This window comes from Microtus pennsylvanicus, chromosome 12 (assembly GCF_037038515.1).
Source record: "Microtus pennsylvanicus isolate mMicPen1 chromosome 12, mMicPen1.hap1, whole genome shotgun sequence".
Taxonomy (NCBI): domain Eukaryota; kingdom Metazoa; phylum Chordata; class Mammalia; order Rodentia; family Cricetidae; genus Microtus; species Microtus pennsylvanicus.
In genome coordinates this window covers 55,762,126-55,906,304 of record NC_134590.1, presented here as the reverse complement: position 1 = coordinate 55,906,304, position 144,179 = coordinate 55,762,126, and the positions used below count along the sequence as shown (strand labels likewise).

General features: G+C 38.8%; 1 protein-coding gene across 3 annotated transcripts; it reads right to left on the bottom strand.

The window, feature by feature from the left end:
* Window positions 1-40,404: 40,404 nt before the first annotated feature.
* Rab28 (RAB28, member RAS oncogene family) lies at window positions 40,405-118,249 on the bottom strand. 3 transcript variants are annotated; one of them, XM_075943687.1, is made up of 8 exons: window positions 117,977-118,249; window positions 113,743-113,839; window positions 108,683-108,771; window positions 97,225-97,354; window positions 50,480-50,583; window positions 47,371-47,448; window positions 42,455-42,549; window positions 40,405-41,284 (listed from the first exon to the last, which is right to left on the bottom strand). In XM_075943687.1, exons 1-7 carry the CDS (start codon window positions 118,049-118,051, stop codon window positions 42,460-42,462), a joined length of 663 nt encoding a protein of 220 aa, XP_075799802.1. In that variant the 5' UTR covers window positions 118,052-118,249; the 3' UTR covers window positions 40,405-41,284; window positions 42,455-42,459. The 3 variants fall into 3 exon arrangements, with proteins under 3 accessions (XP_075799802.1, XP_075799801.1, XP_075799803.1); XM_075943686.1 differs by lacking the exon at window positions 42,455-42,549; XM_075943688.1 differs by lacking the exons at window positions 40,405-41,284; window positions 42,455-42,549 and adding an exon at window positions 45,254-45,352.
* Window positions 118,250-144,179: the final 25,930 nt, after the last annotated feature.

The window sequence follows — 144,179 nt, the reverse complement described above, 5'->3', positions numbered from 1 at the left end:
GTTGGTTCCATGTAGCAAAGGAGATGCCTTGGTGAGATTTGGGCTGAAGTTTTTGTTACTGAAAAGAATTTGAAAACCCACTGTATTCTGGGTTTCTAATACAGTGGGCCCATATGTAGATCCAACTGAAACAAGCATCAGATAAAAACTACATCATTACCACTATCTACACGGTTCTTTTCTTGTCATTATTCTCTAAATAATATAGACTAACAGGAAGTTAGAGAGGTGGCTCCGTGATGAAGAGTGCTTGCTGCTCTCATAGAGAACAGGAGTTCTGTTGCCAGTACCCATGCTACTCACCACACAACAGCCTCGAACTCCAACTCCAGGGAATCCAATGCCCAAGATCCTCATTCTGCCAGCACATGTACCCACAGGTGCATAACCATGCACACACATTTAAAACTAAAAGAAACCATATGAATTATAGCATGATTACGCAGTGCTTGCATTGTATTGGATATAATAGTTATAACTACCAATGTAGTTGTATAGCAGGGTGTATGTATGTTATATGCAAATATAGAACTGTTTTATGTAAAGGCATTAATTAGTTACCTGGGGATGTGAGTCAACTAAAATGCTTGAACCAGTGCCTTGTGGATAGCAAGAGAAGACTTCACTTCTTTTCTCTGAAATACTTTAATTCAAGATTTAATTTCTCTTCAAGATACTCTACAAGATGTTGAATGTCTGTCTAAAGGAGGTATGGATGCATTTTCAGGCCTGGGAGGTTAGCTAAGTCCTCAGGCTCCACTCCTTTCTTCACACTCAGGGGTTAATTGCTTTCTCCTCTGTCCTGAGTCAGAGTCCTGATTGATACTACACACAGCTTAGGTTTCTTTGGACCAGTCCTGCGCCACTTCTGCCTTCAATTTGCATTCAGTCCCAACTTTTATGGTTTTTGAGACAGGGTTTCTCTGTAGCTTTGAAGCCTGTCCTGGAACTAGCTCTTGTAAACCAGGCTGGCCTCGAACTCACAGAGATCCACTCTGCCTTCTGAGTGCTGCAATAAAAGTTGTGTGTCGCCACCACCCAGCATCAATCTGCATTCCACAAGCTGCCTAAAGCTTGTGACTATGTCTTACTCCCAGCTGAAATCATAGTACCCAGCCCACTGCCTGGGATGGTGAAATGACACCATAAATTCTTGTGGAATTGAACTCTGCTCTGAATGATTAGCCTGACTTTCGAATCCAGCATTCCAATGTTAGCTTTCAAATGTAGACAATTTCCAGAAAACTACATGACCCAGAGTAGAAATAATGTGTTAAAGCAGGGACTACACATTGAGCATTAACTACATCCAATTTTTTCTCTGTAGCCTAGAGAGAGCATAGAGTGATAAAAGTTGGTCTGTTTGAAGTTCCGGGAAGTGTGTGATAGAACTGGGCATCTAGTACAAACACAGGGACCTCAAAGAGGGAGATCTCATATACAGAGATTCTATTGAGACAAGAACCTTGATAAAGGGTCACCAAAATGACTGCAGTTCAATCGAAATGAACTTCAGCCCCACAGAGAGAAGACACTAAGCAAGAAAGAAAAGCTGGACCTGCCCTCCTGATTCCTGTCCCTAAGACTATGGCAAGCAGCAGGTCAAACAAAGACCATCCTGGGCTGGAATGCGGCCACATTGTTTGCCCACTATGTGATGGCGGACGGTGTTTGCTTTTTCAAGAATGTGTTACATGAAAGGCCATGAATTCTGTGGGTGGTGTGTTGAGATGAGAGCGACCTTAGGGTGACAATGTCAGGAAGCAAGAGGCATATAAGGAACCAGGTCTAGAGCTCAGGGGACATTTTTACACTACAGATATTGTGAAGGCCATTTTCCTTGCTGCGTTTCTCAAAGCTGTTTCTTTTATGCTGACACCCAGGGACTGGATGTGGAGAGAACAGATGATGAGGAACTGCAGGAAATGCTCAAAAGAGTGACCCAGAAGCTAGCTCCTCCGACAAGAGCTGTCTCTTCTGCACTTCTGGTAGAGCCCCTTTAGGCAGCCATTATACCTCTCATCAAACTGCCTAGGAAATCCACTTTTATCCCTCAATACTGTGAGGTCTCGGAGGGCCAGCTAAGGCCAAGGCCTAAATAATTCTTGCATCACCATCAACTAAGCTTGTGTTATACAGTAAATAAAGGGATGAATGAACTGTCAAAACTACAGTCAAAAACATCTCTTTGGGAAGACTTGCCTTGGGGAACTAAGAAAAGATTTTGAAATATACAGAAAGGACTCTGTTCTACACAGGAGCTCTCAATGATGGAATGAACCACTTGGAGAAGCAGTAGTTTTAATCATGGAATGCCCGTTAGTAGAGATGCATGGCATTCTCCTGACCTTCCCAGGAGGTGGAAGGCAAACCAAGATAAGCAGCCTTGGAGTCTATGAATTCAACATGCTACTTGTGCTCACTGACTTCACAGAGGAAGCGTACATCCCATCATTAGAAACAAAAGAGAATCTGCTGAAGACTGTGGGTGCGGTTTTATGGTGTTTCCAGAAGGCCCATGTATTCGGCCTTTCCCTCAGTGTTCAGTACTCTGAGTCTGCCTCCCTGTAAACAGAAGTTTATCCAATGACACAGACTCACAGACTCACCCCAGTCTAATGGCACGTCCGTTGGGAAGAAGGGCTGGGACTATTTATTCAGCAGGCAGTGGTGGTTGTTCACATAGTGCTGGGATCCAGCTCTCTTCTCTCCTTAGCCTCTAGTCCAATTCCTAGGAAGGCTTGGAGAGTAAGCAGTTAATAGGAATACTGTCCTAGCATGTAGGAGGGTCTGAATATGAGCTAGCCATTACTATTAAACACAAGACTGACTCTCTCCTGTACTCGGGGTAGTACCAATCAATAAGGCTTTGTTGAACTTTTTTAAATAAGTACATTTATAACTAAATATGAATGTTGCCATCACTCAGCAGGCAATGCTTATTAATCTCTACTATGTGCTGTATACCATGAAGGATGCTGAAGAATACTGAAATGGGGAAAAAATACAGAGTTCTCATTTCTGAAGATTTTACAAACTAGTGGTAAAGATAATGGATGTTTTTATTAATGAGTAAACAACTTTACTGAGCAGCGCATACTAAGCACATATTTGATCAGTCCTGGGTTGCGAGGGACTCAATAATCAGTGTTATCAGGGGAACTAAGTGGGGTGCCTCTGGAATCACGGTTGTACTTTCTTGGAAAGTATTGATTTTGTCTTACTATTCTACAAGCATCCCCTACAGTCAACTCAGTGAGGCAAAAAAATGGGAGGTTTGAGGAGACACAGGCAATGGAATCAATGAAACGGCAATGAATTTAAATCCCTCGTCAATGTTACACTATTTCAAACAAACCTCCAAGGGGTCAAGCAGGTGTGGCTGTTGCTCTCTTGATTTACAGAGATGTTCCCCAGCTTCAGAGAGAGCTCTCAGGATATGAGCCCTCTGGCCCACTGAGGGACAAGGAGCACACTATCACAAAGGGAAGACACACAGCTAACCCAGCACTGGTGATTCCTAGTGAACTCACCCTCGGTGTTCTAATAGAGGACAACGCCAGCACCATTGACTGCCTTCTAATAGCCGTTTTACAGCACGCTTTATCCATGTGAGAGGGCACAGGGGAGGGTATTATTATTTCCCTAATGCAGAGCAGCTGGGCCTGACAGAGGTAGAGGACTTTCTGGGTGTGGCTCTAAAAGTTTGTGTTTTCCCGGAAGGTTTTGAGCCACAGCCAAACCAGACCCAGAAATTCCCATCTAACCCTGTCTCAACACATGACTTTCATTAACAAAATTGTATTGCCCTTTTCTGCAGAAAGTGGTACCATTACTATAATAAAAACATGTCCATTATGGGTCAATTGCCACCTACATGGTGGTGAGGAGAACTCAGGAGGGAGAGGCAGGGAATCTTGAGAACAAAGAAGGACCTGGCTTCTGGGCCTCCTTCCAGGTCTGGGCTTCGAAGAGAAGGAGATGGAACAAAATGGAACTGTATCATGAACAGCCTCATCTCCTACAGTCAGAATTTGGATTCCGGAGAGTTTCGTTCCAATCATCAACACCCCTGGCTCCGGCAGGTATCTTGTCAGGAGGACAGTACAAGAACCACCCACTCCCTCCCTACAAGCCCAGTCTCTGGTTGCCTACTGGATTCTCACCGAGTTCCTGACATTGCTTTGTTGCTCCATCCTAACTTCCAGCTTCATGCTCATTTTTTTTAAGTTTAATTTGGATTTCTGGGTTGTCCATGGTCATGAGATACACTGACCATTAGTTGGTACCTCTGGTGTGTTTAGTTGACTTCTATCTGACCAGTGTCTACTTCCATGCCCATAGCCAGTGGCCAGGGCACCCATCTTGGCCAATCACTCCCTGGATACTCCAAACATTGCTGCTTCCAGAAATTTTCTCCCAAATTGTGAAGTAAATTGTTTATTGCCTAAGAAGTGAGAGGAACTTTGGAGTACTACCTTCATAAATTCTTGTTCTATAGGTCTAAAGGGGCCAAAAATATCCATTTCTTATGGTGGGTGATTCTAATGTAGGAAGAACCGAGGTGTTAAAAATCAAAGCATTAAATTGCCCTCATGGCCTTTCTCTGGTGCTGTGTTTTGAATCTGAAATGTTTCCCATAAAGCATATTTTAATGCTTGGTCCCCACCTTGTGGTGCTGTTTAAAAAGCTCCCTGCCCCTCCTTATATCTGCTGCCCCTTCACTGCTTCCTGTCCACCAAGAAGTGAAGAGCAGCCTCTGCTTTGAACTCCTACTGCTGTGAGGCTCTACCAAGGACCTCAGCTCAAACGACCATCAACTGACCATCCTGAAACCAGAAAACAAAAGAAATCCTTCCTCTTCTCAGTTGTTTATATCAGACGTTTCATTGCAGCATCATAAAAATGGCTAATATATTGAAAACTGATGAGCAAGCCCAGTCTTGGTCTGGACCAGGCAAAAGAGTGTACTGAACAAGAGGACTTGGGAAAAGTACCTCTATGGCAGATTCAATGTTAAAATAATTTGAAAAAAAAAATGTGTCCATATTTATTTTTTAATAAAGGTAAATATCAGGAATGGAGAAAAGAATTAAGATAATGAGGCCATTAGAGCCACATCCCAGCTACTTGGGGCCAGCAATTTTATTCCGAGTCTCATAGAAACCAGAAAGGGAAAGAAACCAGAGATCATCCTGCCATTCCTTGTGCTGTCAGGGCAAAGGGAAAACACACACTCTGATTCAAAAAGCTGAAGCTCTATTCCCTGCATTGGAGTCATTCCAAAGCCTCATATCTTCATCCATATTAATTATACAGTAGACCTCCTAACAGGCCTACAAGGCTATCATTAGAAGCTCTATATATGATAAAAATATTACTGAAAATCCAGCAGCAGTGGGAGAGAGGATGACAAGCCTCAACTATATCTTTCTGGTGTTCACATGCAATCATCCATGATAAAGCAGCATGGGTGGTCTCCTTTTCCTTGGACATGGACAATGACCCCTATTATTGAGTTCCCAGTGTCTTCTTGCTGCTCTTCTAAGATAGTCTGACCACCTACCCATTCAGGGACGAGCATTGCCTAGTTCCTGCCCATCTCCTGGAGTGTCCTTTCCACCATTCCAAGAAACCACTCTAGCACACCAGCCTTCACAAAACATGCATGTTTCTCGTACATCTCCATATCCTTGCCTTGCTAACTCTGCCAAGAGGACCACGTTCCAAAATTTCCATATGACTGCTGTCTTCATATTCTTCAGGCCTCAACCTAAAGTCCCTTACTCCCTTGAGTCTTCCCTGATCAGTCTAAAATGGGCTTCTCCATGATTTTCATACTCGGATCTCCTCCAACCCAATCATGAAACCCATTACAAGTTTTACATTCTGCATCCATGCAGTGTCCCCCACTGGGAGGTAAGAGTAGTGATTCTGTCTGCTTTATCGTGACTGTATCCTAAGATCCATTATAGATAAGACTTGGTACACAGGTGCTCAATGCATACTTGTTCACAAATGGAGACTTGCTTTCTGGTGAGGCCTGAAATGCAAGTTTTCCTACATTGAAATCTGGTTTTTAAAAAAATCCAATACTCCAAGAACATATCCTTCCAAGGAAATCAAAGAACCCCAAAGAGCATTCACTCCAAGGAGAGCCAGCCAACTTCAGCACAAAGATGGCTTACAGATCCCTCTGGCGATGAGGTCAGATTTCTCCCAAGAGCATCTTCTGGGTAGAGCCAAAAGTGTTCCTCCCTGCAGTCTTTGGTCAGGGTGGGGCAGTGCACAGCACAAGGGAGTGGGATTCTCTTCTTCTATTCCTTCTAATCCAATAGGATGAAAACATCCCTCCAACCCCAAGGTACTGAAGACTACTACATGGTATAACAAAATAAAGAGATACTGTCTGGACATGAATGAAAAAAAAAAATCCCTTCCCAGCTCTTTTCTGAACTCAGCGCCCACTGGCATTTCTGCACAGCTCAGAGCAGCAGTCTCTCCTGAGCAAAGCTTCCACCCTGAGCCCACAGAGACGAGCACTAACCAGGGAAGAGGCCACCCACCTGTGCCCGCAGCCCAGCCTGAACTGAGGGCTTATTATCACGGGCAGTCCTCGCTGTTCCCTCTGGTTTCCTCTCTTTCCCACACTCTTCTACAGCTCCAAACGGGCCAACTGGTATCCAAACCCAAATTCTGACTCTCCAGTCTGTCCTTCTCTGCAGCCACCTGGGATAGGAACATAACACCCAGCGAGTTCTCCAACTGGATACCAAGGTGGTACGGTAGGAGACTGTGTTCTTGCTGGACCGCTATGTCAAGCGGTGGGACCTTGTGCAAAACCATTCCTTGCCTCACTCTGTGAAACAAGTAAGCTGTTCTCATTCATGCTTCACACATGTGATTTTACAACACTTGGAAATTACCTGATTTGATTTTAAAGGCATGATTAAATAGTCTCTCTTTCTACTGCCTCAAACTCCATCAGCCCAGCAGATGCATTTTAGTGAGATAGTGGATTAAATCAATAAGCTCTTAGATATGTTTTACAGAGCATGACGTTAAAGATAATTCTAAGACACAGAGGGAACAATCAGTTTATAAAGGTATTTTTAAAAAAATAATTCTGGGATACATTGCTGAGGATAGCAGCCCGAAGAGAGAAAGCTCTATGTTTATCATGATTTGATTAACAAATGTTTAAGGCCCTGTTATATGAGCAGCATTAGGGACCCTAGACAGAAAGATTAGAAGACACAGATCTGTCTGCAGTAGGTGTAGCAGGAACCAGGTGAGAGGTATCTGCATGCTCTAATAATCCCATTGCCATAGAGTGAGAGGAACAGTCTGCAAACTTGGTGAGAGAGGGGATGCTACCTTCCCTGAGTCCCTATCCCTGGTATTGTACCCAGCATATAACGAGGGTTTTATGGACATATCTGCTTAAGTTCCACAAAAATCCACTCCAGAGGAATGGTGGGTGCAAAACTCTTTCTACAAAGGGAGAAGCATAGTTCTGTTAAGGACATGTTCAGTCCATAGCCAAGGTACTGAGTGAAATCCAAAAAGGAAAATGTCAGGTAACTAACTTCATTGTAATAACAGTTTTCAAAACTTATCAAATGGGACTCATACAACCTGTAAAATCTGAGGTCTGTAAATATGTGTCCAAAATGTTCATAGGTCAGATTATATCACTTCTGTTCACAAGATTTCAGTGGCTTTTCAAACACCTGTCTGTGGTGTCTGTGACTTGCCCCACTCCTACTGTGCCAAGCCAGCCTTTTACTTCCCTGGTATCATCCTGAATGCTCCTCTTGCTCATTCCACCTCAGTTACCCTGGCTCCTCAAAGCTGATAAGGTTCATTCTTTCCCCTCAGAACTGTAACACTGGCTGGCCCTCTGCCCCAGTGTTCTTCCCATGACACCCAAGCCATCATGCCCTCCATCTTTTAAATCTCAGTGAGCCCTACCCTGAGGATCCTGTTTAAAATGCAAACCACTCACCCAGAGGACCTCATGTTTTTCTCCTTTTCCTCTATAACATCACTTTTAATATACTCCTTTTTTTCTGTTTTTAATTTGTATTATTTATATACATTACAAACCAACTGCAGCTTCCCCTACCTTCTCTCCCCCCAGCACCCCCTACCTTTGAACTCTCTCTGCTTCCCTTCCAAAAAAAAAAAAAGAGCAGGCTTTCAGGCATATCCACCAAACATGGCATAACAAGTTGCAAAGCTAGGCACAAACCCTCATGTCAAGGCTGAATGAGGTGACCAGTAGGAAGAAAGGGTCCCAAGAGCAGGCACAAGAGTCAGAGACACCCCCACTCCCAATGTTAGGGGTCCCACAAAAATACGAAGCTAGCAACCATAACACAGATGCAGAGGACTTAGCTTGGACACATAAGGGGTCCAGGCTTGTGGCTTCAGTCTTGACATACTCTTTTATGCTCACAAGGTTTTGGTCTGTTTTTCCTTTTTTTCCTTTTGTGTTTTCCTGAACAATCCATGTGCACATTAAAATTAAAGTAGAAAGGAGGTGAGAACAAACTTGTTCATTTGCTGATCCTCTCTGAATGTCTCAAAGAGTACCTGCTGCCACAAAGAATGCTCAGGAACTATTTGCTGAAAGAGAAAATGAGCCCCTTGGCAGGCTGGTAAAGACAACCCTTGAAACAAAGAATGTAGAGCATTTCTGTGAGGAAAATGTCAGTCCTTCACCTTTGAGCTTCTTTCCTTATTCCTATTGCTTTCTGCCATGATGCCATGTTTTCATTGTTTTACTCAGAACTTTTTCTGAAAAATCTACATTGTTTTAATTTTTTTTAAATATAGTTTTACTGGGGCTAGAGAAATGGCTCAGTGGTTAAGGGCATTAACCGCTCTTCCATAGGTCCCAGGTTCAAGTCCCAGCACTCACATGGCAGCTCACAACTGCCTGTAATTCCAAGATCTGACACCCTTACACAGACATACACCAATGTACATAAAATAAAATATTGTTTAAAAAATTGTTTTTACAACTTTATGAGTGGCAAACACAGCACTTTGATCGCCTGGTGCATTAAAGAATAAAAACATATCCAAAATGGCATGGAGGTTCTTTCACGCACACCTCCAAACAAATAGGTTTGATGTATGTTGACTCTGAGTGGTCTCAACTCTTTAAACATTTATTTGGATAACTCTGTTTGCATTTACTATAGCTATATACATAGATATATTATTATATTGTGGTGCCTTTTTGACAAACAGTCAAGTACAGGAGAGGTCAGGACCAAGAAGAAGATGGCTCAGAAGGTAAAGACTCTTGCCTACAAGCCTGAGTTCCATCTTTGGATCTCTGAAACAACATAAAACTGGAGGGAGCGAGATGAGTTCACAAAACTGTCCTCTGACCTCCACATAAATGCCATGGCTTGCATTCAGATACAGTAACAATTACTACTAATAATAGTAGCAAAGGTAGTTGTAAATGATGAATATTTTTCAAACACTATGAGAAGTGATTACATACATATTCTTTCCTACACTGCTTCCATCATGCTACAACATAGAACCTCTCATTCCAGGGGTTGCTGCACTGTATCATGAAATGCTTTATGTCTTCCCAGGTAATTTATGGAATAAAGGGTGCAGGTATATCTTAGCTGCAGGCAAAGGCTGCCTCCAGGCCTAGAACACAAGCTATAAAAGGTGGGCCAGAAGGAAGCTAATGAGCTCAGTGGGGGAAGCACAATTAGAGGTGCTGACCAGCCAGGCTGTGTTTACATTCTGACTGCCAGCTCTAATGCCTGAGCTCCTGTCTGTGTTTATTGTAGGCATTAATGTCTGTCAGGTCTTCATTTCTCAACTGGAACCCAAGCTCAGTCAACATTTTCACAGTAGAGCAGCAAAGGTGAACAGTGACAGATGCGCTTCTGTGGCTCAAGCTCTGACAATAGTCATTCCCGTGACTCTCCATCTCCGGCTGTGGTTGCTGGGTCCCCTGCCTCCATGCTCCTCATGTCTGAACCAGGAATACATGGCAGTGGATCTTTGCCTGTGGTTACGGCTGAGGAGATGCAAACTCATGATCTTGAATGCGGTCATTAATGTGCCCATGGCAACTACACCACTTGGGCCAGCAACCCATCAGAAGACAACAAACAGATCCGCAGGAAAGCCAGAACAAAGAAGAAGAAAGTATAATGAAATAAGAGGCCATGCCTTTGAAAGAGAGCAATGAGAGGAATATGGAAAAAGATTAATTTGAATGGAGGGAAGAGAAGGGGTAAATACATACTTATAATCTCAAAAATCAAAGAAATTGTATTTTAAAACAAAGGAGTGGTCATTCTCTAGTTCTTGGCTGCATGGTCATTGTCCCCCCCACCACCACCACCACAGGGCTCTGTAGCTCTTGGGTTCTAGCAGTTACCTAGCTATCTTTTCCTCCCCAATACGTCATTTAATGAATTTCCAAAATGGCAGTGTCTTTGATTCATAATGTTCTTCTTTTGGTATCATGCCTTGGTAGTCACTGAATCACAAGATAGATAAACAGACAAGAAACGGTATTATTATTCATCTCTGTTTAAGCCCACTACTGATTTAATGACTCTGGTAAATGACATTTTCCCCCTTGAGCATACAGAAATTTAAAGAAAAAGTACAATACTTCAAGTACTATGATACTAAAATTCTTTTTAAAAAAAAAATCAGAAAAAAGAAACTCAGGTTTCCCTATGGTATTTTCACACCTAATTTTGGTTGATCCTCTTCTGCCATCTTCCTGCCCTAGTTTAACTCCCCTGTCCCTCTCTACTTTCATGACCGATTCCCCTTCCTTAAACTCTGCTTCCCCTCCCAATATCATTTTTGAATGTTCTACACCCACTCCTACGTAACCATATGTAAAATTCAGAAGCTAGGATGACACCTGAGAGAATATTCAGTGTCTTCCCTTTCTACTGATAACCCAATGTTTCTTAAACTGGCTCAAACTGCGGCAACAAATGGAGCTTGTGCTAAGAATTAAGAACTACATTTACAGCTAATCAAATAAAGTTATGCTGCCTAAAAGAATTAAAAATAAAGTATGGTGTCACCTACCTGTAGTCCCAGACACTTTGGATGCTGAAGCAGAAGTATTGGTTGTACCCAAGGGTGCTGAGGCAGCCTGGGAAACAGTGAGAATACTGGCTTTGAGAGAGGAGGTTTAAAATGGGACCTAAATTAATTCATTTATACTTATTATTTTTCTGTGGATCATTTAATATTCCTGACATTCTCCATGAAGGACTCTGACTGCCAGAGCCTCACAGCTGGTCCCAGGCTCCTGCTGCCCAATTTCTAACCCACCCCATCCAGTTTCTTCCTGAAGATCATGGTTTACCAAATTACCTCCTAGATGTAAAAATCTGGCCAAGCCAGTTATCTTCAAGATGAGAGTCAGTGGCCAGGGGCACACCTCAGCTACAGAATTCCATCCTTGACAGAGTGCACCCTTGCGCATTTTTAATTAACAATACAAAGGTCAGTTTCCTCATTTGACCTCATCACCTGATGATTATTAGCCCCCCCATTCCTCCCTGTAGACCAGTCAAGTGTTAGATACCATATCACATTCAACAATACTTTTTACACCCAGCTACTTGAAATAAACTATGCACCTTCATTTCTTTCCCATTGAGCAAAGCTCTGCAAGCTAGGAGGGAGGGGAGAAAGTACTTATATAAAAAGATGCCTCTTTATAGAAGGATGTTAAATATATATATAATGAACCTCTTTCTCTGTAGATTTCACATTCGCGGATCAAAAATATTTTTTAAAATGTGTTATACTGAACAAACATTAACAATTTTCCTGTGAGCATTCCCTTGACAATGCAGTTTAACGAGCACTTACATAGTGTTTTTAATGCCCTAGGCATTACCAGTAACCTAAAGATGACTTAAATTCTACAGAAGGTTGTATTGGTTCTATGCAAACACTACACCATTTTATATAAGTAACCTGAGCATCCATGGACTTTGGTGTCTGCAGGAAGTCCTGGACCTAATCTCCATGGATACCAAGGGATAGCTATATCCACGAAAGGGAGAAAACAAACTAGTAACTGTAGACCTGCACATGCAATTGGGGTTGGATTGTTCAAAGAGTGTCTGTCAGGCACCTTCTAGGTACCAAGCAGAGCTGGATCCTGAGGACAGCAATGAGCACAGTAGGCAACCACAGGGAGGGAATACAGGGGGAAATCTCAATGGTGGGGGGTGCAGAATAAAAGCAAGGCAGTCCACAGTATGTCTGCTGTGCTGAGTGGCAAGAGAGGAGTGGTGCAGGGAGGGGCAGAGCAAGCTGCAAAGGCATTGTGTGTGAGATGCTGGAAACAGGGTGGAGGGGGCAGGAACTGGGATAACATTTGAACACTGACCTAAAGGAGCTAAGGGAGCTACAGAAGCCATGGAGATGCAGAGGTTCCTCTCTGCCTTGTATCCTTCCCACCTATCTTGAGAGCACCACTGCCCACCGAGGATTTGTTGAGCATTACTTTTGAAAAGTCGGTTTGAAAAAAACGATTACCTGAGTTCTTTTCTTTAGTGTTGAATACATCTGTATTCCAACTATAAAACGATGCTATGATACCAAATATGCTATTTCAAATAAATCAGCTACTCCCCAGAAATGTTTGCAGACTCTCTGTCTCCAAATACTTGATTGTCTAAAGCAATCCTGGTGGCAGGTTACAGTCTTTATGCATACCCTTAATGGCTGCAGGAAAACATTATCTGAAAAGGACACCCTGGGTATTTCAATCATGAGGAGGAATGAGACACATATTGATGAAAGTTCTGAGTGACAGGAGAGAGCCCCCCAATACACACACACACACACACACACACACACACATACACACACACATACACACACACTGTTAGGTTCAACAGCAGCTCTTAGAATATCAAGAAGCTGAAGGTGTCACATGAGGAAGTCTACTGGTCCCCCCAACAACAGTGAGTCAGGCCACTGAAAGGATAACACCTCCTGGCTACTTCACAGCCTCACACTTGAACACACCCAACCCCATCAACAACTACTCAGGGCTACCAGGAGAACAATGATACTAACTCTGTCTTTGTCCACCTTCTAAATTGCACCTTATTAGTTTGTTACTGGTGAAACATGATTAGAAAATTTGCCTCACATAACTAGATGACAACATGTAGAATGAAAATAGATCCATATCTATCCCTATACACAAAACTCAATTCCAAATGGATTAAAAACCTCAATATAAATCTGAACACACTGAACCTGATAGAAGAGAGAGTGGGAAATAGATGGCAACACACGGGCACAGGAGACCACTTCCTAAATATAACGCCAGTAGCACAGACACTGAGAGCAACAATTAATAAATGGAATCTCGTGAAACTGTAGAGAAGTTTCTGTAAAGAAAATGACAGTCAGTAAGACAAAAAGGCAGCCTACAGAATAGGGGAAAAAATCTTCACGAATTCCCACATCAGACAGAGGACTGATCTCCCAAAATACATAGAGAACTCAAGAATTTAGGCATCAAACAGAGAATTCTCAGCAAAAGAATTTCAAATGACCAAAAGATACTTAAGGAAATGTTTAACATTCTTAGCCATTGGGAAAATGCAAATCAAAACAACTCTGAGATACCATCTTACACCTGTCAAAAAGGCTAAGATCAAAAACACCAATGATAGCCTTTGCTGGAGAGGATGTGGAGTAAGGGGGACATCCATCCTTTACTGGTGGGAATGCAAACTTGTACAACCTCTTTGAAAATCGGTATGATGGTTTCTCTGAAAATTGGGAATCAACCTACCTCAGGACCCAGCAATACCACTCTTGGGCATATACCCAAAAGATGTTCAATCATACTACAAAGACATTTGTTCAACTATGTTCATAGCAGCATTATTTGTAATAGTCAGAAGCGGGAAACAACCTAGATGCCCTTCAATCAAAGAATGGATGAAGAAAATGTGGCACATTTACAGATTAGAGTACTACCCAGTGGGAAAAAAAAAAAACTAAAAAAACAAACAACAAAAACAATGACATCTTGACATTTGCATGCAAATGAATACAACTAGAAAAAAAGTTCTGAGTGAGGTAACTCAGACCTAGAAAGATGAACATGGTATGTACTCACTCATAAGTGGATGCTAGCTGTAAAGCAAAGGATACTGAGTGTATAGTTTATGATCCTAAGGAATCTAAGTAACACGGTGAACCTTAAGAAAACTATACATAGATCCACCCAGAAAAAAAAATAGACAAGATTGCCTGACAAAACTAGAAGCATGAAGGTGGGGGGATAAGGGAGGGCAGAAGGGGAAGACAAAGGGAGAAGGGGAGGGAAAGGAAAACTTGAGTGAATGGGATATTTGAGATGGAGGAAAGACAGAGACAAGAGCAAGGAAGTAGATATTTTGATTGAGGGAGCCATTATGGGGCTAGCAAGAAACCTGGCACTAGAGAAATTCACAGGAATCCACAAGGATAACCTTAGTTAAGACTCTAAGCAATAGAGGTGCAGGTGCCTGAACTGGCCTTGCCCTGTAGTCAGACTGATGAATATCTTAAATATCACCACAGAACTTTCATCCAGCAACTGATGCAAACAGAGACAGAGACCTGTATTGAAGCACTGGGTTGAGCTTCCAAAGTCCTGTAGAAGAGTGGGAGGAGTGAGAATATGAGCAAAGAGGTCAAGACCATGATGGGGACACCCACTGAAACAGTTTACCTGAGTTAATGGGAGCTCACCAACTCCAGTTGGACAGGGAAGGAAACAGCATAGATCCAAACTAGTCCTTCTGAATGTGGGTGACAGTTGTATGGCTGGGTGCAGACTGAGGGGCCACTGGCAGCGGCACCAGGATTTATCCATACTGCCTGTACTAGCTTTTTTTTTGAAACTATTCTCTTCAGATGGATATCTTGCTCAGCCTAGATATAGCGGGGGGGGGGGGGGTTGGACCTTCCCCAAAGCAATGTACCTTACCCTCTCTGAGGAGTGGATGGGGTGGGGTGGGGGTAAATGGAGGAAATGGGAGGAGGAGAGGGAGTTGGAACTGGGATTGGTATGCAAAATGAAAAAAGATAGTTTGTTTAGTTTAAAAAAAATATTTATCCATTTATTATGTATACAATATTCTGTCTGTGTGCATTTCCGCAGGACAGAAGAGGGCACCAGACCTCTTTACAGATGGTTGTGATGCACCATGTGGCTGCTGGGAATTGAACCCAGGACCTTTGGAAGAGCAGGCAATGCTCCCAACCATTGAGCCATCTCTCCAGCCCAGTTTGTTTACTTTAAAAAGAAGAAGAAGAAGAGGAGGAGGAGGAGAAGGAGGAGGAAGAGGAAGAAAGAAAGAAAGAAAGAAAGAAAGAAAGAAAGAAAGAAAGAAAGAAAGCAAGCAAGCAAGCAAGCAAGCAAGAAAGAAAGAAAGAAAGAAAGAAAGAAAGAAAGAAAGAAAGAAAAGAACACTTACCTGAAAGAATTCTGGAAAATGTCATTTCTAGGATTTAGAAAAGATAAGGGAATCTTCACACAGGTGGCTGCAAGGTTCTAACACACACAATCAACCCTCCTGCAATCAGGTTGCTGTGATTTTCTTGAATGTTGCTTGATAATGGAATACTTTTCCTCCATTCCAGCTAAGGGTAGTTACACCTAAAGGCCAGGGTCAATGCCCCACATCAGACAATATAGCTATTCCACCCACATAGGCCCAGGTCCTCAGAGTCATACTGCTGTGCCAAAATAAGACAAGTAGAATTTTACCATTTTGTTCTGCCTTAAGTCTGTAGGGGACCAAAGTGTAGCCTATACAGCTCAGAATATCTCGCCTAACCGTTCTGCTCACAGAACATTTGAAAACATGGTAGACCCTTGCTGCAGCCTTCATGCTCCAGTTTTGTCTGTTCTGTAAGCCTCTGTCTTTGGGTACTTCTTGCTCCCCTACTCCACATTTTTCTGCAATATTTTTACTCTTAGTGTTTAGGGATGGGGGCAGAGGTGACTCATGTTTGTCAAGCAAATTGGCTTCATGCTCTAATCCCAGTGAATGGTAAACGCTATGTGCTCCATGCAGGAGATGGAGAATTATCTTCTTACCACTAAGATGTGCTACGGTGTAAAGTCCCAGTTTGGACTCAAAAGAATCACAAACCAGAATTGAGCTAGAGGAAAGATGAGTTGAGTAGAGAGACCAACCATCGACTATAGAAGTATTTGGGGTCCTAATAAGACCTAGAGAATTAGCCAATAAATTACTATTACTCTCAAGGTTTGTCTCATCTGACCAGGAATCGAGGACTAACCAGACCCACTTTTTAAAGAAAATTAATAGACTTGTCATGCACGAAATAATTCACCTAACTTTAAGAACTGACACTTACAATATTGGAAGCCAACACCTTCCTGAGTTAACAATGCTTGTTCATCAAGTTTCTTAAATGGTATTGGGTCTGAGCTGATTTCACCATCAAAACCTTCTTTTTCCAATGTGGCAGAGTCTTGCTACATGGTGAAATGTTAGGCACTGGAAAAGTAAATACCACGAGCCATTACTAGCCAGTAACAGCCATCAATGGAAAGTGTAGGGAGAGCTGTGATTCAGAATTAGCTGTAGAGAATTATTTGGCCACAGGATGATGAAGAAGTGGCACTTGGCTCCTATGATCTGAGTTTGAACAAGGCATTTTTCCCATCTGAGAAGTCCCTTCTATTTATATAATGAAAAGTCTGGATGTATTTCTAAGGGTTCTTTCACTAATGGATCTGTTAAATTAACCATAAGTGCTTCTCCCATTTTTTATTATAATATAAGCTGAAGCCAAGTCAAAGAAGGAAATATTTCTTCCATGAGCACAGCACTTTGCCCATCCCCCACCTGTGAGTGTTAGTGCTGTAAAAATGAGCTCTGGTTTCTTCTCCACCCAACGAGATTGCTAGACTAGCATGTGGAGAGTCTAGAATAATACATGTATCTAATGACCCATGAGTAGCTGTTCTTTTACCTTTTCCATGAAGACACCAAACTCAGTTAAATTCCCTGAATCTCTCTGCAAGGGTTGGAGAATGGATGCTTTGATACATATGTGTATATTAAAAGACAGGGTGAGATATTTTGAGATAAATGTCAAAATGCTCTGGGCATAGTGGAATGCACCTAGAATCCTAGCACATGGAAGAAGAAAGCTGGAGGATCTGGAGTTCAAGGACATCCTTGGGTTTATGGGGAGTTTGAGGTCAGCCTAAGTTACATTATGATGAGACCATGTGTTAGGGAAATACCAAAATTTTTTATCATCATTTTCATAAAATATACATGTTGCAAATTAAAGCATAGAAATACACTTGCATCAGGTTCATCTCAAGAAAAAGTGAGGTGGTGGGTGACTGAATCTAAAACCTGCCGCTGCTCTCTGTGAATTAATATGACAAGCTCACACTCCTCATCTAATATGTGCTCCAACAGTATATTCACAACTGGCAATGATGGAAAGACAGTGGGGCCCTAGAGGATGCATTGAATCAGGGAGAGAAACAACACTATCTTGGTAGGGAAAACTCAGCCTAAGAAGTATGTGCTGCATTTATTGGCAGGGCCAGAGACACTGTACATTTGCAGGGGTAGGAAAAAGCTAAGGACTGCTCATTGCGGGGGGGGGGGGGTGAATCTGGGGACTGCTCATACATTCTAAGTATGTCCCTAAGGTCTATGCATAGGGTTCCTGCCTAATGTGTGATCAAGTTGTCACTATAGTTAACAAACACAAGTTAGAACAAGACAGGTGAGATGCAAGATTTCCACACGATAGCAAGAGGATATGTCCTTAGAGAACACAAGACTAACAGACCTGTTTCTAGAGATTCTCAGAACCGTCCAGAAGATTCAGCGGAGGATGAGGGAGGCCTGTGTTCCTCTGGAACAGCAGATCTGCACATTTTCCATTCCCATGATGCATGTGTAAAGAGACACTCTTGTGTTTCCTCAAAATGACACAACCTGGCAATCAGAAATGCCAGGAAGGTAAGCCTAATGGAGCTTTGCCCAACAGTGGTTGGAAGATAATTAGAACATGGAACTTTCTATCCTTTCCAGCCCTCTGCCCAAACAGAGCCCAGCTGCCAGGTTTCCAAGGCTCCTTTCTGGAGAGTCAGAATGTCTCCATATGTGCCTCTGCATGCACACTGTTGAGCTGAACACCCATTGATTGTCAAAATAATGAAATGAGATCAGACAGAAACTTATAAACCTTAGACTTGAGATGAAGGGCAGTAGGGAGGTCTCTTCACTGGTGAAAGAGTGCACTAAAATCATGCTTCACTAGAACCTGACTTGTGACCCAAGTATCTGCACTTTCTCCAATTCAAAGAAAACGACCTTGTTTTAAGAAATGGACAAAGAGAGTTGGAAAAATTGATCGGTGTTTAAGAGCACTTGTTACTCGGGTTTGAGGACCCAGGTTTGATGCTCAGCACCCACAACGGTGGGTAACAACAATCTGTGAACTCCAATCCCAGAGGATCTGACACCCTCACCTGGCCTCTGTGGGTATTTAACACACATGGTTCACATATATATGGCCAGACAAAACACCCATATACATTAAAAATTATTTTAAAAGATTTTTTGTTTTCTTTAAATGGGCAAAAATTATAATTACATTTCTCCAAAGATGTACACATGAACAATAATGACCAAAAAAAAAAAAGCTAAAAACCTCAGTGATCAGCAACTCCAGTCCTGAGCATATATCCAGAGGAGATAAATCAGTGTGCTGAACTCTGCATGGTCAACTTATTAGAGTATAGTTCAGTAGCCAAGATTAAAGTCCACCTAAGTGTCTATCAATTTACAAGTAAGTTTTTACATGTGAAATAGTATTCATCTGTAAATAATGAATTGAATTGAATCCTGTCACTTGCAATGATGTGGTTTAATCTAAAGGAATATATATATATATATATATATATATATATATATATATATAATTATGGTTCCCAGAGGTAAGGGTGGTAAAGCACAAGGAAGGAAGGGCATATGTTGGTCAAAGAAATGTATAATTAGAGTTAAGTGGGAGGAATATGTTTGAGAGATCTATTTATTGTATAGCATAATTATGGTTAATGGTAATGCTTTGTACGTTTCAACATAATGACATCAAATTGAAGGTTACAAGCCACAGAAAATAATAGCAATGTGAACAAATGTATTTGTTACCTAACTAGATTTAACTACTCCACGAAGTCTGTGAACTTTACAGCATCGAGCTATATTATATACATGAAATTTAATTTAGATTTTGATAAATAATAAAAGGAAAAATAAAAATAAAAATGGAATACCAATTCATAAGATGAATGGACAAATGACGTATAAAATGTGTATGAATAGCATAAGACCATGAAAATTAATAGGAATCAATTTAGTGATGTTCATTTATGTGTAAACGTTAGTAAAATAAAAGTTGCCTAGACTGAAGAAGAAATGGAGGAACAAAATACAGAAACTATAAAAAATTGACTTAATGCTATCCCCAAACTTCAAAAGAACACATGCATGCTACTCTATTCTGTAAGGAAAAGCCAAGAATCCAACTCTCCCTACTGAACCACTGGCTACTGAAAGGTTCTGAGGGAGGGAAAGTTAGTATCTTCTTAGGTGTGCATACAAGTGAGCCCACCAGGCTCCTGTATAGCCCCATGTCCATGGTAACACAGACTTCCGTGGTGAAACTTAATAAGCCATAAAACAAAACAAAATGACATAAACGTTGAATGGGTTCCATAGAAAGTTGGGAGCATAGCCGGGATGACAGGAGATAGAGAGGTTGGTAAGAGTAATCAGAATGTATTATGTGTATGTTTGAAATTTGTTATGGGAACTCCTTCAGCCAATAGCCTTTTAGATACCGGCCTATCTTGGGCATGGTCTCAGGTACTGTAAGTGCAGATGAAAAACATGTGCTGCCCTCTTTTCTGCTGCATTTGGTTCCCAGTTTCCAACACACACAGAGGACTGCAGATCGCTGCCCTTACTGAGTTTATCCCCAAATAAACCTTTGTTACATTCCATTCCAGGCTATTGTGGAACTCTTTGATACACTTGCAGGAATTATTTAATTAATCCTTTATAAGAAGCTTGTACATTTCTACAGAGAACAAAGTGTTATGAGTAAACAATTCTCAAGTTCCTCACTTTACAAAAGAGACAATGAAGGAAATGGTGGATATTGTCAACATCTTTTTTCTTGTTCCAATTTCTACTTTTTAATCTGTTGTCTCAGAGACACCACCAGATCATTTTTATATTAGGTTCTACTTTCTTTATGGTGACCAACTTTGAAATAATATATTCTAAACTTTCTACATGATATTTCCTGCCATGTGAAAAAAAAATTCATACAAGATCATGGCAGCTATATTGGCCCTACACTGTGAAGTCTTTCTTTCTCTATGTATCTCTGCTCTCTAAGTCCATGGCTCTGCCTGATGCCTGTGGCCAGTCTCTCTCTCCTATAATAGCATTTATCCCATTGAAGATCAGACAGAAGAGTTAGAAGGGATTTATTTTCTAGTATGATTAGTTGTGAGTTAGGACAGCTATGCATTTCCACATACAAAGGAAATGATGATCAGCCTCTCATTACCCCATACCAGACAGCAAAGTAAGAATAGACTATCTGCCAAACATAGGCTTGGAAATGAGATAAACCTGCAGAGTGAGAGGGAAGGGTAGAGGTGACATAGAGAATGACTGAGTAAAGACTTTAACAAAGTCTTCTACTTTCCTTTTCGTTGCGGTGCTAAAACATTCTGACCAAAGGCAGCTTAGAAGAGAGGGTTTATTTGACTTTTAATTCTCAGTTATAGTCCATCACCAATGAAAAGTCAAGGCAAAAAATTGAGCTCACATATCTGATCACATCTGATCCACAGTCAAGAAGAGGGGAAACAATTTCCCACAGCATTAGCTCTGGCCAGGGAACTCACTCCACAGCCAAGGAGCATAGCAGAAACTATAGGGGAAGAGTGCTTGCTGGCTCACACAGGCCTGTGCTTCCCTTAGATGCCCAGCTGCCCAGGGAATGGTACTCCCACAATGGGCTGGGTCCTATGCCAATTAACAATCAAGACAATTCCTCACAGACATGACTCTAGGCTAATCTGATCTAAGGCACTCAACTGAAGCTCCCCACTCATCTGATCTCTAGTTAGTGTCACGTTGACAGTTAAAGCTAACTAGGACACATAGTAAGCCCACCAACTTCCGATATAAAATAATAGCCTGTTTTCAAAATTCCATTAATGTATACAGCAAAATATAAGGCATAGATCCACCTGGCCGTTTATTTCCTAGTGTGAATAACTCCACTACTATTTCCTCCTTCTGGTATCATATCTATACTTCCTGTACTGTTCCAAATGCACAAACTTGATTGCCCAGCCTTCAATGCCACCAAGGATGGTCTGTGCTGGCATAGCTCTACTCCTAAATCTCACGATGGCTTACATCCATAGAAGTCACAAATATGTCTCTTCCCTTGGCAAAGGGGATTAGTAGAGGGTATAAGTAGGGGTCTAGAGATAAGGAGATTAGACTGGATTACCTAGGTGGCCTCAGTATGATCACAAGGAGCCTGAGAAGGCAAAGACGGCAGGAAGGCAGAGACGTAGTGATGGCACAAGCACTCAACCAGCCCCCGTTGCATGTGAAGCTGCAAGAATTTCCAAGCCAAAAATGTTGGCAGTCTTTAGAGGTTGGAAAGGGCAAGGAGATTCCTTCTGCCTCACTGCATCTCCACAAGGAGCACAGCCCTCCAACTCCTCAACACTGGTCCAAGGAGAGTGAATCTGGACTGCTACTCTTCAGATCTGTTTTGTAAAAAGCATGCACTGTCTGTGGTCACTGTTGTTTCTTGGAGGCACATTATCATAGCACCCAGAGAAAGACAGTATAGTGTCCTTTGCCTAATAAACAGTTAAGTTTCTTCATTATTTCTTTCCTTGGAATGTGGATGTGAAGTCAGGGAGACAACAGCCATATTGCAATCTTGAGGCAATACAGAGGACTGGGGAGGCTTTATACACAGGAAGCCAGAGCAGAAGGAGTCTGAAGCCCTGATGGCTTCACAGAGCACAGGCCCAAACTGACTATCGCAAATGTTTTGTCACCTGAGATAAATAGCATGCATTAGCTTTTCAGTTTCTTTTAAATTTTCACTGTATATACTCACTGTACATGGAACTGTGTTAAATAAAAGCATTTACACAAGTATGCATTACACACTCATCTTCACACCTCTGTTTTTATTTCACTAAACAAAGACTTTGTAGAAGAGTATACTGGACCTCCTATACTCACTGCTTTGTGAGAAACTGTGAGAGTTTACAAACTTTATGGGCAAGTTATTAAACACAGAAGTATTAAAAATTAAGTGGCACATTCAATTAAATAAGTTGTATTTAAAATAATGGTAGTTGTAGTGGTTTCAATAGGTATGGGCTCCGTTGACTCACATACTTGAATGCTTGGCCCATAGGGAATGGGACCTTCTTGTTGGAGGAAGTTTGTCATTGTGGGGGAAGGATTTGAAGTCATATATGCTCAAGATACATCTAGTGTTTCAGTTTACTTCCTATTGCCTATGAATCTTCTTGGTGTTTTTGTTTTTGTTGTTTTGTTTTTTGAGAGAAGGTTCTCTGTGTAACAGGCCTAAGTGTCCTGGAATTCACTCTGTAGACCAGAGACCAGGCTGGCCTTGAATAATCAGAGATCTACCTGCCTCTTCCTCCCAAGTGCTGGAATTTAAAGGTGTGCACCACCACCACTGTCTGCAGATCAAGATGAAGAGCTCTCAGATTCTTCTTCTGAACCATGTCTGCCTACACACTACCATGTCCTACTATGATAATGAACTAAACCTCTGAAACTGTAAGCCATCCCCAATTAGATGTTTCCTTTATAAGAGTTGCTGTAGTCATGATGTCTCTTAACAACAAAAGAACCCTCACTAAGACAGAAGTTGGTACCAGGAGTGGGTCATTGTTATAATGGGCCTGAGCATGTTTTTGTTTGGAGGAATATGAACTTTGGAATTTTAGTATGTTGCCTAGAGATCATTCTTGTGATACTTTGGTAATGAATGTGGCTGCTCCTTTCCCTTGTCTGAAGAGTCTGCCTGAGACTAAAGTGAAGTGATTTGGAATAATTCTGTAGGCAGAGAAAATATAGACTCTGTCATGTGGTTTTTAGTGGTAACTCTAATGAAGATTTATAAGGAAAAGGAGAAAGCTGAGCAAATAAAAGAATACAAGATGTACACATTGAGGAGAAAGGGGACACCAGGAAGTGGAATGGAACTAAGTCATTTGTTCAAGGAGATGAACAGATTAAAGAAGAGCAAGATGTTAAACAGAAAAATGTAAATGGTAACCTTGGGGCAAGACCCCATCCAGCTCAACTTCCAACTTGTGAAAGGGAATTAAAGAAAAGCCTACAGCCAGGTGTTCTGTTGCATACCTTTAATCTCAGCATTCAGAAGGCAGCCTGTTCTACAGAGCAAGTTCCAGAACAGTCAAGTTTAGGCAGTGAAGGAATCCGTTGGAAACAGAAAAGCTGGTGAAGATGTAATTGAATGAGGCCATGTTCCAGCCACAGCAACCAGCAGAAATTGGCAGCTTTGGCCATGTGGTTCTGGCTTTAAAGTCAAGGTTAGAAGAAAGGGGTTATGGAATCTTTCTCTGTAACAAAAGAAAGCCACTGAGGTAAGGCATGTATCAGGAGTGTCCCTAAGTGGAGGCTCAGAGAGACCACTGTGTGAAGTTGTGAGGTTAAAGCTTTGATTGCCTTGTAGTCTCCATGATATTAGAGATGCCAGAGTCATGGGATACTTGACAAGGAGATCTGTTAACAGGGAGTGGAATCAGCTCAAGAGAAAGAAGTGTGTTGCAGCCAACAAAGATAAAATGAGTTGAAGATCTGAAGAGAGTTTTGACATCAGATATGGAGATGTAGAGTTTGGAGTTTGCTCGGCTGGGCTTCAGTTTTGCTTTTGCCCAGTATTTCTTTACTATCATCCCTTTCCTCCATTTTTGGAAAAGTTATACATATTCTTTGCCATTATATGTTAGAAGTATGTGATCTGCTTTTTTAATTTTGATTTTATAGGGAATTATCGTTAAGAGATTGCATTTGTCTCAGAAGAAACTTTGAACTTTGGACTTTTAAACAAGTTTGAGGCTGTTATAGACTTCAGGGATTTTTGAAGTTGCACTAAATGAATTTTGCATTTTGTTATGGCTCTATGGAAGCCACAGAGTGGAATGTGGTGGTTTGAATAGATATAGCCCCATAGACTCATATGCTTGAATGCCTGGCCCACAGGGTGTGACATTATTAGGAGGTGATCTTGTTGGAGGATGTGTGTCTCTGAGGGTGGGCTTCGAGGTCATATATGCTCAAGCTACACCCAGTGCCACAGTTCACTTCCTGTTGCCTACAGAACAAGATGCAGAACTCTCAACTCCTCCTCCAGCACCATGTCTACACCTGCATGAAACCATGTCCCATTATGGCGGTAACGGACTAAACCTCTGGAACTATAATTCACCTCCAATTAAATGTTTCCTTTTATAAGAAGAATAAAAACCCAACAAAAACAAAAGTAAGCACTCATCACTTCCTAAGTTTACAAGAAAAATCACTCTCCACATTGTTGGGTCTATTTTATATGTATCTCTTTTTTTCTGAGCACAGAAGATACTTCATCTTGACAACCTCATCATCAGTCTCTGTAATATACACCATACTGATCTCTGTATCTCTTGCCAACTGCACACTTAAGAACATCACTTTGTTGGTGCGAAATCAGCCTTGGGAGGAAACAAAGCACACACTGTAGACATAGCAAACATTACTAATGAAGGCTCTCTTTTCCCCCAAACAGTCTATTGTGGCATCTAAATATAAAAAGGAAATTTTTAATTGATATAAAATCAATGCATATTTATAAGGTAGAAATGATATTTCAATACATTATCCTGAGACACACCTCATATCTTTTCTTTCTCTGTAATGAGGAGATTAAAATTTCTTTCTTGTAACTTTTTTAACTATATATGTCTACCTATGGCTACCCCACAGTGCTATATAGCACACCAAACCCTAATTGTAACTTAGAATCCAAGAGCAAACTTTCACTACCCTCCTCCCTCCTCTCTCTTCTACTCTTCTCAGCCTCTAGTAACAACTAGTCTATTCTCAACTTCTATGAAACCAACTTTTTAAAATTCCCCGTATGAGTGAAATCATGAATTTCCGTCTAGAAAGGCACAGAAGAAGATGAGTTATTTTGCAACATAATGGCTTCCATCACATCTATTCTATGCCAGATGGTACAATTTCATGCTTTGTGACTCCCTGGTATTCCACTGTATAGATGTATCATAATTTCTTTATCCATTCATCTGCTGATGAACCCTGAAGTTCCTGTTTCATGAACATTACGAAGAGTGCTGCAATGAACACAGATGGGAAGATGTCTTTTTAACAGTGGTTTCACTCCCTTCCTATATACTCCTAGTAGTATGATTATTGAATCAGATAGTAGTTCTATTTTTGAGACAAGTCCATTTTCAGTGGGTTTTACAGTCTCCTTAACTGAGTAGAGCACTTATAGTAAGATACAGACCATGACTTCTTACAACTCAAGTTATATTTACACAGAACCAAATGCTCTTAGTGTCCCTTTGAATAGGTGTCTAGGTACTACACAAGGCATTCACTTTCTTACTGTTTCTCTCAAAATTCTCATTACTTTTCTTAGGAGTAAGGAGCACAACCCTATTTCTCATGTGAAAATGAAATTGTAAGATATGACATGACTTGTGCCCAGTTGGGGACTAAGATACGACCTGAGTGCCCTCCGCACACACCTGAAAATCTGTGTTTACACTCTTGCAGCACAAGTGTTTGAACACGATAGGCAGTGATAAGTATTTGTCAAGTTATTTACCCAAGGGTGACTCTTCCAAAGAGGAAATGACCAACTGCTCTGCTTATGTGTGAGGCAACTCCCTCTCCAAATATACAAAACACACTGGCATCAGGCTGCTTTCTCTAAACACCAAAGCCAACCCTGAAACACTTATGGTTAGAAGATTAGATTTCATAAACTATTAAATTTATGTTTTTTTGAACAGCATCGCTGGGGAGGCACCGTGGTTACAATTCTTTCGTCTTGAAATAGACAGAGAGCAATTTCCTCCTTTGCTGGCTGTCAGCCTGGCTTCCAAATCATTCCCTCCAGACTTGGCGGAATTTCAATGACTCTAAAATTAATCTGTTGGCCAGAGAGTATGTCCAGTGCCTTGAAATTCTGCGAGCTTTGCTGTGGTCTCAAAGTTGGTGCTGAGATGAGAGGTCAGAGGTGAAATTCCAATACTTTGTTGAATTGGAGAACCCTGCAAACACATTTATCCCTTGGCTATCTAATAGGGTACCCTAGAAAGGATTCTGAATTAGAGTAGACAACAGCTATGAGAGAATAGTAAGCCATATGGATGGTGTTTTATTAATTTATTCAGCATTTATTTGAATTCCTAAGGCAGTAAACAGATAAACAATGGGTCTTGTCTAGGTAAGAATACATGTACCAGCTGTTGGTGTCCCAAAGAACTTGGGGTGATAAGGCAATGTTTTCTACAATGGGTGAGGTTTGAGGTTAGGTTTACAGGGAAATGGGCATGAGTAAGGAAGTAAGGTGAGGTGTTACAGATGGGGAAAGGATGGGAGGTTACATTTTAAGTCCAGTTAAAAAAAACTGAAGTTGTAAGTTCCGAGAAGCAGAATAATACCAAAGTAAGCAAGGGCAAGGAACAGAGGGTGATTGGGTTCCATACTTGATGACACATGCAATAGGAATCATCATAAACTGAAGTTTGTATGAGATTGTTCGTTGTTAAAGCCTTGCAAGCCCAAAGACCTGAGTTTGTTCCCCAAACCCCACTTCTTTAAAAAGCCAGGTGTGTGGCACACACTTGTAATCACAGTGCTGGGAAGCAGAAACAGGTTGCTCCCCGGGGCTCACCAGCATGATATTCAAGCAAACCTGCAAAGAGTTTTGAATGTATGTTTGTTGAATAGAAGCATGGAAATCTGACTCAATCTTAGCAGAGGAGAGATGACAGAAATACACCTGTAAAATACTGGGGGGTTAGCAGGGTTTCTGTGTGATAGAATAATGCTGTCTATCAATATGCTAAGACCTGCCCCGAATGTTGGCAAAAACCTCACTTCTGAATGTTTCTGTAAGGATATTTCCAGAAGAGATTCTAAGTTGGAACCTCTACACCCCTCATTGTGTAGAGTACCCATCAGTGTGGGTGGGCATTAGCTGTGGGTTGAAGAAGGGCAGCTGGGACATCCATCACTTTCTGACTAGATATTGGAGCTCCAGGGTTTTGGACCTTGGGACTTTATGGCTTCAGTTGTTTATGTCTTCAGCCCTGCATTGAATTTCACAATTCGTGTGCTTACCTTACTCTTCAGCTTTAAGGTAAAATAAAGTAGGACTCTTCTACCTTCATTATTACATGAGTCTAGTTCCCACAAGTCCCTGTCTCTTTATCCCTCCATCCATAACTTGATATTTAAAAAACCTTGGCTAACAGATATAGTGAGAGTGCCTACAGTGAGAATGAAAAACTGAAGAAATAGAGACTATCTCTAGGGAGAAGAGAGGCAATGTCTTTTTTTAACATTAATTTTTTTTATTTTTTTCCATTCAAAAATTTACACTTCTTCCCCTCCTCCTATCCTCCCCTCTGCCAATCATTCTCCTCCCTCCAAGGCCCTCCCCTCTACATCCAGGCCTAGGAAGCTGTGCATCCAAATAGACTAGGGTCCCAAAAAGCCAGTACATGCAGTAAAAACAAGTCCCAGTGCCTTTATCATTGACTTCCCAGTCCGCCCCCATTGTCAGCCACATTCAGAGAGTCCAGTTTGATCACATGCTCGTTCAGTCCAGGTCCAGCTGGATTTGGTGAGCTCCCTTTAGAACAGGCACACTGCCTCAGTGGGTGGACCAACCCTTCTCGGTCCTGATTTCCTTGCTTGTCTTCTCCCTCCTTCTGCTCTTCAACTGGACCTTGGGAGCTCAGTCCATTGCTCTGATGAGGGTCTCTGTCTCTATCTCCATCCATTGCCGGACAAAGATTCTATGGTGATATTCAAGATAATCATCAGTGTGATAGTGGGGCAAGGACAGTTCAAGCACCCTCTCTTCTGCTGTACAAGGACCTAGAGGGTATCCCAGGTGTCCACGGGGATGTCCCAGAGAGGCAATGTCATAATTAGGGTTTTTATTGATGTGACGAAACACCATGACCAAAATGCGAGATGAGAAGGAAATAATTTATTTGGTTTATACTTCTAGATCATAGTCTATCATTGGAGGAAGTCAGATTAGGAGCTCAAGCAGGGCTGGAATCTGGAGGCAGGAGTCATGCAGAAGTCATGGAGGAGTGCTGCTAACTGGTTTGTTCCCCATGGCTTGCTCAGCCTACTGTCTTATAGAAACAAGGACCACCAGTCCAGGGATGGCACCACCCACCATGGGCTGGGACCTCTCCCACCAATCACTATTTGAGAAAATACCTTACAACTGCTTCTCATGGAGGCATTTCCTCAACTGAGGCTCCCTCCTTCTCTGATGACTCTAGCTTGTGTCAAGTTGACACGTAAAACTAGCCAGTTCAAGCGACCTTTTGAGAACCAACGTGAAAGGAGTAGGTGAGAGAGACAGGTACAAGGAGATAAAGGCCGAAGGAACAAACACTGTAGATGAAGAGATGCAGGCACCAAGGACATGTCCACCATAATATGGAGACACCAAGTTCCAACGCACAGCCTGAGAAAGGCGTCAAGGCTCTTGTATGACTCCTGCAATAGCTGCTGTAGGGAGTTGGAGGAAATTGAAAATCAGAACTCTTTGTGATCTAACATGGAAGTGAAGCATGAGATTCGGTAGAGATAAGTTAGGAGCGCTCCACATGAAGGGCTCCGGAGAATAAAATGCATATAATCTGATTTAAAAACACAAGGGAGATGAGATTGTCTCCTCTATTTAAGATCCCATGGGATGGAAATGAGTGGAAGACAGGAGCCACAGCAGAGGGAAGGACCTGAGACATGTGATAAGCAGCAGCTATCTAAGACTGATTGTCAATGTTGAGGGTGGACACCGAACTATTTAACACACAGCTAGGAAAACCAACTTGGTAGGAAAATATCAGGATGGTGTGCAGTCATGACATATTGACCAAAGGAAACAGTGACACACAAAAAAGAAGGCATGGCAGGGTCACACTAAATGGGAAGTGTGGAAGGTGATGATTATTTTTAACGGGAGCTTCAAGTGAGTTTTAGAACAGAAGTATAAGAAAGCCCACTCTCTTGTCAAGGTGGAAGGATTATTGTATTGTTTCCAACAAACACATAAATTTGGTTTTTGGAGAAAGTGTTTTTCTATGTAGCCCTGGCCATCTTGGGACTTGTGCAGTAGACCAGGCTGGTCTCAAATATTCTTATTTGCTACTGTTTTACCAAATTTGTCTTTAAAAGATTCTAAGACTAAAGATAAAACAGAATGGATTTGACAGTCACCATGCTTTCACAGGCAATGATTCTTCTATGTTAACTTTGCCAAGAATCTTAGATTCTGCGAGCCTCCCAGAAGTTTTTTTCCCATTCATCAAATTAGCACGTGATGGGACTTTGCCTCTAACCTCAGAATTCGATCAGCTCTGACCTGAGGGCCTTCTGCCCATGGAAATAAGACATCTCTATAGTATGTATAACACCAATAACTAGGGTAAGACTGGACAATGGAGTGACATCTGGGATGCTGGTGAGGACAGGACAGAAAATCCTGGAAGAAGTGGCTTCTTACAAAGCAGCATCCTGGTGTCTTCACACTACCTAGCACCACCCACACACCCTCTCACTTCCCCACCCCTCCTGTTCTCTAAGTCTTTTAAAGCTGGAGGCTTTAAAATCTCTGACCCCACCCCCACTCCAGAGGCTGCACAGAGCTGAGGTCAGGTGGTACCACAGGAGTTGGGAAAGGTGGGAGTGGGCTGAACTCAATGGAAAGGTCATCTGGCCAAGCAGTGGGGGTTGTGGGTAGGGATTCCAGGACAGGTGGTGGCTGCCATTCGTTTTCTTAGGTTGTATATGCTATAAGAAGCTTATCAAGGAATGTTTACAAATGCAGGGACCTTGCTGTTTTAACAGATTAACCATAACATATTGGTTCAGTAACCTGACAGCCCATTTACATGAATGGTTAGTTTACACTTGACTCTTTTCCTGGACAGTAGGCAGATAAAGAGGCCATTGGGTTGATGGGGAGGAGGCTGGCCATGCCCAGAACTTCCATTAAGCAGTTAAGAATGGGATTTGGGTACACTGTCCACCCAGAAATCTACACAGAGCTCACAACTCACTCTGTCCTAAGGAGAAGTAGAAAATCTCCTACCCAGTCCTGCCTGAGTTCATTTCCAAAAAGCTCCAAACACTGAAGAATTTCACCACTGAGAGAAAATATCATGGCCACCCCATGACAGGCCAATTACATTTTTATATTTGAATTTGAAAAATCTGTGCCCCAGTAAGATTAACTATGTGTCCTGTGTCTTCATCCGGGTCAGCTACTCTCTTAACTCCATGACCTTGGCTATGTTGAAACATGAAGTGTTTCAGACAGGCTTGTGTGGTGAGTGCTAAGCTTCTACATGCTAGCAAAGGATGGGGCTCAAGTAGAGGAGCCTGTCCTGGTTCCTTCCTACATCTTCTCTTTTATGTTTACCATGAGGCAAACAACATGATCAGCAAGTAGGTATTAGGTACCCTGAGAGCGTTATACAACTTGTCAAACCAAACAGTGAACACTTACTCCATACCAGTAACTGTAGCTACAGCATGCCTTCTCATCTTATTCTCAAAATCACGGAGATCAAAAGTGATGCCCACACCTTAGCTATTAGGACACTGACACCTAGAGAAGCCGCGAATCTTACCAAGAGTGCTGTAGTTGCTAAGTGAAAGAGCCAGGCGCTCGCCCCAGTCTGTCAGGCTCTCAAGCTATTTCCAGAAGACCATGTTGTTTCATTTCCTTGTTACTTATGAAGCTCTGTGTGTTCACACATCCACCCAAGTGCTTAACGAAGCGAATAAAAGGCATTTGTCATGGTAATTCCTAATGGAGATAACAGAAATATTAGCAAAGGCCCAAGTGAAAACAGTTCAAGTGAGGCCTAATTTTTTACAAGGCCAAAGAATGATTTACTTTATCACAGTAAAGAATTTTATTTGACAAACACATACTTTATCATCTCTGGTCTGCTGAAAATGTAAGTTTACATATTTCCCAGCCATAAAATTAAAATAATTTTGACTCCAAAAACTTAAAAGAAATCTCATTCTAGTTTCCTTTCCCTGGAAATGTAGATGCTAAATATGGAATCTGAATAATCATGTCAGACAGGGCAAATGCTTGTGTCACAGGAGGCAAGTTCAAATCCCACCCTTGCCTCCTGCTGGCAGAGTGACCTTGAACAAGACATTTCTCTCGTCTAAATCACAGTGTTCTGGTCTATAAAATTTAAGAATCTCAAATTCACACGGCCTAGGACTACATCAGTGAACTGCATGGCAGAAAGGGTGAACAGTGGAGGTTAGCCAATTTAAAAACTGTGTACCTAACTGAGCACCTGGTGTGTTATAGCTACTTGATACATTTTCAGTTCCCCCATTCTGCCTTCCACATCCTCAGCTGTCTGAGGGGTGGTCTAGAAAGGTATGCCAAAATTAAAGTGGGTCCTACCAACTGGTTGTGAAAGAAGTAAGGAAACATTTGGGCAACATTTTATAGCATCATACCTGACTCCAACCCAGCACAGATAATCCATTACCATGTCACCGGCCAATTTAAAAGAGAAATTTAGGAAAATAAGGGCATAGAAAGAGAACAGGAGGTAGGGCCAGTATAAGAGAAAAATGATTGACTTCAGTACCATGGTCTCTGGGAAGTTAAAAAGACATAACCTTCCTTGCCCAAGTCAAAGTCAATTTGGAAAATATTCTAACAAATGAGGGGACTTCAGAGGAACCTGGACTGCTGGTAAAAGGGGCTAAAGACACGACCTCATGGAGGATTAAGTCGCCATAACAAAGGAGACCTTAGATTTTTAGTAGTATCTGATCTCTAAAACTACACTCCCTGTCTCACTAAGATAAGCAGACCAGTGGTTCACCTATTGGGCTGGAATTAAGTTTTTTAGATCCTAACTCCCACCACCACATCGCATCCCTAAGAAACTTTGAAGAAATGCCATCATGGCCACTGTCCCATTTTACAGATCTGCAAATGGAAGCTCACCATTGACAATACTACTGTGCACATGAGGAAAAGATAGACATAAATAAAGAACTGTACCAAATGATCCAAGACAGAATCAAGAGCCCTGTGGCTAGGCTGAGCCCAAGGATTAGTGGTATTTTCAGCTTCCAAGGTAATTGGGATCAAACAATCTTGTGACCCTCTGATAGCACCCAGCAAACTCACTGCAGGTAAAGAAAGAGAAAGGCACTGGCAGAAAAGGACAGTTTTGTTTCTAACTAGGCCAAATTTGTCCCTCCACTTAGTTCCCACAACAGAGATGTCACAGCTCACTCCCAAGCTGTATGTGTAGTTCTTAGTAGTCTACAATACAGACAAGTATTGGTTTCATCCACTCAACAAACCTTAAGTATATCTTGTCCTTCGGGGGAACAATAAGACAAGAAGCTTCCTGGAAACAGTATGCCTCCATGACACTACAAGAGGAGGAGATTTGGTATATGAGTGACAGGGAAAGGAAAGAGTTAGTAACCGCTGCTTAGGAGTCTTCAGAAAAACAAAGAAAAATAAGAACAAAGGCTTCTTACATGCAACAGTAGTTACTTCTGTTTCAACAGCTACATGTGTGTTATGCATTTATGCAATATGAATTAAACAACATCAAGTGAAATATTTCTAAGGGTATTACTTTATATATAAGAATAGCATCGCCTTGAAACATTTTGATGCAACAACCTGATTTTTTTTAAAAAAATGTAAGGGTCAAAGCAAATGTCCTCACAGGTCTGGACTTTTGTTGTAGTTCAGTCTTCCTGCCTTTTCCTAAGACCACTGCAGAATGCTAGCCTCCATCAGCACTGTGCAGAATAGACAATTCTACATACCCCAAAACTCTACAGAGCAACTTGCTGCTTCTGAGTGTGTTGGAAGTTATTAGGTCTAGTGTATTAACATACAAGGTCATGGGGAGACAGCTAGTCTCATTTGGATTGGCGAGACAAGTTAGGACATTACTTCTAGAGGGCAGTTTGTCAAAACTATGAAATTATACATTTTCTAACTAGCCTTATGACCAGCCATTCTACTTCTAGGGGCTTACCTTAAAGGTAAATATAGAAAGTTCACATTATTACATAGTTTGTAATAATGTGAAGGCAAGAAAAACTGTCCACTGATAAAATGAGTAAATGAATATTACCATATTAACACCCATTCCATTGAGAATGATACCCATGGATACAAGAAAAGTATTTATAGAATTACCCAGCCAAAAAAAAAAAGGCAAATCTCATTGCTTTATTTGGTACCATGTAACTTGTATGTGAGTACAGCTCCTGGAATGTGTATTTATGCACAGATGTCTAAAAGATGGCTCTTCAACCAAATGTCATCAATAAGAGGAGGAAGAGGAGGCCTTAATTTCTTCCCTGTGCACCATTTGGACAATCAGAACAAATGATGGAACTGATTTTATTTGGACAATCATATTCTTAATTAGTACTAAACAGTAAGAAAATCCAACCCAATGGAGACTGTAGATATTTGTTATATATCTTCAGTAGCATCCTTATTTATGCTCATATAATTAGTTGCTCTAAGAGTCTGTTCATTCAAAGACAGTTGAGATTGGGCTGCTGCACTTCAATGATCTGGGTTAGCATCACCATAACTCACAAGCTTCAATGGCCGTTGTTTTGGCTATCTACTGCTATGCAATAAATTACTGTAAGGAATCAGAATTTTAAACAATGATGATTAATTATCCCTTATAGTTCTGTGGGTCAGGAGTTTGGGGTGCTCTGCTGGGTACTTCTTAGTGCAGCGGTTTGAATATAAAGGGCCCCTATAGGCTCATATATTTGAATGCTTGGTCATTAGGGAGTGGTGCTACTTGGGGGATTAAAAGGTGTGGCCTTGTTGGTTAGGTATGACCTCATTGGTGAAAATCTGTCACTAAGGGTAGGCTTTGGGGTTTAAAAACTCAAGCTAGGCCCAGTGTCCTCTCTTCCTGCAGCCTTCTGATCATGATATAGAACTCTCAGCTACCATATCTGCTTGTGCATGTTTCCCATCATGAGGATAGTGAACTAAATCTCTGAAACTGTAAGCTTCAAATGAAATCCTTCCTTTTATAAGAGATGCCATGGTCATGGAGTCTCTTCATAGAAATAGGATACCAAGGACACTTGAGCTCTTCCCTGAGGCTGAACTCAGATAGAAAGCCAAGGCTGCAATTATCTTAAGGCCTGCCTGGCGCTGGAGAATGTATCTAAGCTGATTGCACTCAAGGACTGTCAGGTTTGACTGTTGGTGGACTGTCTTCTTTATGTGTCTGCTTGCTACGAGTCCTGACAGCATGGTGCCTGGCTTGCCCCAGAAGGATCAATTCAAGAGCATGGTGTCTGGCTTCCCCCAGAAGGAGCAATTCAAGAGCATGGTGTCTGGCTTCCCCCAGAAGGAGCAATTCAAGAGCATGGTGTCTGGCTTCCCCCAGAAGGAGCAATTCAAGAGGCTGAGGTGAATGAAAGTGGCATTATCTTCAGGGGTCAGCCTTGGAGATCAATTATCACCATTTCTTCTGTTTGTGATTATGGGTTATGCAATTTAATAAAAAAGATGACCCCAAGATGGGAAAACCAGGAGATGAGAATCCTAGAGGTCACCTGGAAGACCTCTAGCATTAAGTTAGGAATATGTTTACAAATAGTATAGGATACCTGCATTGTGCTAAATGAGCCACTGCAACTACTAACTCAGCAAATGGGTCCCTACATCTGCTTTGGTCCAGTCCCTCAGTTTCTTCCAATGAGGAAACCAAGCTGGAGGGGTTAGCTTGTTTGACCAGGAAGGCAGAACTAGGCTTTCTGACCAGTGGTTTCCCATCTGTCCTCTGCAGTGTTTCTCTCTGTCCAAAGGAAAACCCAATGAAGACAAGAGTACAGGACCCACCTGTTAGAACAAAGTGTTCACCAGTTGAAGTATGGATGCTTCACCATGAAGGCTAGGAAAGCTGTCAAAGGGTTCTGAATGTCACACTGGGGAACTCAGTTGCCTTTGATGAAAAGGGACATACGGAGCCTTAGAGGGGCTCTGAAAGAGTGACTTAAATTCATGTGCAAACTCATTCCAATAGTGGTGTGTACTGGCCAATGGTGGAAGCCTCTGAAGAGGCTTTGGAATAACTTGGGTGTCAGGGGCTGAAGGCTTCACTGGTGAAAAAGGCAAGGGTTGAGAGACATGGTACTAGCAAGTACCATCACATAAAACCTGTGGGTCCCACTAAGGATTAAAGGGGTAGTCCAGAGGTGAAACGGAGAGTGGGTAAATGTGCTGGTGTACGAACAGTGGCATGTTCCTTCCGCACAGTGTACAAATGGATCTACTTCCATGTGCAGGGTGGGAGTAGGGCAAACGTCCTGGAATCAAGGAGGCAGTCTCCCTTTTCTCATTCCTAACTCTCCAGCCCAGAAAGCTGCTACATTGTCAGGCTAGAAAGAACACAAGTGTGAGGACCTAAACTCTGTCCACAAAACTTGTCATGACACAGGCAAGTCCATTTCCCATTGGAAAGGGTGTGAGGGTTGTCATTCTCAAACGGAGATCACTTTTCTCCCCCTTCCCCCCCAATTCAGGTGAACTCTCCTGCTGGACATGGTCCATGTGCCACATTTCCTGTGGGAGGAATCTCAGATAACCCAGGATGACATAAGGTCACTCTAGCCCACAGGATTCCTCTAACCCAGGAGCTCCTTGAGGCAAATGCCTGTGTGCCCTATGTCCCCAGCCCCAGCCTGAACATTGTGATATCGCCTTCTGACAAAGTTTGGCAAGTAGCAATGTCATCAGCTTTATAGCCAAAGTCTGAGGTTTACAGGCACAGGGATGCAGCCTGATCTGCAGGGGTCTGGTCCAGGCTGCCTACTATGCCACCATTCACAGCACCAGTGCTGCAGATACTTCCCTGGCCCTCCACGGCAGAAAAATGTCTTGTTCCAAGAAAACAGTAAAATGCTTCCCCAAGAAACAAAAGTAAAGAGGCCTGAGAAAGGAATGCTTATTTTCTTCTTTGTAGGAAGGTCCCATGTGTGCCAGGAAAAGCATTATTCACACATAGCTTTTAGTTGGCCAAAAGAACTTTTTAAACTGGATTAGAAGGCCTTTATTAATTACTCATCACTACAACTCCTCCTTGTCTTACACTCTTAGTATTTCTCATTCATTCGTGTCACAACAGAGTACAACACATAAGGTAAAAAAACATCCATCTTGGGGAAGCAAACATTTGAAGGTTCTTTCCTAGGCCAAACTGAATCTTCTCCACTTCATCCTACTCTTCCTGCTTCAGGAAGTATTAACACTGTTCTCCTAGAGTCCATTCTAATCTATCTAAATACCACTTTTTTGGCTGTCTCATTCTGACCTTCTCCTTCCATATTATCTAAGCATAGTCTTCTTGCAACTATTTCATTTGTTGTCAAATCCCCTTAATTTACTTGGAATATGCTGTTATCTTCTTAAAAGAAAAGTCAGGCAGTGGTGGTGCACGCCTGGGGAGGCAGAAGCAGACAGATCTCTGTGCGTTCAAGGACAGACTGGTCTACAAGAGCTAGTTACAGACAGGTCCCAAAGCTACAGAGAAACCCTGTCTCGAAAGAAAGAAAGAAAGAAAGAAAGAAAGAAAGAAAGAAAGAAAGAAAGAAAGAAAGAAAGGAAGGAAGGAAGGAAGGAAGGAAGGAAGGAAGGAAGGAAGGAAGGAAGGAAGGAAGGAAGGAAGGAAGAAAAAGAAAGAAAGAACGAACTGTGGGCATGGTCCAATCTCTTGCAAATCACTTGAGAGTTTAATATAAATGCAGACCTGCTGACTCCAGACCACCCAAATGCTCAGACTGTGAATGCAGCCCAAGCTTACAGATTCTTGATGACAATTGCACTATGCTGTTGGTCCTGTTTGCGCCTATCTAAACCCTGTTTTTAAGCATACTTCTCATAAGCGACATTTTATCATGATAATGGATTTTATACCTTGATAAATTATGCATGCACCTAGATCTAAAAGGCAAAATAAAGATCTAGTACAGACCATTTGCTTAGACAAGAAAATTGTTTTAAAACAAATAAACATTAGAACAAATGATAAAGGAAAATTGATAAATGCTCTTCAACAGCTCAAAGCCCAGCTTGATCCCAGGATGTATTATCGCTGACCTCCCCCCATCCTGCTTCTGTACAGTGAACCCCACTCCTTTCCTTCTGTCATCTTATGAGTGCTGCAATTGTCCTCAGAGCTACATTCTTTTTCATCCTTCTCCACTGGGTAAGAAAAGAGTCTTCTGAAACCTTGGGTTTTTCTGTTTATTTGGTTGGTTTGGGGTTTTGTTGTTGTTTTTCTTCTTCTATTTCAGGAAGCTCGACAAACATCCTCTTGTTTCATTAGTCCTAATAGGAATTATCAGCTTATCTCTGAGACAACCACCAATACAAATGAAGTCTATATGCTAATGGGTTTAAAGTAATGAAGGTTCTAGAACTAAGAGTAGCTGGAAAAGGGGAATTCCACCAAGAATGGAAGAACTGTGGCTGCTGATGGACAACTACCAAAACAGACTTTCATTTCTTTTTCCTTAAATCTTGAAACTGTTTAGGACATCCAGCGTTACAGCCATATTAGCATAGATTATGGGAAAACCCTTTTCTATTTTAAACATCACAAACATTTAAACATTGTATTTTATTTTATCATGCTCTATTACTGTTCAGTGACCAACTCTAAAGGGCCCTGGCTTACCTCCTCCCAGAATAATAAAGGAGTCACAGGAGTTCTTCAGGCCACGCCAAAAACCACTCCAGAGCGGTTTGCCACACATAATAGAGCGGACATTTGAGGGGCAGCATCCAATGGCCAGTTCTGGCTAAAGACCTTTGTGTTTTTCAAAAGCTTAGCAGAAGTGACCACAATGTGTTTGAAACATTACAGCATGTTCCTTCAAGAGACAAAGTGTCTAAAACGAGATGGAAAAACTTATAATTTCATAAATTAAAAGCGGTAGACAGGAGACATTAACAGTCAAAATAAGCATGGATTCTACATTATTATTTCATAATAATCCTCAAGGTAAAGGGAAACTTGGTAATGACGCTGCTTGCCTGAGCTGTTCTGCATACGGCTAGTGTTTGCTTTACCTGTAATGAGGTTCTCAGTACGTGGTCACTGGTCACGCTTAACTGACATATAGAAGCCCAATTGAGCTGAAGATGGAAGGGGAAAGGGGGCTGATTTATCATCTCTGTGGTCAAGGAGATAGGTGTAGAGAAAGTGGATGGAGCCTCACAGGACAATCACCACTTCTCAAAAGGACCACTCACAGCCCAGCTTGCTCAGTTCCCACAATGTAAAGCAAGCAAGATCAGTATCAGAATTCTGTTCTCAATCAAAAACATTTTGTATGGCTCTTGGTTCTGCTGCTTACCAAGGATACTCACTCTCAGCTCCAGATTCTTTCATGACAGGGGATGGTTCTTCTTTCATCAATTGGTATAAAAATAAAACAGTTCGTGTGACAAGGCCTGGAAGGCTCCATGCCTGAGCCAGCCTACAAAGGCCTCTCCCCTCTCCCTGCTCATTCAGTCAGTTTAGACTTTCTAAAGAGACAGCTACAGAATTTTCCCTGCCCCACAGACCTTTCTGATTGCTGTCCTTGGATGATCACAGTGCTCATCTTGTACCATCACATACACATGGAAAATGATAAGCTTCTCAAGGTCTTCAAGTTTTCATACACATGTAAAAACCAACAAAGGGGCCAAAGAAGTATGGCCTATTCCTTAACTGAAGGTAAAGCCTTGGCAAATCTAGCTCAGCCATGGGCTTAAATAACAGCATTTAGAACAGCACCACCAACAAATATCTCTCCTAAGAGTTCCCCCAAATCCCTGAGGGTTCAGATCTCATTTATCCAACTTTATCTTCTCCTAAATACCCTTGCCTGCAAACATTAGGCACATGCTGATGGGAACAGCAAGCTAGACAAGGATAAAGGGTTTAAAAGGGTGCTGCAATATTTTAAACAGTTTAAAATAGTAATAAAATTAAAGTAAAAGATTAACCCACAACCTAATCAGTACAGTCAGAGGCAAACATAAATGTTCCACAAGATCTAGGTCTCACATTCATCATCTTGGACAAATATTCTTTCTTCAATTTAGTTTCCTTAGACATACAAAATATGAACTTTTCTAAAATCTCTAACATCTCTAAACTTAGGTGTCCAGAATTTCTGCACACACTTTTAGTGAAGCTCCAAAGATGGGAAATTTGCTTATACTGAAGGATATGAGGAAGAACTCAAAGCTGTCGTTTACTGAGTACTCCCATTGCTTATAAAAATAATAGAATACTCACAGAGATATACAAGTTGTGCCTTGTGTTGCAAGACAGGAAGGTGAAGGAACCATACTAGATGTTAAGTTTTCAGCTGTAGAGTTGAGGCTAGCTTTATGTGTCTATGAACTGGGAGGTGGCTCATTCTTACTTCAGAATCAAGTATGTGCTGAGCATTGGACATTAGCACAAAACACAGCACAATTATGACCAACACAGAGCAGGCAGCAGATACTGTAGGAGACGGGAGAGGGAACGAAAGAGGGCAGGGAAGAGAAAGAGGATAGGAGAGGAGGGGAGGATTCCTGGCAGTGGGTAGAGTATGAGCCAACAGATAGAAATGAATCCATAGTTTTATGTGCACAGAGGCAACAGTGACATAAGGTAGAAAAATGGGCTGGAGCTGATGGAGACCCAGAAATGGCAGGTCTTGGGCTCTGAATTATAATCAGGCCAGCAAAATAAACTAGGAACTCTTCAATGACTGACTGCACACTAGACCCTCAGGATTGCTACCTATGTGTTCAAATCTACTTTGTTTGACTGTAACAAAAAGGAAGATGAATGAAAATTCTCGAAAACATAATTTAAATAAATTTATTTATGAGAGAAAAACATCTGAACATCAGGTACAGTATGATCGATCCACAATGATCCAAGGATGCCACAACTCATCTGAAAGCATTCTCGTGCAGTCTGTAGGAGATCCATGTGGAGGATCAGCTGAACCATTTATCAAAATTCATAAAGCATCTAAGCCAAATATGATAAAATATGCAATGACCATGATACAGTAATAAAATACAATATCAAATACTACTTGTGAGTTATAAACTACAATATAAACAAGTTAAACTCCTTTTAAAAATGAAAAAATATTTCTATTACAGCCTCATTTGAAGCACTTTCAATTAAATGAAGCTTTGTATATTTTCTCTTAATAGCCAGCAAAGGAACACCTTCTTGAGTAACTGTCACCATCAGTACTCTGAAGTACACTTTCACATACATGAGTTCAGATATAGAATGATGATCAAAGCTTGGAACATCTTCACATCTGGTTATATTCTTTTGTATTTAGGAAAAAAGAAGTAAGGACATAAGCCACATGGTTCTTCTGGAGCGAAGAGGCAGTCTCAGTCCAGAGAATGGACTCTCTCCATTCAGATTTCAAAATGTGAGGTCCCGAAGCCGAATTCCTTCCAGTCCAGAGAGCTGCCTGCTACTATGAGGCAACTTAAGGATGAAGGAGCAGAGCAAGAGGAAAGTATGAACTGACTACCGAAATGGTCATTGATAAAACATGTTCCTTTACAGTCTGGGCCCAATCCTGGGGAAGAAAACCAAAACTATCGATACAGTGTGTATTCACTGAACTGCACACATGGAACTTCGAGGTGGGTTAACAGTTCTTGACATGGGTTCCTGGTTGTAGTTTACAATATCTGCCTTCACCACCCTCTGCCATGAAAGAAAAGAGATATTATCAGGACATCAGAAAAAGCTCCTGAACATCTTTTGTTTTCTGAGCTCTGGTGAACTTCTAATAACAAACATCATAGATGAAACAGAAGTTGGTACTGAAAACAATTGGTCAGAACTAATACATAGCCATGTTTAGGGTTTTCTTATTTATCTTCTTTTTTTTTTTAAGGAAGCAATTCAGTTATGAGTCATGCCTTTTTGTTAGCATTAACTGAGGTTATCACAAGTCTTATTAAAAATTCACAAATCAATATAAAGATTTAAATCCTGGTTTTAATTTTAATTAAAGTTAAATCATTCATTTTAGTAAACAGATAAGACATCAGCATTGCTAAGGTTCTCATTATTTTTTAGTCTTTCGTGGTCATTACACTTAAATATAACTCTGTAAATTTAAAAAAGAAGTGTGTTTTAAAGGACCCACATAGAAAGCAGAGTGACCTGAGCAACCCCACTGTTAAAAACGTTTCCAGTTTTCAAAACATTCCTTTCAAAATACTTACTTCGAAAAAAAAATTTAAAAAAAAAACAAAATACTTACTTCGAAATAGTTCACTATAGTTTATGCATAGTGACTCTAATAAAATATGACATAGTGAGGAATTTAGAAAATCACCTCATATCCATGCCTGTAAATCAATTTAAACCAAAAGATACTTTCACTCCTCCTTCCATCTCACACTCAGTCTAAATCAATGAATTTAGTAAATTGTCTAATACTCCTCTCTCAGTAAAAATAAAATTTAAAACAAACCCTCTATTGCTTTCAGCTTTTACTAAATCTATGCATACAAACAGAGAAGGGCAGTTAAAGCCTTTCTTTAAAGTAATTTAAAATAAGCTTTCAATTACCATCTATTCAGGGGAAAAGTGGTATAGGAATTACCAACGAAATAACTGCTTCAATCCTCTGTATTGTGATAAACACTCATAAAGATCAACATGTTTGAAAGTAATTGAAATGGTATTTTAATTTGTTCTCAATTTCTTGCTTAATTTGTAAGTTTCTTGGCAAAGAACCAACTTTTCAAAATTCTAAATCATGACTTCTATCATTTTATTTATCACGTTCTTTCATAAGGAAGAACAGATAATATAACTAGTCCCCACCCCACCCCCAAATGGCAGTAATTCACCCATAAGTACCTGCACTATTGTACTGAACAGACTCTACTCTGAGAAGAGCTGGGGTGTTGATTATCTTCTTCCGGGTACTTGACTATTTCTGCCCTTACAATACGCTGGCAATTCCGTACAACATAAACAAAATGAAGGAGAAAGAAAAAGAGAGAAAGACAAATGAAAAGCATGTTTAATGACTGACAATAGAAGGGAACAGCAAAGCAGAAAAAAGAAAATTAACACATGAATTTAAACATGTCACAAAAGAATCAGCAGGATGTTTACACATAAAAGGAAAGAGAAGTAGGAAAGATCCAATAAGTATTATACTTTATAATTCTGTTCAACCACAGAAACAGATGCCCCTGAACTTCTCAGTGCTACAGAGGACTATAAAGAGTTATTGCACTTGTTTAAGCTAAAGTGAAATGGAAGTATTTATTCATTTCCTTTAACAAATATTACCAGTGCTCTACTGTTAGCCACTCTGTGCTAGGGGTACATAAGCAAACCACCTAAAAGATTTATTCACATGTTGTTATAGACCTAGTGGGCAAAGAACACACAACCAGTTGTCACACCAGTTAAGTGCTTTGATAGTGAGTGTAATGCTCTAAGGACACAAAGAAGGACAGAAACTCTGTTGTTTCAAAAATCAGAGGTAGACATGTGCCCTTTAGAAATTTCATATTTATACTTAATACTCTCCCATGATTTCCTCTGATGCTTACTTCCCACTCTTCCTGATCCCATATTTCCAAATTCATATAGAAATCACTTCAAATGCAACAACAACAAATGCAAATCACAACAAAAGTTGTGGGTCACATAAAAAAACATGAAATACAATATTAAAGTGCATCAGCTGTTTCTTTCAAGAAACTAAACAAAACCATGGTACTATACAATAGTTGTTCTGTCCTTGGTTATAGGTCTTTGTGGGATAGCCATGTATAGAGAAGTTCCTATAACCACACATCTTTAGATTTGAAACCAGGAATACTCTCTGCCTGGCTGCATGAACCTGATTTCAGAAGGTTCTCCCTTCCTAACCCCATATAGTCACTTGTTAACATACACATGAAAACACATTTAACTGGACTGGCTGTTAAGTGAAGATATTTCTTAATAAAGATTTGATAAACACTGAGAGTAAGTGAGCAGGCCATTGAAGTATTCAAATGTGTGAAGTTAGTTAAGTTCTGCATAGGTTCTCTAGTGAGCAGTATTAACTTCTGGACAGTGTCTTCATTTACCAGGCACTTGGTGTGATGCTACCAACAGAAGCAGGGCCAACGGACAGATGAGGTGCAAGCAGGGCACATCAATTAAAGGTATGCCATAACCTGACTCCCTCAACCTAACTGTTTCAGGCCAAACTATGGATTACAATGAAGAAAAGGGATTTTCACCTCCAGCAAATAAGTCACTGATCAAACAAAACATTGGTTTATACCCTATTTATAAATCCAGTCAGGTTACTGACCTGTCTGTAAGACATAGGGGTCAAAGTACTAGCTACCATAAATGACTACCTTTCATCAGTCATTTTGTCAAATTAATTAATAACCCACAAGGTAACTTTTCTTTGGGATTTTGACTGTTGAACATGAAGCTGCACCAAAAAAAAAAGTGTCTGCAAATTCAAAGCTTCACTTATTGTGAGTAGAAAAGTGTCATTTCCATATCACAAAACTACATAATAGGTGGAATGACAATATATGACTTATTTAACAAATTTTATTGTTTTTAAGAGAAACATCTACAAAACACTAGCCTTTATTTCTTGAGCCATAACGTACAGTCAATGTCTCTCTGTTTTGGTCAATGGAAGGAAATAATGAAGTGGCCATAGGATGAAAGGAGCCACCTCAGTGAACACCAGCTTCATTCTCATCTCAAAGAACATTTGCAAGATATGCTAAAGATAGAAGTGTGGCCAAACAAAAGCTTGAGCAAGAAAGCTACCTGAAGTGAGAGTCAAAGGTAAAAATACATGGACTCTTTGGAGAGTGTTAAAGTTAAATCTGGTTAACTTTACACAGCTGCATCTTAACCCAGATAATACTTACCATTACGGGAGATAAGATAAAGACACTGAAAGCTAAAACACTTGTTACTATTACATATTAAAAACGAATCACTAGGAATTGTAGACATTTACACAAGCAACAAAGGATCTCTGCTTTTGTACTATTGAAGTCTAGCATAGAAACATCTGTGAACTTTAAAAACAATTATTTTATCACACTGGGGATCAAACCCAGGGCTTCACACATGCCCAGCCCCATACATTTTTGATTAATATATTTAAAGTACATGATGACCACATGACACATGGATGCAGCATGTTTAAAAACAGTAATTTTCACACTAAACACTAATGTAATAATAAGTCTCCTGTCCTTCTTTCATACAACAGACCACTGTATGTTGTAACACTCACAGCTTTGCACTAAAGTTTCATGTCCTCTGTCTTCACAATCTCCTATTCTATAAAGCATAAGACTTAAGTGTATTGTGTCTAAGATCTCAAAAAATGTTTTCAATTGAAATTGGATCTCACTATGTAGCCCTAGCAGGTCTGGAACTTGCTATATAAGAACAGGTTGTTCTTAAACACATAAAGATCAGACAGCCTTCGCCTCTGGAGTGTTGGGATTATAGGTGTACATCACCAAACTCAGAAGTTTTAACCTGTTAGAAAACATGAATTTAAGTAGTTGATAGAAAAAGAATGGAATGTGTGGATATCTACAAGGAAAAGAATGAAAGTATATACTTATCCTGCACAAAACATACTACACAAAGTCAATTCAAACTGGACCAAAGAACTTACTATGGAATTTTGAAGCTCTCAAGGGAAACATATAAGGAAGACTCTTCAAGATACAGACAGAGGCAAAGACTTTCCGCAAAGAACTAAGGAAATAACATCAAGAATATGAAACAGTTTCTGCAAGGTAAATGAATTGAGTGAAGTGACAGCCTGCAAAATGAGAGAAAATCTTTGCCAGCTATACTTCTAATAAGGGATTCTTTATCTACAATATATTAAAATCAATCAAACAAACAGAAACACTGATCAAACAAAAAAATCCGATGTGTAAATGGGCAAGTAAAATAACATGAAAAAAATGATCAACACCCTAGTCATCAGAGTAATGCAAATCAAAACTATGGTATGATGTTATCTTACCAGAGTCAAAATGGCTACCATTTAAGAAGACAAAAGAAAATAAATATGGTAAGCATGTGGAAAGGGGGAGTGAACCATGCACTGCTTGTTGGAATATAAGTTATTCCAAATAATTTAAAAAATCAGTATGGAAAGTCTTTAAAGAACTAAAAATAGACCTACCATATGATCAGCTATACTACCTTCTCTAAGGCAACATACTATAAAGATCCCTACACATCCATGTTTACTGCAGCACTATTCATGCAATAGGGAGGTAGGAATGGAATTGGAATGTAGCACTATTCATGGAATATACAATTAGGCAATCGGAGATACATATAGAAGTACAAATGACTGATAAATACATGAAAAAGCTTTCAATGTCCTTAACCATCAGGAAAAAGCAAACCAAAACTACACTGAAATTCCATCTCATCCCAGTCAGAATGGCTACTGATTAAAAAACTAATTCTGGCAAGGATGGGAGTGGATACCTTTATAAACTGCTGGTAGGAATGTAAACTAGGGAAAGCCACTACAAAAAGCAAAGAACTGAAACTAAACTTACTATACAATCCAGCTATATCACTCTTTGGAATACATGCAAAGGAATCTAAGTCAACATACTGTACAGAAACTTATACACCCATTTTCATAGAAGTATTCATAACATACATTACTTTGGATCAGTCTAGATATCAAGCAACAGGTGAACAGATAAAGAGATGGGATGCATGTACACTTTGTAGTTAAGTTCAGCCAAAAAGAAGAATGAAAGTATGTCATTTCCAGGCAAGCTGATAGAACTGGAGATGAGCATATTAAGAGGAATAAGAAATAAGAATCACAAAGAAATACTATTTCTCTCATACACCTTTCTGTAGAAAATATCTGGCATGAAATATATAATATATACATGTTATATATTTATACATATATAACAAATACGTATGATACGTAAGTAAAAGGGGGCTATTGGGCGAGATAAGGGAGCTAGTTCTAACTGCTTTAACACATTCACATAGGTGTAACCATGAGAGTACATCACAGAATTAATTTATGAAATAATCAAGTAAATATTGAAAGATGTGAAAAGATAACAATTGTTTTTAGCTGCATGGAATGGTAGATGGAGGAATTTAGGAAAAAAGTTTGTTGCTTTTAACCAGATTATTCTTACTCAAAGTCTTTGTTTTATGAAATGTATGATTTACAGAGAAGCTACAATGACATTTTTAAGTTCTTGGATGCTGATGTTAACTTATGATATTGTCTAGTAACTTTAGTAACTAATAATGTTATTAAAATAACAAAATAATATAAAGAAATAATATTATTACATATATTTTAAAGATAGAAAGATAACCCCAAAGAAAAAGTACAAGCAGGGTCTAAAATCCCTGCACATGGGAGGGGAAGGCAGGAGGAAGCCAAGAGAGGCTACATACAGAGTGGGGTCTTCTCTCAAGCAAGAAGAAATACAAGACAGGATTCTCTGAACCTTAATCCATTAAGAAAGAACTAATAAAATTTTTATTCCCTTTTCTCCACCAAATGGGACAAAAATTACATGAATATCATCATTTTATAAAAATTATTTTTTCAAGTTTTACAATAAACAGTCATTATACATATAATCTGTTTCCAAGGTTTTAGTGATTTATACATAAAATAAATGGGAAAGAATTGAGGCATAAAAATTAATGTCACAAGAAATTTGTTACTTTTTAAAATAAAATATAAATTTTAAGATAATCACCTGTGACTGTTCTATTTCTGCTTTGTTTAATTTGATTCCCAGGATTTCTGCAGCAATTTTCTGAAAACACAGGAAGACCTACGTAACAAAATAGGTTTAAATGATTTAAAGCAGGCATGCTTCAGTTACCTTCAAATACACTGAACTTTCTACAAAAGAATAAACAACAAGTACTTCAAAAATGGCCCATATGTCATATATGGTAACACATAAATGAAATAATTTTTAAAGGACTAAACCACAATTTGAAGACCCAAGTAGTCCACTGAATTATTCTAAACCTGCAACTACTAAAAACATTCTTTTTTTTTTTTTTTTTTTGGATTTCCGAGACAGGGTTTCTCCGTAGCTTTTGATTCCTGTCCTGGAACTAGCTCTTGTAGACCAGGCTGGCCTCGAACTCACAGAGATCCGCCTGCCTCTGCCTCCCGAGTGCTGGGATTAAAGGCGTGCGCCACCACTGCCCGGGCTAAAAACATTCTTAAAGAATTTTTAATGATTTATTCTTATTTTATGTGTTTGAGTATTCTGTCTGCATGTGTGTATATATACATTTCTAGGGAATCTTACAACTGCTTCTGACTTCTAGAGGTACCTAGTATATGTGTACCTGGTACCTCTAGAAGTCAGAAGCAGTTGTAAGATTCCCTAGAAATGAAGTTTATAGGTAGTTAAAAGGCACCATGTGGATGCTGGGAACCAAACCTAGGTCCTCTGCAAGAGCAGCAAGTGTTCTTAACAGCTGAGCCATCTCTCCAGCCCCATGTTTAAGGATTTAACGTATTAATTACAATGACAAATGTAAAAAACATGCCAACACATCTAAAAGCATTATAAAATTCTACAATTCCTGAAGAAAATGAAAGTAAATTCATGTATACTTTATTGTACTGGTGTTTGACTGTAAGTTCTATGCTGTTCTCTTGAGCTGGCTCTAGTCTGTTTTAACAGGTCTTTCTCTCCAAACCATTAACACTTTTGGTTCTCTTATCAATGTCAAAACTCTCCATTATTCCTTAAGTAAAACAACTTGGTACTATTTACTGTATTTTATCAGTCTGGGGTAAAGGAGTGATAAAGTCCATTACAGCTATACATTATGAACATTTCTATAAACAGTGGTTCAGAAGTGGTTGGCTTTTTCCAGGTCCTCTACAATCTCGGGGGATTGAGGCATGACCATTTCTGCTATGTAACTTACCTTTGCTCTGTAACTGTCCTACCAGGTTCCTACCCCAATTCATCTCAGGATCACTTACTGAATATAAGTCCCAACTTTACTAACTTAATTATTTCTAGGGAAGTGGAGAGATGGATCAGAAGTTAAGAGAAAATATTGCTCCATCCGAGGACCTAGGGTTATTTCCCAACACCTACATGGCAGCTTATAACTACGGGTTAATTCCAGTTCTAGTGGATCCTATATCCTCTTCTAGTTTCCATGGAGTCCTGCACACATGTGGGACACATAAAAAGACTCACACAGGCATACATATACACATTAATTAAAAATAAATAAATACTTAAACAATTTTTTTAATCAACAGCCATACACAAGGCCCTGGATTTGAGTCCCAGCACCAAAAGAAAGAAAAAGAAAAAACTAATTCAAACAAAACCTGGACAGCAGTCAAGTGTGTTGACTCAGGTCTTTATCCCAGCACTTGGGAGGAAAAGGCAAGTGATCTCTGAGTTTAAGGCCTGTCTGATCTACAGAGCAAATTTGAGGACAGACAAAGCTACATAAAGAAACCCTGTCTCAGGAAAAAAAAACTGGACAGTGATAAATATTTGCAAGACATGTAACAATCTGTTCTTATCTATAATATGAAATATGGAAATAGTATTTTTAAACCAATGAAAAATACATGCTATTAAGTAGAAAGTGGATAGCTAATAAAATTTTATAAATTTCAACCTAAACACTCATTGAAGAAATTCAAAATTAGTGAGGTTTATATTGTTGTTATTGTTGTATTCTTATTTGTACTGATCTACAACGTTAGCAAAGGTTTAAGAACAATTAAATTCTTAGTATTACAAGGGTTTACATAGCAATCTTATAATATTAGGAAACTCTGTAGAATAGAATTACTCTGTAGAATAGGTTAATTTAGTCTTTCTGGTAAGCATCTAATAACATGCTTCAATCCCCTGTCAAAGAGTCTAAAGAAAATAAAGCACCAGGCAGTGGTGGTGCATGCCTTTAATTCCCGCACTCAAGAGGCAGAGGCAGGTGGATCTCTGTTAGTTTGAGGTCAGCCTGGTCTACAGAGCGAATTCCAGGACAGCCACCAAAGCTACACAGAGAAACCCTGTCTCAAAAAAACTTGAAGGAAGGAAGGAAGGAAGGAAGGAAGGAAGGAAAGAAGGAAGGAAGGAAGGAAGGAAGGAAGGAAGGAAGGAAGGAAGGAAGGAGGAAAAAAAGCATCAAAATGTATTATCAAAATTTCCTAATAAAACTCATGCTTGAAACTTAGAAAAGAAAACCCTACATGTCCAACAATAGGGCATGATTAGATATATTTTGAACATTTAATAATGACTAAATTTACTTTATAATACTAAATGACATGGGAAGTTTTTTACAGATAAAAATAATAAATAAAAGAAACAACTATAAAACTATTTCTAGATAAAGATCTGAATGTTAAGTGAACATTTGATATGGTTAAAATAGTGGGCCTGGAATATCACTACTTGGGCTCACAAACCGTATCTCTACCACATAATATCTATGTAGACTAAGACCTGTGACATGAGCTTTAAATGATACACCTACACAATAGAGATAATCAGGATAATGCAATACCTATCATACAGGAAGCAGCAGTAATGACAGTGAGACCTTCAGAGGAAAAACACTAAAGAATCCTCTTGGACTCTGAATGCATGTCTCTGGAGGCCGGGTTATGGGTGACTTGGGTACTTTATAATTCTTACTAAATCAACTATAAAATTAATCTATCCAAAATAAGCATTCTCATCTAATTTATTTATGTCTTCCTTCAGAACACATCCAGTATTTCTTATTAGGAATCAGAAGTGTACTCCCAGGAACAACTGAAGACAAAGCATCACTTACAACACACTCTACCGTTTTACTTACAGAGTCTCCTGTCTTGGCTGAAACGAAGTGGCTACTAAAACCATTTTCCTGGCAAAATCGTAAGTGTTTATCAGGTTTTACTGTTCGCATATGCTCCAAGTCAACTAGAAAAAAAAGTTAAAGATAGAACAAAAATCAATATTAGAATTAATAAAAGTATTTTTAACATGTTTAAATTTGACTTACTTCCCAATATTTTTCCCACTGTGTAATCCTAGGCAATGTTTTAACTTCTTTATGCCTCAGTTTCCACACTGATGAACTGTGAATAATAAATATACCAATTTCATATGGTATTCTTTCAGAATCAGCCAATGAGGAGTGAACAAAGGTTGGCAATATGCTTAAAATTATGTGATGTTACTACTACTATAGCATCACCTATATAAATTCACACACTATGACAAAGTTCAAAACACACCTGCTCAATGTAGTGCATTAAAGCACAGTTATGAGGTGAAGTTAGGATGTACAAATGTAAGGGCTAACATGTGCTCAGCTATGTCCATAGCAGCTTTGTTTGTCATAGCCAGAACCTGGAAAAAACCTAAATGCCCCTAGACCAAAGAATGGATAAGAAAAATGTGGTACATTTGTACACTGGAGTACTACACAGCAGAAAAAAATAATGGCATCTTGAATATTGCATGAAAATGGGTGGAGCTAGAAAACATTATTTTGAGTGAGGTAACCCAGACACAGAAAGACAATTATCACATGTACTCACTCTTAGGTGGTTTTTAAACATAAAGCAAAGAAAACCAGCCTACAAACCACAATTCCAGAGAAATTAGACAACAATGAGGACACTAAGAGAGACTTACATAGATTTAATCTACATGGGAAGTAGAAAGTAGAAAAAGACAAGATCTCCAGAGTAAATTGGAAGCATGCGGACCTTGGGGGAGGGTTGAAGGGGGAAGGGAGAGGCACGGAGGGGAGCAGAGAAAAATGTAGAGCTCAATAAAAATCAATAAAAGAAAGAGAGAGAAAACAAATGTAAGGGCTAGAAATAGTTTAATTACTTATAGGATAATTTAATAATTAGAACAACTCAGAAATATTTTATATTCCATAGTTATATTAATATATTCACAACCAGTTTACTTTCAAGATGCACCTGATTATAAATCACTAAGTATCCACTTTGAGAATAATGAGCAAGATATACTTCCTGGGCTTTAAAGCAATGTGTAACGATAATAACTAAAGAATAAGAACACATGAATTTGAGGAAAGGGCGTGCTGGGAGGAGGTGGAGTAAGAAAATGATGTAAATACAGTACTCATGTATAAAGTAATGAATCTTGTCTTTCTTTCTCCCTTTTATTCAGTCCAAGACTCTAGCCCATCGGATGGTGTCATTGCAGTGGGCACTTCAATCAGCCTAATCTAAATAATCCTTCATAGGCATGTCTAGGAGCTTGTCTCCTATGTGTTTCTAGATTCCCCTCAAGATGACAATCAAGATTAACCATCACATGAGGTATTAAAACTAATTATGCAGTGTGGTAGGTTTTTTTTTATTTAGACTAAAGGGGAGATAGTTTGAACAGGACAACTTTTGGTATTTACAAGATTCTCTTTCAATGTTGAAAGCAAGGGAAATGGCACTCTGCAGAAAAATAAAGAAAAACTGCTGTATGTTCTCAACATAGTTAAAAATGAATTGGCTACTTTTGACTAGGATAAAAATACAATTCAGAAAAGATAGCACTAGTTCAAGAACTACCAACAGCTGTTTTCCCATTATGATCTGTTGTAAGATTTATTAATTGCGATGCTATTCTATGCCCATTCGGGGCCTGGCTGGCACTCCCTGCCTGGGTAGGCAGTGGGATCAAGTCTACTACAAAGTGGCAGTTTTGAAATACCAGTTTCTGGGCTGTGCTGCCAGTGCGATCTCTGGCTCCTGTGGGAGACAGAGCTTTTGAATGGGGTTTTGTGAGTAAAGTGCTACTTCTTGATGGCAATGTGGACTGCTGTGTGCCTAGAACTGCGCATGGCTCAGGGGCACCAAATGGCTCCACCATGCTGAACTGTGCTGAACTCAGGCAGGAACTATCGTAATTATCATAATAACAGCACAGTTAAGGTTTAGAATGGGCAGGAAACAGGCATTACCATATTACCCCTACATGGTGCAAGCTAAAGTTTTTAAGAAACGCTTAGCATTTTAAGAAGTGCTCCTGGATAGTAAAGAATTACAGATTTACAATAGGCCAGGCTGCGCAGTGCTGTGCATGGCAGATTTGGCTGTAACTCAGATAAAAGGCTCAGTCTCAAGAGTTAAAGTGCTGAATGTGGCTCCTACCTGGTGGCCCCAGAGCTAGCAGAAATGGTACATCCACCATTTTGAAATCGGAGAGAGGTGGAGCCAACATCCAGAGCAGCTGGAACCAAGTTGCTTAAAATTTTAAAAGTTCTTCAAGACAGTAGAGAATTAAAGACAATGCAATAAGACAGATTCAGACATAAAAGACCTCTACATGGGTCATAGTGTTAGATAGACATATGTAGGCTTGGGAGAGAGAAGAAAAGGAGTATTAAAAAGTCATAAAATAAAGTTAATGCTTTAAAAGGGGGGGTAAAGTCTTTTTTGCTGGAGGTTGTGGAGTAAGGGGTACACTCATCCATTGCTAGTGGGAATGCAAACTTGTGCAACCACAACATTTACAGCGGATATGACTCCCCAGCCCCTTCTTGTCTTCTTTACTGCTTCCTATCAACCATGATATGAGCATCTTGCTCATACCACAATGTACATCACAATGCACTTCCTTTTTTCTTTAATTAATTAATTTATTTATTAAGGATTTCTGCCTCCTCCCCGCCACCGCCTCGCATTTCCCTCCCCCTCCCCCAATCAAGTCCCCCTCCCTCATCAGCTCGAGAGCAATCAGGGTTCCCTGACCTGTGGGAAGCCCAAGGACTGCCCACCTCTATCCAGGTCTAGTAAGGTGAGCATCCAAACTGCCTAGATTGATCTGTAATTCTCTTTCTTAGTAATGTCCTGTCTCAGTTTACAACATGTAATTTTCAGGCTACTTGAAACATGCCAGTCATCAATAGAATAATACTGTATAATTCCAGTTACAGCAAAATTTTTTATATCTGAACAGACGATCTCTACTGTTGAACTTTACTGACCAAGAAAGATGATGAGATCACATACAAGAAGCCATCTTACTTAAGCAATAACTGTTCCCAGGCTAGAGAGATGGCTCATCAGTTAATTGAACTTGCTGCTCTTCTAGAAGATCTAGTTCAGTTCCTAGCATCCACACTGCAGATCAAAATTGCGTATGACCCCATCTACAAGGGATCGCCGCAGATACCAATACATACATGGCATACATAAAGAAACACATGCACATAAATAAAAACAGAAGTAAATCTTTTTTTAAAGAATTACTAATTTTTATATTAATTTCCTAATTGTTTATATTAAAGTAAATGTAAAGGAAATCTGGACCGAATGTAACCATAGTTCTTCCCTGGACAGGAAGTGAAATGTGACAGTAAAAAAAACATACTGTTGCCAGGCACGGTGGCATAAGCCTTTACTTCCAGGAATTAGGAGCCAGGCGCAGGAGGTTCTTTGAGTTTGAGGTCAGCCCGGTCTACAGAGTGAGTTCCAGGACAGCCAGGGCTTCATAGTAAAACCCTATCTTAAAACATCAAACTTTATCCCTGAAATACACAAACAAGTAACATTATACAGACTGACCAGGCTGTGCTTACATATTTAGGAACACAAATCCAATCCCTGTGGGTAAAATATATCAGAAAACCTTCAAATGTTCCTGTTTAATTCCAAGCACTTCCACTGGCCACCTCAGTGTTGTTTTTAAATTCATAAAGGATTCAGAAGAAAATTGTACATGTTAAAAATGTCACAATCTCATAAACATTAAATTGTTCTGCTACCATGTTGTATACATAAATGATTGTTACCAGCACCTTTAAATTTTTTCTTTCTTTCTTTTTTCTTTTCTTTCTTTCTTTTTTTTTTTGTTTTTTTTTTTTTGTTTTGTTTTTCAAGACAAGGTTTCTCTGTAGCTTTGGAGCCTGTCCTGGAAGACCAATGGAACTGAATCGAAGGCCTGGATATTAATCCACACACCTTCAAATACCTGATTTTTGACAAAGAAGCAAAAAATATCAAATGGAGAAAAGAAAACATTTAACAAATGGTGCTGGCATAACTGGATATCAACATGTAGAGAAATGAAAATAGACCCATATCTATTACTATGCACAAAACTCAGGTCCAAATGGATCAAAGACCTCAACATAAAACCAATCACACCGACCCTCATAGAAGAGAAAGTGGGAAGTATGCTTGAATATACTGGCACATGAAACCACTTCCTAAATATAACTCCAGCAGCACAGACACTGAGAGAAGCAATAAATGGAACCTCTTGAAACTGAAAAGTTTCTATAAATCAAAGGACACGGTCAACAAGACAAAATGACAGCCTACTGAATGGGAAAATATCTTCACTAACCCCACATCAGACAGAGGTCTGATCTCCAAATTATACAAAGAACTCAAGATTGGTCATCAAAAGAACAAATAACCCAATAAAAAAAGGGGGGGGAGTACAGACCTAAACAGAGAACTCTCAACAGAGAAATCTAAAATAGCTGAAAGACACTTAAGGAAATATTCAACATCCTTAGTCATCAGAGAGATGCAAATCAAGACAACTCTGAGATTCCATCTTACACCTGCAAAAATGGCCAAAATTAAAAACACTGATAACAACTTATGCTGGAGATGTTGTGGGGTAAAGGGAACACTCCTGCATTGCTGGTGGAAATGCAAGCTAGTACAGGCCCTTTGGATATCAGTGTGGCAATTTCTTAGAAAATTAGGAAAAGACCCAGGAATACCACTTTTGGGTATATATCCAAAGGATGCTCAGTTGTGCCACAAAGACATGTGCTCAACTATGTTCATAGCAGTATTGTTTGTCATAGTCAGAACCTGGAAACAACCTAAATGCCCCTTGACCAAAGAATGGATAAGGGAAATGTGGTACATTTACACAATGGAGTACTACACAGCAGAAAAAATAATGACATCTTGAATTTTGCCAACAAATGGATGGAGCTAGAAAACATATTTTTGAGTGAGGTAGCCCAGACACCAGACCCAGAAAGACAAATTTAATATGTACTCACTCAGAACTGGCTTTTAGACATAAAGCAAAGGAAAGTAGCCTACAATTCACAATCCCAGAGAACCTAGACAACAATGACGACCCTATGAGGGACTTACATAGATTTAATCTACAAGGGAAGTAGAAAAAGACAAGATCTCTTTAGTAAATTGGGAGCATGGAGATCTTGGGAGAAGGCTGAAGGGGAGGGGAGAGGAAGAGAGGGAAGCAGAGAAAAATGTAGAGCTCAATAAAAATAAAAAAAATAAATAAATAAAAAATAAAATTAGTCAAGCACATTAGGAAGGTGGAAGAAAACTTTATTTCATTCACCTTATTCATGATTTCCACAGTAACTACCTTATACTGACCATTATAGCCAAAGACCAGAGTATTCAATATAACAGATTTTTAAAACCTAGATATACAAAATATAATCAGAACTGCTTATAAGATTAAATGATGTACAATTTTAAAGTCTGAAAACAGTTTGCAATAAATTTTTATTTTTTTATCCTGGTCTTAAACTTGGCAGCATTTTTATTTGCCATGTACTTCTTTTCTAGTGTCCTATCATAATAATAATTAATATAACTTTTTCACTCAAATCAGTTATTTCATGCTTTGAAACAAGGGAAAGTGCTCTATGATGCTAAATAATTACACTATTAATATCCAGTCCCTGACAAAGACTATTCAAAATATCAACTGTTTTTGCTCCTCATTCTACATATAACTGCAGCAACAGAATATTCTCTGTGAAATGAGTCTAAAAGTTACCACAACTAAACTTAAAGAAGTAAAAGCAAAATATAAATACAGCACTTGTACAGATTTTAACAGTAATTTTTAGGTTATCAAGGAAACATCTAGAGTGTTGATCTGGTTATACTCAATTCAAACAAACTACTTGTCACATTAACTACCTCCAGGAAGTTACTCCAAACACAAAATAAACTGTTTATGCCCCTACTCAGATAGATAACATGACAGATTGTTATTAGTTGAAGACAGATGAGATACATTAATTTGATTGTGAGCATGTGTTTAATTTTACCCTGCCATGCATACTCTCTAATGCTGTCTTTCTATGATGCCATAGTAAATCATGCCATATTAGAAGAATTGTTAACTCAAGAAAATAAAAAAAAAAACTTGACTTTAAATTTGCAGCTTCTTTACTAACCTTCTTACCAAAGTAACAGTCTTGAATATTACTGAGTTCCACACAGGAATAAAACAGAACACAGAAACAGAATAAAGCATCCAAGAAGCTACTTTAGTTTCTAGTATCAGTTTAAAGATGGGAAGGCAATTTAACATTTTTTTCCTTCTCACTAGCTTTTTTACTGAAATGTCTCTTCTTGCCTGTTTCCACTGACCTGTTTACCCACTAGTTTAAGTACATCCTATAATGACAATACTTCCCATATTTGTTGTAAGCATTCTCTTCAGATTAGAATCTCCATTTCAGATTGTTCATGATTGAAAAACAAAAACTACGATTTCATAAAGTTCAATATTCTTTCAATAACAAGGTCATTAGTATTTCCACCATGCTTATTGAGTTCTTGTCATATAAAGCTGAAAACAAAATAAACAAGTAAATAAAAGAATTTTCAAATACAATAACCACTCAAATTATTGATTGGGTAAAAGAAGCTTTTAGGTTATTAAAATAAGGGAAAAAGATTCCCTAGGAACCTGTAGGCCACTCCAACCAGGGAAGCAGACAGACTAACTGCAGATCTTCACCTATCCCTCCATTCCTCCAAATCCAATCCCAAAGTCTTACCCCCACCCGCTCTGTAGCAGACAACCTGCTGCAGCCTACCTATTCCCCACCCTGCCTCCATTTCCAGTGGATCACAGATCTTCTTCCAAACTTTTGTGCCCCATAATCATTGTTTTATTCCAGCCCTCAAATTCAACAGGAATTCCCTGGGAACCTGAAGTCCAGCTCAGCCTGGGAAAGAGGTAGGCCAACTGCACATCTTCACCTCTCCCTTGATTCTTCTACATCCAATCCCCCAGTCTCATTCCCACTTCTGTAGCAGATCACCTGCCATAGCCTCCCTTTGACCCCCCCCCCCCCCCCGTTCAACCCCGTACCTCACCCCAGTATGGCAGTAGAACACCTGCTGAGGTCTCCCTTTCCTCTCTGAGCCCTATCATCAAAGATTACATAGGGATTTTACAACCTCCATTACACTCACTCATTGCATTATTGCTGCCTTTGAATTCAGCAGGTAGTCCCCAGAAACATGCCACCAGGCCTGCCAGAGAAGCAAGTAGGCAGGTGAAGCAGGTAATCAAGCTTCAGATCTTCACTTTCCCTTCTCTCCATATCCAATCCCTGAGTCACAACCCCAAGTCATTTGGCCTCTCCTTACTCTCTGCCATGATTCCCAGGGGACTAAGCAGATCCTAGAGGAATATCCTGTTTTTCTCCCTCCTGTGGGCCTCCTTGGTATCCACCAGCCCATCCCCATTACTAAGTATCAGTTCCCAATACTTAGACATATTTTACCAAGGAATCCCCAGTGGCCACACATAACAGGGTCCCAGAATTTCTACCAGGTAACACATACCTACTACACTCTACTAAGAACTACAAAGGCAACAAAGAAACAAGAAACAAAATACCCATCCAACAAATTTCTAAAATTCCAGTATTCTCAAACCTAGATAGATGCCAGCTTAAAAGTACAATCAATATAATACAAAAAAAAATATATCTCCAAAGAGACCCAGCAACCCTACCACTGTAGTTTCTTTGGGTACTGCAACATAGCTGAAACTCAAAAGACTGACTTTATGACTATGACAGAGGTCCTTAAAAAGGTAATGAATAAATCCCTTAAAGAAATCTATGAAAATACAAACAAATAGTGAAAGGAAATGAATAGAAAGTTCAAGAGATTAAGTGGAAAGAGAAAACCCAAACTGGAAAACTGGAAGTGAAAAATTTAGGAGCTCCAATATAAACCTCAGAAGCAAGCCTCACTAACAGAATATAAGAAATGGAAGAGAGAATCTCTTGCATTTATAACATACCAAAAGAAATGTAAACCACGGTCAAAGAAAATGTGGAATCTAAAAGAATCCTGCCTAAAACATTCAGGAAATCTGAAACGCTATGAAAAGACTAATAAGAATAAGAGGAAATAAGAATAGGAAAACAGGAAAGTGAAGAAACCCAGATCAAAAACACAGAAAACATTTTCAAGACAGCCGTAGAATATTTTCCTAAATTAAAGAGGGATATATATATATTTAGGTACAAGAAAGCATATAGAACACAAACAGACTGGACCAGAAAAGAACTTTCTTTCAGCACATAACAATCAAGACACTAAAAAGACAGAAGAAATAAAGAATACTAAAAGCTGCAAGGGAAAAAGACCAACTAACACATAAAGACAAACCTATTCAGATTAAACTTGACTTCCCAATGGAGACTCTAAAAGCCAGAAAAGCCTAAAAAGATATTATACATAAGAGAACACAGATGTCAACACAGACACCTATACCCAGCAAAACTTTCAATCACCCATAGAAGGAGAAAATAAAGCATTCCATGATAAACCAAATTCAAGCGGTATCTATCTACAAATTCAACACTACAAAAGGCTCTAAAAGGAAAATCCCAACCTAAAGAAGTTAACCATACCCAAGAAAACATAGGCAATAAATAATCCCAGACCAACAAATCAAAAGAGAGAAAATACATGCACACACATGAACAACAACAATAAGAACAACAAAATAATAGAAATCAACAAACACTGTTCACTGATACCTCTCAATATCAATGGTCTCAATTCCCCAATAAAAAGACAGCCTAACAGAACAGATACAAAACTAAAATCTATCCTTCTGCTACATTCAAGAAACACACCTCGATATCAAGGACAGACACCAGGCAAGGGTAAAAGGATGGAAAAAGATATTCGAAGCAAATGGACCTAAGAAGCAAGCTGGTGTAGCTATTTTAATATCTGACAAAATGGACTTCAAACCAAAGCTAATCATAAAAGATAGAAAGGGCATTATACACTCATCAATAGTCTATGAAAGGACATGACAATTCTTAACATCTATGCCCCAAACACAAGGGCTACAAGATTGTAAAAGAAACATTACTACAGCTTAAATCATATATTGACCCTCACACTAATAGTAGGAGACTTCAATACCTCATTCTCACCAACAGACAGTTCACCCAGACAAAAACTGCACAGAGAAATGCTGAGGCTAACTGACATTTATAAACCAAACAAACCTAACATGAACAGAACATTTCACTCAAACACAAAAATACCCTTCTCTGCACTTCATGGAACATTCCCCCAACTGACCAAACCCTTGGATATAAAGCAAATCTCAACAATAAAACTGAAATATCTCCTTTCATCCTATCAGACCAACAGGGATTAAATAAAGCTAGATATCAGCAACAGAAACAATGGAACGCATACAAATTCATGGGATATTGAAGAACTTCTCACTGTTACATAAAAAACAGGTCAATACAGAAATTCTAGAACTAAATGAAAATGAATACACAGCATACCTAAACTTATAGGATACAATGAAGACAGTTCTAATAGTCAAGTTCATAGCACTAAATGCCTATATAAGAAATTGGAGAAATTTCATACTAGTAACTTAACAGCATACCTGAAAGCTCTGGGACAAAAAGAATAATTCATACCTAAAAGCAGTAAATGGCAAGAATAATCAAACTTATGGTTAAAATCAATAAAAGAGAAATTAAAAAAAGAACCAATGAAACAAGGAATTGGTACTTTGAGAAAACCATTGCTAAATCCTTATCTAAATTAATTAAAAGTTAGAGAGGGACCATCCAATTTAACAAAATTAAGAGTGCGAGGCGAGACATAGTAACACACACTTGGAAAATCCAGTGAATCATAAGGACATGTTTTGAATACCTATAGTCTACCAAATTAGAAAATCTCAAAGAAAGGGATAATTGTTTTGCTGTATACCACTTACCAAAATTAAATTAAGACCAGTAAGCAATTTAAACAAATCTTAGCACCCAGTGAAACAGAAGCAAAATTAAAACGGTCCCCACCAAAACAAGCTCAAGGTCAGATGGGTTAAGCCAAGAATTTTACCTTACTTTCAAAGACTAAACATCATTTTAAAAAGTAAAAAACACTGTGTCTAAAAGTGTATTGATCTTTTCATTTTATAGAAATGCTATAGATGTCTCAAAATTCATGAAGTGTTCTTCACAATATGAATAAATCTGAAACATGTGGTAAGGCCCAACAGAATTCAATTTATAAGAAATTTTGAAATGGCAAAACTAATTAATTTGGGTAAATAATAGATGGGTGATAAAGGAAAAAATAAAAAAGAAGTTGAGTGGTAGGGGTGCACACCTTTAATCCCAGCACTTGGGAGGCAGAGGCAGGCGGATCTCTGTGAGTTTGAGGCCAGCCTGGTCTACAAGAGCTAGTTCCAGTACAGGCTCCAAAGATACAGAGAAAACCTGTCTCGAAAAACCAAACCAAACGAAAAAGAAAAAAAAAATAAAAGGAGGAGGAGGAGGAAGAGGAGGAAGATGAAGAAGAACAAGAGAAAGAACAAGATGAAGAACTAGAACACGAAGAAAGAAGAAGAAAGAAGGAAAGAGGAGAACAAGAACAACAAAAAGAACAAGAATGAGAAGAAGAACGAGAAGGAAGGATAAGGAAGGAGGAGGAGGAGGAAAAAGAGGAGGAGGAGAACAAGAAGAACAAGAACAAGAAGAACAAAAAAGAAGAAGAAAGAAGGAAGAAGGAGGAGGAGAAGGAGGAGGAGAAGTAGAAGGAGGAGGAGAAGAAGGAGGAGGAGGAAGAGGAGGAGGAGGAGGAGGAGGAAGAGGAGGAGGAGGAGGAGGAGGAAGAGGAGGAGGAGGAGGAAGACAGGGCAATGGATAGGACTTAAGGGTAGTGATGAGTAAGTAAGAAAGGTACGTGATCAATACTGGCAATGAGCTATGTTCTAATCTTGTAATAATTCTTTAAGCTTCAGGCATAGAGGCTACACAGATGGCTCAACTGTTGCAAGTGCTTATTGCTCTTGCGGAAGACCCAACTTTGGTTTCTAGCACACATAAAGGGTTGCTCATTCATAACTTTAACTTCTTCAGTGATAGTCAATGCCTCTGTCCTCCATGGACACCTGAACTAAAGTGCACACATCCATATACAGACACACACACATATAAACATATTAAAAATAAAGAGCTGGGGAGATGGCTCAGTGGTTAAGTGCACTTGCTACTACAACAGAGAATCCAGGTTCAGTTCCCAGCACCTATCCCGAGTGAGTCACAACTGATTATAATTCAAGTTCTAAGAGATTTGATCCCTCTTCTGGACTCCATGGATTCTTGCAGACATGTGGTGTATATACATATATATACATTCAGAAATACACATAAAATAAATCTTTAAAACCTAAAAGAAAGATAAACTACATGTATATTTTACATATTCTCCACACATAGCTCACTGTATTAAAATGTTGCTAAAATTATAACATTGTTCTAAGATCTAACTTTTTGGGGCTGGAGAGATAGCTCAGTGGCTAAGAGCATTGGCTACTCTTCCAGAGGTCATTAGTTCAATTCCCAGCAACCACATGGTGGCTCACAACCATCTATAATAAGATCTGCTACCCTCGTCTAGCATTACGGCACACATGCAGGGAGACCATTGCATACATAATAAATTTAAAAAATCTAAAAAACTTTTTCATATTATCCTAAGAGAAAGTCACTATTACAAAAACTTTTTTCATTTTTATTCTTATTTAGTAATTGTACATACCAATCCCAGTTCCCACTCCCTTCCCTTCTCCTAGTCCCTCCACTTTCCCCGATCCATGCCCCAGACAGAACAAGGCACATTACTCCGAAAAAGGACCAAGGCCCTACCTACTATATCTAGGTATGTATCTGAGCTAAGTATCCACCCAAAAAGAATGATTTCCAAAAAGCCAGCACAAGCAACAGGGACTAATCCTGGTGCCACTGTCAGTGGCCCTGCAGTCTGCCCCAGCCATGCAACTGTCACCCACATTCAGAGGGTCTAGTTTGGTCTCATGCTGGTTCCTTCCCTGTCTGGACAAAGTTGGTGAGCTCCCATTAGCTCAGGTAAACTGTCTCAGTGGGTTTACTCATCATAGTCTTGACCTCTTTGCTCATATTCTCACTCCTCCCACTCTTCAACAGGACTTTGGAAGCTCAGGCCAGTGCTCTGCTGTTGCTCTCTGCCTCTCCTTCCATCAGTTGCTGTTTAAAGGTTCTATGGTGACATTAAGGATAGTCATCAACCTGACTACAGGGCAAGGCCAGTACAGGCACCCTCTCCACTACTGCTTAGGGTCTTAGCTGGAGTCATCCTTGTGGATTCCTGGGAATTTCTCTCTTTTTTTTTTTTTTTGGAATTGATTTTTATTGAGCTCTCCATTTTCTCTGCTACCCTCGCTGCCTCTCCCCTCCCCCTTTCAACCTCCCACGGAAGTCCCCATACTCCCAATTTACTGAAGAGATCTTGGGAATTTCTCTAGTGCCAGGATTCTTGCTAGCCCCATAATGGTTCCCTCAATCAAATATCAAATATTTCTGTCTCTGTCCTTCCCCCATTTCGACTATCCTGTCCCCTCAAGTTCTCCTCTCTGCTCCCTTTCTCCCCTCCTCCTCCCTTTCCACCTTCTTTTTCTCCCTCCACCCCAATGCTCCCAATTTTGTCAGGAGATCTTGTCTATTTCCCCTTCCTAGGGGGATCTTTTTTTTTTCATTTTTTCCCTTAAATTTTGTTTTATTTGGGGATGGGAGTACAGGAGCAAAGGGCGGCTGTGAGAGAATGGGGAAATAAATGGGATCAAGATACTTGATGCAAAGGAAAAGGAAGAAAGAAAAAAGAGGCCATGGGTCATAGTTTACTGACCTTTGTTTTATGCTCCTGTCAAAGAATTCCTCTGCTCAAAAACCTTTCGTGGTTTTCTATAGTTCTCATAACAAAATACAAACTCTTCCTGCCTTATGCCCCACATTCTAACTGTGAGGGAAAGTTGTAAATTTCTCTTACACTCCAGCCTGCTTCCTAAATTCAGCAGGTTTCCTCATCCTATACATCTTCCCTGTGTGTACAAGTACATCACTCTAAGGTAGTTCTGTTGTACTGCCTCTCCTACCATCATGATAGATATATATATATGAGGCACTCATGAATGACTAAATTAAAAAATGAGTGAAGGAGTAATTTTTTAAAAACAAGAGTTAATAGTATGTGAAAATGTCTACAGAAGAACTAAATTCAAGCAAAAGAATATCATTTTGAAAAAGAAAAAATAATTCCTGAATGAACCTAGGACTAAGTACAAAATTAATTTTCATTAATTTATAGAAAATATAGAATATTGACCAGTAATTTTAATGTTTAAAAAAGAGAATATGCTAAAGAAACAGACAATTTGATTTCAAGCCATAAAAAATATTCTCCTTTGCAAAACCTTCAGTTTTACATAGTTCCAATATATTAGCATATCAAATTATAACTCTGTGGATATAAATGACATTGTGGAGAAGTTAGTATAAAGACAGAAGCAAATTATACAAACCACCTTTGATGTGTTCAGTTGTTTTTTTTATTTTTATTGAGCTCTACATTTTTCTCTGCTCCCCTCCCTGCCTCTCCCCTCCCCTTAAACCCTCCCCCAAGATCCCCATGCTCCCAATTTACTCAGGAGTTCAGTTTTAAATCAAAAACATTCCTTTTTTTGTCTTAAGAAAACAAAATGGGAGGAAGCTAAAGAAATGACTCTGCACTTAAGAGCATGTGTTGTTCTTACAGAAAATCCAGGTTCAATGCTCAGTACCATATGGTGGCTCACAAGTGTCCAGAACTACAGTTCCAGAGAATACAATACCCTCTTCTGACCTCCACAGGCACCAGACATGCACATGATATACAAACATACTTGTAATCAAAATATTCATGAACATAAAATAAATGTAAAATATTTTAAGAAAATAAAATGTACAATTTTACTTAATATGCGTGTGTTAGTTTGAATGTAACTGACCCCCATACGCTCATAGGGGTGGCACTATTGGGAGCTATGGCCTTGTTGAAGTTGGCTTATATGTGTGTCACTGCAGGGGCAGGCTGTAAGGTTTCTTTTACTTTAGCTTCGCTCAGTGTCACAGTCCATTCTCTGTCGCCTTCTGATCAAAATGTAGACAGCACTATGTCTACCTGCATGATGATAAGGGATTGAACCTCTGAAACTGTAAGCAAGCAACCCCAATTAAATGTTTTCCTCATAAGAGTTGCCATAGTCATAGTGTCTCTTCACAGCAAGAGAAACCCTAATTAAGACAATGTTTTAATAACACCAACTTCTTTTTTGCTCATTTTTACACACATGCCATACTATTACATTTTTCTTAAAACTAATTAGCCTCTTTATAGTTTTGGCTCATCCCAAATTATAAATAATTACAAATATGTATTTCAGAGTCAGAGTCACTATCAAGAACTGTGTAAACTCCACATTCAAGTATTCATTTTCAAAAGTTAGTGTTTTATGTAGAATATCTTTGGCTGACAATGACAATTTGAACTCTTATTGAAAAGAAAAGAGCATTTGCTAAAAGACTTTAACTGTTCTCACTGAGAAGGCAGGCATACAAGGCCAAAAATCTCAGTTCAAGAATATCTGACTTAACATTAGTAGTCTTTTTCTTACTGAGATGTCTTCAAGGAAATTACATACTCTAAGAAATAGGTTCAAATATAGCACACGATGCTCCTCTCTCAGCAAGAAACCCCAGTGGTCTAGCTCATAAATGCAATATGCTCTCTGAAGCTGAAATAATAAACATGTGGGTTTACACCAAAAAGGAAAGCTGTAGCCTGTTTGGGATAGACAGGAAGTTAAAAAAACTTCTGAAAACCACAGTTCTTCAGTCAGTAGTTTTCTCAATGTGTAACTGTGTTCTGACATTGTCATATAATAGACATCTTTTACTAGTACAAGAAAAATATTCAGAAAAGCTGACAAGCTTCTATTAAGTCAAGAATACAATTAGTATTCATGAATAGCACTTACAAATTTTATAGTGAATGCTGTAATTCATGGGGAAGCAATTACAGTGAAAGTAATCAATTTTGATTCACATTCTTTCTAATTATTTCCTATCCAAAGAATAGAGGAAGACTGCATTCTGGGAACAAATAAGTATGATAGCTTCTCAGGTACTAACAGCAATGAGAATTTTTCACTAACTTGTCAATTTTCTCACTTCCTCAACTTACTGAGATCCAATACTCACTGAAGTATGACTCTTAGTTCAACACTGTAAAACTCATTTTTCTTCCTTTTTTATTTATTTATTTATTAAAGATTTCTGTCTCTTCCCTGCCACCGCCTCCCATTTCCCTCCCCCTCCCCTAATCAAGTCCCCCTCCCTTGTCAGCCCAAAGAGCAATCATGGTTCCCTGCTCTGTGGGAAGTCCAAGGACCACCCACTTCTTTCCAGGTCTAGTAAGGTGAGCATCCAAACTGCCTAGGCTCCCACAAAGCCACTACGTGCAGTAGGATAAAATCCATTGCCATTGTTCTTGAGTTCTCAGTAGTCCTCATTGTCCGCTATGTTCAACGAGTCTGGTTTTATCCCAGGCTTTTTCAGACCCAGGCCAGCTGGCCTTGGTGAGTTCCCAATAGAACATCCCCATTGTCTCAGTGTGTGGGTGCACCCCTCGCGGTCCTGAGTTCCTTGCTCGTGCTCTCTCTCCTTCTGCTCCTGAGGGTCCGGTGCTCCAATGTGGGTCTCTGTCTCTGTCTCCTTTCATCGCCTGATGTGTAAAACTCATTTTAATTCAGAAGTTCATAAAGACCCAAATAAGTAATTTATAGAAAATTCAATCAATGAAAATTATGGACAGTTCTTCAAATATAATTTCCTAACTCTACATGATAATAAGGTGAGTGGCTGTGGCACACACCTTTAATACCTGCACTTGGAGGCAAAGGCAGGTTGATCTGAGTTCAAGGCCAATCTGGTCTATAAAGCAAGTTTCAGGACAGCCAGAGTTTCACAGAGAAGCCCTGTCTTGGAAAAAAAAATCTACTGTAGTGAGGAGCGGCAGGCTGCATTCCTGCCGTCCGGGCTCCCGGCTGCCTGGCTAGCTTATGCCCTGAAATAATTACACAGAAACTGTATTCTTTTAAACACTGCCTGTCCCATTAGTTCCAGCCTCTTTTTGGCTAATTCTCACATCTTGATTAACCCATATTTAATAATTTGTGTAGCACCACGAGGTGTGGCTTACCAGGAAAGATCTTAATCTGCGTCTGTGTTGGGTGGGAGAATCATGGCGACTGCCTGACTTGGCTTCTTTCTCCCAGCATTCTGTTCTGTCTACTCCGCCTATCTAAGCTGCTGTCCTATCAAAAGGGCCAAGGCAGTTTTTTTATAAACCAATAGACATATGACCCTCCTCCATCAATCTACAGGGTGATAATAGGATGATGGGCTAAAAACATTGCGTGAAACAATAAAACCAGGTAAAAATTTTTAAAAACAAGTTGGCTCTATGCAACAAAACTATGAGTGAATTGTTTTCTTAGTTAATGTCTATATTCCCTAGACTTTATAAGCATGTATTGCCTGTTCTCTATTTTAAAAATCCACACATATTCCTCTCAGCCAACCTTCAACCTCTTGAAACTCAGCTTCACAGTTCAGACCCAGGCTTACCTTAGTTCTTCCCAAACTGCCCTTTTCATCTACTCCATTTGATCTATATCCATTCCTTTGTGCCTCACATCCAATCCTCAGAACAGCTCTCTACCATGGACCTCACAAAGACCACACCTGCCTAGAACCCACACTGGGAAAGATCAACCAAAGGACAGTACAAACAACCAAGGCAAGACCAGGTACCTACATCATGAAACAACATAAATATCATATCACCAGATGCTTAGATAAAAGCACAAAACATGAACAAATAAGAAAATATGCCTTCTGCAGAAGTCAGCAATCTTATTATAAAAGACCTTGTGGAAAGTAATTTAGTTGAAGCATAAAGATTTGAAAAGAGCAATTATATGTCCAAGGATCTTGTCTTAGTTACATTTCTATTGCTATGATAGGACAGCATGGCCAAGGAAACTTATAAAAGAAAAAATTTAATCTAAGATTCATAAGTTCAAAATGTTAGAGACCATGACAGTACTGGTGGGGAACAACATGGCAACAAGCAAGCAGGCATGGCATTAGAGCAATCAATAGCTGAGAGCTCTTATTAGGATGTCTTATTAAGCCCTACTTACAGCATCCAACTGCTTTCTTAGTTCAAAGTCTCAATGTTTTCCACATTCATCCAAAATATAGCATGGTCAGGTCTGTCACAACAATACCACAATTCCTGGTAACAACTTCTGTTTTAGTTACTTTCCTATTGCTGTGATAAGAACATGGCAAAGGCAACTTATAGAAGAAAGAGTGTAATTTGGAGACTACAGTTTCAAAGGGTTATTTATTGTCCATGCCCATACTAGTAAGGAGCATGGCTGCAAGCAGATAGACATGGACTGGAACAGCAACTGGGAGCTCACATCCTGAGACATAACCCTGAGGCAAAAAGGGCTAATTGGGAATGGTGTGAGCTTTTGAAATCTCCATACCCAACCAATAACACACCGACTCTAGCAAGCCACACCTCCTAATCTGTCCCAAACAGTTCCATCACCTAGTGACCAAGTATTAAAATATAAGAGTATATGGGGACCATTTTTATTCAAGCCACCACAAACCTTAAAGAGGATGTGAATAAAAGCGTTAATGAAGACCATGGAAATGCAAACAAAAAGCTGAAATCGTGAAAACAATCAAGAATAAGGAACAAAGAAATAAAATCACCAATGAAAAACCAAACTGAAATAAAACATGAGATGAAAAACTCAGGAAATCAAAAGTTCAGAGGTAAGCCTCATCAACAGATTTTAAAGACCCAGTTAACTATGGACCTCCCCTCAAAGCAAGGAATCTTCTGTCTGCAACAGAGCCATTACAGAAAACAATGAACTAATCAAAGTGCAGTTGTAGAACCCTGTCCCAATGGATACATTTACAAAACACTCTCATACCTAAGGCTAAGGGAACATTACAAAAAGAGATTATGAGGGTCTTCAGAAGATCAGGGAGTGTGTTGTGAGATTGTCTCCTAGTAATGTTGGAAGCAACATCCATATACCAACATGACTGCCTAAATATTAGCTGAACAAGAACAACAATGGATAGCCAAGTGAGAAGTTGGAAAGAGTACAAAGCCTCAACCCTATGCAAAGAACTACAGGCAATGAAGGAATGCTAAGAGTAGGAAAAATAGTTTTCCCTAGGGAAGAGAACACCAATTGTTAATCAATACCAAATGATCAGTTCTGAAAACATGCATACAAGTATCATTTACATTTAAGTGTGTGTGTGTGTGTGTGTGTGTGTGTGTGTGTGTGTGTGTGAAAGAGAGAGAGAGAGAAATGGCGTCACCATATAATGGGGGAAAACAATGTCCCAACTTATGCCAACAAATAAAACCCCCAGTGTAAGGTATGTGATACACCTTGCATACTCATCATACTCATAATCTAAACAACATACTAAATTTCATACTACAAAGCATTTTTTTAAATCTTTTTTTTATTGAGAAAATGAGAAAAAAAACAAGTTTCCACCTCCTCCCAGCCTCCCATTTCCCTCGCCCTCCTCTCACCCTTCTCCCCCTCCTCCCACCCTTCTCCCCCTCCACCCACTCCTTTCCCCCTCCCTCTCCAGTCCAAAGAGCTGTCAGGGTTCCCTGCCCTGTGGTAAGTCCTAGGTCCTCCCCCCTCCATCCATATCTAGGAAGGTGAACATCCAAACTGGGTAGGCTCCCACAAAGCCATTTTTTAAAATTCTTTAAATTGCATGAGAGCAAAAATGTGGAAGGAATGGTAATCAAAGTTAATATCTCATTTTCCACTTTCTTTTTTAAAGATTTCCTTATTATTTTTACATGCATGTGTGCATACCTGCATGTGTTTAGATGTACAAAATGTGTATGGGACCTGGAAGAGGCAAGAATAGGGCAGTGTATCCTCTGGACTGGAGTCATAGGGAGGCACGCGTATACACGCATACACACATACACACACACACACACACTGTATTCCCACTATAGTAATCAGGAGAGAGGACCCTGCACCTTGCCTGGGCAAAATACTAGAGCTGCCCCTGGTGATGTGATATGGGAGATCCATATCTGAGGGTCAGAGAGCAAAAGAATGAGCCCTGCTCTTTGCTGTAGGCAGCATTGGGTGAGCTAGCAAAGACAGTGCTGGAGAACTTATTCAGGTAGTGATGATGAGGAGAAGCTAGCAAACTGATCAACCCAGCTACCACCCTGGTCCAGAACCATGGCTATGAGTTGGCCCACCCCAACTTCCACCAAATCTATGAACCTACAGATATAAAACAGCAAGATCTCCATGACACAGAACAACAGGTTTCTTGTTTTTCTTTTAAACTTGTTTTTGATTTGGGGGGTAGGTGGCAAGGGCAGAGGGTAGATTCAAGGAGATGGGGAAATAAATGGGATTGGAAAACATGATGTGAGATCCACAAAGAATCAATAAAGTAAAAATAAAATTAAAAAAGAAATGCATTGTAAGCAAAAAAGGGGGGTTAGACAATAATACACTTTAAAAGGAAAATTTCAAGTCTCCAGGAGCAAGAAATTTAAAAAAAAAAAAAAGGTTGATCTACAGAAGACAAAGGAAGACAGAAAACAAACTATGACATACGTCAGATAAAAAATAACAGGAGAAAATAAAACCAAGAATGCTAATTAAAAAAATGAACAACCCATTTAAAAGGCTAAAAGAAAACAAGGATTTTAAAATTAAGTCATACAAATTACGAGCCAATATGATACAAAAACGTTACTAGACTTTTATTCAATGAAATAAGCTTGCCTCATAAAATAAATATGACATGTTTCGGGCTGGAGAGATGGCTCAGCGGTTAAGAGCATTGCCTGCTCTTCCAAAGGTCCTGAGTTCAATTCCCAGCAACCACATGGTGGCTCACAACCATCTGTAATGGGGTCTGGTGCCCTCTCCTGGCCTGCAGACATACACACAGACAGAATATTGTATAAATAAATAAATATTTTTAAAAAATATAACATGTTTCACTCATTTGTGGATCACAGATTGTATATGTGTGATCATATATTCACATGAATGTACTTGTGATGAAGGCAGTTGAATAACTAAGTGAAGAAAGAACAGAGGAAGGAGGAGAGAAGGAGAAGGAAGGAGAGGTTATAGTAATCAATATAGTCAAAATACATGATACATTTGAAAAAACTGCCTTCATGAAACTCAGCACTATATAAATGGATATATAACAAATAAATAATAAACATATCAATGTATAAATAAATCCCACCTGCAAAATATTGTTGATGTTGCTAAAGGTCATAAAATTAGAAACAAAACTCTAGCATAAAGTCAGGAATCTCTAAGACATGCTCTATGCATTTAAAATGGGCCTAAGATCTGGGTGGTAGTAATGCACGCCTTTAGTTCCAGCATTTGGGAGGCAGAGGCAGGCTGATCTCTGCCAGTTTGAGGCCAGGCTAGTCTATAAGAGCTAGTTCCAAGACAGGCACCAAAGCAACATAGAGAAACCCTGTCTCAGGGAAGAAAAAAAACGGGTCTAAAGCAGATCTCTGAGTTTGAGGCCAGCCTGATCTACCAACAAAGTGAGTTCTAGGACAGCCAAGGCTATACAATGAAACACTGTCTCAAAAAAAAGGGACGAGAAGAGAAGAGAAGAGAAGAGAAGAGAAGAGAAGAGAAGAGAAGAGAAGAGAAGAGAAGAGAAGAGAAAAAAAGCAAGCAAGCTGGGGACTTAGATGGCTTAGTGGTTAAAGATATTGGCTACTCTTCCAGAGCTCCAAGTTCAATTTCCAGCAACGACATGATGGCTCACAACCATCTATAATGGAACATGATGCTCTCTTCTGCCATGCAAGTGTACAGAACACTCATACATATAAATATTTTTTTCAAATGGGCCAAAAATGCTAGAGTACACACAAGTAATTCCAGCACTGAGAAAGATGACACAGGAAGAAATGCCTTTAAGGTCAATCCAAGTTTCCATTGGGAGATAGTCTGTCTCAAAGTGGGTTTCTGGAAGAACACTATTCCCAACTATGAAAGCACTAGGAAGCTGCCCATAAGGAAATACTATTTGAAAATATCCACATGAGATAGCAAAGCATTCTTATTCTCAGCTGGAGATTGTTGGCTTCCAAGAACTGTTATATCAAAGTAATACAAATTGTTGTCTCAAAACAACAGAAACTTACTCTGTTATAGTTCCCATAAGTCAAGGTGTTGACAGGGTCAAGATTTCCTTCAAGGGCTTCAAAGAGTCTTTCCTTGTTTTTTTTTCCTAAGCACTAACTAGAAAAAAAGGATGAATAAAAACAAAACATAATATTTATGTATGAAATACCATAGTGAATTCCATTACTTTAATACTCAGTATACAAGAGGGTGTGCTTAATAATAGTTGAGAACATGTCCTGGTGGCATGATTGAGCATCCTTTGGATATATAACCAAAAGTGGTATTACTGGGTCTTGAGGAAGGTTGTTTCCTAATTTTCTGAGAAATCACCACACTGACATCCAAAGGGCCTGTACTAGCTTGCATTTCCACCAGGAACATTTTCTTTTATTATTTTGTTAAATATGTTTTCTTGGTTCTTGAGCTGGAATTCTTCTTTTCCTATTAGTGTTCTGTTTGTTCTTTTCATAGTGTTTCAGATTTCCTGGATACCTTATGTTAGGAATTTTTTTGCAATTAATAAGATCAGAAATGAAAAGAGGGACATAACCACAGACACAGAGGAAATTCAGAGAATCATTATATCTTACTACAAAAGCCTGTATGCTTTCGAATTGGAAAGGAAGAAGTTAAACTTTCGTTATTTGCAGATGATATTATAGTGTACATAAGCGACCCAAAAAACTCCACCAAGAACTCTTACAGCTGATAAACACCTTTAGTAATGTGGCAGGATACAAAATCAACTCCAAAAATTCAGTTGCCCTCCTATACACAAAGGATATGGAAGCAGAGAGGGAAATCAGAGAAGCATCACCTTTCACGATAGCCACAAACAGCATAAAATATCTTGGGGTAACTTTAACGAAGAAAGTGAAAGATCTATTTGACAAGAACTTTAAGGTATTGAAGAAAGAAATTGAAGAGGATATCAGAAAATGGAAGGACCTCCCTTGCTCTTGGATTGGGAGGATCAACATAGTAAAAATGGCAATTCTACCAAAGGCAATTTATAGATTCAATGCAATCCCCATCAAGGTCCCATCAAAATTCTTCACAAATCTTGAGAGGATAATAATCAACTTTATATGGAAAAACAAAAAACCCAGGATAGCCTAAACAATCTTATACAATAAAGGATCTTCTGGAGGCATTACCATCCCTGAATTGAAACTCTATTACAGAGCTACAGTAATGAAAACAGCGTGGTATTGGCATAAAAACAGAGAAGTCGACCAATGGAATCGTATAGAAGACCCGGATTTTAACCCAAAAACCTATCAACACCTCATTTTCGATAAAGGAGCTAAAAGTATACAATGGAAGAAAGCATCTTCAACAAATGGTGCTGGCACAACTGGATGTCAACCTGTAGAAGAATGAAAATAGACCCATATCTATCACCATGCACAAAACTCAAGTCCAAATGGATTAAAGACCTCAATATCAGTCTGAACACACTGAACCTGACAGAAGAGAAAGTGGGAAGTACCCTACAACAGATGGGCACAGGAGATCGCTTCCTATGTATAACCCCAGCAGCACAGACATTAAGGGCAATATTGAATAAATGGGACCTATTGAAACTGAGAAGCTTCTGTAAAGCAAAGGACACTGTCACTAAGACAAAAAGACAACCCACTGACTGCGAGAAGATCTTCACCAACCCCGCAACAGACAAAGGTCTGATCTCCAAAATATATAAAGAACTCAAGAAACTAGACTTTAAAATGCTAATTAACCCAATTAAAAAATGGGGCACTGAACTGAACAGAGCATTCTCAACAGAATAAGTTCAAATGGCCAAAAGACACTTAAGGTCATGCTCAACCTCCTTAGCGATCAGGGAAATGCAAATCAAAACAACTTTGAGATATCATCTTACACCTGTCAGAATGGCTAAAATCAAAAACACCAATGATAGCCTTTGCTGGAAAGGTTGTGGAGAAAGGGGTACCCTCATCCATTGCTGGTGGGAATGCAAAGTTGTCCAACCACTTTGGAAATCAATGTGGCGGTTTCTCAGGAAATTCGGGATCAACCTGCCCCAGGACCCAGCAATACCACTCTTGGGAATATACCCAAGAGATGCCCTATCATATTACAAAAGCATTTGTTCAACTATGTTCATAGCAGCATTATTTGTAATAGCCAGAACCTGGAAACAACCTAGATGTCCTTCAATGGAAGAATGGATGAAGTAAGTTTGGAATATACACACATTAGAGTACTACTCAGCGGTAAAAAAACAATGACTTCTCGAATTTTGCATGCAAATGGATGGAAATAGAAAACACTATCCTGAGTGAGGTGTCCCAGACCCAAAAAGATGAACATGGGATGTACTCACACATAATTGGTTTCTAGGCATAAATAAATGACATTGAGTCTATAATTTTTGATCCTAAAGAAGAAGGTGAACCCAAAGAAAAACATATAGTTATCCTCCTGGATATGGGAAGTAGACAAGATTGCGGAGCAAAAATTGGGATCTTGGGGGTGGGATGGGATAGGGGTAAGGGGAGATGGGGAGAGAAATGTGAGAAGGGGAGGATGGGGGGAACTTGGGGAATTGGGTTGGTTGGGATAAAGGAAGGATGGATATGGGAGCAGGGAAGCATATATCTTAATTAAGGGATCCAGCTTAGGATGGGAAGAGACCTGAACCTAGAGGGGCTCCCAGGTGCCCAGGGGGATGTCCCCAGTTAGTGCCTTGGGCAGCTGAGGATAAGGAACCTAAAATGGCCCTATCCTATAGCCATACTGATGAATATCTTGCATATCATCATAGAACCTTCATCTGGTGATGGATGGAGATAGAGACAGAGACCCACACTGGAGCACCGGAATAAGCTCCCAAGGTCCCAATGAGGAGGAGAAGGAGGGAGAACATGAGCAAGGAAGTCAGAACCGTGAGGGGTGCACCCACTCACTGAGATAGAGGGACTGATCTATTGGGAGCTCACCAAGACCAGCTGGACTGGAACTGAAAAAGCATGGGATAAAACCGGACTCTCTGAACAATGAGGACTGATGAGAAGCCAAAGACAATGGCACTGGGTTTTGATCCTACTTCATGTTCTGGCTTTGTGGGAGCCTAGCCAGTTTGGATGCTCACCTTCCTAGACCTAGATGGAGGGGAGAGGACCTTGGACTTTCCACCTGACTGCTCTTTGGTCTGGAGAGGGAGGGGGAAAAGAGTGGGGGGAGGGGGAGTGGAGTGGGAGGAAGGGGAGGGAAATGGGAGGAAGGGAGGAGCGGAAATTTTTTTTCCAAGAAAAAATAAATAAAAAAAAAGAATTTGAAGAAATCTCACACTAGCAACTTAACAGCACACTTGAAAGCTCTAGAACAAAAAGAAGTAAGCACATATAAGAGGAGTAGATGACAGGAAATAATCAAACTCAGGGCCAAAATCAATAAAACAGAAACAAAGAGGACAATACAAAGAATCAACGAAACACAAAGTTAGTTCTTTGAGAAAATCAGTAAGATAGAAAAGCATTTACCCAAGCTAACTAAAAGGCACAGAGAGAATATCAAAATAAACAAAATCAGAAACAAAAATAGGGACATAACAACAGACACCAAGAAATTCCAAGGAATCAATTAGGCCATATTTCAAAAACCCATACTTGACAAAATTGGAAAAAAATCTATAAGAAATAGACAATTTTCCTAGTAGATACCACTTACTATAAAGTTAAATAAAAGATCAGATTAACAATTTAAACAGACCTATAACTCCCCAGAAAAATAAGAGCAGTCATTAAGTCTCCCAAACAAAAAGGCCAAGTTCAGCTGGTTTTAGCAAAGAATTCTACCAGACTTTCAAAGAAGACCTAATACCAATATTTCTCATATTAATTTTCAAAAACAGAACTAGAAGGAACATTGCCAAATTCATTCTATGAGGCCACAATCACCCTGATACCAACAGCAAAGACTCAGAAGAGAAAGAGAATTACACCTCATAAACATCGATGCAAAAATACTCAAATATTTGCAAATTGAATCCAAAAAACATGTTGAAATCAAGTGAACTTCATCCCAGACATGCAGGGATGGTTCAACATACAAAAGTCTGATGATGTAGTTCAACATATAAACAAACTGAAAGGGAAAAAAAAAACATGAACGATCTCATTAGATGTTGAAAAAATCTTTGACAAAATCCAACACCCCTTTACTAAATAATTATACAATTTTTTCTATTTCTTTTCTATACTCCTTAATTTAAAGGTATTTTAAATTATGGTGACTGCAACACATGTTCTTAACACACATACAACATCAAAAAAACAAAAAGCATTCTAGAACATCAGCACACTTAGCATCTTAGCATACCTAGTTCTTCAATAATTAAGTAAAATGAGACCACAACCGTATTCTCACTTTTCTATTGTTAATAATATATCATTTTAGTCTACAACTGTAGACTATCGTTTTCTACTATTCTCTAAATGATGAGAATGTATTTTCATGGTATCAATTTGTGACATTCCTATAAACTAGTATGCTGCAATGATATCTAAAGAAAAGTTTATTTCACTATAATGATGCTTCCAGGCTTCCCTCTAGTCAGGTGGTTACTTGCAGTTAATGATCTGTAACATACCACACAAGAAGTTCTAAAAAGGCTTATTATCCATTGCATGTGAAACAATATTTGTTTTATGGATGGCTTAATGAATGACGACATTCAATGTAACTGCAAAAGTAAAATCAAAAGAAAACTTACAAGTAACATATTTCCTTTAAGTAAAAGTGCTGTGACCATTTTCCATTAATACTTAACCTTTCACTGGAGAGTGCACCACATAGAATATTCAGATCCACAAAGCCCAAAAGCTAGGTTAATGCTAATTGCCCCAATCAAAGGAGCAGTCACTTCACAGAAATGTGAGATCAGTGTCTATTGTTGGAATCAGAGACACATCTCAGAACATAACAGTGCTTGCAAGAGATATGATTTATACATAACTGTGGAGAACATTTTAACCAAGCTACACACACACTTAACATAAACATGCCTAAAATAGCATTATTCTGTACACAAAACTTGCTAATCTCAAATACTTGATCTGTCATAATTGACAGACTTTGTAGGCATTTACATCTTTACCATTTATAATTTTATTCCATTTACTAGACTCAGCTTTTGTCCACCATATGTCCACTGTGGATTAACTACTCCCTTAGGTACAATTAAGGACTTTCCATTTGTTGTAAGAAGAGCTAAGTATGAAGGACACAGCCAGAAATAACATTTATAACTCAACCAAACACAGAAGCACATTCAAACTCAAGTAGTGGTTTGTGCACCATCTTTTTTTTCATTAGACACATGTCTGAATAGCAAAATAAACTTGAGATAGAAATCCACAGCAATAGTACAGCAGCCTTCATCATTCAGAGTAGCTATCAAAACTGTATCACCTCTACAACAGAATTTTTAATATTAAAAAAACTATTCTATAATCTAAAATGTTTTGATTTCCAAACATTAATTATAGTTAACATTTTAATCATTACATTTTCAAAGATATTTCACAAAATTCCAACTTTTTGTTTTCAAATCTCTATAATAAAAATATGCACTGCTTGGACATACAATTCAGTGATAGAGTATTTATCTACCATGCATCAGGCTTTGAGTTCAAGCTTTAACATTGCTCAGAAGAAAAGAAAAAAGAAATACATAAATTTAGCAGAATTGTCTGTTATTGCTTATAAATAGAAAACAGGATTTTGAAGATAGAAAAGTCAATAATGAGAGCTAACACAAGTAGCTATATTACATAACAGGGGTGATTCTAGGAGCTTTGTACATTTATTTGTCACAATAATCTTCCTGTGTATTAAATGTTTTAAGTTCCACTATGCAGATATGAAAACTGGGGAACAAAATGGTAACTTAACATAGTCACATAGTTACTATTAGTCCATATTTGCATCTAAGTGTCTTGATTATATATATGTCTGGAACATATACTACATGTAACTATTAAACATATTATACTGCCTATGGCTATTAAATATATTAAAGCAGCAGAAAAATATATGAAATTAATATCCTTAGGAAAAAACATCTATCTTCTTAAAGTTAATTTTGTTATTGTTATTTTTGGTTTGTGGAAGGGGTTGAGGTTTTTGGTAGGGCCGTGGGATGAGACAGAGTCTCAGTACGTAGCACTGAGTAGCCTTGAACACATTAATGTCTTCAAATTCACAAAGAACCTGCCTCTACCTCTTAAGTGCCAGGGTTAAAGGCATATGTCATCATACCCAACTTAAAGTTGAATTTATAATGAAACTTATGGTGTACTTTAGGATTAAGAGTTTGACTAGTCTAGCAGAATTGTCATCAAGAGACCAGAGAGACTTCATCTAGCAATTTATGGGAGCAGATGCAGAGTCCTGACCCAGCCATCTTCTGTAATCATGCAAGGCCTCAAAAAGAAGGATTGGGACCCAGCCACAAAGCCTTCAGCCTACAGTTTGTTCTGCCTGCAGAGTGTTCTGGGATTGGAGCCTAGCAGATTTGTCATCAAAGAGACCAGAGAGACTTCATCCATCAACGGATAGGAGCAGATTCAAGAGTCCCACAGCCCGATATTAGGCGGGGTTCAGGGAATCCTGTAGAGGAAAGGGAGGCAGGACCAGGGAAACCACAGGGGTCAGGGATACCACAAGAACCAGTCCACAGAATCAACTGACAAGAGACTCAAGGGGGTTCACAGAGATCAGGGAGACTATAGGGGTCTGACCTAGGTCCTCTGAATATATGTTATGGATGAGTTGCTTGGTGTTCTTGTGGGATTTCTAATAGTGGGAGCAGGGCTGTCTCTGGCTCTTTTTCCTGCTTATGGGACCCTTTTCCCCAACTGGACTGCCTCATCCAGCCTTGATGTCATGGTATATGCCTGGTATTATTGTGGCTTGTTATACCATGTTTGGTTGATGTCTCTGGGAGGCCTGTTCTTTTCTGAGGGGAGACAGAAGATTTGAGTGGATTTTGGGGGAAGGGGAGGTGGGGAAGAGATTCAGGGAAGGAAAGGGAAAACGGCAATCAGGATGTAATGTATAAAAAAAAAGAAAAGAAAAAAGCTAAAATGAATTTGGCTACTAAAAAAAACCTCCACATGCAATATAAACTTTTAAATAAATTTATGTGGTATTAATAAAATGTATGAGTTACTTTTCTGTTGCTGTGACAAAACAACATGAACAAGGTAGCTTACAGAGAAGAGTTTATCTGGGTTTACAGTTCCAGAGTGATGCCGAGGCACAGCAGTAGGCAGGCATGGCTCCTGGAACAGGAAGCTGATCATTCATATCATCAACCATAAGCATGAACCAGAGATGCAAATTAAAAGTAGGACAAGCTAAATACTCTCAAAGTCCACCTCTAGTGACAAACTTCCTCCAAAAAGGCCTCATCTCCTAAATCTCCACACACAATGTCACCAACTAGCGACCAAGTATTCAAATGCCTAAGCCTATAAAGGACACTTCTCATTCAAACCACCATACTAATTCAAACCCATCTAATGTAACTCTTTTCCACCAGTCATTAAGGTACAACAGACAAAATTTATACATATTTAAAATATACAACATCATGGTTAGCATATGTGTACTTGAAAACCTGGAAATTGTGCTAATTAACATATCTTAATCCTTTTCCGCTGATTACTCTTTTAAAACACATTTATACTTGGCAACCAAAACACCTCATTTGATAACCCAAAAACAAATATGGTATGTACTCACTCATAAGTGGATACTAGTCATAAACAAAGGGCAATGAGCCTATAGTTCAGGATCCTAGAGAAACTAAGTAATAAGGTGAACCCAAAAAAAAGCATAATATAGACCCACCTGGAAATTAGAATCAGACAAAAATTTGGGAGCAGGAGGGCAGAGAGTAGAAGGAAGGGGAGAAGGGGGGTTAAAAAGAACTTGAGGGAATGGGATAGCTGAGATGGAGGAAGGACAGATATGAGAGCAAGGAAAAGAGATATCTTGATTGAGGGAGCCATTATGGGGCTAGCAAGAAACCTGGCTCTAGAAAAATGCCCAAGAACCCACAGGGATGACCTCAGCTAAGACCCTAAGCAATAGAGGAGAAGGTGTCTGAACTGACCTTACCCTGTAGTCAGACTGATGAATATCTTAAATATCACCATAAAACCCTTGTCCAACAACAGATGGGAACAGAAGCAATGACCCACATTAGAGCACAGGACTGAGCTCCCAAGATTCAGTTGAAGAGTGGAAGGAGTGAGAGTATGAGCAAGGAATTCAAGACCATGAGGGGGTTATCCACTGAGTCAGTTTGTTTGAGCTAATGGGAGCTCACCAACTCCAAATGGACTGGGAGTGAACAAGCATGGGAACAACCAAGCCCCTCTGAAGGGGGTTGACAGCTGGGGCCGACTGAGGGGCCACTGATAGTGACAATGGGATGTGTCTCTACTGCATATACCAGCTTCATGGGATCCTATTCTCTTTGGATGTAAACCTTACTCAACCTAGATGTAGAAGGGAGGGCCTTGGACTTTCCACAGGGTGGGGTGCATGGCACTCCCTTAGGGTTGGAGGGTTGAGGGGAGGGTCTGTGGAGGGAGAGGGAGGGGACTATGAAAAGGGGAGGGAGTGGGAATTTGGATTGATATTTTTTTAAGTAATAATAAAAACGAAAGAAAGAAAACCTCACTCTGATTCTCTTCCTTTCTTCATTGACCATATTTCAATTTCCTTACTGGTACCTCTTCATTTTCCCAAATTCTTAAAACATGATATCACCCAAAGCTTAATCTCTGGACCCTTTCTTCTTCCATACTGGTAAATTTTCTCCTGACTGTATCATTCACATACTGTTGACTCTGATTGTTATTTATAGAATACAATTTGCCCTGTCTTCCAGACTGCTATATCCACCTCACCTGTTAAATATCTTTACATTGACCCTTAATAAGAACCTCCAAGTTAGAACACTAAAATCCAAACCTTTAAACTTTACCCAAAACTTATTCTTCCCACAATCTTCCTCCTCCCAGTCAAGGCAACTTGGGCTTTCCGGAGTTTAAGTTTAATATTTTCCCATTAGCTTACACTTTTCTCCTCTACCAATATGAGAAATGCTTCAGGGGCTCAGAAAATGGCACAGTGGTTAAGAACACTTACTTGTTGAGGACCAGGTTCAGTTCCCAGCACTGAGTACACAGTGGCTCACAACCATTTATAACTCCAATAGAATTCTATTGGACCTGATGTCTCCTTCTGACCTTCACTGGCATCAGGCACACAATGGGAAATCTCCTTCAGCAAATGGCCTTTGAGAGACTGGACCAGGTTGGGCATGGCCTTGGGTACCAAAAAGGTGTTGGCCCACTCACTCACACTCTCTCTCTTTTCTCTCTCTCTCTCACCTGGATGCTGGTTTCAGTTTCTGTACCTGGTTCATACAGAGGCCTGTGATCTGTGAGTTTCCCCTAAATAAAGAACCCCTTTATATTATACTCAATCCTGAGCTAGTGTAGGATTATTTTATTTGTGTTCGCCTTCATCTCGTGCCCACAACCCTGAGATTAAGAGTCTCATGCTCCACCGATTAAGAAAAAAGAAAAAAAAAAGGGAAACTGGGTGGGATAATAGGTAGATTAGTGTAAGTTTATCCACACTAATAATAATAGTAATAGAGTGAATACTTGTGAGTTATTATTTATAGATAATTTACAATGGCATAGATTCTTGTATGTTGGTACAAATAGAAATTATACTTGTTATATTGAATATGCTCCTATTTCTGTTTACAATATTTGTATACCTAGGCAAAGTTATTTTGTTATATTGTATGAATGCATGTTTCTACCTCTGCTTAAGACATTTTGTATATTGATATAACTTTAGGATATATTTATCATATTTCATTATACATTTCTATCTCTGATCAAGATACTTAATGCATTGTTTACATTTTGAGGTCATTGTTCTCATTTGCTGCACAGTTGTTTAAAGATCATTTACTACTCTAATATGAAGTCTTAGTTTTTAAGTTATAGAGGTATTAGAATTATAGGTCAATAGTCATCCATATTTGTCATACTTGTAGTTAGACTATTCAATTTCTTTAGATATATAGAAAGAAATTGTATTCCGCATAGATAGGTAATCTTCAACCACTTTAAAGAACTGTAGGATATGGCATGTAAATAAATTAGAGTTCTGCTAATGCTCCTAGCAGCACCCATCTATTCCCGAGAGAATGTTGAGCACCAAAGACACTCCACTTGGAGCTTGTTTTCTTCTTGGCAAAAGTGGCCTTTGGACTAGGAACTGACCATGCCTCGACCACTGAAAAAATGCACAGTGTCCAGACTGGACAAGCAGAATATAAGAAAAAAGACTACCAAAAAAAAAAAACAAGAAAAAAGACTACCAAACCTTGCCAAGACAGGGTAAGACGGTTTTGAAAATGGTCCTGCCTCGGAAAATGGTCTGTCAGTTACTCTAGGCCTTAGCAAAAGTTGGTTGCTCCAACATTGCAAATGAGACTTTTGGTGATTGCCCAGGTAACCAGTTGTCTTTGTCATTTACTATACATTTTGGAAGTTGCTTGATTGCACTTCCTGCCTATTCAAGTAATATTATCTCCCTTATCCCCCTTTCTCGGGTCTTCAATGGGGCTGAAGACTAGATAGTCATAGTTACTTTCCTCATATGACTTAGCCAAGCCATTTCAAATACAAGACTTAGACTTTTGACAAAAGGAGGAAGTAATGGGGAATCTCCTTCAGTCAAAGGACCCTTTTATTATACCCAATTCTGAGCTAGTGTGGGATTATTTTATTCATGTTTGCCTTCAGGCAAACACCTAATGCACATACATACATTTAGGCAAAACACTCAATCTAAAAACAGCAAAATTAAGAAATCAAAACACCCAGAAGTCAAACACATTTCATTAGTTCTGCTGCTATTACACTGGCCCACCTGGGTTATATTAGAAGCCTCTCATCTGGTCTCTCTGCTTTCACTCTTAACCAATACCAAATATTCTCACATTTTACAGTGTTCATTTTCAAATACAACCTAACTCACCTTGTTCAAAACTCTCAGTGGCTATCTTAGTTAGGGTTTTTATTGCTGCAATGAAACACCATGATTAAAAAACAAGTTGGGGAGAAAAGGAGGTTTTGGCTTATATTTCCATTTTGTAGTCCATCACTGAAGGAAGCCAAGACAGGAACTCAAACAGCAGGAACCTGGAGGCAGGAGCTGATGCAGAAGTCATGAAAAGGTGTTGCGTACTGGCTTCCTCCACATAGCTGGCTCAGCCTGCTTTCTTATATAGAACTCAAGACCACCAGTCCAAGGGTGGCACCAATCAATCACTAATTAAGAATATGCTTTAAAGTTGAATCTTATGGAGGCATTTTTTTCAATTGTAGTTCCCTCCTTTCAGATAACTCTAGCTTCTGTCAAGTTGACATAAGACTAGCTAACATAGTGGCTATCCATCATACTCAAGGTAAAAGCTGGTTTTATTCCTGGATAGTTCTCTCTTAATATTTTAACTTCATTTCCTACCCTATTCCTAAGCCACTATCCCCTACATACAATTACACATATACACAAACTACTACATATAGCTATATAAACATATGCACAAATGTGGAACATTCACACTCATCGCTTTGTGGCTCCCAGAAGGAAATATTACACCCCAGGGCCTTTGCTCCAGTTGTCCTCCTGTACTTGAACTCATCTCTGAACATCAAATGACTCTTGCTATCTCTCCTCCTCTACAACTATGTTCAAATGTCATCTTTGCAGGCTGTCTCTACTATAATTAGGATCTTTAAAACATTGTCCATATTTTCTTTTTCATCTTCACTGCTTTATCTACCACCATAATATTAATGATTATTTGACATATATTTTGCTTACTTCCTTATTAAATTTGTCTTTCCCAATAGAAAAGACAGCTAGATGAAGGGAAGGGTTTTGTCAGTATGTTGTTCATTTCTGTATCCCCAATACCTAAATCAATGATCAATATACTTGTTGAATATTTACTGAATGGAGAATTCAAATAATAAAACAAACATCTGCTGAGTTGCTGTATTTACATTGTAAGACTAGACATTTGAAAAAAAAGACTAGACATTTGAAATTTCAAAAACATAAAATAATTTTAATTCAAATTGAGGAACAAGTTCAAGTAAAATATAAATATGCAAGTATACACGTATGTAAATTTTACAACTCTCCCAAAGACCCTAAGTCTGGCCACATTTCCAAGAAACACCTGGCCAATTATAAGAATTCAGCAAGTCTTTGCTAAACTTATCATTATTGTTGGTATTATTACTGTTGCTGTTATCTACTATCATTATGTACCTTTTTCTGTAAAAAGTCACTTGAATTTTTTAATTTAACAAGTGAATGACAGAACTAGCCAAAGGGGTCATCTGTAGAACTAAGCATGTAGTACAGTGTTACAGTACTTGCCGAAGCCAACAGAGGATTTGAGTTCAATCTCTATATCACAACAAACAAAAATAGTTTCATCCCCAGTTATGCAGCAGGAAACTCAGCATGGTATCCCTTTTCTAGCCAACACCATCCCCAAAGGATCACAAAGATCTTCTACTCCAATCTGCTTCCCCTAATCATCCCATTATCCCAGCCCCAACTCCAGCAGATACCCCCTGCTAACCTACAGGCCCTGTTTGCCAGAAAACCAGGTAAACTGTCCAAAGAGCTCTTCTCTCTGTGTTCCCCCAGATCCAATCCCTAATTCTGCAGCAGAACACCCATGGCAGCCTTCCCTGTTCTCCTGTGGATCCCATAGATCTTCCTCTTCTAACCTTCTTCCTTCCATTCATTGCTTTTTCACAGACCCCAACCCCAGCAGGCACACCCTGCTAACCCAAATGCAGCTCCTACCAGGGCAACAAGTAAACTGAAGGTGGCCAACACCTCTCCTACTGCTCCTGAGATCCAATCCCCCAGTCCCATCCCCATCTCTGTTGTTGAAAACCTTCCTAGTCTCCCTTTCCTATCTGGCCCTATCCTCCCTGAATTGCAAAGACCTTGTCCTCCAAACTTCCCTCCCCCAAATCATCCCAACTATGCAGCCTCTGAAAGCAGCGAACATTCCCTGTGAATACGCCAGCTGTACAGACCAGTAAAAAGGCAACACAAAATCATCACACTCTCCAAAGATCCAGAGAGGAAAGAGAAATCAAGAAACAAAACACCCACACAACAAAGAAAAACCCAGCACCTACACCTATAATCATCCTAAACCCAGATGCCTAGACACCAGCATAAAAACACAGTAACAGCCAGGGCAATATGTCTCCATTAGAGCACAGCTATACTACTACAGAAAGCCCTGAATATTCCAACATGATTAAAGCTCAAGAAAAAGACCTTAAAATGACATGAAGAGGATACGAGTCCTTAAAAAGGAAATTACTAAATCCCTTAAAGAAACCCAGGAAAACACAAACAATTGGAGGAACTTAATAAATCCCTTAAAGAAAGCCAAGAAAACAAAAACAAACAGCTGAAACAACAAATAAATCTGTTCAAGACCTGAAAATAGAAAAAGAGGCAATAAAAAAACATAAATTGAGGGAATTCTGATAATGAAAAATTTAGGAATTCAAACAGGAACTACAGAGGGAGGCTTCATGAACAAAATACATAACATGGAAAAAAGAATCTCAGCCAATGAAGATACGATGGAAGAAATGGATACATCAGTCAAAGAGAATGTTAAATCTGAAAAATTATTGATACAAGACATTCAGGAAATCTGAAACACTATGAAAATACAAAATCTAAGGATAATAGAATAGAGGAATGAAAAGAATGAAAGATCAAAGGCCCAGAAAATATTTTCAACAAAATCATAGAAGAAAACTTTACTAACATAAAAAAGGAGATGCCTCTGAAGGTACAATAAGCATACAGAACACTAAATAGAGGACCAGAAGAGAAAGTCCCTTGCTACATTATAAAGCAAAATACTAAACATACAGAAAAAAACAAAAAATATTAAAAACTGCAAGGGGGAAAGATCATATAACATAAAGGCAGACCTACTAGAATTATACCCAACTTCTCAATGAAGACTCTAAAAGCCAGAAGGGCCTGGATAGATGTGCTGAAGACTCTAAGGTAGTCGGCCAGCCCAGACTACCACACCCAACAAAGTTTTCACTCACCATAGATAGAGAAAAGAAGATATGCTGCAGGGAGAGGCTGCTTATTCTTCCCGGCCAACCAGCTAGCTTACACCCGAAATAACCACACAGAAACTATATTAATTAAAACACTGCTTGGCTATTAGCTCTAGCTTCTTAATGGCTAACTCTTGCATATAAGTCTAACCCATCTCCATTAATCTGTGTATCGCCATGTGGCAGTGGCTTACCGGTGATTCTAACTGGTATTCATCTCAGGCAGAAGATCCATGGCTTCTCTCTGACTCTGCTTTCTTCCTCCCAGAATTCAGTTCTGTCTTCTCTGCCTACCTAAATTCTGCCTTATCAAGGGCCCAAAGCAGTTTCTTTACTAACCAATGGAAGCAACACAAAGACAGAAGGACCTCCTACACGAAAATATTTCATGATAAAGTCAAATTTAAACAATATCTACAAATCCAGTCTTTCAGAAGGTGCTAGAAGGAAAATGCCTACCTAAGGTGGTTAAATACATCCATGAAAACATAGGAAATAAGTAATCTCTCACCAACAAAATCAAAAGAAGAGAGGCACACACAAAAACTCTCTCTCTCTCTCTCACAAACACACACACACATACACACATACATATACAAGCACACAGATACACAGACACATACACACAAACACACACATATACAGGCACACAGACACACTATCACCAATAACAGCAACAAAACAACAGGAATAAACAATCATTGGTCACTGGTATCTCTCATTATCAATAGTCTCAATTTTCCAATAAAAAGACATAGACTAACAAAAGATATTCAAAAACAAGATCCATCCTTATGCTGCATCAAGAAGCATACCTTAACATCGAAGAGAAACAGTACATCAGAGTAAAGGGTTAGAAAAAGATATTCAAAGCAAATGGACCTAAGAAGTATGCAAATATTAAATATTTTAATACCTAACAAAATAAAATTCAAAGCAAAACCAATCAAAAGAGATACATAAGGATACAAAATATTCATCAAAAAAATCCACAAAAATGACATTTCAATTCTTAACATCTTTGACCTAACACAATGGCACCCAAGTTTGTAAGAGAAACATTACTACAGCTTAAATTACATATTGACCCTCACACATTGACAGTAGAGACTTCAATAATCCACTCTCACCAATGGACAAGTCATGTAGACAAAATCTAAACAGGAGCTAGCTATAATAAACTATTAAAGGGGCCTAGTTTTTAATCAATAAAATGTTCAAATCACCCTTTCACAAAGCTATCTGTCTTACAGCTGTTTTTAATATTAATCCAATGTTTAATAATTTTTTTTCTAAAATTTAAAATCAGTATTACATCATAAAAGAAACAAGAGGAGAATAGGGGATAACTCTGTAGTTAAAAGAACATTTGCTGCTTTTCCAGAAGACCCTAGTTCAATTCCCAATACACACATCAGGCTGATCACCTAGGGGATCCAAAGGCATCTTTAAGCTTCCATGGGCACTCAATATAAAAAAAAGAACAACAGAACAATACAAACAAAAAATGAACAAAAAGAAGGTAGACTATGCTTTCAAATGATTACAAAACTCCCCAAAACAAAGCAAACAAAACTAAACACATACTATTTCTTCAGCTATGTAATTTGCAACACGGTGAAAATGATCTGAGGCACCTTATCTGAAATCACTACAAAATAACAAAATGCTATAACTAAAGCAAGCGTCATGTAAAAATCAGGTTTGATTGTGCTTATAAAGCAGTAGTCATTTAATGTTCTCATCCCTACACCAATCTCGAGGCATGTTTACACACTAGATTTGTAAACAGAAGTCATCCAAGTAATCCTGAAATAGGCCAGCATTCCCTGAAGTGCTGAATACATGCAAAGACCCATGATAGAAGGCTATGTCTCATCTATGTTCAAGTACTTTCTTCCAATAACTTCTATTAAGCAAATAATCACAACTTTGCTTTAAAAATGTACATGTCAAGAGAAGAAAAAGCAACAGGAACAGAAGCATCAGGCCCACCTAAAAAGACACCTGGGTCTGGTGCTCTGGAATTGCTACAATCCAAAAGAAAAAAGGAAGTAAAGTATTAAATAAACTAAAGAAGGAAAGGAGCAGAAAACTTCCGTTTAGAATTATAAACAGAATTAACATTACAAGTTCTCAATAGAGTTGTTTATGATTTATAAATTAGAGCTTTCTTAAGTAAATGTATTTTTTTATAATACTGAAGATGACAAATTTTATAGGAGTTGATACACTTCAGGGTAAGAATCAATGTTAGCTATTTAGTAGTTCCACCTATTTACTGTCCACATAAAAGAATTCTCAAAGTCTCAACAAGTTTACAGTATAGTTAAACATATTTCTGCAAATATTACATGGCCATTACTTATACTCTATTTTATATATATATATATGTATGTATTATATATGTATATATGTATGTATATGTAATACATATATATGTATTATATATATGTTCTTAAAAGGCTTGTGGTAATTTTATTTAGAGCATCAATACATTTCCAACTTCAAATGTATTTATTTTTGTAATACATGCCCACTGAGTACAGAGAACACAACTTACAGGGTATGTTAAAATGTAACCTTTCAACTTCCCAATGTAAAACATCACTTCCTGGGCAGATAGTACTCCAGGAACAATCAATCACTGTTAGGAAGAATATACACTCAACATTGTTAAATAGTCCTGATGCACTCTTCTCTATGCCCTCATCTGTCATGAAGATTGTTTAAAAATCTGAGTTATTAGTCTTTATTTGGGAAAGGATCTGGTTAATATCTTTAAGAGCAGAAATCATTCATCCATCCACTCTATGCCAGTGCATGATAATTCCTACCCCCAATACATGTTCCTGATAACCACTAACCAAGAAGCTATAAATCAGTACCAGGGCAGCTCCCATGCAGCCCCTGTTAACTCTGTTTACAATCTGTCCACCTCAGAATGTGAGCTAGCTGGGGAAGACACTAGCTGATCGATCAGATAGTAAGAAAGCATAAGAGATTAAAGATAGAGAATGACAAATTAAAATGGTACATAATTATAAAGTATAAGCTGAATTTTGAAGCAATCATTAAAAAGTTAACATTCCTAAATTTTCATTTTATTTGTAATAATCTTGCCTAAAGCACTAAAAAGAAATTAAAATTATACTTCAACGCAGACAAAAATTTCTAACAGCAAACTTTCTAAATTTTTTATATTTATGTAATCTAATAAATGACATGAAATCGATACTTTGTTTCAAACATGACCCAGCATAATACAATTGTCATGCAGTTTCTAAAAAACTCCCACTGGTACTATTCTCTAAGAAGGCCTTTAAGTCATCTAAAGATATATTTTCTATATTGAGAAAAACCATTTTCATGTCATATGCATGAACAAAGTCCTCAAGTTACTTTTTAAAATAAAGAATGAATATCATTTTTCCTAACACCATGGACCACAAACACTTCTAGTTCCAACAGAATTTATGAATAGGCTTTTATCCATTGTGCAGATGAAGATATTCTTAATTTTCATAAAGTTTAGTTTTAGTGTAGAAAGACACATAAGAAACAGTAGCATATGACAATGAAACTACACAGATTGCTGGATATAATGACAACACAAAGGCCTAGGTGGTTCCTTGAGATTGAGTTGCCAAAAGCATTAACTTTAAAATGACTTTTTGGATGAAACAAGAGTGACAAACTATAGCTAACAGAAAGGAAAGATCAGAGGGGAAAACATTTTATGCAGAAGAAACTCTGATGTACAAATGAACTGGGAATGACTTATAGAAAGAAAGGCCCAGGAGGATGTAGAAGTGAGGACCAAGCCTTGAGTATAGGAAACTAGATGATGAAGTATGCAAAATAGGCAAGAGTCAGTTTGCCTAGACCTAGATAACCAGAAAAAAAGCAGATTTCACTCTGAAAACAGTGAAAAGGGCAAAGGTTTTAAATAGAAACAGCCTATGATTTTTCCTTCGGAAACTAACTGAACAAAGCAAAGAGCAGGAACACCAGTCAGGAAGCTGTCTATATGACAGGAATGGCCAGACCCACCAAGGTGCCCATAAGTGAACATAATAAATCAAATACTCCTAAGCTCTACAACATGGCCTCTTCAAGTAAGAGTTCCCCAAAGCTGGAAAAGCAAGACTTTCAAAGGCGGAAAAATAGGGATTAAGCCAGGTGGATTCAGCTCCCTGCCTTTTATGCATGTAATTGTTCCCAGATGTAACATAGCCAAAGATCTTAACAGAATCACTAACCACTTCTTGAGAAGTACCTCTGGCTCAATCTTTGAGAAAATTAACAATAGTCAGCTTAATACGCCATAGATAGCATCTTAAAGTTTGTTGAATAAAGGCCCTCCTCCACCACACAGTAAAACAAACAAACAAACCTATCATTAAAAGGAGAGAGAAAAATAATAAGCTGGTGACAAAGGACTTCCTAAAAACCATTTCCTCCCTCTCAGTTTCATAGGACATCTATTTCCAAACTAATAGACTATAATTTGATCATCCAGATAGACACTATATACACTTCATGCTTTTAAAAAGCTATTATGATTAACACTAAAATTAAAATTTGTTTCATATGCATAAAGCATTCATTACTTTTCATATAATAATTCATCTAATCTTTAAACTGACTTATCAAACAGAAACTACTACACTAATTCCAGATGTAAAGAATTAAGCCTTAAAGGCGTAAAGACACGCATAATCTGTTAAATGTAGAAATTGTATTTATAAATAAAGTACCATATTTAAAGCCCTGCAATCTTAAAACTCCACTTTTTACTTCAGGTACGATCTTATATTGTACAAAAAAATATCATTAGCTAATGTCTGACAGAGCTTTAAAATAGAATATAGGGTAAAACAAATTATTTTAATTATTATGCACACTTTAGTACTACATATTGATGTTCACAAGGTCCTATATATCAATCATTCTGACCATTTCCAAAAAAAAAAAAAAAAAAAACAAGTCCCTCCTTCTTTAGTTATTTCCTTTACTTAGGTACACAGGTAAGTATAAGAAATCAATTTAGAGATATAATTCAGTAGATAAGTAGTAACATAAAAATAAACCCATAACTAAACAACATAAAATTACCCTCTATCTTCAGCCTAAGTCTCTAAGAATTTCTTATTTTTAATAAAAAGCAAGTAAACATGTAGTCTAAGGAAAAGTTCACAATATGTTACGAATTCACACATATGCTCCCCTATTAACTTTAGCTAAGACTTAACTACTGCCAGTAATATTTCTGCAGACTATATTTCTTTTCAACAAATTCTTTATCTAAAAGTTGTGAGGAACAGAGCAAACAGTGAGTTTATCTCAAGACGCCGCAACACTACTCTTGGGCATATGCTCAAAAGATGCTTCATCTTACTGTAGAAAAACTTGCTGCATCATGTTCATTGCTGATCGATTATTCATAATAGTTAAAAGTTGGAAACAACCTAGATGTCCATCAATAGATGAATGAATAAAGAAAATGTGGTACATTTACGCAATCTAGTATTACTCAGCCATTAAAAAATGAAACTAGGAAATTCATAGGATGGAGACAGAAAAAAAATCATTCTGAGTGAGGCAACCCAGACCCACAAAGGCAAATATGGCATGTATTCACTTGTATGTGGATGTTGTAAGCCCCTTGAGAGGCATGAGTGGGTAGGCCCTACCCCTCAGAATATTCTAATAGCTAGGGCCCGCTCTGGAGGGCCTCCAACCATCAGGCTCTGCCTATAAAACACTCTAAAGGCCATAAAGGCTGGACTCAGGCCTTCCAGATGCAAGCAGCCAAACTCCATTCCACAGAATAAAAAGCCCAAGCTTGCCGGGCAGTGGTGGTGCATACCTTTAATTCCAGCATGGATTTCATATAAATGAAATCAACCAAAACACAGCAGAAACAGCCCCAACTGGACATCTCTCAAAACCAAAAGAAGCTTCCAATACTGGGAATGAGTTACACCTAAACAAATTGTTAGCCAAAGGCGTCCTGTGAGAACTCCAAACAACCTAGGGCTATTGGTTGCTCTCCACAAACTAAAAGTAATTCCCCATTGCTACAGACAATACCTATACAAAATTCATGGAACAAGGAGAAGTTGAGTTAGTGCCTACCTGTGAGAGTTATCAATCAATATCTGATTTGACTTAAGGTCCACTCAACAAGATGGAAACCATACCCAACACTGCTTGAATAACCAAGAACCAGAGACTGTATACATAGCCTAGGAACCTAGGTAAAATCAAACACTACTGTTCTACTGAAAGTACATGACAATAAAATGACTTCTGTAGTATAATATACTGTACTCATAGATCAATGTTTTGCTCAGCCATCATCAGAGAAGCTTCCTCCTTCAGCAGCTGAGAAAAAATAGATAAATAGATTCACAGCCGGACAATGTTCAGAGTGAAAGACCTTGCAACACTGTGCCCTAAATGAGAAGTCTCCAACAAATCTCTGCCCTCGGGGCTCAGGGAAGTGTGCAGAAGAGGAAGCAGAAAGAATGTAAGAGCCTGAGGGAATGAAAGGTACCAAGAAAACAAGACCTTCTAAACTCAGAATACCAATGAGTAATGTGCACATAAGACTGAGGCAGCACTCACAGGACTAGCAAGGGTCTGCACCAAATGGGGACCTAGAACTGTGATTAAGTGAACACATGCTCCCACCCCTAATCAAAAAGCTAGCTCCAATTGACAACCTCTTGCAAATGAAAAATTACTTTTCTTCAAGGGGATCTCACTAGGGAAACAAACTACTCTTAAGGGCAGGCTCCATGCACAGCATGGCCTGTGTCAACACAAAATGAAGTCAAGCATCCGTGGAAGTTCCTTGTTTCATAACGTTGAGTCAGTGCTTCGTTTTTTTGTTGTTGTTGTTTGTTTGTTTTGTTTTGTTTTGTTTTTGTTTTTTTTAACCTTATAGGTTCTTTGTGTTTATATTATGGCTTCCGGTTTTGTGTTTTTATGGCATTCTTAAGTGTGTGAACGCATATGTCTTATTTTATAATTATGCCTGTTTGTTTTCTAAGAAGAGACAGAAAGGGTTTGGATAGAAATGGGAGAAGAGTGGAAGACATGGGAAGGGTTAGAAGAGGGGAAACCATAATCAAAATGTATAAAAAAAAAAAATCTAAGAGCTGAGACACCAGGCCATGTCTAGCCCTCATTGAATAGGAAGCAAACAAGTATGTGACAGAGAAATGGGAAAGAAAGAGAAATGGAGTCATTTGGGCACTATGAAGAACTGGAGATGTAGTGGAGGTGAAAAACAACCTAATGTGAGAGGCCTGAGCTACCACCTGAGGCCGTGATGATGTGAGGGTCTATGTTGCCGTTAAGGGCCTTATCTGGGTCTGTGGTCATATTTGCAGCCAGGATCTATGTCAGTGTTCATAGTCTGTTACCACCAAAGGCTATAAGGATGTCCTTGGTCTGTAGTACAGCCTGAGGCCATGTTGATGTCCAAAGGCTGCACTGTCCTGGGTGGCATGGAAAAGTTGGCCCTCATGATATAGGGACAGCAGAGCAGGCCCCAATGGTGTGAACACGGGAGACCTGGAGGGCTGGCCAACTCAGCTACTATATAGACCCAGACAAGATTTTTAGTTGGCCCACCCCAATATCTTCCCCATCTATGAGTTGCTGCTGAAGCATGTGAAAGAGTCAATCCTTTGGACCCATTGCCACAGGATCTCCACAACTCAGGGCACAGTTAATAGAGAGTCTCAATGCAGGTCTAGTATTGATCCTGTAGCAAAGGCCAGAGGTCTTGAAATTGACTAATGACTCATTGCAATAAACATTCACAAGTAAAGCTGTTTAAGCAGAAGGGTATACTGCATGACACATCTCTGTGATAGCAAATATATGATGGAAAAGCAATAAAGACGGCAGAGTGGACTGGGACATGAACAGAATGCTGTGGTTGAGAAAGGAGCAGCTTGTTGCCCAGAGAGGTCAGATAGAAGGGTTTTTGGGTTTTGATGTTGTTTTTCAGTTTGTTTTTTCTTTTCTTTTCTAATTTTTCTTAATTTTTTATTTTCTTGGGGGGGGGGGCGTTTACAAGGGTAGAGGGTAGATATTTAAAGACTAGGAAATGAAATGAGTGGCTTGGGGGTGTATAATGTGAAATTCCCAAAGATTCAATTAAAAGTTATGTTTAAAAGAATCTATTTTCAATAAAAGAAACAAATAAATGTAAATAAAGAAGATAAAAACATTTCATGCAAAGGTAACCATGTTTAAACAAGAACGTAACGATCTAGTTTCTGCTCTTAATCTATCATGTTTCTCTTGCTTTGACAAAGTGTGGTCTTTTGTGAATTTTACTACTTTTTAACAAAACTGTATTCACAAAAAGAAAATACAAACACACGATTACATTAACTAATGTAACATCAACTTTGGAACACAAATTAAAAAATATTCAGTAGATAGAGAGTTAAAGACTTAATAGGTTTAACTGTAGAATAATCTTTCATTATATAATCACATGAAATTGGGTCAGTGACAGATAAAAACAGTAAGTAACAGCCAGGAAATGCTCACTTATAAACTTTGTTTTACATAATAGTCTTTGTGACTATAATATACTCTGCTATATATTGTTCTGAAGGGACATATTATAAATACATTTAAAAATGGGGTAATTGTTAAGTTAAAGGTAAAAATTGTGAATTTTTAATAATAGTAAATATCAAATACAGCAATCTATTAATTTTCTGCAAAAATTTAAATAACTATATATGGTTTTATTTTTTATTTTTAATGCCTGGGCATAACAACACAAGCATAGACTAGTATTTCACCTAGTCTAATATTCTGTTGTTGACATTAACCAATGATGGTGGATGTCGCAGGATAACCTAAACATATAGCATAATGAATATAATTATATACTACTATGTCATTATCTCAGATGATGGTTAGATCATACCCTGGAAGAAATGAAAACAAATCCCAATTCCCCTCTCTCATCTACAGCTTCCCATATGGTGATGGGAAACCTTCAACAAAAGTATAAGCAGAGTATAAGTTAATGCTTTGGTAACATGACAACTGACCAAGAAATTATCATCTAAAATGAAAAGCTGCACACAGAAATAGAAGCCAAAGTGACCAAAACCTATTATTTGGAAGGGGGATTTCAATGAACTAAAAATAATGATTCACTCCAAAAGAATTACTTATAAAACAGATGTGTAATTCTTAGTTAAAGCTAAAAACAAAACACTACAATTTCTACCAAAGGCCATGCCATTTTGTGACATGCTATACTTTTTTCTAGACAGCTGACAGTACTATTTTAAACTCTGCAAAGAAATGGCTTCACACCTGTTTGTAATGGTTTTAAACTAGGGATTAAATTAAATGCTCATCACAGTGTGTAAAACTACACAATTCAGAAATCTAGTTCACCCTTTAGGAAATACTATTTCCTAAATAATTACAGAGAAAAATGTATTGCATTTTTCAGACATTTAGAGAAAATAATTCTCTTGGCAGTATAGATAGGCACTGACTTAACAACCCTTGTACTCAGGAAACAGTTCCTAACTAAATCCTCCATGATATAATTTGAGTTCATTTTCTATTTTTCTGACCTCAAGTAAACTGGAGAATATCAGATTATACCATAATATCTCATGTATCTAAAACCTCTTATTGTCTTCTTTTCAAAATTACTACAGGTCAATAAACCAAATAGTAGTAGAGTCCCAGGTTCAGTTTTATGATTTCTGTTTGATATATATCATAGCTTAAGAAACTGATCTCAAAAAATTACTTACCCATACTTTTTTTTTTACCAAGGACTGTATCTTTCCCTAATGCAATACTCTTCCAAAAATAACCTTTCCCTAATACAATACTCTTCCAAAAATAATCTGCATTTTAGAAATAAACACTAAAAATTCAGGAAAAGTTTATAAAAGATGGGAATGAGGAATAATTAAACTTCAGTAAGCACTATTCCTTCTTTAGAATAGAAGATCGTTTAAGGAAATGTCTCAAAGCCACTGGGACAGAGCTGTACTGTAGTGTCACAAAATTTGTGTTGCTGTTTTTAACAGTCCACATAGCTTCCTAAAAACCACATGAAGCCAAAATATACACTATCAGTCTTGAACTTACCTTTACAAAAGCAGCAGATAAATTAGTCAGAGCAAGCCTCAAAATAGTTATTGAATAGTAAAGGATGTCTTAAAATTACACTGTAATGCCTGAGATGGTGGTTCAATTCACATGTTTGAAAGTTACTCCTTAAACTGCAATATGAACCATATGGTATACTATGAATTTCAGAGATTAAATGCCACTTAAGAAAAAAAAGTTGTTAGATGGTTACTCATATTCATAATAATTTTCTACTTAAACTCCAAAAAAGCTGTTCCCAGACATTGAATATTTTTTTAGGAAAAAAAATGATCAACAAATAGTCAAGCACCTTTGTTAAGTCTCTGCTTAGACCACCATAACAAATACCAAAGACCAATGAACAATCAACATTATTTGTTATAACTCCAGGAACTGCTAAGTTCAACGTGACAGTACCAGCAGATAATAGTGAGAGTCCTCTTCCTGATTTGATGGTCACCTTTTTTCTGTGTCTTCATTTCACAGAGAAAAAAATTCTCTCTCTTCTGTCTCTTTTTCTTATAAGGGTGCTAATCCCATTTATGAGGGCTCCACTATCATGACCCAGTGAGTAAGTAAAAGTTATAACCCCCACTAACCACCACTTTGGGAACTCAAGTCTCAAAATGTCAAATGGTGGAAAGACGCAAACAGTCTACAGAAGCATATAAACTTCACTACACATAAATAAGTAGTACCACCTTACTTTTATTGCCCACCAACGCAACCAGGGGCTGAGTTTCCGATTCTTCACTCACAGTCTTCACCACAGAATACCAATCTTCTAAATTCTCAAAACTTTGATAATTTGTAATATCATAGACCAAGAGGATTCCCTGTCAGAAAAGAAATACAGAATATTTATAATATACTCTTGAAATAATAACAATACTTCTTAATGTTTCAAATATATCAGGTATACTGTAAAGTATAGTTGTGTTTTTTATATAAAAGCCAATTTCAACTTAAATGTATTATTAGTAGAAACAATGTCAAATGATCCCATTCACAATAAACACTGAAACTAAGGTATAGTTTTACAAAAATTTTAAGTAATTTCCCAATATATGATACCTGAAGAACTCTTAGGAGATTTAAGATAAGAAAATTCTATCACCTCAAAAAAAAAAAACCTGCAAAGACTAAAACCCCACCTCTCACTTTTACAAGGCAAACATTTAAACTTTTCAATAAGTAACCATCTGCTGCTTCTCCAAATTTAAATGTCTTCAAAAATAAGATTCCATGATACATGATGTCCCTTGATGGGCAATTTTAGCGTTTAACACAATTTTCTTTAAATAAAATGTGGATTTCCTCTTTTGGTCCTCTATGCATTTAGAGAACAACTGGAGAGTGTCCTCCTTTTAACAAGCCCTCGTATACTTGAAGACAGTTAAGTAACTTCTTACTAGTCTGCTTTCCAGAGTAAATAAACTCAGTTCCTTAAAGCCGCCTCAAAGGGCCTATTTTCTGTCCCTTTAATCATGCCTGTTGATTCTTCCCAGGACACACTACATAGAGTTTTTTGACATCCTCTTTAAAATGAGCAATGTAAAGCTGGACATGATACTGTAATAAGAGTCCAAGAAAAGCTAAATATAAGAGAGGGGTTACTTCCTGCTTCTTATATATTATATTCCTTTATAATTTATCCCATTATATTTCAACATATTCATACATAAAAATAACAAAACCACATACTTGATTTTCATCTAGTTTGTAGTAAAACACTTAATATGAAGCTCTGCTTACAGGATAAGTCACTCAAGGCATTCATACCTACTTCTTATGTTAAAATAACTATTTTTGAATCTGCTATGTATCAAACACAGATATAGATCTTTATACCAATCCCTACAACCTACAGTGATTGGTATTATTATCCTCACTTTATTGATAGAAAGTTTATAATAACCAAGAGGATCCAGGCAGATAACAGATGGAACCGGGACATCAGTCAAGGACTAAGTGACTAAATGCATTTGTCTGCAGACTCTATACCATGCACTTTACTGACTGCTAAGGATATGAATGCTGAGCTTCAAGTAATACAGTCTTCCAGGAAAACTACATATATAAACAGGTAAGTATACAACACGGGAGTCACAGCAAGTAATAAGTAAGTAATTAGCTCGGAGTTCCACTGCAGCTGCTGGCAATGTGACATTACTGAACTAGCATTTCCACCCTACCCATAAACTATAAATGTGAACAACCTTGGGATCCCAGACAACAGAAATTAGAGCAATTAGTAGATAATTCATTTTGACCACATAATAACTCTTAACATTTTTAGTTTATATAAAAAATTAATCATGAGTGTATTCAACAATTTGCTCACAAAAACTGTCAAAAATTAAGAGTTGAGTTTCTAAAGCTAGAACAAACTGGCTGTTCTTATGATCTTCTGGTGCTGAGCTTTTAATAAACAACTTTAAGCCACCTATTTATTGTCTTAAAAGTAAATTTCTAGAGACTAGAGAGACAATTCAAAGACTAAGATCACTGACTCTTCTTCCAGAAAACCTGGGTTCACTTCCCAGCACCCACATGGCAGCTGTCATTGGTCTGTAATGCCTGTTTCAGAGGATCCAACACCCTCTTCTGGCTTCTCAGAGTACTACATGTGGTATACAGATAAAACATATAGGCAAAATGCCCATACATATAACATAATGAATCACACAATTAGATTTCTGATGGTCTCTAAGATCCTTCTCAATTTCAATAGTCTATGATTTTAAAATCAGATATAGTGGCTCACAGCTATAATCCCAGAACTAAAAAGACTAAGGCAGATGGATTGTTCTGAGTTTGAGAATAGCTTCCACTATACAGTGAACTACAGAGCAAGACCCAGTCTCAAAAAATTTTTAAATAGAATACCTAAGTTTGCTAGGCAAAGTGGCATCCACTTGTAATACCACTACTTGGGAGGCAGAGTAAAAAGAATCAAGAGTTCAAAGCCAGCTTTAGTTACATACTAAATACAAGACCAACCTGGGCTAAATAAGAACTATATAAAACAAAAATATAAATGTTACATAATTTTACACAAAACTGCTTTTCTGATTTATTTTGGTAACATCTATTTCTTTCTTCCAAGATTATTTCTGGTCATTAACTAAAATAGTTATCTGAAATAAGAAGTGCAGTCTCAATTTCTTGAAGAATATAGCTCCAAAACTGAGCTTTAGAGACAGCCAATCCTTACTGACTCTACCTCCCTCTGTAGTGGGTGATGGCATTTATTGTTTACTGAAAGAGTCCTATCCTTGGATTTCAGGCCTGGAAACATCATCTACTTAATCTGAACAATTATTTTTCTGTCCCACCTTTAAAACGTTTAATAGACCTATATGATCAAGAGAATAAAAATAAACACCAAATAGATCACTGAAAATTAATAGTTTATATAACTGTACATGATTTTTATTGCTCACTGTGAATCACATTCTCATAGTAATTTTGTGGTATTGTACATTAATTAAATAAAGTCTAGACATGGTGATAACTAATCCTTGAAATACTGGAACCTTTTGACTAATACATGAAAATATTTGCCCAAGAGGGAACAACAACTGTGTAAGACAAAACACATGTAAGCAGAACATGCATGCCACCATGTACTGATGGCTAGCACAGTGGAGCATGCCCTTAAACCTAGGATTTAAACCTGGGAGGCCTCTATGAAATATTTACATCTAACTCTATAGGAAAGTCACCAATCCCTACTCTAGACTAATGTATTTTTTCAGTTATTATTTTGAATCATTTTAGACTCATAAAAAGCTTCATTCACTAACTTAGCTATACTTCATTCACTAACTTAGCTATCCTTCAACCCAAATATTCGCAACACAATAAAATGTAAAAAACTTTTGACATTTAATTATTTTTACATTTATTATTTTGTCTTTATTCTTAGCATAATTATTAATGGTGTGACCTTTAGTGTTATTCTGAAAAATATGAAAATCTGACATAAAAACAAAACAAAAGAAACTTGAAGAGTATGGGCTTCTAACACATAAAGAATTTTGATCATCATCTCTGACCTTACAACAGAAAGATCAGATTTTTTCAGGAGTGCATCAGAGAACTGAGATTAAAGGACAAATCACTGCCCTGAATCCTGGAGAGCATAGTAAATTAAAAAAGTACAGACAGAACCACTTCCCTGGATCAGAAGTTGCTGGGGATGGTAATGTAGGACACAGTAATGCAAACAACCTGCAAAGACTGTTGCTTGGCTGTAGCATGAAGGACTCTCAGCAACCCACTCTTCGGATCACTCTCCCCCTCCCCGCCACCACTTTCATGGGATTTACCCACAGAAACTTGCAGAGGAAGGAAAGGTCCACTCCCAGTTCTGACATGGAGAAAGTAACCAATGCAATACCCTACAAAGCATTAGATCCTGTGAGTAGAGGAAAGTTTCTAACTTCCAACTCCTCTAGCCATTCTCTCATTGATCTGAGGCCCACTAAAAGATTGGCATTAACAGAGCTTTGGGATAAGAGCAACTATAAGCAAATATTTCAAATGAGAAGAGTTCTTCAAAATATCTAAAAAGGTTGGGATGAAATAAACAAAGACACTAGAGGACTTGATATCTCTGGCATCTACAGGTGTCAGTGAAAGGGAACAATGCATTCAGGGCTAAAGCAACATAAAACTTCATACCAAAGGACCACTTACCTGAATTCTTGTTATTCACCTCACTTTATCATTCAATAGAAAATTATAAGGCATTTACTTTAGGAACTCTTTCCCTGGGTGATATAAACAAAGTTCTACCCATCCACAGGGGCACCAATGACAAAATATAGTGTATTCCACTGAAATCCAATTTAAGGAATCAATGAGGTTTTATGGCTTACTTAGAAAGTGTGGATGAGGTATTATAGGAACATTCGAAGCCTGGAAACAGCCATATTACCAGAAGATCTCCCTTTAGCCAAGATGATGACTTTCCCATACCACATAGATGGAGTGTCCCTCTAGTTAACCTTCTACATACTCCATACTCTAATACCTTCCAAGACCAAGAGGCCATGTGCAATTAGGACAGAACTGTGTACAAATGGCAAACAGGTGTGGAATCTCAGTTGAGGATCCAATAATCCTTCTCCCATCCCATTCTTTTATGAAAGAACATCAGTACACAACAGTCAAAAGTTTGCTCTTTGAGGGCTCTGCCAAGAAATCACCACCACTCTGGTGACAATGCTTGTGTTTGCAGCTGGAGAAGTGCTCAATCTCTCAGCTTCCTGTCCCTGCAACTGTGCCTGTCACCCACTGTCATGCAGCATCACAGTGATGGATTTTTAACCCTTTAGAACCATATGCCAAAAAATCTCTTCTCTAAGTTACCATGATAGGAAACCAAAATAAAGGCAATCTCAAACTAAAGCAAATGAAAGGGAGTAGAAATAAAAAGTAGAGCACAAATCAATGAAGTTGAAAAGAGAGAAATAGTACAAAAAAAAAAGATTCTTCAATAAAGCAATTACAGGGGAAAGACACAAATGACAGTAGCAGAATGAATATAAAAATAGTCATCAAGGGGCTGGAGAGACGGCTCAGTGGTTAAGAACACTGGCTGCTCTTCCAAAGGTCCTGAGTTCAATTCCCAGCAACCACATAGTGGGTCACAACCATCTGTAATGAGATCTGGCGCCCTCCTTTGGCGTGCGGGCATACACGGAGGCAGAATGTTGTATATATAATAAATAAATAAATAAATCTTTTTTTTTTTGTTTTGTTTTTTTCGAGACAGGGTTTCTCTGTGGCTTTGGAGCCTGTCCTGGAACTAGCTCTGTAGACCAGGATGGTCTTGAACTCACAGAGATCCGCCTGCCTCTGCCTCCCGAGTGCTGGGATTAAAGGCGTGCATCACCATAAATTGTTAATAAATCTTTTAAAAAAGTTTTTTTAAAAAGTCATCAAGCTGACATCATATATATCAAAAGAATATATGATCAGCCTTATGGCTACAAATTTGATATCATAGGTGAAATGGACCAAAAGTTTAACATTCATTACCAAATTTTTTGACTCCCAGGGTCTCTACCACCAGCCTTAGACCCAAAAAGCCTCTTGGGTAGTCAGTTCCTCAGGAAGACCCTCAAAATTGAGTCTCTTTGATAAATAGTCAATCTAGGGTTCTTCTTATTTCCTCCAAAAAGTACCACAATCTTCCTAGTCATAAATACAACTTTCTGAGAAGTTTCATTTTAACTTCAACTGGAGTCCCAGAATGATCCTGTCAACTATGGAATCCAATTTTCTTTGAGCATTGTGGCCATCTAAAGCCCAGACACATTTTACCACCCACTTGCCATCATCTTTCTCCTGTCTTTATGCCCAGGCCACCCTTCTGTTTCGCACCCTAATTCAGCCTCCAGTAGCTCCTCTCCTTCCCAAGTCTTTAAAATAACCTTTGTAAATAAGATTTCAACTTCAAGAAATGCTTCTTTCAATGTTCCAGTGTCTTCACAGTACTAGACATTCCCTTCTAATTTCAAAAAAATATGACCACTTCTCCTTGCTCAAAACTTTTTCTACATAGATTATAAGGTTACTTTATGCAGTTGTTTGTTTGCATGTATTTAATAAGCATGGGTAAACACTGAATGCACAGAATTCTCAAGGTAATAACTGACTGCTGTTTAGAAGTAACAAACATTGGTGGCAATACTTCATATCCTTAATAAATTTTTCTCTATTTTTATTATAATTGGCAAATGACACCTTAAAATCCAGAGGATTTTTTTTTCTTCCTAACATGCAAGAGAAATAACTTACCTCATTTTTCAATTACACAGGGAAATTAATTAAAACATAAATACAATGCAATAGCTATAATATAGTATACTTACAACCTATAAAAATAATACTACAAATGGACTCAGGACATTGCATTTATATATTTATGTATTTATAGATACATAATAATAACAATTTAAAAAGAGACAATAAATTTGAGAGCTAAGGAAAGAAGAAATAGAAATGAATGGAGGGAGGAGAGGGAAGACAGAAATAATATAATTTAACTTGGGGGGGGAGGCAGTTTTCAAGATAGGGTTTCACTGTGTAGCTCTGCCTGTCCTGGAACTCACTCTGCAGACCAGGCTGGCCTCGAACTCACAGAGATTCACCTGCCTCTGCCTCCCGAGTGCTGGAATTAAAGGTGTGTACCACCACCGTCCAGTCTAAATTTAATTTTTAAAATTGCAAATAAAAAAATTAAAGAAATGCCAGTAAATGAAGGCTATAAATAAAGCTATATTTGGCAAATAACCAATAAAAGAATCATAGTAAATGGTACCAGAAGGTTTCAAGAGTCGAGCTTTTAGATATAATCTGTCCCTAGTAGTCATGCTGGCACCAAATCATTTAGCTGATGGTTAACAAGCAGGCTCAGCTATGTAGGGCATTGATGCACAAGAGTAGTTGTGTTCTACCTCACAAATGACTACACTTCATTGAGTTTATGCTCAGTGGAGCACTGTTTGCAAACCACTTAGATTCCAGGATGGAAAGAGCTACGAAAATGAAACATCCAGTCCTTCTCTGAGGTTGTTCTTAGCCTCTGTTAGCCGCAGGTTACAGGGCACTAAACACTATGTACTGTGTATTTGCTCCTAACCGCTAGGAAAAATAGCCTATAACTTTTTACTGAAGACTTCTAGACATTTTAAAGTTAATTTAAAATCCAGGCATTTAACTGGGACTTATTTTAGTTCTTGAAACTAGCTCTTATCAAAATATCTTAATTCTTTCTGGAGGTCAGTTCACTTGGTTTCAATGTACACTATCCAATGGACTTTTGCTAAAGTTTAATGTTACTAAGAGAAAAAGTGAGGAAGGTAAAATAATCAATTTTATCTAAAGCCTAGTAAACTTCTACCTTTCAAATAAATTTCTTCCTAGATACTAATGTTTAAAAAAAATTGCATGCACACAAGAAGTAGTACTCTACAGCTTAATGACCCAGATTTATGGAAGATAAATGAGAAGTGTGTAAGATAAATCTATAAACAATGAAAAAGTTAGAAAGCCTCAACCAGAATGCAAAGCAGCATATTAGGTTGGTATCCTAAAAACAGACTGTCATGACAGTATGTGTAAAAAGTTTACGTCTGGTAAAGAGTAACACTCCCCAGATGCTGCCATCCTTGGCTGAGGGATATTATTTACATATATTTTAACCAAACAGCCTAACTGATAAATGTATTTTATGTATTCTACATATTATTTAGGTTTATAATTTCTGGAGAGCACAAAAAAGTTATTACATTATTATTAACTTATGATAATTTATTTCATCTTCTCAGAATTCCAAGTTTCTTAGGACAAATTTCTCAGAAACACTGTATTACCCTGTTATTTAGCATAGCAGGGTACATGCTTGGTAACAAAACTGTGAATAAGGGGGCTGGAGAGATGGCTCAGTGGTTAAGAGCATTGCCTGCTCTTCCAAAGGTCCTGAGTTCAATTCCCAGCAACCACGTGGTGGCTCACAACCATCTGTAATGATGTCTGGTGCCCTCTTCTGGCCTGCAGGCATACACACAGACAGAATATTGTATACATAATAAATAAATAAACAAATAAATAAATAAATAAAACTGTAGATAAAACATCAGCAAAAGAAAAACTGGTTAACATGTACCATCAAGGTAGAGCTACGCATGGTACATTCTAAGAAGACACCTAACACTTACTTTCTTCTAGGAAATGAAGTTTGTTTCACCAAACCAAAGAATTCTCAAAAAAGTAAAAATAAGAATTTTAGGCAACAGGCCTAGTGACATATGCCTTTAATCTCTGAGTTCGAGACTAGCATGGTCTACAGAGAGAGTTCCAAGACAATCAGAACTACACAGAAAAACCCTGTCTAAGAAAAAAAAAAAAGAAACCAAAAGCAAACAAACAAAATCCTGAAAGACATATTATACACCCTTAGGTGGGAATGCAAACTTGTGCAACCACTTTGGAAAGCAGTGTGGCGGTTTCTCAGGAAATTCGGGATCAACCTACCCCTGGACCCAGCAATACCACTCTTGGGAATATACCCAAGAGAGGTCCTATCATATAAAAAAAGTATATGCTCAACTATGTTCATAGCAGCATTGTTTGTGATAGCCAGAACCTGGAAACAACCTAGATGCCCTTCAATGGTAGAATGGATGAAGAAAGTATGAAATATATACATATTAGAGTACTACTCAGCAGTAAAAAACAATGACTTCTTGAATTTTGCATACAAATGGATGGAATTAGAAAACACTATCCTGAGTGAGGTAAGCCAGACCCAAAAAGAGGAACATGGGATGTACTCACTCATAATTGATTTCTAGCCATAAATAAAGGACATTGAGCCTATAATTCGTGATCCTAGAGAAGCTAAATAAGAAGGAGAACCCAAAGAAAAACATATAGGCATCCTCCTAAATATTAACCTTCATCCGGCGATGAAAGGAGACAGAGACAGAGACCCACATTGGAGCACCAGACAGAAATCTCAAGGTCCAAATGAGGAGCAGAAGGAGAGAAAGCACGAGCAAGGAACTCAGGTCCGAGAGGGGTGCACCCACACACTGAGACAATGGGGATGTTCTATCGGGAACTCACCAAGGCCAGCTGGCCTGGGTCTGAAAAAGCCTGGGATAAAACCGGACTCGCTGAACATAGCAGACAATGAGGACTACTGAGAACTCAAGAACAATGGCAATGGGTTTTTGATCCTACTGCACGTAGTGGCTTTGTGGGAGCCTAGGCAGTTTGGATGCTCACCTTACTAGACCTGGAAGGAGGTGGGAGGTCCTTGGATTTCCCATAAGGCAGGGAACCCGGACTGCTCTTCGGGCTGATGAGGGAGGGGGACTTGGTTGGGGGAGGGGGAGTTTAATAATAGAGAAAAGGGACTAGTGATACACTTCAGTGGAACAATGTTTGCCTGATATGTATAAGGGTGTAAGATTGATGCTCCAGCACCATAGAGGAAAAAAATTTTAGAAACAATTGCAAAAAGGGACCAAAAAAAAAAATCTAAGCTACAGCTTTAAAAAGTGCATGTATATAAACTATCAGGGCATATAATCACAAGTATAAATGTGACACATGAGCAGAATGACTTTACAAACGAAACAAGATAATGCAGAAAGAATAAATTTTAGAGAAAGTTTTAAGAGACAAATGTAAGTGAAAACACCTGTCTCCAGAACCATCACAAATGATACAGTTCCCTGTCTATCTTTATACTTCTCAATATTTTGTAGAAAAGTAGATTCCACTTTCCATGGCAACTGATAAGAGTCAAATTGTGTACAGTGCAGTACTGTCGTTATCCTACAGATTCATTTTTTTAACAAAAAATGTAGTTTCACTTAACCAAATTAAGCTTTTTGTTGTTTGCTTTTTGTTTATTTGGGGCTTTTTAGGGACAGGGTTTCTATGTGAAGCCTTGGCTGTACTGAAAACTCATTCTATATATCAGGCTGACCTCAAACTCAGAGATCCACCTGCTTCTGTCTTCCAAGTGTTAGTATTAAAGGCATGCACCACCACCATCCAACTCCAAATTATGCTTTCTATACTTAAAACATCAAACTCCAATAAATAACCATGAACATTTAGAGATTACCTTCATGTCTCATGATGATGGAGAAGATGTACATTAAAACCAGAATCAAAAGCAAAAATAAAAAGTACATACAGAAGTCCCATGCACTTCTTTACCTGTCTACAAACATGCTACTTCAGCAGACAGTGACATAAAAAGCATTACAGCATTCCTAAAGGTTCCTTGGACTTCCCACAGGACAGGGAACCCTGATTGCTTTTCGGGCTGGGGGGGAGACTTAATTGGGGGAGGGGGAGGGAAATGGGAGGCGGTGGCGGGGAAGAGACAGAAATCTTTAATAAATAAATAAATTTAAAAAAAAAAAAAAAAAAAAAAGCAACCCACCAAAGCATTAAAATAGCAACTACTCTTTATGGTTATCTTTAAAATGAAATAATTTCTAAAGTGTGCTGCTAGCATGTATATTTGCTATTTGTATAATTTTATACTAAAACATAAACTATAACCAGACATAGTGGTTCACACCTATAATTTCAGCTCTTGGGAGGCTGAGGCAGAAGGGGACTGTCATGAATTTGAAGACTGCCTGGACCATATTATGAGAAAGAAAAGACACAAACATAAATCATTTTGTTACAAACTTAAATTTCCAAAAAAGGGCAACTATTCAAATAACATTTCTACATAGATTTTCCTCTAAAATCATGCCATTATTATATTGAACTATTACATTACTCCATACATATAATCCTATCTATTTGTCGGGTAAATAAAGTTTACCAGAGTAAAGTTACGTATATTAGTCTGAATTATAAATATTTAGCAAGCCAATACATAGGTCAAAAAGATAGACAGGTATATCTTTTGTTACTTGCAACTTAAAATGAAATACCCCCTTCAATATTTTTTATTCACTTTACTGATAGTAGTCACATAATCAAATCACTGGATTTTTTCAACTAATGACAGCAAAATTTAGTAAGGTAAGTTTTATGAAAGTTTTAAAGAGATTTCCAATTCCCACCAAATCATTCCAAATGTAGTCTAGAAAAAATATAACTAAAGAATTAGTACAAATAAAATCAATCTCTACATATCAGACAAAAATCAGATTAGCAGATCAGGCATGTGCCTTTAATGACAGTACTTGAAAGGTAGAAGCAGGCTGACCTCTGAGTTCCAGGCCAGTCTGGACCAGGCAGAAGTACACGGTGGTATATTGTCTCAAAACAAACCAAAATAATAATAATAATAATAGCCAACTCTCAAAAGAGATGGCACTGGCTGCTTTTCCAAGGTACACAGGTTCAATTCCAACCCCCATATAGCAGCTCACAACCATCTATAATTCTAGTCCCAGAGAATCTGATGCCCTCTTCTGGCCTCCTTAGGTACCACATGCATGAGATGCACAGACTTACATGCAAGCCAAAACAGAAAGTCAAACACATGAAATAAAAATAAAGTACAAAGAAAAATTAAAAATCTGTGTGTATAATTTGTACCTGCATGCTTCTGTAAGGAAAGTATTTAAAATATTAGGATAATCATAGAACTCACGTCATACCTGTGCTCCATAGATGTATTTATCCAACATCTTGCCACCTATTGTCTGCCCTCCTATATCCCAAACTTGAAGAGTAACATTCAAATTTCCTAGAATATAAAAATAATATAAAATAGGAATATGAAAGACTAACAATCTAACAACTAAGCACAGTATCACAGAACACTGAGTAATAATAATAAAATCTAATGTCAACTTGCATTTTATTCTACAAGTTCACATGTCAGATGTTTAAAACTCTAAGCAATGTTGTCAAACAAATGGTGGTAGAGAAACTCTACCTCTTATTTCTATGGAAACATCTTTATAATTTCACTTAGTATAAAATAAAATTCAGTGGCAGGCATGGTGATGTACTTCTCTAGTCCTAGCACTCACAGGAGACTCTCTGTTAGTTGGAGGCCAGCCTGATCTTCAAAGTGTTCTAGGACAGCCAGGGCTACATTGTGAGACCCACTTCAAAAAAGAAAAATGAAATACTGTATGCGTTAGCTTAAAAACTTATGCCTTAACAAAATTAAATATTTTCAGATACTAGAATAATATAAAGCACATATACATAGAGAAAGAAAAATACTTTTAAAATAAAGATGGAAGTTTTATAACCTACCCAATCACACATGAATTGTGCTGTCACTTAATTGTGTTATGTGTTCTGAAGGGCAACAAGTAACAGACTATAAAATTCACCCATAATTTTACCTCAAATGAAGTTTTAATTTGAATGCCAGCTACTACATATAAACACAATCAATAATTATTGTTATATTATTTAATCTCTTAAATATATATGTTAGAGCTTTATGCACGCCCCAAACAGCATTTACAAACTAATTATATTTTGTACAAAACATGATGACTGAAACAAATGATTATGTGCACTTCAAATTCTTCATAAATATCCAATGTTCTTCCCCATTACAAGCATCATAAAGGAATCCAAAAGGACTAAAAGGCAGTCTTTGAAATCAATTCATGCATTTTGCAAAAACTGACATGAACATAAATTTATTAAGCAAACTCCTCTTTCTTAACAACACAACTAATTATTAAACTATGCAAGTCAAAAACTATGTATCATATATAGCTTAAAATTTTTTCCTCATAAAATTATATTGTTTCCTCCAAAGTCAGAACTGGTACCTTCCGAATGATTCACAAATCAGAAAATTTTGAAATTAAAATTTAGAACTGAAAAAATGATCTCTCCTGAAAAATAAAACAGATTTTAAACTTTAATTTTTAAACCAATGTAAAACACTAAAATCAGAGAATGTCTGTTCCATCATTTGACTACACTGCTGGAAAGAAAGCACGATAGTGAGTTAATCACAAAGTTTTACACTTCAGTTTGGTTTGTGTGGACTTGTATTACAAGATTTCCATTATTTGGATGTAGATCTGTTCCATCTGCCACAGTGCAGAGATGTCCAGGAGGAACATCCATTAGCACTAATGAGAGCTACTGAAGTTTATCGCCGTGATCATTGCCACACACACAGCTCCAATGCTATGAGTAATGACAAAAGTGTTCTTAAAGCTCTATGAATTTGAAATACAAATATCACAGATTAAGAATCGGCCAACAGACCATATAAATCTAATTTCTTAGAATTCTAATTTTCATGAAAACTGAAGCTAAACCAGTCTTTTCAAAAACCATCTCAAATTAACCAGGTGGGAATATGCTAGCCGTCACTAGAAATGTACGAATGAGGTTCGAAAGCCTGCATCCAATAGGCAAGAGTCTATTCATTTTACTTGCAAAACAGCAGTCCTCTGTTTACAGCAAAAGACAGCGTTCCCCAAAATAATGTTCAAAGCAAGATTTCAGGCTGCGCATTAGTAATTACTAAGAGGTCTTTAATCCCAGTCCCTCAAGGCCCAATAATCCCTACTGCTTAACCTCACAATCAGATATGAAGTTTTTCCCTTCCCTCCTACTTTTCATTCTGATATCCAGAGCCTCTCTGAATTACACATTATGAATATTTCTGCTATAGCTTCAGGAACACTCTTCAATGTATGCTCCCAAATTCTGGTGACAGTCATTTAAGGACCTAGTTCAAATATGTAATTGTTTGCCACCTTGATTTACATTCATGTATTGAAGGTAATTTGCAAATCTTTATCTTTCTAAATACATACTTCTTGTTATTAGTTTGCATTTTATTTTTTTAAGATATAACTTTGAATTCCAATAGAATTATTAGTAACACATAACTTTGCTTGCAAAGAACTAGCAAAAAAATTACTGAGTAATATTGCATAGTTATTTCATATACTTAGAAAAATATTTAACATCTACATTTCAACTTCAGACTTACTAATACACAAAACTGAAAATAAAATAGATATTTTCTATTTTAGGATCAAAAATAATGTAAAGCTGTGATTCAAACTTATTTTCATTTAAGTTTTTGTAGGAACACCATATGATAGTAATTATTTTTAATATGACATAATTATAACATATAGAACATATAGAATTATGTTCGGTTAAGCAATGTAATATTTTCTAAAATCAAAAATCCATCTAAACCAGATTTCTAACAAATAAAGAACATAAACAAATTGTCAGCATTCTAATATCAAATGCAAACTACTATAAAATTCCTGTCCTCTATAGGAAATTACATGAAACCAGAAAAAGTTTAAATGAAGTGGCATTTATATTAAAAGATAAAATAGAGTAAGCTGCATTTGGTATGAGTCAAAGACACCACAGGGATTCAACAGTGACCTTGTATAAGTACACTTAGTGCCTTGGTTAACCTTACTTAGAGTGCTGCATAGTCACGATGGAACTCAAAACACAAGACTGCCCACTTCTTGTGCCAAAGACTCAGAAATCCTTTTCACAGTAGAACGCTGTTTACTGGACTGTACCACAGCTTCCTGAAGGTATTTTGACTAAGGCTCTTAAGAAGCTCTATCAGCAGAATCTCTGACTAACAGATACACTATTTTAAGCAGTAAAATCTGCACAGTGGTTGCATCCAGACTATACAGCATACCAGATTGTGAAATACACTAAAATGGATGAGTATCTGCAAAGTAATGATCTTGAAAGCTTACACGAAGAAAATGTGAATAAACACACATAGAGTTTACAGCCCTAACAATGTGACTAAACTTATAACAAATATTAGATTCACACGCTATGCTACATTACCATAAATTCAAGAGATACTTTCAGTAATATTTTAGTTAGCAAATGAGAAAACACTAATCAAACCTTAGACATCACAATGCATTGAAATTGGGTTTAGAGCATGCAAAGAATATATTTTATTATAGAATATTTTATAATTTTAAATATTAAATCAAAATACATGAAATTTTTTTCAAACTGAAATATTTATAAGTTTGAGTTCATTAAGTTGCTAAAACTATCTCCTAAAAAATGTGATTATTTTTCTAAAAATCTGCTCATCAAACTTCATTAGGAAAAGTAAAACATATATTCCTAAAAGCATACATTCCCTAATGCCATTTTTAACCTAAAGTTTTTCTAAGACCAAACATATTAAAAATTTGTATTTTAAAACTATCAACAATATTTTACAAAGTAGTCAATTTTTGAGCTGGTAACTTGTGCAGCAGTTCAGAAATCATCACAAATATCATATAAATAAAATGTCCATTAATTAATGTTTATAATATTAATATTTGGGTAAGTTTTTGTTCCTTTATTTCAGCATTTCAACTAAAAAAAATAAAAATTTTAACAAAATTAATGAGAAAAGTTGGTGCTTTGACTATATAACCATCCCAACAAAATAGCTGATAACAAAGTATTATATTGAGGCTTTCTGTATCCAATAACCAGCATCACTAAGACAGACTTGCACAAATCTATTTTCATATGCATGCAGCATAACCTATGTGTATATTCTACTAGCAACTGTTCCGAATGTGCAGCTAAAATGGTATTTCAATCTTGAATACATAAAAAATATATATAAATAAAACAAAGAACAAACTATACATATGCTTCTCATTAACCATCTGAATAATAATAGTGAAAAATAAATTTTTTTTCTCATGTAGTATCACTTAACCCATTTTAAATTGAGATCCAAACATAAACCATCACAAAATATATCAGGGATAGTAATGAGATAGAAAGAATATCTCCAATAACCCAAAACTCTATAATTTCCATAGGAAGTTAACAATAGATGGGGCATTTGAGAGAGAAACTAATTCCAATAGTACTGAAACTCATTCACATTTCAGTATAGGAATCTGATATTACAAGGGCAACCACTTAATTTACAGAAAGAAGGGTTATGGTTTATAAAATGAATCAAGATAACTATTTTTAATAAAATATTTGAAACATGTCATTTAATCACTGAAATTGAATGGATACATTTTAAAGCTTTAATTGTTCAGAAACTAACCTAAAACATAAACTACTCTTTTTGTGTTATTATTTCCCTGTATTTCCCACAAAATGTGCTGCAACTGGCATCTAAATAGTTTCTTTGCATGGTGAACTGAAACATCGTGAATGCTCAAACTGTATTTTTATGAGTGCCTAGGGACCCTAAATTTTAGTGGTCTATTAAATGCCAGCAATTTCATGCTGCCTTGCATAAAACAGCATTCACATATTAGAGCACAGAAGTTCCATAGCTACATTATACTTCTGTTCCAAGTTCCAAACAAAAAAAACTAAAGCAGAAACTAATCAAAATAATTATTTTTAAATCCTTCCCAATTTTTTCACATTTAATTAATACAATAGCTGTCAAGAAATGTATAGCATTTAATTTTTGAAAAGCCCTTTTGGAATTTTATGAGCAACTATTGTTTATACTCAGAAAAGAAAACTGCATAGTTGCCAGTAACAGCAATGGAGGAGAATGTATAAACTTTTTGTTACCCCATGGACAATATATTCTCATACTAATGCTAATGATAGTGAATTTGCTGTACATATTCCTATGAGACTATGTAACCTCACACAGGTAAGGTTTTGAGTTTCATACCTAGAAAGGTTGTCCTGTGAGTGAGACTTAAGCAATCTCATAGGTTTTACAGTCTCTCACCTGGTAAGGTAATCCTTCTCAAAAAGAAATCCAGTCCTACAGTCTGCTTGTACTGTTTCCCAAAAGTCTCTTGAGCAAAACACGTAGCTAAGGAGGTCTAAAAAAAATGGATGTACAGAATAGAGAAATTAATTTATTTGCTTAAAAATATAAACATAAGACCATCACAAAGCTTATTAAGTAATCCTAAGATTTATATAGTAATTAATTACCAAACAACCTTCAGTAGCTCTAAATCAGTTAAAAAGGTAGAGAGACACTCTCACCAGGAACACACCACTTGCCTACAACCAGCAGTGAAAACAATAGACTAATCTAATCAGTTAGAGCTCATTAAGTCCCCTGACATCAAGCTCCTCCTTGATGGAAATTAGACTCTGAAAATTGAAAATACAACTAAAGCAACAATATGATTAAGATCAAACTTTTACAAATTGTTTCAACAAGACTTTCAGAGAACTCTTTAAAGTTTCCTTCTAAGGTTAAATGTCTGAGGATAGTTGGACCATTAGCTAATAATAAGAAGTACAGATTAGGGAAGAGAAAGCTACTTGTAGAACCTTTCAGTTTTCCTATAAGAAACATTGTGTTCATTTTTCTCTATACTTAGAGAGTAAAATAACTATACAGAATTGTCATGATAGTATGTACAATTTAAATAAAAAGTTAGTATTATGAGATTAGCAGGAAGCAGGTAAAATATTATTCTCTATCTAAAAACAGTGCTACAAAGTCACAGGTAGTATAACTCCAGGGCTTTCTTTAGAGAGCCATTTCTTATCAGCGCACAAAATACTTCTAGTAACAACTAAAATAACTCCAAACTCAAAAGGAAATGTTTCGAATGCACACTTTTACTCAAAAGTCTACCCCAAAGGAGAGAAAGGAAGCTTTAAGCTTAGAGGCAGGCTTTCAGACTAGAGAGAGAGAAAGAGAGAGAGAGAGAGAGAGGAGAGAGAGAGAGAGAGAGAGAGAGAGAGAGAGAGAGAGAGAGAGAGAGAGAGAGAGAACAACAAAACTTGTTTTATTTTAAAAGTTAAAGTTTGAAGTCAACTAGTAAAATAACAAAAACTACAAGATAGCACATTATAATTAACTATGAAAAGAGAACAGAAGTTCTAAGTAATACATGGTCATATTTCAAGTACTTTTAGCAAGGTGAGTTAAATTTCTTTAATACAAGGACCATATTTTTCCCACAAAGGACAATTTGCAGATGCTAACTCCAAACTCTTTAATATTCCAATAATGTAATTACAATAAATGTCTAAGATTTTGCATCAAATATTGATTAATCAATCCCATATGTAAGACATTCAACCAGACATTTATAAATAAACTCACTATGTTTTCATTGAAGTATGTAGCAGTAACAAAATGAAAAACCAGAATAAAAGAGGTAAGTATTTGTTTTTTAAAGATCTTTTGGTTTTCAGTCAAGTTTAATTATTCCATTGAGCCTGGTGCTCAGAGGTCTAGAGAAAAATACCATTACCTACAGTACTGTAAGTATCTCAAATGTTTCACATATGAATGGTTAAATATTTAAAAGCCAAGGAAAAACAAGGCACATGTAACAGCATAATTTTATTTGAAGTATTTTTTCACTTTCATTTAAGATTAAGAAATTTTATGATTTTTATATTCATTAACATTCAGAAATGGACTCAAGTGCAAGCGGGAAAGCACAAAGCCAGGGAAGGAAAATAACAAAGCAAATTTTATTTGAAAAATGAAATAATGAAAACTAATACTTCATTTACTAATAAAATATATATTTGGAAAATTTTCCTTGAGAACAAAATTTCCAGATTTAAAAGCCCTGCCTTCAGATAAAAAATCTGAGGCAAACATAAAGCCTCAAAATCACATGATTTTGAAGTTGAAAATAACAAACTAGGTTATGAGCCATATATAGTGTTCATGTAGGTTCTCAAACCGCCTCACATTCTCCTACAAGGATCGACTGGATCTGTCGGAGGCACTTCCTTCCTCTCCAGTTCTTTACCCTCACTGCCATTACTCATATTCAGTGACTTGCCACGACACTGCATAAATACTCTTCTTAAAGTGAACAACCGGCTACCATAGCTGAGACATTTTTATTTCATTACTGATGTACATACATATAGGGTATTTGTGTTGATTTTGGAAATATTTTTTAGCCAAACTATATACTTACTAACACTGAGATAGCGCTGTATTTATTATGATACCAAAAAGAAAGCTTGCTTCAAAAAATCTTAAGAAAATTGAAAATATAAAACAGACCAGGAAAGACATAAAAAATAACAACACATGATACTAGAAGGACATACTAAACATCTTTTCCAGAAACTGTTATTTTCCCAATGCTGTTCTTTCTTGCTTCTGCCTATGGCTACAAAAATACTGATAGTTCAAACATTAGAAAAATGTTGAAGAGTTAAACAGGATACAAATAAGAATGAAAACGAGGCTGAGTTTCATAAAAGAAAGGACAGTTAAACAATGAGAATGGTGGTGTCAATAATCTTAGAGCTGAACAGATCCCCAGGCAGAGTTCAGCAGCTCATTTCAGAAAGTATAGCAGGACATAGAAAAGCTATGACATTCTAATCAGAGGACAAAGACTGAGGCAGAGCACCATAACAGAAGACCACTCACTCCTCAATGCAGAATGATAACCCTAACCCAACCATACAGAGAGGGGGGAAATAATACATTGCTCAACACTGGACAGAACTGTAAACAAGTAAAAACTAATTACACTAAACTAGCAACAAAGGCAAAATAAAGTTATGACTGACTAAATTTTTAAAATATAGATATAAAACTATGAGTAAATTTCAGCATTTATTAAATAAATATTGGGATACAAATAATCAAAACCTTAAAGACAAGACCAAATATTAACTATTTTTATTGGAGGAGGTATATTTAAATTTTAAATATAAAAATAAATAAAATATGTTGACTTACTGGGTAATTTGGGGGTCTTTTAGATAATGTACTAGTATTATGAAGTGTCATGGTTTTAAATGTAAAAAAGTAAGCTCAGTTGTTCAATGAATGCAACTGAGTTTATGAGGTAAAATCACAAGGTGGCCTTCAAAAAAAAGCTAAGAATGAAACCCATAAAATAATCCTTTTGCGGAATGAAAGTTTAGAAACAATGCTGATTTGCAACAATTTGCTTTTTCAAAAAGCTTAAGTGTACAATATTTCATACACTTCCTAAAGAAAAGCAGTCAAGTTCTGTTCTTTGCACAAAAATATGATCACATTGAACTGTTTTATTCGAGGTAGCGCTCTACAGCAAAGTATCCTGGGAAAACAAGGACGGGATTAAGACTCCAAAATTTTGCAGAAGAATTAAACATTCCGCAGCGGCCCTAGGAACCCAAATTTCAGCACCAAAGCTCGAACGCATATGCCCAGTTTCCTTCCGGGAATGATGCAAAAGCCGTCGCCACAGAAACCAGGTCCAACGACACCAGTGACTGATGCGGGAGGGAGGTTTTCTATGAGAAGTCTGGCTGCGCAGAAGAACTAACTATAACTATCTTGCCCAACAGTGTCGTGGTTTCAACTGGAGCGACTACTGGGAGGGTGCCCAGACAAGGGTGCATCGCTTTATTTGGTAAACCCCAGCCCTCGATGACGCCTAGAGACCCTCTCTGTACCGAGTACCACCAGGCAATGAGACAATGTTTATCCCATTCCAGGAGTTCCCAACTTCTGGTGATGAACTCCAGCCTAGGAGACAGGGGACCAACTGCCTGCGGGCTTTCTCCCGCACGAGCCCATTCATTCCTGCAACCAACGGTCGCAGAAGGCTACGTTAAGAAGGCAGGGGTCCTCGCGACCCCCGGCATCCCGCCCACCGCGGGAGCTCGGGAAACACCCATTGAATGAACTGACAGGTGCCGAGGGCGGAACTAGAGTGAGATGGGACCCTGAAAGGGCAGCTATGGTGTACGGAGCGCGCTCGGCCTGCGCATCGTCACGGCCTGTGTCTGTTTTTGCAGTGGCCCACCCCAGGAGTGGGTCATGCCTGGCGGGCGGGCGTCCGGGCACGCGCGCAGGGCGCAGGCGCGAGGAAGGCCGCGGCCCAAGGCATGCCAGGCCAAGTCGGTGGGACCGCTGAGCAGGAGGCGGCGCTGGACAGCGCTCGGCTCCCCCACGGGCCGGCCCTGCCTGGCCGCGCCAGGGTTCCTGCAGCCCAGGTCGCCGGGTTTGCCCGAGGACTGACCTTCCCGGAGGTGCCGTCCCCCAGCACGACGATTTTCAGTTGCCGGTCCTGGCTCTCCTCCTCAGAGTCTGACATGGTGTCCGGGGATGCTGGCCCGCCTCCAAGTTGGAGGAAGGAAAGGAGGAGGCCTCCGGGGGCGGGGGAGAGACGGCCAGCAGGCAGGACGAGCGGGACCCCCGCCCCGGCGTCTCCTCAAGCCTGAAGGAACCCAGGCAGAATCACTCACCGACCGCCATCTTGCCCTCCTCCCCACCCCCGCGGGGCTCCGCCCCCAGAAAGCCCCGCCCCCGTGCGTCACTCGCATTACGCCCCGCCCCCGATCCGACCACCAGGCTGCTAATGGGGGGGAGAACGGGAGATGCAGGGGGTGTCGTGGTGTAGTCGCGGGAGACATTGGCTAGGAGACAAAAGCAACAGGTCTTGCGAGCTATGTAGATCCACATTGGAGAAGAGTAGCTCTCAGACGTTCTGCTCTCTGTCCTTTTTTTCTGATAGCATAATTTATGTGAGTCATTTAGTCCAAGGGGGCGGGGTCATGGTGAGGCTCGGTTGCCACGGAAGCCAGGAATCTAGGAGCCGTGGAGGGGCGGGGTCTGTCTCTGGGCAGCGAGGGACGCTTTGGGCTGCGCGCGCACAGGATCCATCCTGCCGGTGAGGTTGAGCCTAGGCCAGGTGGTTGGCCGTCCAGTGGAGCAGAAGGAAGTTGCTAAGGCTTTCAAGGAAAGAGAAGACGTGTAGTTGTCGCTTTGGAGTGTCCTGGGGCTCTGGTGCTGGGTCCTAGTTTAACCTCTCACAGGCAGACTGCAAAGTTCATCAGTAAAGCAGAACTGAGGGAACTGATTACCATCCTGCTGGCCACACAATCTTCACCTTCAGGCTGCAAGACCCAGAGTGTGGTCCAGAGAACTCTGGGGTTCCCGTGAAGTCAAAACAATTTTCCATAGCACTATCAGCATGCACTCTTTGTCACCTTCAGAATCTCACAAGGGTAGTTTGCTGGAGGAAAACTCTTGCGTACGAAGTTCCCTAGGTCAATGCTGCTATATAAAATGAAACTTCAGTTGCGTTATCTTATAACAGTATTTTTAAAATCTGTGACAAATTGAGAGGGTTTAAATGAGAGTTTGAAAACTTAAAATCATTTTTTTTCGTAATGTAAAAAGGGTAAAGATCTTCTCGTATGGACACCTATTACCCTTGAACACTACCAAGAAACAATCTAAAGGAAAATAGAGGTAATCCACAAAATATAAAAATATCATCATGGATGCCCGGATACAGTACTCATGACAGGATCACATACTACACCCCTTCAAAAATAAGTCAAAAGTTTTGAGAAGAATCCCAGCCGTTTTATGAAATCAGAAATTTTTGCAACTCGAATGCAGACTTTAATGCATCTTTTCGGGCTTGTACAAACTCAATTTTAACACTGCCACATACAAGGAGTGTGTTTATTCATGAAACACCTAGATTACTGAGGGATAAGACCTAGTCCATAGAATAATCTCTCCAGTTGTCTCACTGAAATTCCAACTAACTATATCCTAATGCCGTGACTGCATCATGCATGCGTTCTTAAATCACAAACTCCCCACTCTAAAGATATTTAAGGTGACACCAATAATGTTTAATTGGTCAAGTATTAGTGAATGTTATTTTCTTCACAACTCTTGTAAGCACGGAGGGCACGGAAGTGACCAAACCCATGAGCACTCTGTCCCTTGCAACTTAGTCTGAAGGAAAAGTCTAGTAGACTACAGAATGGTCAGATAACGTTGCCGGGGCCTCCTCTGCAAATATTAATCTGTTTAGAAGAAGCAACTTTCAACTATGATTGAATGAAAGATCTTGTGACGAGAAGACTACCTGGTAGGATTTCAATTCATCCCCCTATGTCCTTATAAGGGAAAAGTGGACTCTGCATTGGCTCAGACCAAAAAGGCAATATAACCATGAAAACAGAGATGGTAGTGATGCAGCCACAAACCAAGGAATGCCAGTGGCCAGGAGAAGCTGGCAAGGATAGAGAACAAATTCTCTTCTGGAGCCTTCAGAGGGAACACATTACCCACACCTCAAGTTTAGTCCTGTGGCACTGATTTAAAACTTATGTCCCCACAACTTCAAACAGATTTGTTAGTTTCAACTAGCAAGTTTATGGTAATTTGCTATAGCAGTTACAAGAAGCTCATACAAAAAGAGACACTGATAGTCAATAACAAGAATTTTTCAGATGGGTTAAAAAATAAGATAACTTATGGATAGGTAATGCAAGAATACTCAAATATTTCAACATCACTAATGAAGGTAAAATAATTTTTAGAAAGTAGTGTCCTGTCATACTCTTTTTCTTTTTTAAATTTTTAGAGAAGGCCTCATTAATTTACCCTTGGATGTCCTGGAACTCATGTTTTTTACAGGTCATGTTGGCCTTAAACTCAGAGAGCTCCATCTGCCTTGTCTCCCACATGCTAGGATTAAGGAAGTACCTTCTTTCTGAACTTCTGCTATATTCTGAACAACCTAATAGTCATGATTGCAATTTGAAGCTGAAATATTTCCCAGAAGCTCAAGTGCTTGCTCTCAAGCTCGTAGTTATTTTGAAATCTGTGGAGCCTTCAGAAGATGAAACCAGGCTGGAAAAAGTAGGACTTGAGGGCAGGCCTTTGAACGTTATACTCAAACCCTGATGTGATCTATGTTTTGAGGAGACTCCTCAATGTGCTCCCTCCACCATGAATGTCACCATGCCTTTCCTGCCATGATGGATGAAGATCCTCTTCAACCGTGAGCCAAAATAAATATTCCTTTCAGTACATTGCTTCCCTTAGGCATCCTCTAATATAGCTGTAGTTGCCAAAAACTTTCCTTTCTCTTTTTTAAACATTTTATAGTTTGAAAGATGTACCTCCCATGATTAAAGTCCACAAAAATATTGTTTTGGAGAAAATGAGAAAACGTTGTGTGAGGCAAAATAATGACCACATTCCTGACTTGTATACTCTGAATCTCTGCCGTAAACATAAAAAAAAACATAGAATCTAGGGATAGAGCTCAGCTGGTAGAGTCCTTGCCCAGTATAAACGAAGCTTTGGGTTCAATCTCCAATATCACATAAACCCAGACATGATGTCATAGATGTGATCCCAGCACTCAGAAGTAGAGACGACAATCAGAAGTTCACCATTATTCTCACCTTACATGATTAAACATTATACATATTACAGGCAAAAAAATAAGTTGTCCCCAGAACCCACATACATTAATACTCAAGCAACTTGTTATAGATTGACAGAGTAAGCAAGCAAAGTATTCTTCTTGGCCAGTTCTTTTGTTGAAAGGCTGCATACTGTTTTTAAAAGAAAGAATCACTTTATTACTATTTTGTAAGGTAATCTTATAAAGAATCTTAAAGGAATCACAAAAAAAAACTTTTACACATAAAAACAGTCGTCTCTATTTTAGGGTTCATACCCACTCATCAATAGATTTTTATATCAGGAAATTGAAGGCAAAAATGGGTATAAGGAATTAATCATTTTTAATGACTAATCACCTTTAGTCATCAACCAGTCCTAGCAAGGAAGGTACATCAGCTAATGAGTATCAGTTGTTTTGTTCTTTTTCCCTGACCTTAAAAGATTCCTCACTCAATAGCTATAGTTATAAATGCTGCCTTTTTAAAACTTTAGATTGTCTTCTTGGGTTTTCTCACCTCAAAGCTATTTAACAAAAGCATCTAATTTAACCTTGAGTTGTTTTAAAGCTTTGCTTTGGCTATGATGCACTCCAAATCCTGTGAACACATCTCCTAACACTGAGATGAAAAGAAGTCAAGCCAGCCTGGCTCCTGAGACTCAACTGTTTTCCCTAACCATTGACCTGAACTTCAATCTATGCAGCTCCTTAGATAAAACTCAGGCCCTAGCTGTATGACACTTTCTTGTATTTTTTTTCAATCATCAAAATTCTATTTAAACTAACATTATTATTATCAATTAGACAGTACACCTTAGGAAAAAATTATCTTCAAAATAATTCACAGATGAAAACGCACAGTAGAATGGGATATTTAAATGAGATAAATATACTACACTACAGGTAGTGGGGATCTTTCCACACCCATTCCCACCATACCAAATACCGGAGAAAGAAGGCAGCAGCGAACATGTAAAGGCACAGAAGAAACAAAAGACATTCTGGAGTCTGTGATCTTGGGACCTATCTGAGATTCACGTGTCAGGGATTTTCCTCCTGGTGGGCGCATAACCTGAAGTCAATTGCCATCTACTGCTCCTCTGACATGGCCACTGGCAGTGACCTCTACTGATACATCAATATTCACATATACCAATTGTTTTGTTTACCTTTATAAAGTGTCACTTCTACACAATTGTATTTAACTAGTTTTCAGTGAAAACCTCCCTAACTCTCACATTAGCAAGGTCGTGCTAAATTCACCTGGAAGGAAAAATATAGAAGAACAACTAAGTAAGGAGTCAGGGTGAACTTTGAGCCACAAATGAGCAACACAACTTTTGGTGACACCATTTATAACTATAGCTATTAACATTCAATACCTACGAGTTAGTCTTAAATATGTGAGTTAATCAGTGTCTTATGCTTCCAATCCCAGCACTCAGAAGAAAGATATAAGAAGCTCAAGAGAGGGGATGGAGAGATGGCTAAGGGGATAAGAGTATTGCCTGCTCTTCTAAAGGTCCTGAGTTCAATTCCCAGCAACCACATGGTGGCTCACAACCATCTGTCATGAGGTCTGTTGCCCTCTTCTGCCTGCAGGCATACACACAGACAGAATATTGTATACATAATAAATAAATATTTTTTTTTAAAAAAAAAGAAGCTCAAGAGATCAGGGTCAGCCTGGATTTAGAACATGAGCTAAACTATGGAACTGTGTTAGTTACTTTTTTAGATCTATGATAAAACAACATGACCATGGTAAACTGAAAAAAAAGATTTTAATTGGACTAACAGTTCCAGAAAGTTAGCATTTATGATGGCTGAACAAATACATAGGATTAGTAATTGGAGCAGCAACTAAAAACTTACATCTAGATCCATAAGCAGGAAACAGAAAATACATTAGGAATGCCATGAACCTTCTGAAACCTTAGAGGCCACATCCATCAAGGCCACATTTTCTAATCTTCCCTAAACAGACACCAACTGGAAAGCAAGTATTCAAAAGCCCAAGAATCATGAGGAACATCTTGTCCAAATCACTGCGCCTATTATAATCGTAAAGACACATATCAGTATTCATAAGGGAGGAATTGGGGCATAGTGAAAAAATACTGGAAAAGAAGAATGAAGCCCAGCAGGGCAAACTCCAAATCCCGTAGCTTCGTATCTGACATCAGAAAACATAGATGGGTCTTCCAACTTTGTTGCCTACAGTATCCTTTTTCTCTTGGACAGATTCCGTTCATTATATGCAGCTGTCCTTGATAGATACTGCACAGCTCTGGCACCTCTGGCATCATGGTGTCTCCAATGCCATCCAAGCTTTATTTTGACGGCATTACTCAGTGGCCTCTCAAGGGCCTCCTCATGCCTTCTGAAAGCTCTGGAAAAAAATAAGCAGACTCACACAGGAGGAGTAGAACAGAGGAAATAATCAAATTGAGGACCAAAATCAACAAAATAGAAACACAAAAAAAAAACAATATAAAGAATGAAACAAAGAGCTGTTTCTTTGAGAAAATCACAAGATTGACAAACCCTTATCCAAAATAAACAAAAGGCAGAGAGAGAATATTCAAATTAGCAAAATCAGAAATGAGAAGAGGGACATAACAACAGATACTGAGAAAATTTAGAGAATCATTAGGTCTTACTACAGAAATCTGTACTTCACAAAATTGTAAAATGTAAAATAAATAGACAATTTTATAAATAGATACCATATACCAAAATTAAATAAAGACCATGTGAGCAATTTAAATAGACCTATAAAATGTGCGAAAATAGAAGCTGTTATCAAAAACCTCCCAACCAAAAAGAGCCAATGGCCAGATGGTTTTAGTGAAGAATTCTACCAGAACTTCCAAGAAGAGTTAATACCTATAGTCCTCAAAGTGCTCCATATAATAGAAACAGAAGAATCATTGCAAACTTTTTGTGAGGCTACAGTTACCCTGATACCAAAACTGCACAAAGATTCAACCAAGAAAGAGAATTACAGACCAATCTCATGAACATGGATACAAAAATTCTCAATAAAATACTAGCAAACTGAATCCAAGAACAGATAAAAAAAAATCATCCATTATGATCAAATAGGCTTCATCCACGACATGCAGGGATGGTCCAACATATGAAAATCTATCAACGTAATCCACAATATAAATAATCTGAAAGCACTTAGGAGGAAGAGGCAGGTGGATCTCTATGAGTTCGAGACCAGCCTGGTCTACAAGAGCTAGTTCCAGGACAGGCTCCAAAACAAAAAACCAAAAAAAAAAAAAAAGAAAAAAGAAAAAAATCTGAAAGAAAAAACATATAATTATTTCATTAGATGCTGAACAGGCATTTGACAAAATTTAACACCCCTTCATGATAAAGGTCTTGGAGAGATTAAGAATGCAAGGATCATATCTAACTATAATAAAAACAATATAAAGAAAGCCAACAGCTAAAATCAAATTAAATGGAGAAAAACTCAAAGTAATTCCACTAAAATCAGGGAAAAGACAAGACTGTACATTCTCTCATCTCTTCAACATAGTTCTTGAAGTTCTAGCAATAGCAATAAGACAACATAAAGAGATCAAGGGTAGAATTCAACAACAATGCTACCCCCAGAAAGCCTACAAACTCATGGAAACTGAACAGTCAACTACTGAACCATACCTGGATTAAGGAAGAAATAAAGAAAGAAATTAAAGTCTTCCTTGAATTCAATGAAAATAAGGAAACAACATACTCGAACTTATGGGACACTATGAAAGCAGTCCTAAGAGGAAAGTTCATAGCACTAAGTGCCCACTTAAAGAAAACAGAGAAAGCACATATTGGAGACTTAACAGCCCACCTGAAAGCTCTAGAAAAAAAAGAAGCATACTCACCTAGGAGGAGTAGAAGACTAGAAATAATCAAACTGAGGGCTGAAATCAACAAAATAGAAACACAGAAAACAATACAAAGAATCAATGAATCAAGAAGCTGGTTCCTGGAGAAAATCAACAAGATTGACAAACCCCTATCCAAACTAGTCAAACGGCAGAGAGAAAATTTGCAAATTAATAAGATCAGAAATGAAAAGGGGGACATAACCACAAACACAGAGGAAATTCAGAGAGTCATTAGATCTTACTACAAAAGCTTGTATGCCACTAAACTGGAAAATGTAAAAGAAATGGACGCTTTTTTAGATAAATACGATTTACCAAAATTAAATCAGGACCAGGTGAACAATCTAAACAGACCTGTCAGTCGCGAAGAACTAGAAGCTGTTATCAAAAACCTCCCTACCAAAAAAAGCCCAGGGCCAGATGGTTTCAATGCGGAATTCTACCAGAACTTCCAAGAAGACCTAATACCTATACTCCTCAATGTATTCCACAATATAGAAACAGAAGGGTCATTACCAAATTCCTTTTATGAAGCTACAGTTACTCTGATACCAAAACCACACAAAGACTCAACCAGGAAAGAGAATTACAGGCCGATCTCACTCATGAATATCGACGCAAAAATCCTCAACAAAATACTGGCAAACTGAATCCAAGAACACATCCGAAAAATTATCCATTATGATCAAGTAGGCTTCATTCCTGAGATGCAGGGCTGGTTCAACATACGAAAATCTATCAATGTAATCCATCATATAAATAAACTGAAAGAAAAAAACCATATGATCATTTCATTAGATGCTGAAAAAGCATTTGACAAAATTCAACATCCATTTATGTTAAAAGTCTTGGAGAGATTAGGGATACAAGGGTCATACCTAAATATAATAAAAGCTATATACAGCAAGCCGACAGCTAACATCAAATTAAACGGAGAGAAACTCAAAGCCATCCCGCTTAACTCAGGAACACGACAAGGCTGCCCACTTTCGCCATACCTCTTCAATATAGTGCTGGAAGTTCTAGCAATAGCAATAAGACAACATAATGGGATCAAGGGGATTCGAATTGGAAAGGAAGAAGTTAAACTTTCGTTATTCGCAGATGATATGATAGTGTACATGAGCGACCCCCAAAATTCCACCAAAGAACTTTTACAGCTGATAAACAGCTTTAGTAATGTGGCAGGATACAAGATCAACTCCAAAAAATCAGTTGCCCTCCTATACTCAAAGGATATGGAAGCAGAGAGGGAAATCAGAGAAGCTTCCCCATTCACGATAGCCACAAACAGCATAAAATATCTTGGGGTAAATCTAACCAAGGAAGCGAAAGATCTATTTGACAAGAACTTTAAGGCATTGAAGAAAGAAATTGAAGAGGATACCAAAAAATGGATGGACATCCCTTGCTCTTGGATCGGGAGGATCAACATAGTAAAAATGGCAATTCTACCAAAGGCAATTTATAGATTCAATGCAATCCCCATCAAGATCCCATCAAAATTCTTCACAGATCTGGAGAGGACAATAATCAACTTTATATGAAAAAACAAAAAAACCCAGGATAGCCAAAACAATCCTATACAATAAAGGATCTTCTGGAGGCATTACCATCCCTGACTTCAAACTCTATTACCGAGCTACAGTAATGAAAACAGGGTGGTACTGCCATAAAAACAGAGAAGTCGACCAATGGAATCGTATAGAAGACCCGGACTTTATCCCACAAACCTATGAACACCTCATTTTCGATAAAGGAGCTAAAAGTATACAATGGAAGAAAGAAAGCATCTTCAACAAATGGTGCTGGCACAACTGGATGTCAACCTGTAGAAGAATGAAAATAGACCCATATCTATCACCGTGCACAAAACTCAAGTCCAAATGGATTAAAGACCTCAATATCAGCCCGAAAACACTGAATCTGATAGAAGAGAAAGTGGGCAATACCCTACAACAGATGGGCACAGGCGATCGCTTCTTAGGTATAACCCCAGAAGCACAGACATTAAGGGCAACATTGAATAAATGGGACCTACTAAAACTGAGAAGCTTCTGTAAAGCAAAGGACACTGTCACTAAGACACAAAGGCAACCTACTGACTGGGAAAAGATCTTCACCAACCCCGCAACAGACAAAGGTCTGATCTCCAAAATATATAGAGAACTCAAGAAACTAGACTTTAAAATGCTAATTAACCCAATTAAAAAATGGGGCGCTGAACTGAACAGAGAATTCTCAGCAGAAGAAGTTCCAATGGCCAAAAGACACTTAAGGTCATGCTCAACCTCCTTAGCGATCAGGGAAATGCAAATCAAAACAACTTTGAGATATCATCTTACACCTGTAAGATTGGCTAAAGTCAAAAACACCAAGGATAGCCTTTGCTGGAGAGGTTGTGGAGGAAGGGGTACCCTCATCCATTGCTGGTGGGAATGCAATCTTGTGCAACCACTGTGGAAGTCAGTGTTTCGGTTTCTCAGGAAATTCGGGATCAACCTACCCCTGGACCCAGCAATACCACTCTTGGGAATTTACCCAAGAGATGTTCTATCACATGTCAAAAGCATTTGTTCAACTATGTTCATAGCAGTATTATTTGTAATAGCCAGAACCTGGAAACAACCTAGATGCCCTTCAATGGAAGAATGGATGAAGAAAGTATGGAATATATACACACTAGAGTACTACGCTGCGGTAAAAAACAATGACTTCTCGAATTTTGCATGCAAATGGATGGAAATAGAAAACACTATCCTGAGTGAGGTATCCCAGACCCAAAAAGATGAACATGGGATGTACTCACTCATAATTGGTTTCTAGCCATAAATAGGGTTCATGGAGTCTACAATAGGCGAATCTAAAGAAGCTAAGTAAGAAGGTGAACCCAAGGGAAAACATATAGTTATCCTCTTGGATAAGGGAAGTAGACAAAATTGCCGGGGAGAAAAGTGGGATCTTGGGGGTGGGGTGGGATGGGGGTTAGGGGAGATGGTGAGAGAAAAGGTAGAAGGGAAGGAGGGGGGACTTGGGGAAACAGGAGGATCGGGATAAAGGAAGGTTGGATAGGGGAGCACGGAACCACAATTCTTAGTTAAGGGACCCACTTTAGGGTGGGCAGGAGACTTGACCCTAGAGGGGCTCCCAGGTGCCCAAGCTGAGGTCCCCAGTTAGTTCCCTGGGCAGCTGAGGATAGGGAACCTGAAATGACCCTACCCTAGAGCAATACTGACGAATATATTGCATATCATCCTAGAACTTGCATCTGGCGATGGATGGAGATACAGACAGAGACCCACACTGGAGCACTGGACTGAGCTCCCAAGGTCCCAATGAGGAGCAGAAAGAGTGAGAACATGAGCAAAGATGTCGGGACCACGAGGAGTGCACCCACCCACTGAGACAGTGGAGATGATCTACTGGGAGCTCACCAAGGCCAGCTGGACTGTTACCAGAAAAAGCATGGGATAAAACTGGACTCTCGGAACATGGCGAACAATGAGGGCTGATGAGACGCCAAGGACATTGGCATGCGGTTTTGATCCTACGCAATGTGCTGGCTTGGTGGGAGCCTAGCCAGTCTGGATGTTCACCTTCCTAGATATGGATGGAGGGGGGAGGACCTAGGACTTACCACAGGGCAGGGAACCCTGACAGCTCTTTGGACTGGAAAGGGAGGGGGAGAGGAGGGGGGGGAAGGGGAGAGGGGTGGGAGGAGGGGGAGAAGATGGGAGGAGGGGGAGAAGAGTGGGAGGAGGGGGAGGGAAATGGGAGGCTGGTGGGAGGAGGTGGAAATTTGTTTTTTTTTTCTTTTCTTTATCCTCCTTTTATCAATAAAAAATTAAAAAAAAAGAGATCAAGGGGATTCAAATTGAAAAGGAAGAAGTCAAACTTTTGTTATTTGCAGATGATATGATAGTGTATATAAATGACCCCAAAAACTGTACCAGAGCACTCCTACAGCTGATGAATGCCTTCAGTGAAGTGGCAGGATACAAGATCAACTCAAAAAAATCAGTTGCCCGCCTATACACAACGGATAAAGAAGCTGAGAGGGACAATGAGGACTACTGAGAACTCAGGAACAATGGCAGTGGGTTTTTGATCCTACTGCACGTACTGGCTTTGTGGGAGCCTAGGCAGTTTGGATGCTCACCTTACTAGACCTGGATGGAGGTGGGTGGTCCTTGGACTTCCCACAGGGCAGGGAACCCTGATTGCTCCTTGGGCTGATGAGGGAGGGGGACTTGATTGGGGGAGGGGGAGGGGGAGGGAAATGGGAGGCGGTGGCAGGGAAGAGACAGAAACCTTTAATAAATAAATTAATTAATTAAAAAAAGAAGCTGAGAGGGAAATCAGAGAAACATCACCTTTCACAATACCACAAATAACATAAAATATCTTGGGGTAACACTAACCATGTGTTAGTGAAATGAAATACCTATTTGACAAGAACTTTAAATCTTTGAAGAAAGAAATTGAAGAAGAAACCAGAAAATGAAAAGATATCCCATGCTCTTGGATAGGAAGGATCAACATAGTAAAAATGGCAATCCTACCAAAAGCAATCTATACATTCAATGCAATACCCATCAAAATCCTAACACAATTTTTTACAGACCTTGAAAGAGCAATAATCAACTACATATAGAAAGACAAAAAACTCAGGATAGCCAAAACAATCCTACACAATAAAGGAACTTCCAGAGGCATTACCATCCATGACATCAAGCTCTATTAAAGAGCCACAGTAATGAAAACAGCTTGGTATTGGCATAAAAACAGAGATGTTGATTAATGGAATTGAATTTAAGACCCAAATATTAAGCCACACATCTATGAACACCTGATTTTTGACAAAGAGGCTAAAATTATACAATGAAAGAAAGAAAGCATCTTCAACATATGGTGCTGGTATAACTGGATGTAAACCTGTATATGAATGAAAATAGATCCATATCTATCAACCATGCACACAACTCAAGTCCAAATGGATTAAAGAACTCAATATAAATCTGACCACACTGACCCTGATATAAGAGAAAGTGGGAAGTAGCCATCAATGCATGGGAACAGGAAATCACTTCCTAAATATACCCCAGTACCACAGACAATAAGAGCAACAATAAATAAATGGGACCTCCTGAAACTGAAAAGCTTCTGTAAAGTAAAGGACACAGTCAATAAGAAAAATAGACATCCTACTGAATGGGAAAAATCTTCACTAGACCCACAGCAGACTAAGGACTGATCTCCAAAATATATAAGGAACTCAAGAAACTAGACATTAAATTTCTAAATAACCCAATTAAAAAATGGTGTACCGAACTAAAGAGAGAATTCTCAACAGAAGAAGTTCAAATGGCGAAAAGATATTTAAGGACAGGTTCAACTTCCTTAGCCATCAGAGAAATGCAAATCAAAATAAGTCTGAGAAACCATCTTACACCTGTCAGAATGGCTAAGATCAACAACACTAATGATAGGATATGCTGGGAAGGATGTGAAGTAAGGGGAACACTCATCCATTGCTGGTGGGAATGCAAACTGTACAACCACTTTGGAAATCAATGTGCCAGTTACCCAGGAAACTGGGAGTCAACCTACCTCAGGATCCAGCAATACCACTCTTGGGAATATACCCAAGAGATGCCCAATCATACTACAAAAGCATTTGTTCAACTATGTTCATAGCAGCATTATTTATAAAAGCCAGAACCTGGAAACAACCTAGATGCCCCTCAACTGAAGAATGGATAAAGAAAGTGTGTAACATGTACACATTAGAGTACTACTCAGTGGTTAAAAACAATGCCATCTTGAATTTTTCATGCAAATGGATGAAATTAGAAAACACTATCCTGAGTGAAGTAAGTCATACCCCCCCAAAAAAAAACAAAAACAAAAATGGTGTGTACTCACTCATAAGTGGATAGTATCCATAAACAGAGGACATTAAGCCTATAGTTTATGATCATAGAGAAGCTAAGTAATAAGGTGAAAGCAGAAAAAAATATAGAGAGACCCCACCTGGAAATTGGAAACAGACAAGATCACCTGACAAAATTTGGGAGCTTGGGGGTGGAGGGTAGAATGAAGTGGAGAAAAGGAAGAGGAAGGGAGAAAGGGAGGGTTGGGAAGAACTTTAGGGAAAGGGATAGTCGGAATGGAGGAAGGACAGATATGCAAGCAAGGAAAGAGATATCTTGATTGAGAAAGCCATTATGGGGTTAGAAAGGAACCTGGCTCTAGAGAAATTCCCAGGAATCCACAAGGATGACCCCAGCTAAGACCCTAAGCAATAGAGGAGAGGGTTGTGAACTGGCCCTTCCCTGTACTCAGACTAATGATTATCTTAAATATCACCATAGAACCTTTGTCTAACAACTGGTGGAAACAGAGGCAGAGACCCACATCAGAGCACTGGACTGAGCTCCCAAGGTCCAGTTGAAGAGTGGAAGGAGTGAGAGTATGAGCAAGGAAGTCAAGACCATGAGGGGTTCACCCACTGAGTCAGTTTGCCTGAGCTAATGGGAGCACTCCAACTCCAACTGGATTGGGAGTGAATGAGCATGGGATCAAACTATTTCCTCTGAATGTGATTGATAATTGGGGCAGATTGAGGGGCAAATGACAGTGGCACTGGAATTTGTCTCTGCTGAATGTACTGGCTTTTGGGGATCCAATTTCTTTTGAAGTATACCTTGCTCAACCAGGATGTAGTGGGGAGGGCCTTGAACTTCCAACAGGATGGGGTGCCTTGCCCTCTCTTAGGATTGGAGGGGTGGAGAAGGGTGCGTAGAGGGAGTGGGAGGAGAGGAGGGAGTGGGAATGTGGATTAGTATTTTATAAGTAATAAAATAAAATAAATTTGTGAAGATGATAGAGACCCTTAAAGAGGAAATGAGCATTTTCTTAAAGAAACTGATGAAAAGACAAACAAAAATTGAAAGAAATCAATGAATCCTTTAAAGAAAAAGCAATCTATAGATTCAATGCAATCCCCATCAAAATCCCAACAAAATTCTTCACAGACCTTGAGAGAACAATAATCAACTTTATATGGAAAAACAAAAAAACCAAGGATAGCCAAAACAATCTTATACAATAAAAGTACTTCCAGAGGCATTACCATCCCTGACTTCAAACTCTATTACAGAGCTACAGTAATGAAAACAGCTTGGTATTGGCATAAAAACAGAGATGTTGACCAATGGAATCGAATCAAAGACCCGGATATTAACCCACAAACCTATGAACACCTGATTTTCGACAAAGGACCTAAAATTATACAATGGAAGAAAGAAAGCATCTTTAACAAATGGTGCTGACATAACTGGATATCAACATGTAGAAGAATGAAAATAGATCCATATCTATCACCATGCACAAAACTCAAGTCCAAATGGATTAAAGACCTCAATATCAATCTGACCACACTGAACCTGATAGAAAAAAAAGTGGGAAGTACCCTACAACAGATGGGCACAGGAGATCGCTTCCTACATATAACCCCACTAGCACAGACAATAAGAGCAACAATGAATAAATGGGACCTCCTGAAACTGAGAAGCTTCTGTAATGCAAAGTACACTGTCATTAAGACAAAAAGGCAACCTACTGAATGGGAGAGGATCTTCACCAACCCCGCATCAGACAAAGATCTGATCTCCAAAATATATAAAGAACTCAAGAAACTAGACATTAAAACTCTAATTAACCCAATTAAAAAATGGGGTACTGAGCTGAACAGAAAATTCTCAGCAGAAGACGGTCAAATGGCCAAAAGACACTTAAGGTCATGCTCAACCTCCTTAGTGATCAGGGAAATGCAAATCAAAACAACTTTGAGATACCATGTTACACCTGTCAAAATGGCTAAAATCAAAAACATAATGATAGCCTATGCTGGAGAGGTTGTAGAGTAAGGGGAACACTCATCCATTGTTGGTGGGAATGCAAACTTGTGCAACCACTTTGGAAATCAGTGTGGTGGTTTCTCAGAAAACTGGGAGTCAACCTACCTCAGGATCCCACAATTTCACTCTTGGGAATATATCCAAGAGATGCCCAATCATACTAGAAAAGCATTTGTTCAACTATGTTTATAGCAGCACTATTTGTAATAGCCAGAACCTGGAAACAACCTAAGTGCCCCTCAATAGAAGAATAGATAAAGAAGGTGTGGCATATATACACTTTAGAGTTCTATTCAGGGGTAAAAAACAATGACATCTTGAATTTTGCATGCAAATGGATGGAAATAGAAGACACTTTACTGAGTGAGATAACCCAGACCCAAAAAGAGGAATATGGTATGTACTCACTCATAAGTGGATTCTAGCCATAAACAAAAGACATTGAGCCTATAGTTCGTGATCCTAGAGAAGCTAAATAAGAAGGTGAACCCAAAGAAAAACATATAGTTATCCTCCTGGATATTGGAAGTAGACAAGATTGCCAGGCAAAAATTGGGAGCTGGGGGGTGGAGTAAGTTGGGGGGATAAGGAGATGGGGAGAGAGAAGGGAGAAGGGGAGGATTGGGGAGAGCTTGGGGAAATGGGATAATTGAGATGGAGGAAGGGTGGATATGGGAGCAGGGAAGAAGGTATCTTAACTAAGGGAGCCATTTTAGGGTTGGCTAGAGTCTTGGCTCTAGAGGAGTTTCGAGGTGTCCAAGGAGATTTCCCTAAATAGGTCCATGGGCAGCAGAGGAGAGGGTACCTGAACTGGCCTTCTCCCATTGACACACTGATGAATATCTTGCATATCACCATAGAACCTTCGTCTGGCGATGGATGGAGATAGAGACAGAGACCCACATCAGAGCACTGGACTGAGCTCCCAAAGCCCAGATGAAGAGCAGAAGGAGGGAGAACATGAGCAAAGAAGTCAGGACCTCAAGGGGTGTGTCCACCCACGGAGACAGTGGGACTGATCTAATGGGAGCTCACCAAGGCCAGCTGGACTGGGTCTGAACGAGCATGTGATCAAACTGGACTCTCTGAATGTGGCTGACAATGAGGGTGGACTGAGAAGCCAATGATAATGGCACTGGATTTTGATTCTACTGCATGTACTGGCTTTTTGGGAGCCTAGTCTGTTTGGGATGCACATCTTCCTAGACCTGGATGGGGGGGGGGCTTGGACTTCCCACAAGGCAGGGTACCCTGACTTCTCTTAGGACTGGAGAGGGAGGGGGAGGGGGAGGGGGTGTGGAAGATGGGGAGGGAAATGGGAGGATGGGAGGAGGTGGAAATTTTAAAGAAAGAAGAAAGAGAGAGAGAGAGAGAGAGAGAGAGAGAGAGAGAGAGAGAGAGAGAGAGAGAGAGAGAGAAAGCCAAGATAAAACAATCAAGCAAGTGAAGAAAATAGTTTAAGATTGAAAATTGAAATAAAGGCAATAAAGAAAACAGAAAAGCTTGGCCAGCAAGAGGCCCTGCTCCTATACCAAGAGGTCCATCTGGAGAGGAAAGTGTGTGCCAGCCCAGCCAGCCGGAGGCCTTGGGAATGGAGTACAGGCCCCTTCCAATTCCCTAAACATTCTTGGCCATTCAGCGGGGTGTCTCTCTGGCTACTGGCTTTCTCTAGTTACCCCATCCCATCTTTCCCCCAAGCACTCATTTCCATCTGTGGGGTCCTTGGATCCACCACCACAGCGTACTTCAGGGTGGAGGGGATCTGAGAGCCAACTCCAGTGCTGAGGGGTTCTAAGAAAGGGCAGACCAAGAAAAATCCCCAAGTACACAGTTAGCCACAGCAAAGATTGGACCAAGTTGTCAAGACTCTTCTGACCCCATTTGAAGGATATCAACATCAGACAAAGCAGTAGGCTACAGGATTGGAAAAGATTTTCACCAATCACACATCTGTTAGTGTTAATGTCTAAAATATATAAAGAAGTAAAAAATGGATATCAAGAAAACAACCCAATTAAAATAAGAAACATAGCTAAACAGAGTTTTTCTCAAGGTCCAAATCAGGAGCAGATGGAGAGAGAGCACAAGCAAGGAACTCAGGACCACGAGGGGTGCACCCACACACTGAGACAATGGGGATGTTCTATCGGGAACTCACCATGGCCAGCTGGCCCGGGTCTGAAAAAGCCTGGGATAAAACTGGACTCGCTGAACATAGCGGACAGTGAGGACTACTGAGAACTCAAGAACAATGGCAATGGGTTTTTGATCCTACTGCACATAGTGGCTTTGTGGGAGCCTAGGCAGTTTGGATGCTCACCTTACTTGGATGGAGATGGGTGGTCCTGGGACTTCCCACAAGGCAGGGAACCCTGATTGCTCTTTGGGCTGACTAGGGAGGGGGACTTGACCGGGGGAGGGGGAGGGAAATGGGAGGCGGTGGCAGGGAGGAGGCAGAAATCTTTAATAGATAATTAATAAAAATAAATTAATTAATTAAAAATATATAGTTGACTTAAAAGAACCTAATGAAATGTTCAACATCCTTAGACATCAGGAAAATGCTAACCAAAACTACTTTGAGATTTTATCTTAACACCAGTCAGAATAGCCAAGATAAATAATACAAGTGACAACTCATGCTGGTAAGATCTTGGAAAAAATTGACACTTGCCTATTGCTGGTAGGAGAGCAAACATGTACAGTCACCAGGAAAGCTGTGTGGTGATTCCTCAGGAAGCTGGAAATAGATCAGCTTCAAAATCTAGCTGAATTACTCAGGCATATGCCAAAGGACTCTGCATCCTTCTACCATATACAAAGACATTTGCTCATCCATGTTCATTGCTACTCTGTTCATAATAACTAGAAACTGGAAACAACCTACATGTCCATCAACAGATGAACAGATAAGGAAAATGTGGCACATTTATGTAATGGAATATTATTCATCTGTTAGGAAAAATGAAATTTGCAGAAAAATGGATGGAACTAGAAAAAAATTCATCATGAGTGAGGCAACCCCGACCCTTAAAGACAAATACAATATATATTCTCTTATATACAAATGTTAGCTTTCAAGTCTTCTACAGACATATACAATCTGTACAACCACAGAGATTAAGTGTAGAGTAAAGGACTAGTAGGGAGGGGAGTATCTCCCAAGGAAGGGAAATGGAATAGTTATGGAGAGATAAGGGACAGACTGGAAGAAGAGGATTAAACATGGAGCGGGCGTGAAGAGGAGAGTCTCACTGGGTGTATAAACCATAATTAAGTGTAAGTCCCATGCCCAGTGAGCACAAAACAAACTCAATAGTATTTTTGTTGATTTTTTGTCTTGCATTGTTTTTTCTGGATATTTTTTAATCCTACAGGTGTTTTGCTTATATAATATGGTTTCTGATTTTGTGTTTTTAAGATGTGTGTGTGTGTGTGTGTTTCTTGTGTTATTTCACTGGTTTATTTTTCTTGCCTGTTTGTTTTCTAAAGAGATGGAGTTGAAGACATGAAATTGTATGGATGGGGAGATGGGGAGACTCTAAGAGGAGATGTGTGGGGGATCAGAATGTATAACATATTTACCTTTATTTAAAAAGAAGAAAGAAAGAAAGAAAGAAAGAAAGAAAGAAAGAAAGAAAGAAAGAAAGAAAGAAAATCTTTCAATAAAGGCAGAAACATGGGAAAGGGCTTATAGGGAGGTGGATGGGAGAGAGGATAGAAGGGAAATAAATGAAGATGGCCTTGAGAATAAACATCATGTACTATATTCATATATGAAAATTGTCAAGGAACAAAATTAATAAAAAGAAAATATTTTGGCTTTGCAATTATCTGAAATCTTTCGTTAGAAGAGAAGAAGTCAGGCTTGCGACAGACCTCGGGTTGGTTTGTGAGCTTCAGCTTCCCAGCTGTGGACGCACAGTTCTGCCTCATTGCATGGAGGATATGCTTCACTGATTCCCAAAGCAGAGCTCCAGACAAAACCCCAAAGATGTGTACAACAGGAGACTTCTCAAATCAACTCCACAGCTGTGAAAACCAGACCTGTCACAGCCCACCAATCAGGCCGGTGTGTTTAAAGCAGGTAATATGTGTGCAAGGGTTTTTGAAAATCGGAGTTGGGGTGTAAATACAGTAGAATTCAGAGCTTGGTTGTGGGGGCTGTCGGGGTGTGTATTTCCCTGGGTGCTGAGAACAAGAATGAAGGCTTGAGTGACTTCATGGGCACTTCCACATTCTACTGGATGGTGGTGTGTTCCCAAGAAAAATCACCCTTTCCTTTTATCCTACCGAAGCCATTTCCTATAGACCTCCCTTATCTGTGAGTGCGTCTCCCTTGGTGGCCTCTCGCTATATCATCTGGGCTTCCAGTTTATCCCTGTTGTTAAATTTAACTCTAACACATTCAGACAAGTATGATGCTAGTTTCTTAGCCTTAGGGTACTATCTCTCAAAAGATACTTGTACCACGGATTGCTTTCCAAGTAAAGGGCAAAAAACAACAACAACAAAAGCTACCACTCCACCGCTTTTGAAAAGTGACAGTGTGCAGGAGAATATCATACTCTGAGGTACAACAACAGTCTTGGATCCTTTTAAGCTCAATGATACTTACAGTTACCCAATGTTACTTGCAAAAGAAGTTCTTTTCCAGGCAAAATTTATTCATATTATGTAGTGCGAAAGTGGCAGAAACCATTATTTCGAAAACACTGAAGCTGGTATAGTGGCTCATGCCTACATCCCCAGACCTGGGAAAGGAAACTGAGTCAGAGGAATTAACACGAGTTTGAAGCTGGGGTGGGCTACATAGTGAGTTCCAGGTCAATATAAGCCAGAGTGAGAGCCTGGCTCAAAAAAAAAAAACTAATTTTTTTTTCAAGTAGACAGAAGAAGAGGGTCAGTTTTTGTGCCTATATATAGCAAAAGGTTTGTTGTGTCATGGGGAGAATCATTGCCTTCAAGAAATCTAACAAAATCCAAGAAAAATACTGAATTTAGCCTATATACTCACACTGTGATGAATTAATACTGCATGCTGTGTGATGAATCAAAAACTGGGGTTCCCTGCAGAAGAAATTCTACCTCGTGGTGGTCATAGACTAAAAGTATTGCTTGAGTTGCCCACCAGTTCCACAAACTACAGGTGTGCCAACATTGACAGTCATGTGACCCACTTATCCCTACAAACATACACACACACACACACACACACACACACACACACACACGAAGGGAAGGAGAGAGAAAGAGAGAGAGGGTTCTGTTTTGCTAAAGAACAATATTGTCTGCCGTGGAGGAAACAAAGATGGACTACAACTTTATTTGATTAGCAGTCTAATGAAAGAATTTCCAAATCTACTTTTCTTAAGCAAGCAGTATGAAGCGGCAGACACCTCGGTGGGAACTGAGACACATTAGCAAATTTCATTACAGGGCTTGGGCAAAACTAGAATCGGATCTTCAGGTGACCCAAGCCACAGCGTATGAATTGCTTTGCAGAACACAAGGTCTTAAAAACTGGAAACGGGGAAGGACATTAAGGAAACGGGGGACTGAAGCAACAGTGGTAGAAAAGAACTTACTTTGAAAACCCATGCCACTCGCCCAGTAAACACTGAGTCTGGAGTTAAGCCTAGCTAGCTTGTCCCAAAGAAAGGTCTAATTCTTTATAATACAATAAAGTACAACTTGTCTTAATTATCAACTCCCCACTCCCCCATCTCATAAAAATTACTATGTGAATATCACGAAAGCCTTAAGACATGGGGTTCATTTCAGCTTTTCTTCTTACTAACTTGGTGGCCCTGGTCAGACCTATAGGCCTCAGTCTTGCTATGTGTAGAATGGAAATGCGCGAAACATAATGAGACCTGAAATAAATCTAATTATTTTAAACAGTTCTGGAAACTAACTAAGAATCTCCAACTACTTGTTCTTCACTTGAGTGCCTAACTGCGCCTGCATTTTCTTTATTCCTAATTTACTTATAACAGAAGGAGGCTTGAAAGGAAAATGGCAGAGGCTTGAAGAAAAAAAGACAAATGTATGCTTCTCATATATTTAGCAAATTATAAACTCTATAAAGTCCTTCTACCACAAACTTAAACTCTGGGGTTTTTTTAGTAGACCTTTCAGAGAAACAAATTACAGTCATTGACATTAAAGCCTCGGTGGATGCATTAAATAGCCTGTTTGCAACAGCTCAGTGACCAGGAGATAGATATAATAAAGTCACGCAGGACCTAACACAAATATGGCAGGAGAGAAAAGCATGCAAGAGAGGCTGAGAAACAGGTTGAAATGAGAAGGTACACCAGACAACCATAGTTCCAAAGAAGAGAAAGGGAAAGTAGGAAGACGAGAGTAACATCAAGTCTTTTTCAGAACTAATGAGAGGTATTAAAATGTGCAGGTAGAAAATATAATATACTGGGCTGGGAAGATAGATAGCTCAGGGATACAGTGCTTGCTTAGCATATTTGAGGCTCGGCGTTCAACCCTCAACACTGCCAGCCAACACACACACACACACACACACACACACACACACACACAATGTGTGCAAAGGACAATAAAAAGTGATGCCCAGATTCACTGTGAGATACTTCACAGTTTACCAAAGCCAAAAGAAAAAATTATATTATTTTGTATATGCTAATCACAGGCTCTATTTTCCAGCAAGCAGGACAATGCAAAATAAGTTATATTACCATGATACTTCAAGTGCTAAGTTGAAAACATTTGGTGTTTTTCTAGTGTTTTGTTTAATTTTTTTCTTTTTCTATATCAGATCAATATTTGCTGAAAGTCACACCCCAAGCATTTTCGTCAACTGTTTATGTTCCTTTTTTACTTAGGTAAAGCAAATCCCATACTTTCTTCATGGGGTTAAGGTCAAGACACCGAGGGGAGCCACTCCTTCCTAATTAGTTCCCCAGACTCCTCTTTTTCCCCCCTTCCCTTTAAATGGCCACAACAGTCTAGAAAAATGTTTGGAGTCATAATCCCCCTGATAAATGAATCCCCGATCAAGCAGCTGGTTTCCAGAAGGGGCCCCTCGCTGGGCTGCAATTATCCTGAAGCTGAACTCCAGTAGCTCAGGTCACAGCTGAAGTACTTCAGGGAAAAATACCTATCTCGACGCTCGGTTATGGGCTTCACCAAGCTAAGAGCCTCCTGCTTCTCTCCTCCAAAGCCCTGTCACAAGATGAGGATCCTTGTCAATGAGAAAAACACTTCATGAAGTGAACGCAGGAGAAAGTCCCCTACTGGTGACCCATGGTGGGGGCGAGGAGGGGAGGGACAGAGGGGGAGACTCCCATGTTCAGACAGTACTGGTGACTTCAAGTTCCTCCTAGAAATCTAACAGAGATTGCCTGTTTCTTAGGCCACTCATTTCTGAGCTTAGAGGAAGTCATCTAGTAATAGCTAGTGGTGTCACATTATTTCTTTGGGACTCCTCAGGTAAAATCACTCTAAAGAGAAAAACATGTATAAGTGCAAAATTACCCACCACGACAAGAATGGGGGGATAATGAGAGATTAGGAAAGGCTTTTGTCCTGATTTGTGTGTGTGCATGTGTGTGTGTGTGGTTTCCTTTTTGTAATATTTGCATTATTCCTTTGAGAATTTTGATCACATTCACCCCCTCATTCTCCCTCCATTCCTCTCAGATCCACCCCTACCTCCCCTCTCCTCTCTCCTTCCGGCTACACTATGTCCTTGGAAGGGCTGTCATCTTCTATGATAGAAATCATGACACGTAAAACACTAGTACATTCCAGAGCTCAGCTGCCTTTCCAAAATCTTGTAGACTTATCTTCTCTCACTGATTCTTCTAGAATAATAAAATCCTGTGCTCATATTCCACAGGAGGGTACAATCTTTCATCCCTTAATATCTCAATAATATTGGATTTTTGTTTATGCCAAGAGACACGTAACTTCCTCACTAAAATTGATCCTCACGAGTAGTGCTTTTCTTATGCTGAAATTGCAATAACTCCACCTTTCCCTTAATTTGAGAAAAAATAAGTTCAAGTACTTCTAGGAAAAACAGAAATATTTTGGGAAGAAAAAGCACAATAGTACTCTGTGTGAGAACTGCCAAATGCTTCTATTCAAAATTAAAAGACAAGAGAAGCCAGGTGGTGGTGGCACATGCCTTTAATCCAAGCACTGGGGAAGCAGAAGCAGGTGGATCTCTGTGATTTTGAGGCCAGCCTTGTGTACAGAACTAGTTCCAGAACTATACAGAGAAGCACTGCCTCGAAAAACCAAAAACAACCAAACAAGTAAATAATAAATAAATAAACAATTCAAAAACCTCTTGCAACATGCAAAGCAGAAGAAGAATAAGCAGAATAAAGAGCATCAACTCAAAGGAGGCATACCTTTAATCTCAGCACTCAAGAAACAGAAGCAGATGTATCTCTAAGTTCAAGACCAGCCTGGTCTACATGTGTGAATTCTAGAACAGCAAGAGCTATACAGAGAAACCCTATCTTAAGGGGGAAAGAAAGAGTAACAAGTCTACCTGGATTCTTCTAGGATTTTTTTCAAAACTTCAATAACAAATTCCCACAAACATGGTGCTTAAGATGTCAGAACTGTATTCCTTTTCAGTTGTGGGTATAAAAGCTACCAAGAGAGTTGATACACTCTAGCTGCTCTAGGGCACATGTTCTGCCTCTCTCAAGCTCTTGGTGCCCTTGTGTTTTCCTGGGAATCTCTGTGAAATTCCCTGTCAGTCTTCATAACCTAATGATCTCTCTTCTCCAAGGGCATTCCTCTGTGTGTGGCTACATTCAGAGATCATTTAAATAATCTAAGGGGATCTCCCATAAATTCTACCATCAAAGGTGCATTGTCAAATAACTCACGGGTGCACAGGAAGCCCATGGGAGTGCCCCTCAGGGTGTCCTCCATCAACCAGCCCACCTGTAAAGAGACCCATAGCTAGAATGGTTCCCTAAACATTTGGTTTAAGGCACTCTTTCTATGACCATATAATGCTAAATATAAAAGGTGTAGAAAGAGAACTCACAAGATAAATCATAGTGAATCAGAAAAGTGGAGCAGTTAACTCTGTGGGTTCATTATTTCTGTGGGTACAGATGACTTGAGGGCAGGTAGCTCACAGCTACCTGTAAGTCCTGTTCCAGGGACATCTGGTGCCTCTGACCTCCGCAGGCACTGCACTAACGTGTGCATGCCACTCCCATTCCCCACAGACACATAACTATAAAATAGAATAAATTACAGAAGCCAAGGTGCATTTACTAAAAGTCTATAATCATGCATGATTTCTTTTAAAACGCCTAAAACGAGGAACAGAAGGAAACGGGGTTTTTTTTTGTTTGTTTGTTTGTTTTTAAGATTTATTTATTTATTATGTATACAACATTCTGCCTCCATGTATGCCCGCACGTCAGAGGAGGGCGCCAGATCTCATTATAGGTGGTTGTGAGCCACCATGTGGTTGCTGGAATTGAACTCAGGACCTCTGGAAGAGCAGCCAGTGCTCTTAACCTCTGAGCCATCATCTCTCCAGCCCAGAAGGAAACGTTTTGTTTTTTTTTAAATCTTTTTTTTTATTGAGAAAATGAGAAAAAAGAAAACAAGTTTCCACCTCCTCCCAGCCTCCCATTTCCCTCCCCCTCCTCCCACCCTTCTCCCCATCCTCCCACCCTTCTCCCTCTCTCCCCACTCCTTTCCCCCTCCCTCTCCAGTCCAAAGAGCAGTCAGGGTTCCCTGCCCTGTGGTAAGTCCTAGGTCCTCCCCCCTCCGTCCATATCTAGGAAGGTGAACATCCAAACTGGCTAGGCTCCCACAAAGCCAGCACATTACATAGGATCAAAACCCCTTGCAATTGTCCTTGGCGTCTCATCAGCTCTCACTTGCAAACTAACTCCTGAGACACTTTGCAGAGACTTCTGAAGCATTATCTTTTCTATGCATCATCAGAAGAGCCAGAAAGACAAGACCAAACTCTGTAAGTGACATACATAGATTATCTTTCTATGTGTCATCAGAAGAGCCAGAAAGACAAGACCAAACTCTGTAAGTGACATGGTCACCTACATAGAAAAGATGAGAAAATCTGACATACACATAAACCTAAATATACTTCTTGTTAAAAAACAAATTCTATAGAACATCCCCATTGTCTCAGTGTGTGGGTGCACCCCTTGCGGTCCCGAGTTCCTTGCTCGTGCTCTCTCTCCTTCTGCTCCTGATTTGGACCTTGAGATTTCTGTCTGGTGCTCCAATGTGGGTCTCTGTCTCAGTCTCCTTTCATCGCCAGATGAAGGTTAATATTCAGGAGGATGCCTATATGTTTTTCTTTGGGTTCTCCTTATTAAGCTTCTCTAGGATCACTAATTATAGGCTCAATGTCTTTTGTTTATGGCTAGAAACCAAATATGAAGGCCAGCTGGCCTGGATCTGAAAAAGCCTGGGATAAAACCGGACTCGCTGAACATAGCGGACAATGAGGACTACTGAGAACTCAAGAACAATGGCAATGGGTTTTTGATCCTACTGCACGTACTGGCTTTGTGGGAGCCTAGGCAGTTTGGATGCTCACCTTACTAGACCTGGATGGAGGTGGGTGGTCCTTGGACTTCTCACAGGGCAGGGCACCCTGATCGCTCTTTGGGATGACGAGGGAGGGGAACTTGATTGGGGGAGGGGGAGGGAAATGGGAGGCGGTGGCGGGGAAGAGACAGAAATCTTTAATAAATAAATAAATTAAAAAGAAAAAAACAAATTCTATACCTTTACCTGCATGTTTATATTCATGAGTGTTCTACAGCACGCTCGTAGAGGGCAGAGGACAACTTGAAGAAGTATAGCCTGAAAAGCACCTATTTGTTGATTTATTTATTTTTATTGAATGCCTAGGATGTTTTGTCTGCTTGTATGTCTGTGCACCACATACATGAGGTGCCCACAGAGGCAAGAAGAGGGCATCAGATACTTTGAAACTGAAGTTACTGGTGGCTGTGAGCTACCTGACGGGCATGGGTGCTGAGACCCAAACCTGGCTTCTCTGCAGCAGTAACAAATGCTCTTAGCCACTGAACCATCCCTTCAGCTCCCTAAAAAGACTTTATAAGATTGGTGAGTGCAAGATCCATCTACAGCTAGTAATCATATTTATCAACACTGGTA

Coding starts and splice junctions, on each gene's coding strand:
- Rab28 (XM_075943686.1), bottom strand. CDS start 118,051: ATGTCAGACTCTGAGGAGGAGAGCCAGGACCGGCAACTGAAAATCGTC. Junction 113,840..117,976: donor GGGACGGCACCTCCGGGAAG/GTCAGTCCTCGG, acceptor CATTTTTTTTAG/ACCTCCTTAGCTACGTGTTT. Junction 50,584..97,224: donor TGCGTTGGTGGGCAATAAAA/GTAAGGTGGTAC, acceptor TTTTTTTTCTAG/TTGACTTGGAGCATATGCGA.